This window comes from Medicago truncatula, chromosome 5 (genome assembly GCF_003473485.1).
Source record: "Medicago truncatula cultivar Jemalong A17 chromosome 5, MtrunA17r5.0-ANR, whole genome shotgun sequence".
Classification (NCBI taxonomy): domain Eukaryota; kingdom Viridiplantae; phylum Streptophyta; class Magnoliopsida; order Fabales; family Fabaceae; genus Medicago; species Medicago truncatula.
This window is the reverse complement of record NC_053046.1, coordinates 28,568,025-28,694,156: the sequence shown is the minus strand read 5'-3', so window position 1 is coordinate 28,694,156 and position 126,132 is coordinate 28,568,025. Positions and strand designations below refer to the sequence as shown.

Here is a 126,132-nt window from a genome sequence, read left to right as displayed (position 1 = left end):
AATTGAAATAACCTCAAACCCTATTTTTTTTATTGAATCCAAAATAAAAAAATCCCCAAAATTTCTTCAAACAAAACTGTTGTAATTGAATAAGAAATGATGGGGGTGGGTGTATGGGCAAAAATTGTTTAGAAAATCGATCTTCATGTTCAAGTCAAAGGAAAGTGGGAATGAAGTTGTTTGGAGGGTGAGGTTGATGGACAAAGTTGATACTTTAGGAATTGAGCTTAGGTTGATTAAGTTTTTGATAGTCTTGGTTTGCTTGTTTGAGTTTGTGAAGAGGCTTCTGAATTGTACTAGGCGTGTGTAATGTTGTAATGAAAAGAGGTTGAAGATGAATCTTCATGTAACCTTTCTGTCAAAATATTTACATCAAATTAGTCCTTAAATATTATGGTTATCCATTAAATCGATCCTTAGATTATGTTAAAAAACATCAAATCAGTCCTTGAATTATATAACTGACTATCAGTTTGGTCCTTGAAAGGCAAACTTTGTAGAACAAAATACAAAACGTAGAAAACACAACTTGATCTTTGAAAACTAAAAACGAAAATAAAAAAAACGGCCAAAAAATGGTGAAAATGGACAGGAGGAGAAGGTGAGATGGACGTGAGACTTACCATAACCAAAGACCGTTTCGTTTTTCAAAAATCCACTGTTGATCGCCGGCGATGATGATTTTGGAGAGGAGAAGGTGATGAAGGTTTTAGCGAGAAGGAGAATGGTCAGGGACTGTTTCGATGGGTATGACTGAAATCTGAGGGTGGAAGGTAAGGATAAAACAGGGGTAAATATGGAAAAGCAGAAAAAATTGCATTTGAAAAGTGAAAACTAAATTTTTTGCGTTTCCATCAATTTAGTCCTTGTACACGTGGCTTCCTTGTACATGAAAACAAAACATGCAGGGAGTTAGCTCAGCATCACTAACAGACTTTTTGGACGGAGGGACCATTTTGATAGACGTGAGAGAAATTCAAGGACAAAATCGATATTTCGCAAAATTTGAGGTCGATTTTGGTTGATGTTTGCAACTTCAAGGACGAAGTTGATGATTCACTCCTTTAATTTTAGTCTTTCACAATTTCATGGTATTTAGTATGAATTATGTCGTTGTACTTTTTTTTTTTTATAACAAATGTTGTACTTGAATTAGTGAATGTTAGTTTTTTTTTTTCTATTTTTCTTTATCGTGCCTCATGTGCTTTACAAATGTGAATGGATTACGCGTTTGAATTCCAAGTTTTGAGTGAAACACGTTTCAAGTTTGATAAAATAGGAGGAACAAAAGTAATACTGGGTCTTATTTCCCTTAGTTTTATGGAAAAATGTATAAATTTTAAAATACCAAAATTCGTCGGCCTGTATTACCAATTAAATATTTTCATATATAAAAAACTAAAATATCATTTTCTGGTTTTAAAGTAAACCAGGAGGCTTGATAAAAAAATAAAAAAAACCAGGAGAAAATTGTTCTTTTCACATACAATTGCTCACTCCCATAGAAAGTTTCAAAAATACCTCTACGTGACTTAAATCACATTCAATATATACCAATGTGAGTTAAGTCACGTTGAGCCAACATGAGTTAACTCACACTCGATATATACCAACGTGACTTAAGTCACGTAGCATTTTGTTATAGATTTGAACGGACAAAACACAAAACCATTGTGTTCCAAAGTGAAAAAGGTGCGATTTTTTGTCCTCAAAGTGCAAATTTGATCAATCTCAACCAAATCAACATCAATTTCTACTTCAATCAAAAGTAAGTGTTCTCTAACATTTTGCATTGGTTTTAATGGTTTAATTGTTATTTTTTATTTTTTGGAGAAATATCACAAATTTAGGATTTTAGGGTTTGATTTGCATGTTAGTTTTTAGGATTGTTACTGATAAAATATGTTAGGAATTATAGTTTAGGTGTTGTTTAGAGTAAGTTTGGCTCAAATGTGGTAGTTTATAGTTGAAAATTGGACAATGAGCTCATAGTGTTAATGATGCACTCTAGGTGTTTGATAAAATATTTCATTGTTTTTTTTTTTTTGAATTGTTAATGATGAAATTAGTTAGAAATTGAATTGTTAATGTTGATTATAGTGAGTTTGAGTGCAATGTGGTAGTTAGAGATTGAAATGACACAATGTGGTAGTTTGGGTACAATGTGAATTGTTGTTGTTGATTAGTTAGAAATGACATAATGTCCCTATTAAAATCATTGATTTTTTGCATTGTTTTATGTTATGTAGATATGTCTGAGAGACCGGACAGACTGAGAGCAGGTAGGGAGAGCAAGACACATAGTGCACAGGCCGAAAAGGAGGGTGAAATTGGATATAAATATAATGTTACTCAATCGAAAAAGAAAGCAAAAACTAGCATGACATGACACGATATCAAATGCGAAGGATCTCAAAAACAAACCAATGTCAAGGTGTCTGTTGGAGTAAGCCCTAATAGCCAATCTATATTGATTGCGTTTGGCTTTGTATCATGATATTGATATAAATATATATTGTGAATATATATAATAATAAAGCATTTCTTTGTTGATTTTGTTTTGATTCAAAATAATAAAGTCCTTAGAATAATTAATCTGTTTAATGGAGCATTAAGTGTGACTTAATCGTGAGACCCATTAAACGAAAGGACATTATTCTTAAAGTATATGTAGTCAAGCTTTATTGTGAAAAGGGATAACATTAAAGCATAGAGACTATTTTGTGGATAGGCCGATGATCACATCTCACAGATCATAGATAAAGAGTTATCATGTCTTCACATAGGTATAAAAGTTATGAAAGTGTCATAAGATATTCTCATAGTGATAGTTGTGTATTCCACCCTTTGACACGAAACCACTATGTACCCTAGATGTTGGAGTCGAGTGTTTTGTCACCATTCAAATGTTATCTTTAACAAGATGACATAAAGTTGGTTGATGGGTACTCCACGAATCATGATGAGGGACATGAATGACCTAGATGGAATTTGACTCCATTAGTGGTTGATACAACCTATGTTGACATTCCCTCCCTATAAATACCATCTAAGTCTCCACCATTTCTCACACAAACATCTCCCACCCTCTCCTCCTCTTCCTTCTACAACCATGTGTTTCCATCGTTGACCTTTCATAGAAAGAGGCCTCTTTAAAAATTTTCAGGGATTGTATGAACGGTCAATGGGGATGGAACCGCGCTGCAAAAAGTGCGGTTTGTCTGGGTGTCACGTTGGTCAGTCTGGGTCTGAGGTTGGTCTGTCTGGTGCAAGGTTGACCATCATGGTCTCTTATTCCCTATGTAATAAGCTTAAAAAGCTTCACCATTATTGAAATTATTATTCATATATTAATAAAACGAGTTCCTTTTATCTTTGTGTTCTTTTTAATTCTGTTTTTTTTTATTTTTTTTATTTTTTATGTTTCTTTGCATTTTATTTTACGAATTTGAAAGACTAAAATAAAAAAATTCTGGAAAAAGAGCATTTCGAATTTTAAAATTCGGAAAATACTAACAATGTAATTCGAAAAACATAATCCGGACAAGGATATTTTTAAAAGAAAAAAAAAAATAGGGCCAGTAATCAGTAATACTCTATTTTGGCTTATAAAATGGCCTAAATCATTTGTCTTCTATAAGAGAGCCCTAGCAATTGCATGATATTTATACAAACTACTTAAAACTTTTTGCATTATGATGCAATAGACGTAACAATTATAGGGAGATTATGAATTATGATTGATTATGAAACGTCACCTCTTGTGTGAGTCTTTCTTGGACTCCAAAACTACATGAATATAAGTTTAATTAAAATAGATTCTTTTCTCTTCTAACTCTCCTCTTTGTCTCTTTCTTAATCTTATCCTCTCTATCTTTTGATTATATTTTTATTTTTTAATGATGAGAGTAAAATTAAGAGAGATAGAGGGTTAGAAGAATGAAGGAGAGAAAGAGAAAAATGAAGGAAAATCCATATCCATGTTTAATATACCTACGTATGATCATTTCACTCCCATCACTTGAAAACTTATCTTTGTACCATGATTTACTTCCATTTTGGGGTCAAAGTTAAATACATCCCAAATCTTACGGGTTGGAATCTCTTAAAGGAATGGTGGGATTTGAATCATTCTCAAAATGTTGAAATTAAGTGTGGTAATAACTTCCAAGAACTGCCATCCAACTTGGCCAATAATTTTTTTTTTATACATTTTTTTAAACTTTTTTTTCTTGCATATTTTATTTTTGGTGGATTCTAGGGTGAGGGTTCAATTAAGTCCCTCACCGATATACCACTTATTTTGATCATTGGATTAAAATTAGTCTATACAATATTATTAGTCATTGCCACACTCAATCTGATCTCATGTCTCCTCTCCACGTTCTCTCTCCTAGCATATTACTTTGTTGCTGCTGCACAACAACATGGATAATGGCTTCCTCTAATTCATCAACACAGTTTATTGCCAAAATCCCTATTTTAATTCCAACATTTTTTTCATTTAAAATTTCTTTCATTCCTTAAAATTCTGCACAAAATTTTGTTGATTATTCATTATATGTTAGGTTAATTTCTGCCATGTTAACCGTTATTGCAAGATTGGATGAAATGAATAGGTGTTGATAAAAGAATATTCACTCAACACCTTCAAAGATTTTTTGATCTGAAATTCGTTTCCGGCTGTCATAGAAAATAAATCAAGATGAAACTAAAATTGTGATACTTGCATTGCATTTGAGATCTGTTTTGCGATTCAAAACTCTTTTTTTAGAATATGGTAATTTGGGAGTTGGTAGTAGTTGAGGGAAGGTAGAAGTAGAGCTGTCAAAACGGGCCAGTCCGTTTAGCCCGAATAAATATAGGGCTTGGGCATAAAATATTGAGCCCGAATTTTAATAGGGCTTTTTAGCCCGGCCCTTAAAAGCTCGGTACCCGTTAGGACTAGCCCGAATGGGCCGCGGGTAGCCCGTTAGCCCGCATAACAAAAAAAAATTCTATAAATTATATATATTTTTCAAATAATTATTTACTTAGTTGATTATCAAAGTAAAAAACAAAAGTGAAAATTCAATGAATTAACACAAATATAAATGTAATATAAAATTATATTTATTCATTTCGTTATTTATAGTTTTAAAGACCGAATATATAAATATCTATAACCATAACATATCTAATTTATTTAAAATCATTTTCCTCGTCGTTTTAGTTTACGACGTTTGTACGAAAATGATTACAATTTACTTTTGTGCTAGACATTATTTAAACATATTAAAAATATTATTTATAAAAAAAATTATAGCAGTGTTTTTAGTACTTTTTTAAAATAAAAAAATATATAATTTTTAATACGGGCCGACCCGTTTAGCCCGCGGCCCGTGTAGGGCCGGGCTCGGGTAGTATATTTCAAGCCCGTTTTATCAACCGGGCTTTTTGGCCCGGCCCGCTAAAGCCCGCTAGGGCCGGCCCGTTTAGGGCCGGACCGCCCGTTTTGACAGCTCTAGGTAGAAGAAAGAATGAAACATTATTCCATATGTGGAGTACATCATAAGATCTGATAGGACAACATGATCTGATTGTTTTTATTCATGGTTTACCATGAACCACATGGTTGATGGTTCACCTTAGACATCACCTTTGTTTTTACTAATTAGAGAGAATTTCTTCCAGATTAAAAACTTTTTTTTTGGTTACATTCCAGATTAAAAACTTTGATAACATAGAGAGATGCGCCAAATTTAGCCACCGATTTCGAATTTCTATTTAATGTATAAGATAAGATATTGTGTTCTATTAAAAATCAAATATTTATTTATTTTTCATCGTGCATGTTTATGTTTTCAATTTGTTTAATGACAACAAGTACACAAAGTAATAATTCAAAAATATCAGAGAAAAATTTAAATTACAAAAAAGAAAACAGAAGATAACAAATCAGAAGTAGTCTGCAAGTGCAAGCAAAATTTCTGCAGTTACTTTTATAAAGCGAAATTACTCTTTCTTCACATTATATTGGATTTATTCCTAATCATGGATCACAATAATGCTTGAAGCAAAGCACCCTTATACTGATTTTATTCACAATTTCCCATTCTTTGAATGAAAACATAACAACTAGAAACCACTAATTCAAATGTCTTGGCTCTATTTCAAATCAAGCATAACATAGCTTAAGCTTATTTTAAAGGAATCATTCCATATTAGAAAAATTTACCCATTAACATGACCTTTTATTGTTTTACCAAAAATGTTTGATAGAGATGCATATATGACTCTTATCACTAAACGTCCCCATTATTGATGAGCACCGAGTTGGATAAAGGAGTTGAAAGGAATCCACTTGCGATGATGCTTAATTTAAAGCCCACAAAGCTCATATTGTCTGAGAATTTCTTTTTCCACCCTCCTACCCTCTTTACACCCTCTAAATTTCTCATTTTACCACCATTCATATTATATAATCTGAAACATTTTTAAACTATTTTAAATTATATAATTTGAATCCCTTAAAATCCCAGAAGTCTACGTCTTTTGTCAATATATTACCTTGGTTCCTCCAATTCTTGTTTCAAAATAGTTCAAAAAACATAATTCGAAAAAAAATAATTACAATTTGGATTATATAATCTGAAATGTATCAAACCCTCCACAATACCAGTTTCTAACAAAACAATCAGTCTTTATGTTAGCACATTTCAAATTATATAATCCAAATGCGTAAAATTTAGGTTTTGATTATCCAATCTGAAATGTGTAGCATGAAGATCCTACATATTTATGATAGAGTGCACTTTTTTTTTTCCGAAAATTATGCCGATATGCAACCAGTGACGGACCCAGAAATTGTAAGTAGTGTAGGCCACATAAATATAAATTTGTTGAAGCAATAAATATATATATATGTGTGTGTGTGTGTGTGTGTGTGTATAATATTTTATTTTTAATTTAAATGTATAAATATACATCATAATTGTTCTTTACGACTTTTCATACATAAACTTTGAATGATTTTCTCATTTTCAATGTCAATAAAAATATCTCTCAATATAAGTAAACAAATATTTATCGATTCATCTTCCATGCAATTTTGCATCCAATTCTCGTAAATACACATAATAAAAAAAATTATTTCATTAGTTGCAGTTGCCATGTTTTTCGGTGGAATGAGGTTTGCAATTTGGGAATTGAGATATATTTGGTTTTTAGTTTATGGTAAAATTACATAATTTTTCCTTTAATTTAATTTCAGGTACCACTTTCTTCTTTCATCTTTTTTTCGTTATGATTTAGTCCTTTATGTTATAAAATGGCGATACCTTATCATTTTTTTATGAGGTTTTTTGAATGAAATATGATTTTCTAAGTTTTTATGATGAAGATTTGAAATTTGTTTATGAGTTTGATGAATTGTTTTGGAGTTTTTGATTATTTTTTCCATAAAAAATGATAATTATGTTAACATTTTATAACAAATGATTGAATTGGGACTAAAATGTTACCTAAAATGAAATAGTATATAAGTAAAATAATATTAAAAAAAGTAGTGAGGGCCTTGGCCCTCAATGTCATGTACGTGGGACCGTCCCTGTGTGCAACACACATAAAAAAATTTATCGACACGGATCGAAATATAATGAAATCATAACACATCATAATCAATAGGGCTCCTTATTTCGAAAGTCTTTTTGACAATGGATGTAAGGTGGGGTGTCATGTTAAATGTAGCGACAACGATGGTTGTGAGTATGTGGGATGAAAATGCTTCTATTTGAGGGGAGGGTATATCAGGATAAATGGATGGATGCCTCACATTTAAGAGATATTGTTGTTGCAAGAGAGAGGTGAGTTAGAAGTCCGACATTTGATAAACATTTATGTTTTGAGTAATATAAGTAGTAGATGACCCAGAAGCATTAACCTGCTCTTTTGTCATTGGTGTTGGTAAGTGTGATCCCATGCAAAAACATTATATTAGTATCTGGCTTTCCCTCTATTATATGATATAGTAATTTAATAAATTTTATTTATTTATTTATTGAGAAATATAGTGTCTAATTTATTTGTATTGTTGTTTTTAAATCAATGCAAATGAGAGTAAATAGACAATTACCCTCTTGATATTGTAAGTTTCATCAATTACCTTTTTGAAATTAACAAAACTTCAATTACCCCCTTGAAATTGCACAACGTTAATCAATTTACCCCCTCCGTCAAATTCTTTTGTTAGTCAACATGATGTTTTGCAAATATCCCCCTTGAAGTTTTGCACTTATGTGCAAAATGCCCCCCGAACTTGAAATTTTTATATTTTTTTCTTATCTTTGACTCAACAGATATTAAAGGCAAACAATTAGCAATTAACTTAGGCCATTTTCATTGTTAAATGTCAAAATGAAATATGGAACTAAAAACAACACATGAAACATCTTATTAGGCGGCAATGAGAACATCTTTGGAATCCACACTCATCCACCAACCTCACAATTATCATCTTCTTCATATTCACCTTCATAGTAGATTTTACAACTTCCATAACATGTTTCATAGGGAACAAACTTTATATTACCACAAGCCTCACATCCATCATCACCTCCTTCAATGTCATAAATCCTTTCACAACAATCAAGCAATTTCTCAAGCTTCTTGTCATCATGAAGTTTCTGAATTTCCTCAACTCCACCAATGTATTTCTTTTCAATAAACACTTTTGGCAATCCTCTTTTACCATAGTACTCTTCACCAAGTAACTCTTTAAGCTCTTCCTTGAATCCTAAATGCATTTCTCAAGCTTCTTTGTTTGTCTTTAATATCTTTTGAGTCAAGTATAAGAAGAAAAATATACAAATTTTTAAGTTCGGAGGGCATTTTGCACATAAGTGCAAAACTTCAAGGGGATATTTGCAAAACGTGATGTTGACTAACAAAAAAATTTGACGGAGTGGTAAATTGATCAACGTTGTGCAATTTCAGAGGGGTAATTGAAGTTTCGTTAATTTCAGAGGTGTAATTGACAAAAGTTACAATTTCAGGAGGGTAATTACATATTTACTCATGTAAATGATAATTTGAATCCATCTTACAATAATTTTAAAAAAAAAATTTAGTGTGGACTTGATTGGTTCCACATATTTACAAACTCTCTTTTTGGTAAATTAAAAGTTAGAGTAGTGATATATGTACAATCATTTGGTACAATTTTGATGACAACTTTCATTTGCTCTCTTTTTATTGGTCCAAAACAATAGAGAGAGAAAAAGGAAGAGAGAGAATAAGAATATAATGTGAGTATGAGAGAGAAAATTGTCAAAAAATTATAATAAAGTGATTGTACAAATATCATTTCTCTAAAAATTATGGGACAAAAGTGGTTGCCGACTTGAGAGCAGCAAGCCACAAATTAACTTTTACAACATCAGAATTTCGCAAAAGAAAAATTTAAATATCATTTCGTACCTTACTACCTTAGCATTAGCCAAGAAGGAAGTGGTTGTCAATTTTCACGAATGACCGACCATTCATAGATAAAAGTCAACATTTATTTTAAAAAACATTCCCCAAAGTAGAAATGATTTAGCTTTAGGTTAAAATTTGCAGTTTTTCCAATTCTAGAATATATTTTAGCATTGATTTTAATGTTCAATCTACTTTCATGTGACTATATCATATCAAAAAGAAATTACTTTATATTCAATTAACTTTTTATTATAATAAATTTGTACAAAATAAATTCATCCATAATTAACTTGAGTGACAAAAAAACCAAATATACGTATAAGCTAGTATATCTCTGTGTTTTTTAGAAACACCAAGTATATATGTTGTTTAATACAATGTTCGTAGTATTTTTTTATTTTTTTTGGATAACCATAATATTGATACAAAGTTTTAAGATTAATCTTCGTTGGACAAAATCCCGACTTAAATCATAAAATTTATGATTTTGCGACTTTCTTCATCTTCAACGACTCAAATCTATAGTAGAATCTTAAAATAGGCAAAATTCATCGATTTTGATTGAGATTTTAATATTTCTTATAAACTAAGTCATTACTATATACCATTTGTAACATATATTTAGTATTATTATTATTTTTTTGTAAAATCTATCGATTTTGATTGCGATTTTAATATTTCTTATATCAATTCTACAAAAGTCCGTGAGTAAAATCCTTCGATTTTGATTGCGATTTCACGATTTTCGATTTTGCTATTCCCTTTCAACTTGAAGTAAAGTTCCGATTTTGACAACCTTACGTTGGACAGTGACACATGCAATCCATCACATAAAAAAAAAAAAGGCTAAAATAACGATGAGAAATCAGAAAATGACTATTATACAATTCTGAACTAATAATCGTAGTTGATCATAACTCAACTAAACACACACGATGAGTCTTAGCTATCTCTAACTTTCTCATGACCTCTCAAAACTTTGGTGCCTTGGCTTTATAGGACGACAACAACAACTGAACTTTTGGCTTTATATATAGGACTAGAATCATTGGTATAGTTTCAATTAGTGGTTACATCAATTGTACATTTTGCACTTGGAGTTTGTTATGAGGTGCAGAAGTCTAGTCCGAAGGAGACTTAGTCATATCATATTTTTATTTTTAAGTAGAGAATTTAAGGATTTTTTTAGAAGTGTATTTTGTTAGATAGACTTGACTAGAGATTTTTTTTTTTTTTCCTCTTTAAAATCTATCAAACCGATCTACTTAAATAGTATATATTTTTTTAAATCAAAAATGCAAATGTTTCTTCAACTTAAATAGTATTCCTCTCCTGTTTCACTACAACCATTCAAAAAGACAAAAGTGAATAAGATAATTTATCTTTGGTAAACAGATTTTATTGTTTGTTTGGAATTTTAGTAAACACTAGCTAGCGATAAATCATTTTGGCTTGTTTAGAATTAAGAATAAAAATGATACCATCACATCCCTATATCGTAAAAAGTGAGAAAATGATAATCATAGAATATTGTCATGATTAATCTGTTAAAATTTTGATAAAAGAAAGACAAAAGTGAAGGTCAGATTCATGTGTGAATCCTGTGTATAAAATTAACAATCATAATTTCTACTTGTGAAGAGTAATAAATAGTTCAAAATATAGACTTCAATGTAGTAATGTTAAATTGTAGAAGTTAATAAATTGGTGATCATGATAAATTTACAAATATTAACAAGTTATTATTTTGGTTTCACATTGATTCAATCCATCAATGCAATCTTATTTGAGACAATGTTGGACATTAAATATGAGCACTTCGCTTAACAACACTTCTCTTAACATGATTTGATCTTTAATTTGCTGTTGGAAGGTTAGTTTCTTCTATTAGAACTAGCATCGTCTTTGTCACAAAGATGTGGAACTTCGATATAGAAGCTCTTTCGCCGCCAGTAAGCATCCCTTTGTTACTCCTTACTCCGATACGCCACTAACCTTTCGTAAGAATCATACGACCGTGAGACCGACTGGTCGAACAGAGACGAAAGTCGACCATAGTGATCAGAGAGTTCCTTGTGGAAGGGCTCTTGCTCAACGGATCAAAGGTACGTCGGGGATAACAGGCTGATGACTCCCAAGAGCTCTTATCGACGGAGTCGTTTGGCACCTCGATGTCGACTCATCACATCCTGGGGTTGAAGAAGGTCCCAAGGGTTCGGTTGTTCGCCGATGAATTAAAAAAGTTATTTTATATAGCTTTAATATTGTGATTTGATTTGATGCAGCTAGTTTTTTGGTTTTTTTCATATGTTGATGCAACGTACTAGCTAGCAATCCTAAATAATTATTTGAATTGCATTGCTATCATTAGGGAACATGAGGCTTAAGAGTGGAATTTTAAGCACATCCATTCTTTTTGCGAGGGGAAACATGAGTGCTAGTTAATTGGCTAAGCTTCGACGGAAGATAGTCATTTGCTGCCCCACCTAGTGATTTATGAGAGCTAAAAGTCATATGAAATGCAAACTCATTGATTTATGTTTGAAATTTTTACTCCAGAGGCAAAGTGATTTTAAACAACTATATAAATATTTGTCATTAAAAATTGTTTTAAACATAAAACAATTTTGACATGTTTTGCATACTTTAAAGTAAATTGCATGGATTTCAAAAATATTAAAATCAATTTTAACATAAAGCTAACATGAATGATATTATTTATATTGAAATCTATGGTTTAAATGCAAACATGAATGAAAGATCTTAGATTTGAAGATTTGGGGGATACAAGAAAATAAAATGATAGATTTGAAGCTTGAAATGCACATGTAATTGAACAAAAAGGACAAAAATGAAATTAAAAAAAAGACAAATGACTAAATTGTTATTTGAAATTAAGTTAAGAGACTACAAGTGTAATTATGAATTTTTTATAGATAAAATAACAAGGTAAATTCTTAGATATCTTAAAGTTTGATTGAATATTGATACCTTCTAAAAAAACAATTGTTTAACAATATTTGATTGAATGTGGAATACATATCCTATTAAACTACATGTGTTTTATCGTGTTCACCGAATAGAGAAACATTTGTTTGGTTACAATCACAAATAATTGTATTTGAGCACACTCACACCATTGAGAAAAAAGTAAAAGAAAAAACACTTAAATATGTTATTTTGAATGATTAAAATGATAAGTAAAGGCTTCCTCGTACGCTTTTGTGGTTTCTAGGGCGCAGTCTTGGGTGCTACAAGATCATATTTTGAGAGACAGTGAGATATGTGGCATGGACTTGGATTTTGATAATGCTTTGGATGATCTTCGCGGAACGATTCCAGATTTTGACGTTAGCAGTTTTACTTGCAAGGACACCGTCCCTCCTAAAGCACAACATGTTTTGGCGAGTGCTCTTTTTAGTAAAGTTGTTCAAGATATGGAAGTTAAGTTTGACATGACCACTAGACAGAAGGCAGTTTTGGGATGTTTGCAACCACCACATGCTCAAGATTTTCTTTTAGCTATCCCAATTGATGGGTTAGGTTAGCATATGTCACCAGTTGAGTACCGTACTATCCTTCGATATCGTCTTATGATTCCACTTTTTCCTATTGATGAGGTGTGCCCTGTTTGTCGTAAGGCATGTCTGGATACTTTTAGGGAGCATGCCGTTCATTGTAAGGAACTTCCCGGCTTTAAGTACATACTTGACTTTGTTAGGGACATACTTTTTGATATATTCAGGCGAGCAGGAGTATCAGTGAAGAAAGAAGCTCCTGTGAACTTTCTGACTGACCCACTAGATAGAAGATCGACACTTAGGCCTGCGGATGTTATGGTGTACGGATGGGTTGGAGGAAAACATGCATGTGTGGACTTGACTGGGGTTTCACCACTTGTGGGTTTAGGGGTGGGGGCTTTTACAATAGGACAGACAGCCCTAAAAGTTGCGTCAAGCAAAGTGGTCAAACATGAGAAATCGTGTTCTGACAATCAACATACTTTTATACCATTTGCTTTTGACACTTGTGGCTTCCTAGCATCAGAGGCAGTTGACCTTCTACATAGAGAAAATGGTTATGTATAGCAATGTTATGTCTCCTAAGTCCATGAATGTTGTTTTTACAAGGATTGATTTTGCCATCAAAAAAGGTCTAGCGGTGCAGTTTATTGTCCGCTTGTCTCCTATTCATGTGTAAGTAATATTGATAGTAAATATTAAATATATTCTTATAGATTCTTGATTAAAAATATATATATAAAAAAAGTACTTTTATGTGTATATCAATATATTTTATTTGTAGTTTTGCTTATACAAGTAATTCACCACCAAATAACAAGTGTGAACTCCCCCTAAAAAAGCAATTGTGGACTTCATTGGTTCCACATACTTACAAAACTTTTTCTTTTGGTAAGTTAAGATTTATGGGACAGCCTTTCAAAAAAGGATTCATGGGACAACAGTGACTGTCCCTTGAGGGTAGCACACCATACAGTACCTTAATTTCAAACCACACAGTACACTACCTTAATTTCAAAAAAGAAAATTTGAAATATCTTTTCGTACAGACAGAGAATTCGGTTCACCAATAGAATTATAGAAAATACCTTAGCAAGAAAGAAGGGGACAGTACAATGGGTCACCCCAGTACAATCTAGACGGTGCTAGGATATCTCATAAACTTATTTGAAGAAATCAAAATTATTTTTAAATTTAAATATGTTTTTTATGCTTATAAAATTGAGAACTTCTAAGTTTAATCCTTATTTAATTTTAACAGGTATTTTAGTTCTTACAAAAAAATTACTTTTAATTTTAGTTCCTGTTACAACAAAGTTTATTTAATTATCCTTAAACTCTTAAATTTTTGAACAATTTTTTTAAGACAAGTTTAAAACATTATGAAAGGTTCATTTACCAAAATTTATATTTTTTTAACATGAAACGAATTAAATATGAATTTTTTAAAACGACAAAAGTTAAAGATAAAATTAACAAAATATGGGCGTAAAAATCAAATTTTGCGACAATTTTTTACAGAGGAACTTTTAGTAATGTTCTTAACACATATGCAAAAAATTGTTTAAAAACTCAAGAGTTTAAGCATAAATTAAACAAATTTGAATTGAGGAGGGACTAATATTGAGTGCAGAAAATTCTGTAAAAGATTAAAAAAACTAATAAAATTAAGGAAGAACTAAACTTAAAAGGTCCGAAATTTATAGGGACCAAAAACATATTTAACCCTTTTTAAAGGTAGTTGCTAACAAATGTTTTTATACTAGTACTCTTTAAGGATTTTAAATTAAAATGCTATTTTATTAAAAAAAAAATAATGATTAAATTGTTAATGTATTGAATAAACAAATTTTTAGAAAAAAAAAAACATATACTATTTTAATGCTTTAAAAAGTGTCTTGAACATTCATTATCATTTTTCTTTAAAAATGAATAATTATTTTGATACTTTGTTTACTTTTTTTTTTAAGATAATTGATTGATTTTGCTTTCGAAATAGATTTTAATTTAAAGTTAAATACTTAGATTTTCCTTTCTAAAATATATAGATATTAGCATTGATTTTAATGTTCAATCTACTTTTATGCAATACACTTTATAATAAAATAAAGAGTAATGATAACTAAACACAATATTTGACACAAATACAACACCAATGACATTTTTGACATTTGTACCATAAAGCAAGGACAATTTTGTAAAATCCATGCACCCCTATCTTCTTCTCTTCTTTGTCCTCTCACAATTCCACCTTACACCACCATTCTTCTCACCACCACCATCCTCATCTCTTGTTGTTCTCTGCAGACCTCCAAATGACGATGCTGGTGAGATGACTGACGTCTGGATCTGAAACGAACACCACGAGAGATGACAGAAGTGAGAGATCGAAAATTCAATCATCGCTGTGATATTGAAAATTCAGTCAATCGCCATCACTATTAATCTTCTCCATTAGACACATCCTAACTTACTGCGGACAGTGGTTGTTGTGGTGGCGTTTTTATACTTGGAGCTTTGAAGAAGACAATTGAAGAGGAAGGAGATGGTGGTTACAACCACCGAGAGAGAAGAAAAGAAAAAAGAAAAAGAAAAAGTATTAAGCAACAGTAGAATACAATAGAATACGTATACGGTGTCATTTATGTGTCACATTTTTTGTGTCAATTTATCATTTCTGCTTATCATTTATGTAAAATAAATTACCACTTTACATTCAACTCGTTTTTTTTTCCCTACTGTTTAGTAGTTTGATAATTAGAATATCAAATGAAAAATGTAATCAATTTTTACAAAGTCTATTTATTCATAATTAATTTGTGTTAAAAAAACCGAAGATACAAAGATTAATTATAATTGATTGTGATGAGATATTTATTCATAAACGACTATTTATGCTTGTTTTTTTTGGCTATGTGCGCGATATATATATATAAAACCAAGCATACATTACTATAGCATGATGTGTAAACTGTACTAAGAAAATTAGACATTGAAAACTTCTAAAAATTACTATAAACGGTTCAAAACTAGTAATCATAGTTGGTCAAACCTGAACTAAACATAACTTTTTTTTGACAAAATCAAAACACAGGGTTAGTTCCTAACTTTCTCATGACCTCTCAAAAATTTGGTAGTTTGGCTTCATTAGACGACAACAGTCACCAAATGAACTTTTGGTGTTACTTGTATGAGGACCAGAATCATTATTATAGTTTTAATTAGTGATGGTCCTTGGTATAGTGGATGGGTGACACCTCTTGGGCTCCATTTTTAAAGGAAATCAATAAGAGATTTGAGTTTGTTATATAATGCATCAATCTAGTTGGGATGAACCATCAGACTTTTCTTTATTAGATGTTGGGACCTTGCACAATTGATTTCAACCTCAAATAATTGTGATCCCTGAGTGTAGACTTTTCTTAACCAAATTTACAGTTACATATGTGATCGATTGTGATGAACTCACATTGTAAATCTTTTTATACTAACAATATGTAGAAATTAAACTCTTTTTTTTTTTTTTTTTTTTTTTTTGCATATATGAAAAATAAAAAGCTAATCAAAACAACAAAAAGAAAATTAGAGGAAAGGCAAAAGCAAATAACTAATCCTTAGATAAGAAAGTTTATGTTGCGTCAATTTTAAGAAGGGTGGATGAGGAGATCAATATCGGATAAAGCTCAAATCTTGGTCATAAAGTCCACATATAGATTCCCTTCTCGAAGAGTGTGGCAAATAATGATATTGCTTTGCTCGATTGTTTCTTTTTTGTCTTGAATCAAAACAACATGATCATGGAAGTTTATGAGGTCTATACCGTGTACGAAGTCTGAATAGTAAACGAGCTCATCAATGTCCAACACTTTAGCTATGAACATGCATTGGTAAATAGCGAGTAAGGAAGACGCTAGAATGGTTGTTATTATTCGACTTTATGAACCTATCTGCACAAACAACATTAGAGAGAGGTGGAAAGCAAGCTTTGAGAGTTTCAACCATGTTTTGAATGTTGGAAGAGAGTTGATTTATGGACCAAGTTTCATTTATGAAGCACATGCTGTTTCGGTGGCACCAAACCCACCAAACTAATGCCGGAAAAATAATAGAATTGTAATATAACATTAAAATTAAATATCATAATGAAGAATATTCTCATTGATCTATTAGTTTGTTAGTCTATTAAAAGATATATTAAATTACTTATTAACTGACATTAATATAAATATGTCTTTAAGTTTTGTCAAAAATAAATACGTCTTTAAGTAAACTAAGATATCATACAAGATCGCATAAATGTTAGACTCAAACTTAAAAATAAACCTATAATAAATAATAGGTCGGGCTTTAGCTTTGAGTTGTTTATGAGTCCTTGCTTAAGTCTTACAAATAAACCTATTCTCACTATATCGACATGTTTTACTTAGGTGACTTTGAGTTTGATGACTTTGATGCATCTGTTTCTATCTCTCGTATAACAATCGTTTTCTATCATCTAAATAATATATTTTAATGATTTGTTCATCCCTAAAATGCAGTCACCAAAATCATAAAACTCCAAAGTCATCCAAATAAAACCCCTTTATCGACAACTACATCAAAAATTGTTACAAATCAATAGGGTTGGGAATAGGCCAGGCCAGACCAGGCTTTGAAATGCCTGAGCCTGGCCTACGAAAAATTATACAAGCCTAAGCCTGGCCTATGGCCTATCATAGGCCTTTTTTCTTGGCCTGACCTGGCCTATTAAAAAGCCTGGTCTGGCCTGAAAGCCTACCTTGAAGCCTATTTAACATTATGGTCATCAAATAGTTCATTTTACATACTAAATAGGTTAAACAGGCCTTAAAGCCTACTTAAAAGCCTATTTTACTAAAAACAAATTTTAACAACATAACCGGCTGTTTAAAAGCCTATAACAACAAATCACAATGAATTTAGAGCTAATAATAATAATCTTTCGTTAGTACTCATCAATGTTTATCAACCATTTGAGTACAATTCACCAAAAAATAGAAAATCATATGATGACGAGTAGCATAATTGAACACTTCTAGCAGTTTACACACTTTCTCAACTTTGTCCCATTCTTCAAATGAAGGGGCATGATCATAGTGAGGCTCTCTTTCTTTGTAGGCTGAAAATACAATTTTAAATCTCAATAAAAAATTATTTCTATTTATATTGGGATTGATTTTTTTTAGCGGACAATGGGAATTGGGAATGATTTTTTGTTGATATATATTAATATAATAATAATTAGGCCTAATTCTTAAAAAATAATAATAATTAGGCCTATTAGGCTAACTTATGGGTATAAATAGGCCGGCCTATCAAGTTTAATAGACTTTTTTAAAAGCCTAAGCCTGGTCTATTTTATCGAATAGGCTTTTTAAAAAGCCTTAACCTGACCTTTTTAATAAATAGGTCAGACCAGGCTTAAACAGGCCAGGCTGTAGGCCCCTGTAGGCCGACCTAGCCTATTCCCAACCCTACAAATCAAATAGAAACCTCAACTAGAAAAAGGAGCATCTATCACCTTATACCCCATTGCATTTAGAAAAAGGAGCATCTATCACCTTATACCCCATTGCATCCAAATGCAATGTTACACTTACACCTAATTAATAAGCATCGTGAGAAAACACTTGTACCGGAAATATCAGTACTCTCCTAAATCACCACATACTTAAAGCAAGTGTATCTTTGTATTTTTTTTCTTTGGTTGCAAAGGTAATAGAAAGAAGAAGGAAAAAATACAGAGAAAAAAGAAAGATTATAATCTACAGAATCAAGTTCACACGGAGTCTCTGTAAGGAGAAAATCCGATAATTCTGCTTGAGAAGTAGAGTGAATCATGACCTCCAAGGTAGAAGAAATACTAAACTTAGCTAGAAAGTAAGTGTGACTTGTCTTCATTTCAATCAAAAACAATTTTACTTTTAAAATTAATTATAAATTAATTTATTAATAGTTTTGCAATAGTCCACAAAAGGATAACAGTGATTTATCCTCTTGTAATATAGGTCATTTTCGGTTTTCCCCCTGTAAAATATTTTTTTGGATTCTGTCCTTGTAATTTGAAGATTTTTTGGTTTTAGACCTTCATGAAAATTTTTGCCCTCTGTAATTTAAGGAAATTTTGGTTTACCCCCTGCAATTTGAGCAAATTTCGGTTTACCCTCTGCCATATCAATTTTGTACAGTCAAAATTCATAAAGGTCTAAAACCAAAAAACTTCAAATTACAAGGAAGGAATCCAAAAAGAAAATTTTACAAGGGAGAAAACCGGAAATGACCTATATTATAGAAGGTAAAAGCACTATTAACCCGTCCACAAATTATAGCTTAAATAGTAAAAATGTTAAAATTGTTATATTGAACGTTCTTAATGGGGTTCGAAGCGCAACTTAAATTTGTATGTCTAAGTTTTCATTGACGTGTTTCAACTATTCAAAAACATATATATTTTGCAACAAAAATGTAAACGTATTGATAACATTTGAATAAGGGAGCTTCTACGGTGCAGTCATGAAATTGACTTGTTTGAAAAAGTTAATTTTAATCTTAATGTTTGATTCATTTTTAAATCGTTCATTACTGATTAATGATCAATAGTAATTCATCTAGTAATGCTTGCAACATCTTGGACTTACATGTACCATTTTATTGTTGAAATCTTTAACATGCAAATAGAGTTGCTGATATCATGCGATAGTCTTAAGTGTGACACTTCATGGGGTGTTACACTTAAAACAAGGTAGAATAAAATTAGATTAAGTGTATTCTCATTAATCTGATGAATTGATGATACTATGAAGACTGAACTTTTGATGCCATTGTACAAACAGTAAGGTGTTACTCAACACTTTTGATGTTATAGTGTTAACTTCACCAGAAAAGTCATTCCCACGACTTCACCATAGAATTTTCCTTAATTAGTAAGTTAAGGATCAAACTTCAAATGATCCATATTTACTGGGGCTAAATGTATAAATGAGCCAAAAATAAATCAACCAATTTAAAAATCATATAATAAGTATAAAAGGTGCATCAATCTAATTTTTTTTATCCTATAATCCAACCGATCAATGGATTCCTCCTTCAATCTAGGTCATAGGAAAGATGAGACACACCATCTTAAAATTTATCAATTTAAATTTAAAAAACAATTGCATTCGGTGCAGACACACTTCAATTATTAATGATTTCACAAAAAAATAATTAATATAGTTGAAAATTCTAATGAAATCTTACATAAAGAGATAATTTTTTCTTTAAGAGAGTCTTATTTTTATAGATGAAAGTCGTGATAATAAAACAACTATTCTCAAGTTTCCAAAACGTGGACAATCATTACCCAATTAAAAAGCAATCCTCTAAAACACTACAATTGATGAGACTCATGACATGTGAGATACATATCAAAAGGCTTGTCACTCTATATATGCACACAAATTCATTTGAACATGTACTCAAACAAGTGATGACAAATAATTAAAAATAAAAGTCAAGATAAGTGTCAATAATTCAACAAAATGTTTAACTGTCGAGAACACAAAGACAATAAACGCCGACAGTTTATGCAATTGGAGGCCTACATCACGTTAATACTGAAACTAGTTCAACAAAAGTAACTCTCACGAACGTGAAAATGACAGTTACATTGTTTTTTCGTCTCTAAACTAGAGTTCTCACAAGACTACACATGTCCAATGAAAAATATAATTAAAAAGTGGACCGATCAGGATTTCTTATTAGCAAAAACCACGTTACATAACCATACACCAAATTATAATTCCACGCATTAATTTACAAGTTAAAACTAAATTTTGAAAGACCAAACTTACAATTATTACTTATGCAAGCATAACAAAGTTTTTATTTAAATTCGAATATAATCTAAGCAAGAATTTCTTGCTAATTCACGACTTTGTTGAAGCTGCAAGTAATCTCTGTATGTAATGCCTCTATATGCTGAGGGGTTATCCTTGCTAAGCAGCTCTGGTGCAGGGGTGACAATGGTGTCAAGAGTGGGCCCATGTGCTGTCCCAACAGAAATTCTTGCAGCTTTCTTATTCATCACCACAGCACGATGAACAATACTCTTGTATTTCCCATTGGTAATTATCTGAAGACAAATATGGAACATCAATTAGCTACTTATGTTTTTCTTTACCGAAACATGTTTGGTTAGGATAATTAAAATCAATTTTGATAATTTCTATAATGAAAGCATAAACTTTGCTTGAACAGACACTTCTAATCGAAGAAATGTCTAGGTGTCAGACACATATCGTGTCAGACACCGTCATAACATTGACACTTGTGATTACATTTAATTATGTTAAAAAGGCAATCCGATGCATTAAAGCTCCCGCATACGCAGGGTTCGGGAAGGGGTCCCACCATTATTGGTGTATTGTACGCAGCCTTACCCTGTTTTTTACACAAGAGACTGTTTCCAGGACTTGAACCTGTGACCTTTCAGTCACATGACAACAACTTTACCAATTGCGTCAAGGTTACCCTTCAGTGTTAGTGTTGTATCTAGTGTTCGTGTCTGTATCTGTGTCCGTGCTTCATAGCTTGCAAGTGAAACTTTAGTCTTACCTCCAAATGATCCCCAGTATTGATGAGAAAGGAGTTGGGCACAGGGTTAACAGGAATCCACTTGCCATTATGTTCAATCTGAAGTCCACTGTGTTCATTCTGCATTAAGAGGGTCAAAAGCCCATGATCTGTGTGAGCAGGTAGACCCATAACCAGCTCAGGCTTAGGACAAGGTGGGTAATAGTTGATAACAAGAAGTTGAGAGCCTGAGTCTACATTCATCATGTTGTGTATGTAATTTTCTTCTAGGCTCAAGCTCAGTGATATTCCTTTTAGCAACTCTCCAATAACTTCCCTACTCTTTGTGGTATATTCCTCTAAAGTTTCACTGCAAGCATTTAACCAGGAAAAAAATGAATAAAAAAACATCTATGTTTGTACATTATTTGTTGGTTAAGATTGTTTGTACATTTTTTTGGTTAAGATGTTTGACACAAAATAAAATTCACCATCTTAAAAGTTGAGTTGAGCTTAATCAATATTAATTTATATTCCATTATTCAAATCAAATACAATATCATATTTTCTCCTGACTCAAACAAACAATAGATATTTAAGACAGGAAATTGATGGGATGATCTTGCAAACGATTCTGGTCCAACCCACTCTACCTTGTCTTCCATTATGATTATGATTTAGAATTTCTCCACCCCTAGTACTAGTGTGCTAATTCGTGTAAGCATACATTTTTTATAGTAATTTTAGTTTAATATGTGTAGTTAATTCCACATGCTTACACAAATGTTTTTTTAGTAATTTGCAGCTAGCACACCACAAATTAAGTTTTATACAATAATCATTAATCATGCACCATCTTAAAAATAAGGATATTATAGTTTGAATATTCAACGTGGAATTTTAAAAATAAGGATATGGTAAGTTTGAATATTTGCAAACTGCAACGTGGAAAACCATACAAGTTTTTTTTTGAAAGGAATTCAAGTACAAGTATTATATATGAGGATTAAAATATAAATAACATTGTTATTTGAAGACAAGTAATTTCTCAAAGATTTAACAATGACATGGTGACATATATATATGGAAGAAATACAACACATACATAAATTACAACTACAAAAAAAATAAATGAAAGTTCATTTTTTTATTGATTTTGGTTCATTGGTAGGCCTATATGAAATTCTGTTTTTGTTTTTTTCTTGATTTGGTGTATAGTTATCCTTTAGTATGTTTGCAAAACATCTAAGAATTTAAAAAGCAAACTAGACAGTTCATATTTGCTTACTGATAATTTAGTGAAAAGAATTACAAACATATTTTATATATTTTGTCTTTAATTTTGAACCCTAATTCTATTTTCTAGCGTATTTAATACCTATGATGCATTGTCCCATATGGTCAAAACAAAGGAGCAAAGTAAAAAACTAAAAAAAGTAATAAAAGTGCAAGAAGAATGATATACCTAAACCCAGGGGGCTTGGAAGGAGCATCAAATTGAGGATGAACATAACATTTGAGATAATCTCTCCAATAGAGGGTTTTGTCTACCTTCAAATTAAAGCTTGTACCACATCTAATTGGATCAAATAGCTTTTCACTTATGTACTCCTTTTTTTCTTCACTTGGCAGATCGAAAAAGCATTGGCTTGTTCTTAAAACCTCATCCCTCAGCGTCTCAGATACCCCATGATTGATTAGCTTCAGTAATTAATCATAAAACAAACCATTAGTGGTTAATTTGTTAGAACAAGAGAGAGTTAGTTAATAATAACAAGGATTGAACTATGAACCTCCTTCTTAATACTAGTTAAACATATCAACTCACACGACTAGACTACACATTCGGAGACTTGATAGTAACCGTCTATGGTAGATCATTGGATTGACGATGAAATTTTAAGAATAACAACGTGAAACTCTCGTTTTGGCAAACACAATACCTCGGAGCTTCAACAAGATTATCGTACGTGCCATTGTGATTTATCATACTCACCATTATTTCAAACATGTACTATGTATATGTAAAAAATATATACGGTCCAAAAAAATGTAAAAGTATATACTATTTTAGTTTAAATATTTGTACCATAAAGAAACCCCAATCGCGGCAAGCATTGCCAAGTTTTTGGATTGCCATGGAACGTTCCATAGGATTGGAAGATATGAGCTGGGAAAAGTCGATTGTTGGAATAATTTCTGTTTCATTCAACACTATGGAATAATCTTGAATATTTGTTTGGCAAATGTAGTTTGAAGGAATAGAACTTAGATTGTTTGATTCAACTAAACGCTTAACGCTAAACATGTTGCTCTTTCTGTATTTGGGTGGAATGGAATAGAGAAGAAAGTTTAGGTACAATTAAACACTCCTACATGTGACCTTTTTATATGCAATTTTGGTGGTTTGGTTTGATAAGACGACAACAGTCACCAACTGAACTTTTGGTGTTATGTTTATGAGCATGAGGACTAGAATCATTGTTATAGTTTCAATTAGTGGTGGCCCTTAGTAATTAGTATAGGTGATGGGTGACAATGACATCACCAAAAATGATCCCTTGCCTAAAGGTAGAAGTTCAGTTCGGATGGGGTCTTGTGATCTGTTGATTAGATTTAAAACTATTTTATGTTTTTAATTATGTTTGTACGTAAATTTTGTTAAAAACATAATGTTTATGTTAAAAATGAAAAACTATTTTGATTATCTTTTTTATATTAATGTCTTCCAAAAAATGTCAAACTTTTGGTAATTAGGTAATTATTCTTTAAAAATGTCAAACTTTTCAATTTTCAATGCACTGGTTACATTAATTTTTGTAAAAATTTATCATTTAAGGTCCTTAACTAGTGCCTCAGGAGCACTAATTAACATTTCCCTTTTATTATTAATGAGAAACTATTTTGACATGAATAGATTTCAAGTTGAATATTTTTTCAACCAAAGTTTATGTTTTACTAAAAATAATTTTCTTAAATAATTAAAAATTCATTATGGTAATTCACAATTTCCTTGTAGCCTAATTCAGTCTATGCTAAAAAAATACGAGTAAATTAGTCTTTGTCATTTTCATACAGATGGAGGACTAATTAATATCTATATTACAATGAGTCAAGAGTTGAATTGGGCCCTTTATGAAAATGTTATAAACTACTTTAGATTTTTTTTTTTTTTGTTTAAACCAAATTCTGTTGCAAGAAAATTATGAAGAACTAAATTTGATGTTTTTTCTTCTTTTAATTATCGTTTAGGAAAATGATGATGACGGATGTTAGTGGACAAATGTGATTTTTAAGATAGGATCGTAGTTGCTTGTTATGGTGAGGAGTATGGGAGGTTGGAGGATGGGGACCGGAGGGGTTCTTTGTGGTGGAGGGAGGTTGCAAAAATCCGCGATGGTGTAGATGGTGACGGAGGAGGGTGGTTTGAGGAGTGTGTGGCGAGAAAGGTAGGAGATGATGTAGATACTTACTTTTGGTATGACCGTTGCTTGGGAAGTGTCCCTTTCTGTGTGCATTTTCGACGCTTATTTGATTTAGCGGTTGATAAGTCTTGCACGATGGCAACCATGTGTTCTCTAGGTTGGGAGGATGGGGTGAGGTGTGGAAGTGGCGGAGATGTTTGTGGGCTTGGGAGGAAGTGTTGTTAGCGGAGTGTAGGACATTACTTCTTGATGTTTCTTTGCAGTCTCATTTAACAAATCAGTGGCAGTGGAAGCTCGACCCTATAGGGAGGCGTACTCAGTTCATGGTGTTTATCAGCTTTTAACGTCTTAGGAGTCTTTTCATGTAGAATCTGAGGCGGAGACTGCTTCGAGACAGATTGCCGACCAAATATAATCTGGTGTGTCGTGACATATTCACTCCAGACGTCAGTTTTTGTACGACCGACTGTGGCCATGTTGAGTCAACGCAACACTTGTTTCTTTCTTGTAGTACCTTTGGCTCACTTTGGCAAGGCGTGTTGTCTGGGATTGGTTTTTTTGGGGCGGATCCACAGGTTATTTATGACCATATCATTCAGTTTATTTATGCCTCCGGTAGGTTGAATGCTAGGAGCCCATTCTTACAACTTATTTGGTTTATTTGTGCTTGGATCGTTTGGAATGAAGGTAACAATAGGTTATTTAACACTACTGAAACTTCCATACCTCAGTTATTTGATAAAGTAAAGTTTTATTTTATGGCTGAAAGCAAAGAACGTCAATTTTGTTTATGACTTTCAGAGGTGATGATCGAGCCCGTTAATTTGATTGGGCATTGGCTAATCATCTTTTATATTTATTTGGTTGATAGCCTGAAATCTTTAGTGGTCTCTTTGGTACACCTTGTGCCAAGAAGACTACTCTGTCAATGTTAATATAATTCATCTTTGTCTTTTAAATTTTATTTATTTATGTTATAATCACTTTTAATTTAATATATAACAAATGAGCTTTAACCAAAACATTTATGTTATATTCAATTTTTTTTTGAGAATGGATCCTCCCAATTTTTTTTTCTCTCATGATAAAAGTAATTACTTCACAAGGCCACATTTTTAAATTCGCCAAAATCTTAAAACTTGTTGGGACGCCATGAAGGAGCATTATCACCCTACCCCATTACATCCAAATGTATGCATTATTACACCGAATAAGCATCACAGAGATAAAGGACTTGTACTAGAAAATATCAGTAGACTCCTAAATCACCACACACGTAAAGCAAGCATGTCTCTTATCTTCATTTCAATCAAATTTTTTAAAAACGGAAATTTAATTATGAATAAGTTATTAAGGATTTTGTAAAAATAAAATATAAAGATGGTAACATTTTAATAAATATAAGGGTATCATTTTCTTAATTGGCTCAAGCCACTTCAATTCTAACTATCGAATATCGACACTGATCTCGATCCAGAAATTGATCTTCTACCGGTTTTTAGAGTTTAAGGCTTTTCGAATGAAAAAAAAAATGAAATTCAAATATAAAAATTTAAACTTAAAAACAAAAACTCGACAAAAACAAAATACTAACGAAGAAATCAACCTTATTTAGGTGAACAGTTTCAATGAGTTTGAAAATAAATAAATAAATTAGCACTTATATGTAGGGGTTGGATTTTGAATTTCGAATACCTCACTTCTCTTTATTTATAATGCTTCGTTTTTGGGGCAAATTTAGAAGCTAATATAATCAAACCATGTTATGATGTTGAGATATAAGAAGCATGCTATGAAAAGAAGAAAAAAACATGTTTTTTACTATTTATTTTTTTAACAAGAAAGGAAACATGTTTTTATACAAACAAAAATAAGAAAGGAAACATGTTTAAAGCATGTTATGATTTAAGTAAGTTTCAAATAGGAAAATGCTCAACTAATAATGAAGGCAAGCATGAATCACAGGCAAGCTTTGATTGATTGTTCCACTAATGGTTTCCACCGCACACACACCGACACGTAATTCATTCTTGTGTTTTTGTAGGCAAACTCCATCTTAAAAACTAGCAACTCTTTCAATTAAGTGAATCCCCGCCAATAATAATAATAATAATAATAATAATAATAATAAGTGAATGCCTAAAAAAAATGTTTGAAGTAAGAAAACATGGATATTAAATGACTTTTGTAAAAAAAAAAGAAAGATATTACATGTCAATTTGTGATTGGTTGTATCTGGATATTATATGTTGGGTTTGTAACCACCAAGTATTTATCAGTAGTGTGCTAGGTAGTTTTTTTATTTTTAAAATGATATTTGTAAAATCAATTTGTGAAATTTTTTTTATAACTTTATCACTTATATTTACATTATGTTTTTACTTTCTATCTTAATTGTTTTAGTTTTCGTGTCAATAATCATTTTTCTTTGTAAATCTATAGCTATCACGTAAGTCGTCATGTAATTACTTGTTCAATTTACACACAACTTTTTTAAATCTTGTTTGACTATAAATTATGTTTTTGTATTTAACTGTTGTTTTGATAGTTTAAAAATATGATTTGTCAATCATGTTTTTTTTTCTCTTAATTATGCATACTTACTTTTTTCAATAAAATAAATTAATGTTATTTGTTTGAAATTTTTTTTTTTTTTTGTAAACAAAGTGTGTTTTTTGTTATCTACTTATTAAATCTTCTATGAAATAAAATTTTGTTATCTATAATAATGATTTCATGAGGAGTTGAAATTTATAAATAAGATGAGTGAATTTGTTAAAATATCAAGCACAAAATAAGAGACTCAATGAAGTTGGACTAAATTTTATTTTGTTTTACAATCAACATTTATCTGTTGAAGTTGGACTAAATTTTATTCAATAGAGAAAGTGTATGAAAAAATAGGAATTTATTGATATATTAAATGGGGATCAATAGAGGAAAAAAAAATCAAAATACATTTTAATTTGAGTGTACTATTCAAAAACTATACTTAAAAAGAAATAGAAAAAATAATATAAAAAAGAAAAACACTTGGATGTTCACAACCTCACATAAAAATTGCTCTTTAGACACACACCAAATGTACACACCATTTAATCCTTTATTCTTCATTTACATTCTTTCTTGTTTGTGAGTACCCAAATAGTGCTCCTAAATCTTCTGACCACATAGAGCTCACTCTAAATTTTTTTGAAGTGCATATAAATCTTGACTCAACATTTTTCAAAGGGTATTAATATCCAACAAAACTCTAAAATACTAAACAATTCTCCTTGCATGACGATGTATGATAACAACATACAATAGTGAAGGGATTAACCAATAACAAGAAATTTATTAATAAACCATGTTCTGTGAAATCATATCTACACAAGGAGAGAGACAAACATTTCATTATGTTAAACCTCTCACCCATATCACACAAAAACTAACTTGAGTGTTAACTTTTTATGGTTCACCAACTTCGACCCTTGTTCTTTGGCAACATGATATGATTAACATAATCTTGTTGGAATCAATTCTTACCGTTTCCATCCATAAAACTCTTCATAATCTATCTGAGATGAATATATAGATCTAAGTGCACCACCACACTCATAAGAAGAATTTCACGAGCACCGTCATTTGGAGCATTGTTCGTAAAAAACATCAATTTCCTTCTTAAAATTATGTAATGTTTTGCTTAAATTGTGAATGAATAAAAATGATTGCTTATTAGTAAACCTCAAGGAACAAATTTAATATTTGAATTTAAAATAAAAATGTGAATATTAAAATATTAAAGTATAACATGTGGGTAACTTAAGAGATCCATTTCAAGAAATCAAATATTGTTGTAAATTAAGTGTTGGTAAAATGTGATGGAACATACGAGGACCACCTAAAATAACTTCAGAATCTATCTTAAGAGACTAACTTTGGAGATGTTCTTATATAAAGTACATAAAACTGTAGTGCTCTCTTGAACTATAAATAAAATCAAAATTTTAATTCTATGAACACGAAGATTAGCTCCATCATTATACATAAAATAAACAATTCAATAGTAAACTTATTTTCACCCACACCCAATCTCAATCATAATTTAATACTCAATCAATTTAAACTAAACGATCCGAAGAACGTTCTCCAGCATCAACTTTGCTCATAACACCCATTGTTGCACTTGCATTGTTCCCATCCTTTGTTGATCTCATCGAACCAACCCGGCCCAAAAAAGATGGGGCACACGTGAACCCTTTTTGGTCCAGCCGGCTCTCCACATTGAACCGCTCATATTGTAGAAAGTTCCTCCCCACACTCCTTGTTCGGTAACCCCTTTTCCCACTACCTAATGTAGCTTCCCAGGTCTTTGTTCGGCGCAACGTGATATCATTCATTAATCGATTATGCACTTCATCCGGCAATCTCAACGTGAACCGCTCACAATCCTCATCCGACCGAACCATTAATTGACCCGTTGATTTAGACCGAGAAAACAATCTCATAAACCCAAACCCCACTGACATGGACCGAACGGGAGTCCGGTTCATACCATCAAAATTCACACTTGGACTCACTATTAAAACTTTTTTCTTCTCATCCAAACCAACCGGTTCAATAACATCGGGCTCATGATTAAAAACGGGTTCAGCCAAATTTGGTTCAGAGATCTGTATCTGAACAGAAGAACCTGCATCATCCGAACCGGGAACAAGTTCAGCTCGACAAACCGGACAAGTAGAGTGATGCAACAACCAAACATCAACACAATCACGATGAAATACATGGCTACAATTAGGAATCAAACGCAGCGTTTCATCATCCGCAAACTCATTTAAACACACTGCACATTCTAACGTGACTCTTCCAATCTTGAGATCCTTCACCTCAGAATATACAAATTTCGGAAAATTTTCAATGATCGTTGGATCAAGACCGCGTGATTGCCGGCAAACATCACCACCGGTAACCGGAGCAGTTAGATCGACCCTTCCTCGTATTCTTCGTTCTCTACATTGGCGAGTGTAGATTGAAATAAAACCTAATGTGAAGAAAACCATGACGAGTATCACAAGGACTGATGCCATAGTTTTGTCGAACTTCATTTTCGCGAATGCATCTTGCGGTGGTGATGGCTGAGCAGTTGCCGGAAAGATGAAAGAAAGAAAAAGAAGAAGAAAAGGAAACGGTTGCCATGCATGGCGGTGAAATTTTTTACAGAGTTGTAAGAGAGTGAGAGATGGTGCGGGTGCAGGGAATATGGTGTGAATGCGCATAGTGAATCATAGAGGTGAAGTGTGAAGGTGTGAAAATTTGCTGTGAGAGCAAGAAAAGAATAGTGATGGCGATGGAATTTGTGTACTCTTTTACGTTTCTTGTTATTGAGAAAGTTTGTTGTTCCTTAAGAGTAACGTAAAATGGAGTTTTGATTAATAAAAAGTAAAGTGTGATTATGACGTTATGGATTTAATGGATCGATTTGGTCTTTTCTTGGGAGAACTAGAATAACGTGAGACACAATTCAAGTGTTTTATATTATGGAGGAACCAATCTAACATATCATTCTTACAAACAACAAATTAAAATATGAAACATCATTGTTTTATTTTAAAATATTTAAGAAATGAAAAATAATTGCTTCTCCTCTCTCTCAACCATTATTTGCAGCTAGGATTCACCACCACCAATCATGGTTAAAAGAAAATAAAATAACGTATCATGTTTTAATTTATTATTTGTAAGAATGATAGTTAAGTTCATTACTACACAAAAATTTTCTCAAGAGAAAATACCACTTTTTTTTTGTCTGTTGAGAAAAGCTGAGCATAACTATTAGTAATTCTTTGTCATAGGACCGGTAAAAAAAATTCTTATCCTTTTTCTATTTTTATAGTTTTTTCCACCTAATAATTAATTTTCTTACCATACTACATAATTATTAATTTATTGAAAAGAAAAGCGCCAATTCTTTTTATCCACCCTAATTTTCTATGATTTGTGTGAAATTCATACTTTAAAAATGAAAGTCACTATTAAACTCACAAGAAAAATGTAAGAGAACTTGGTTATAGCCACTTATGGAGACTAGCACATGTTGCAATGAGATAATGATATTTGTAGGATCAATTTTTTTTGTCAAATACCTCCCTGAATCCTTTAAGTTTTATGTTTGTTTCAGATAGATCCTTTAAATTTCTAAGGTTTCAGATAAGTCCTTTAAGTTTGAAGTTTGTTTCGGATAGGTCTTTTAAGTTTCTAAGGTTTCAGATAGGTCCTTTAAGTTTCGAGTTTGTTTCAGATAGGTACTTTCTATCAACCTCCGTTAAGCCAAAGTTGATTTGATAGAAATGACCTATCTGAAACCTTATAAACTTAAAGGACATATTTGAAACAAACGTTAGACTTAAAGGACCCAGGGAGGTATTTGACCTTTTTTTTTTTATAACTTTCTTCTTTTTTATGTTGGGACAAAAACAATAAAAAGAGCAAGAATACAACAAAATATGAAAGAGAAAAATTTCTCAAAAGTTATCATAATATGATTGTACAAATATTAACTCTATGTAATGTGTGTAAGTGATGTAAATCTTTGTGGGAAAAATTCAACGGTGAAGTCATGAGAATGATTTTTCTGGTGAAGTTAACACTAAAACATAAAAAATGTAGTGAGTAACACACCACTGTTTGTACAATGACATCAAAAGTTTAGTTCTCACAGTATCATCAATTCATCATATTAACAAGACTACACTTAATCTAATTTTATCCTACCTTATTTTAAGCGTAACACCCCACAAAGTGTAACACTTAAGACTATCACATAATATCATCAACTCTGTTTGCATGTTAAAGATTTCAACGATAAAATAGTACATAAGTTTAAGATGTTGCAAACATTACTATATGAATTACTATTGATCATTAATCAAAAATCAACAATTTTAAAAATGAATCAAACATTAAGATTAAAATTAACTTTTTTAAAAAAGTCAGTTTTCTGACTGCACCATAGAAACTCCCATCTTGTGGTGTACTCTATTCATTATAAAAGATTGAGTGCTAAACTAATTGTTTGTTTTTTAAAAGTAATTAAGAGGGGTATATTTTATATAATTAAACGGAAAAAATGTTATTTTTCAATGGATAAATTAGCTAATAGGACTTACTTTGTTCAAAGTTTAACCTTTCTATCCTAATAGACTCATGATATCCTCATAGTCATAGAACGAACCCTTTAAGCATGTAAAGTAATTCCTCTTTTAACAGATGTAATTATATTCCCATCACCAAGATTCTAAAACTAGACATCATTTAAAAAGCTCCTAGGATCACTTGGATCACACTTCGTTGGTTGACAAAAAAATTAACTCTTAATACATTTTTTTTTTCATGATTGACATTGTTTTGTATTTTGTTATAACTATCTTTATTATTATATTTCGTTCATATTGTGAATTCTATATTTATAAAATGATTTCCTAGACAATTGGAGACAATTCTTTTAAAAGAGAAATTGAGACCATTAATAAGGGATTATTAAAAAAAAATATTGTTACGAAAAATATGTTTTACTTCAATAATATTACTCAACACCAGCTTCATTTTCTTTAAAAAAAAATCAGCTTAATTTTTGCTATATGTAATATGTACAACCTCATTAATATGTGGGTAACGTGATGTATCAGAATAAACCATACCAAACTATAGGATGGGACTTCTCACTCATTGATGCTACGCAGAATCCTAATCTCATCCGTCCCAAAAATAACAACAACAGAATAAACCAAACGTGTTTCATCGATGTTTAAATTATTAAACGAGTTTTTGCTTTTTTTATTGGAATTTTCGCTGAAATGAGTGACGACAAGTTCTTGTGCTGTGGGATACACTTTTGTCTCAACGCATTTTCATCATTTTTCTTGTTTCTGCCGTGGCGTGCATACACGCCATTTACTTTGAAAAATCCGTACTTCTGTTTTGGGTTTTTGCAATTGCAATGATCCCTTTTTGGATAAATTTTCAAGTGAAAAATGATTTAGATTAAAATATTCAAATTACAAGCACTTCCGTTTTGTATGCATCATCTTACCCGTACTACCTCTTCACCCGTTGTGGCATGTGGCAATACACCTTCCCTCGGTCGTATATAATTCAACCCGAGTATCAGTATAAATCCTCAAAAGCTTGCTCGTCCTGATGATCATCTTACATGTTGAATATGATGTCATGCACACCCAAACGATAAAGGATCAATATGTAGGGCTCCGGTGTAACATGGATGCTCATACAAACAAAGCGGTCAGTGCATGAAAAATCTAGGGGATAGGCTAGATTATCATTAAATGGAAATAAGTTTGTGAAATGCTTCAAATCCCAAGCCTGGAAATACAAACACTATTATAAAACATACATTAATCGGAATATAAAATCAGAAACACAGATAAAAATCAATTTAATTATCACCTGTAGTAGGGTCATGTATCTGCCCATCGAAGTCATCTTGAAAGTGGTAGCCTCAAACTATGGATGGTAAAATGGGTTGAACCCGTCGGGTTGGCCCATTTACCCCGTCATTTTTAGCGGGATGGGTTGGGATTTTGAACCCGTCAAAAGTAGGGTGCCCTTTCCGCCTAACCCACTAAGAAGCGGTACAGTGACTGGGCGGGGCGGGTTGGCGCGCTCGTTGGGTTGATATGTTAAAAAGAAACTATCTTTTTCACTTCTTTTATTTATAAGTCACAATATATTTTCCAATTTTCACCTCCATTGGGGGAAAAAATTTAATTAATTTTATGACTTTTATTTTATGATTTTAGCCTTATATTTTTAACAATTAGTTTTGTCAATTTTTTTCTTTTTTTAACAATTAGTTAATTGATTACTCATGGAGTTTTTATTTTCAATGTCTTATTGATTTATTATAGATTTTAGAAGATGTAATTTATATGTTTGAATAATTATTTTAAGGGTTAATAGTGCTTTTCACCCATGTAATATATGTCATTTCCGGTTTTCGCCACTATAAAATTTTTGTTTTGATTTGCACCCTCGTAAAATTTTTATTTTTCAGAAAACATCCTTAATAGGCCATTCAAAAACCAAAATTTCTTGAAATTTTTTTCTAAAAATGGCTTATTAGGGGTGTTTTCCGAAGAAAAAAAAATATTTACGAGGGTGCAAATCAAACCGAAAATTTTATAGGGGCGAAAACCATAAATGACATATATTACAGGGGTGCAAAACACTATTAACCCTTATTTTAATAATTTTAGTGGAGTCATTAGTTATATATTTATATTTCTTTAAATTTATATATTTTTACATTATTTATAGGAAGATTAGAATTAATATTTTATTTTTTTTAAAAACATTGACGGGTCAACCAACCATCCCGCCGGTCCGCCATAAAATGGGGCAGGATAAGATTTTCAACACTAATTCTCTAATTGGCCCGCCCCGCTCCGCCGCTTTTTAGACGGGTTATTGACGGGACGGGACAGGGCGGTTTATAAAGATAGATAATTATAAAGATAATTCAATGTCATCCCACACTGAACACTATGATGCATGTCATGATCCCGCAACATCTCAAAAAATATCACGTCATTTGCTTGTCGCTCTTGAGATAAGAAGGATGTTTGTGCACCTATTTTCACAGGGCAATACATATTATGTTGGTTTTTATCAAAAATAAATTGTATCGAACTACAGAGACCGCACTTAGTCTTGATATCGCTTAAATCCACATAATTTCTAAAATAGGTTTATAAACATGATTTTGGTATTTTGCTCGCAAGTAAAATATAAAAGAATATAAAAACTTGTGTTTGTTAACAACGTATGGTTTCAATATAGAATAACAAAGAGGCTAACAAAGATGGCTAAAGTTTCATAGAATAAGAATATCTTTACATTACAAAATGTTACTAGCTAGAGAATATATAAAACCAAATGGACTTTAAACTAGCAAGCCCAATAACATAGTCCATTACTTTATTATCTAACAACTACCCTCAAACTCATGATGCATCAACAAGAAGTATTACGAGTTTGTCAAACAAAATACCAAAAATATATTAAATAATATGAAGTTTTAACACTACCCCTCAAGGTAAAGCTTACTAAGTTTTAAGCTTGTTACAAATTTATCCAAAAAAAATAAACTAAATCAGTTGATAGTAGAATCAACGGAAAGTAGTAACGAAAGTGAGTTATCATAGAGAGTGCAGCCAAAACCATCACCATACAAAGAGAGAATTCATCAAAAACCAAGTCAAACCAATCTAAACAAATGAGCTAGTAGGGAGAAGCGACCATAAATAAGAACCAATAGAGAGAGGTGCAACCAAACAGAAGAATCAAAAGGGACAGAAACAATCAAACCGAAGAATCAAAATGGGGAGAAGTGCAATCAATCACAAAAATCAAAAGGGAGAGAAGTATAATCAATAATAGTCAAAATGGGAAGAAATGCAATCAATCAGAATAATCAATATGAAGAAATACAATCAATTAGAAGAATTAATAGAGAAAAGAAATCAATCAAACAACTAAATTGTGAGCACTTAACTCACCAAACAAACAGAAAGATTGAATCAAACGAACCAATATGAACCTAACTAAACCAAACAATCATATACACCCTCCGGTCACAAATATAAGCAAAAGTTTGGATTTTAGATTCATTCATTAAATGACGTATGTAGTCTTTATTATAGACTACATACGTCATTTAATGAATGAATCTAAAAACCAAATTTTTGCTTATATTAGTGACCGGAGGGTGTACAAATTAGTGGATAGAAGGAATACTTAAGCCACTCACAAATACAAACCAAAAGAGTCATTGCAAACTAAATTGAATCAAACTAATCCAAAACAATAGGACAGAGAAGGACAAATTTCAATCAAACCCCATAAATAACACTGCAAATTTTGTGTGGAACATTGCAAGCTTCCTTTCAATTTTGACTTAGACCAAAACAAAAAACATAGAGACAACAACCCTCTGGTTTTACCTTCAAAGTGCATCAACAAAAAATCAACGGCATCAACCTATGGAATACAACCAGGCAACTAGCAAACTTCGGCGAGATAAAACAATTCAGCGAGGGGTTTGAACAGTACGCCAAATTCCAAAAAACTTCATTTTTCAAACCAAATCATCAAAAAGCCAAACAAACACATTCCCAAATTTTTGGTTTTGGGAAAACAACAGCGGAAAAGATGCAAAATGTTCAAGGAGGATCGAACAAAGCTCTTGATACCATGTTAACAATATATAGTTTCAATAGAGAATAACAAAGATTACTAGAGAATATATATATAAAACCTAATAAACTCTAAACTAATAGGCTCGTTAGCATAGCCCATTACTTTATTATCGAACATGGATTAGGTTTCAATCGCTTTTCATCTAATGTTTCATCTTAATTGATCATATACTTTTTTTGCTTCAAATATAACTCCACCTATCCCTCAACATACATTTTCATTTCAAGACAACAATGAGATCCATTGAGTTACATATGGTGGTGCCTCAGTCAATCTTATTCCATGAGTTATGTTCAAAAAGCTAGGGAAAGATGAGATAGATATAATGCAAACCAATATGTGAAATACTCTCCTTCAAATAGAGTTGTGATGTTGAATTTAGAAAGTAGGAACTTTGAATAGAGTTTTAGAAAACATTGGATCCTCTACAATTATATTATAGAGACCGTTCAATTTAATTAAAAAAAAAAAGTATCTGACTTTAAAATTTAAATCGAATTGTTCTTAGGTCCACAATATCACACTGCAGTTGTATAGAATCCATATCTATTTAGGAGATGAACCATAGCAAAAGTGATCCAATCATTAATAAGGAAAAAACTTTGGATCTCCAAAATGCTAATGAAGTAACAAATCGAGGAATTGGGCAAAGATCATAAAATAGGAGTCTTAAAAGTTTCAAAATTTTGAATAAACCAAATCTACATTAAGCTCTCAAATAAATCTTACATATATTTTCTTAATTATGTAAAAACATATACATGAACATGAACAACTGAGTACTATTACAAGGGATAATCAAATAACACTCTAGACCTAATTAAATAACATAAGTTTAACCTAACCAATCATCCATTCTTTTTTTTCACAATCGAAGTTTTTATTGAATGGAGTAGAACAAGTATTTCAACATGTGACAATCATCCACTCTTGCAATTAACTACACAGGAAACAAAAGATCAGAGGATCGTTCGTCATCATCGTTGTCGATATCAACTCCCAAACACTTCATAGGAGATTTTCTCACCGATTTGTTATTCCAACTATTCCTAAGAAACCCTAAGTAATTCTCTTCTTCCTCACTTCCAAACCTTTCGTACTGCACTTGACCAATCCCACTTCCACAACCAAAACTTCTTGACCTATATCCGAACGTGCCACTGCTCATTCTCGTAAAACTTACACAACTTTTTGCACGCTTAAGTGTCGTCGTGTTCAACATCATCTGCTTTCGAACTTTATCGGGTAACCTCAGTGTAAACCTCTCACAATCCTCACCTGGTTGCACCAACACACCTGTTGAGTTTGACCGTGATAACAAGAGAATAGATAAGAATCCTGTTGATCTTGACCGTGTTGGTGCAGAATATGTTTTAGACCTACGAAGTACATCTACCTTAGGTGAATTTTCCACTTCCACGTTGGCTTTCTTTTGTTCCTCTTCAACAATATGTTCTACTTCTTCATCATTTGAAATTTGTATACTCAATTCTTGACGATTATCTTCTCCTTCTGGTATCTGATTCGATATCATTGTAGGCTCGGTGGTGTCAATATCGGGTCTTGGAGCAAGGTTAGCACGACAAACTGGGCAAGTATCATGAGAGACAAGCCAAATATCGATGCAACCATGGTGGTACACATGGTTACATTTAGGAATTAAACGCAATGTTTCATCGTCTTGAAACTCATTCAAACAAACAGCACAAGCCAATGTGCTTTTCCCGATCTTGAGTCCCTTGACATTGGAGTAACGAAAAGTTGGGAATGTGTCTATAACTTCTTGGTTAAGACCGTTACTTGGCTCGTTGTTTTGTGACCGGAGACCATTTGCTCCGTTAGGTAAAGTCAGGTCAAAAATAACTCCTTGTTGATGATCGGTGCATTTTGCCGAGTAGAGAGAAAGGAAACCGGAGAAGAGGAACATAAGGACTACAATTCCCATTATGGTGGCTACTGATCTGTTGTTCTCCGTTGGATCTTCCGGTCCTATTGCTTGACCGATTACCGGTGGTGAGATTTGTATGAGAGTAATAACAAGAACCAAAGTGAGCCATGCTTGGATATGATTGAAACTCAAGAGTGTAAAAGGACTATTGTTTTGCATATTGATCATTTGAATGTAAAAATGATTTTAATAAATCATACCTTTGAATGAATGTCACGGTTTTGGTATAGCTATGAGCAAACTCTAAAATGTGAACGTTGGCTAATGGTATAATAAGGCTAAATGACCTCAAAGCACTTTTTTTTTGTACACAAAGCACAGACTTTTGATTCGAAGAAACAGAATTGCGGTGGCATAATGATTCCCTAAGTATATTAGTTTTTTCTGAAAAATAATTAAAAAATCAAAAGTAAAGTCCATTTAGTAGACATTATGGCTACATTTTCTTTTTGGTACAACATTATGCTACATTAAGTTGTATATTTTAAGTTTTATGGGTGGTGGTTTTTGTGGATAATGTGGGCTTTTGCTTATCAAAACTTACCATTGAGTAATCTTTTTTTTTTTTTTTTTTCCTTTGAAAGGAACCATTCAGTAACTTTTGGAACATGCGAACTTTTAAAAAAAAAAAATATTAATTTGTCACGAGTTCGGGAAGCCAACAAGATTTGGCTCCTCTTCGTTGTGCATGGCCAAAGGATTAGTTGTTTGTTTGCTGAACTATAATAAATAGTGGACCAATCAAATTACTTCAGAAACAATTGTATTTGATAAAATATTAATATTGAATTGTAACAATTGTTGCGGTGAGTTAAAGTCTCAAGTTTCTAAAAAAAAGGGTTGAACGGTATATAAGTAAATGACACATAAACCAAAATGTATTAAAATTTTGGTTAAAATGTGGTGTCCAACTAACTTTTGTGGTTTCCTTCAAAAAAAAAAATTAACTTTTGTGGTTGTTATTGGTTCAATAGCAGATTATCCTAACTCATCTCATGATCCAACTATGATTTCAGAGTTTATGGTTCGACCAAAGGTTCGACTGACTCCTTGTGTTGAAAGGATCTTGACAAAGATGAGGTCTTGTGTTTCGTTGATGCAGTGACAATGTCGACGGTGCAAGTACCAAGTATATGTGGATAAAAAACTTCCGCTTACAAGGGAGCACAATGACTCACATTTGAGGAGAAGATTGTTGTTGCAAGTGTGAGGAAAGTAAAGTCCCACATTGCTTGAAAACGTGAAAGTTGAACAATATAAGAGAGATGACTCGTAAATCCAATATTTTAAGATTTTGAGTTAACATGTGTCGACCAACTCGGTTTTGTCGTTGCTATTAGCCGGATATGATTGATCCCGAACTTTCCTCGTGACCCAACTTTAATTTTTGGGTTAAATAAGTTTTTGGTTGAAAAGTGGTAAATTAAGTTTTTGACCCAATATTAATTCTATAATCTTGCAAGAGATAATTATATAATGCAGTAAATATAACAGCAAAAAGAAATTCAAAATTTTGAATTATACATACGAACCTTGCATATATTATGCATTGTCCCTACGAACATACCTGAGTTAAACCCACGAGGACAAGACTGTTATTTATACTTTTACAGAAGAAAAAAATTATGGTCGAAAAACTATTGATTTTTGTACCTCATTGACTAATCTTTGTCTATAAAATAAGGGTTTTGTTACCGAGTGCCTCCGGAGCACTCTTTAAGCATTTATAAATTATGAAATTATTCTTTAAAAAAGTCTAACAATTCAATTTCCAATACAATAAATAAACATCTTAGTTAGTCTTAATTATCGAATCAATTTTTAATATTTTTCTATTATATTATCTTTAGTCTTAATTATAAAGTAATTCTATATATTTTTGAAATCGCACAAAAGATCATATAATCTCACAAAAATTTAAAAAAGAAAAGAGTTTAACAAATTATTTGTCTTATTAATATGAAAAAGTTACAAAACATCATATAATTTTAGGTCCGTTTGTTATAATTAAAAGAAAAAATTAATTTTTGATTTTGATGTAAATAATCTGGAGATTGTTGTTTATACCTTTACGTAAACACAAATAAAATTGATTTTTTAAATTTTTTTTGGAGATTGTTGTTGTTTATACTTTTACAAATCAATATAATTAGAGTTTTTCTATTCATACCCCATATATTTCTGGTTACATCTAAATTTTCTTAAAAGTTTTTAAAAATACCAAAATTGCCCTTTTATATAAATTATCTTAATATCTTGATTTCATTCATTGTCACTCTAAAATTCCACTCTCTTTCACCCAGAAACAATCAAACAAACCTGATGTTCAATCAATCTCTGTTATGGAAGATTAAAGAGTGAATCAAAATATTTTTCATCCATACTCAATTGCAAATTTCTTCTTCTTTTTCAATAATGCTAGTTTCAATTTTCTTCTTGTTCAACTGTATTGTACAACGGTTTCAATTTTACATTGTTGAGGTTAACTTAAATTCAGTTTAAGTAGGTTCATGTAAACTTAGTTTACGTAACCTACTTAAACTTATTTTACATGACTTACTTAAACTGAGTTTAAGTATGTACACTTAAACTCAGTTTACATGACCTACTTAAACTAAGTTTATATGTACATACTTAAATTGAGATTACGTAGAATCATTGAGCAAGGTTGAACTTTTAGATGTACACTTAAACTTAGTTTATGTGACTTAAACTGAGTTTACATGACCTACTTAAACTGAGTTTAAATATGTACACTTAAACTCAGTTTACATGACCCACTTAAACCAATTAGTTTACATGACTTACTTAAACTAAGTTTAAGTATGTACAAAGTCTCCTGTGATCATTCCTTGCTATATTCGTAACAAGTGGGACAATTGCAAGCTTCTTGCTAGTAATATGAACTTAATGGTAACTCATATATATAGGGAGGGAAATCAAATTGCAGACAAGTTGGCTAATGTTGGGCTGTCCATCCAATCATTGTTTGGTTTAGTATCCCTTTGTTCTTAAATGCTTTGTTCATTAATGACAAGCTTGGTCTCCCAAGCTATAAGTTTAAATCTTTTTAAGGAGGTTTTGGCCGAGTCCCCTCCTTCTTTTTGTTTCTTATCCTTGTTTATATCTATATATATTTTGAGGTATTAGCACTTTGTTTTGCCTCTTTTTAGGTAAAAAAAAAAATTTCAATTTACATGACCTACTTAAACTAAGTTTACATAATCTACTTAAACTAAAGATAGGTTTTTGGGTGTAACCGAGAAAAAGAAAGAGGCTTTCTGAAAATTAAATTTTATGAAAAGATAATTTTATCATTTTAGGGTGTAATTAGAAAACTCACATAATTATGGTTGAGAAACTATGGATATTTTTTATTTTATTTTTATAAGATGAGAAACTATGGATTGTTGTACCTCATTTAATAATCTTTGTCTTTAAAATAATAATGCATTCAATTAATGTCTTAAAATTTCCACAAGGGTATTTAAAAAGAAATTAAAAACTTTACAACAATAAATTAATCATCAGGGTTTAGAGTTTTGTTTTTATTTTAGCAAAATTATACAATTCGTCCTTTAACTTAATTTCAGGTAATACTTTCATACTTTATCTTTTTTTCTCCCAATTTAATCATTTATGCTATAATCAGGGAACATTTTAGTCATTTATCTTTGTTTTTACCGATTTAATCACTTATGTTATAAAATATTAATATAGTATAATTTTTTATGGGATTTTTTTTTCAATGAAATATGTATTTCTATGTTTGTATGATATAGATTTGGGTTTGTTTATGAGTTTGATAAATTTCTTATAAGTTTATGAGTTTGATTTCAAGTTTAATCCTTACTTAATTTTAATAGATTTTTTAGTTCCTATAAAAAAGAATTACTTCTAATTTTAGTCCTTATTACAACAAAGTTTGTTTAATTATCCTTAAACTCTTAAATTTTTGAACGATTTTTTTGAGACAAGTTTAGAAAACTATGAAAGATTCATTTACCACAATTTAGAATTTTTTAACATGAAACAAATTAAATATGAATTTTTTAAAACGGCAAAAGTTAAAGATAAAATTAACAAAATCTTGACGTAGAAATCAAATTTTGCGACAATTTTTTGCATAGAAACTTTCAGTAATGTTTTTAACACGTCTGTAAAAAATTGTTCAAAAACTCAAGAGTTTAAACATAAATTAAACAAATTTGAATTGAGGAGGAACTAATACTGAGTGCAGATTTTTTTTTAGGGACTAAAAGAACCATTAAAATTAAGTAAGGACTAAACTTGAAAGGCCCCTATTTTATAGGGACCAAAAACATATTTAACCCTAAAATAAATGATTAAAGAAAAAAATATAAAATAAAAAAGTGTTTTTTGAAATTTAAGTTAAAAATTAAATCGTGTAAATCTGCCTTTTATTTTTAGCTTAATTAGACTTTTGGTCCCCGCATTTTGACCAGTTCACGAAAATGGTTCTCCCTCTTTCAAATCGAACAAAACCGTCCATAAACTATATGTTTTTTTTTGTAGTTTTAGTCCTACCTCCTATTTTCAACTCCAGAAATGCAGAGAAATGACATTTTTAGATCCACCCCCTATGCTCAACCATGAAATAAACAAAAAATAAAACATTTGGGTACTAGGAATCCACTTTATTCAACACACTAACTAAAAAACCCTAATTTCTAAGATATGTTTCAAATTAAGGTTTTTTCTGTTAGTGTGCTGAATAGAGTAGATTCATTGTACTCACATGCTTTATTCCTTGTTTATTTCATGGTTGAGCATAGCGGGTAGGTCTAAAACTGCCTAAAACTGTCATTTCTATGCGTTTCTGGAGTTGAAAATAGGAGGTAAGACTAAAACTGCAAAAAACATGATAGTTTAGGATGATTTTGTTCAATTTGAAAGAAACATGACCATTTTCATAAGTTGGTCAAAATGCGAGAACCAAAAGTGTAATTAAGCCTTTATTTTTCTTCTTATATTGAGACAATAAGAAGTTCTGCTACAAATGAGAAAACACACAAAATTTATAGCTAAGTAAACTCAAAGTCAATATTTACGTATGATTAAAGAGTCAATATTTACGTATGATTAAAGTTTTGAGGGATTGGATGTGTCTAATACGAGCCTAAAAAAATGGTTCAATGATGAAATAAAGCTATATGCAATTATAGACAACTTCATTTGTTTGTATGGCAGAAACTCAACATTGAAGTTTACATAATATTGATTAAATAAAGCTATATGCAAATTATTAGCCCCAAATTTTGTTACATCTTGTTTGAGGGAAATTTATCCGACACACTCTTTGAATCAAGCTTAAAATCAACGGTTTTCAAGTTTAGTTCATGAACCCAATTCAACACCAAAAGGCATCCTAATGCTTCACCCATATGAACATTGCAGATTGGACTAAACCATTCGATTTTTGCCCGTAGAGATGCACTTGTATCATCTCTTTTACACATATCCAATTTTTGCGAGTACATACATCTCTAAACTTCATTATATTGCGTTGAGAAGGACACATCAATGTTACATTTGAACCTGCCTGCATTTGGTTTCAACCATTTCACATTTCCTGTACTAGGTGATTTAGTGGTTGTTGGCTGGCGTACTTTCCATGTTGCTTTCCACTCATTGAGCACAAAGAATTGATGATCAGTTATATCATTCCAATTTTGTATTCTTTTTCTTCCATACGCACTACAAGACAAAAGAAAAAAATGATGTATCTTCCTTTGATAACACTTGCAAAATCTTGAAAATTATAGCTGAGCTATCATGTAGTTGATTTACAATGTTGCTAATCGTTGCATACGCTGTACACATGCTAAAAAAATGCAACTATTTGGACACTTGAAAAACAAATGCAAACTATCCTCATCATTTGACTCACATTAAGCAAGAATTTGTAGGATAATTTACTCCTTTATCTTGGAGACACCATCATAAATATAGTTGTTATGCCAAATTGGAAAAGATTCACCATCATCTATACTCTATCGACTTCCTGCTTGAGAAAGAATGTAGACTTACAAATAGTTCTCCGAACAAATCTAGGCTAATTCCCCAAGATTCACCATCATAAATTCAGCTTTAACTGTTGCCAACAAATACTAGTATTCACACTCTTGACGATAAATACAAATCAACCGTAAGAACATGCAATTCCCCCACTTCGGCCTCTAGAAGCAAATCATTCTCCCCTTAACCAATTTAATTCTTCCCGATAAATTTTGAGTGTGATTTTAATTTGATTCTAATCCTTAAGTGCCAATTTAATGAGTTTGAGTTTTTCTTTTGAAACAAATCCACTCCACCCATCAACAAAGAATCCCATTTCTCCCGAACAAATTGTTTATACCCCAGAACATCGGCCCAATATTTCAACATTTGAGATGTCTAAGGCTCCAATTCTCCTCATCAACGAATAACGTAATCAGGCAGTGGTCTGACAACCCTCTAATGTGTGCCACTTGAATACAGTTTGGCCATGTCAAACACCAATCTTATAACAACAAGAATCTATCCAAACGACTTATAGAATAACTCATTACCGTGATACCAATTGAAACGACGGCCCACCCAACGGTAGATCAACCAACAAATTATTTCGGTGAAGCAATAAACTACATAATTAGTTTACCAAATTTGATCAAGTTCCTTAATGTACAAAGTTTTCTTGAACAAGTCAACAAATCTATGCTTCAACAAGTCATTTAGCTTATTAAAAAAATCAAATCCCTGATAAATTAATTCAGGTTGCTTACCACATTATTATTCTATAAATTGTGGTGTTAATTAATTATAAGTGCCTTGTACCCAGATTCCTCGTTTAGGGTTGCTACTTGCTAGTAGCGTGTTTTATAGTGGAAGTACATGCAGTTAAGCAACTTAAAATATAATGACTTGTTAATTGCACATAAATATGGACTATTCTTGATTTGTCTCACAAGAGACAAAACATTAGTGTGCATGATTAGACATGAAGCGTTTAATTTTCCATGTTAATCAATAATTCAACTTATCCAAATTTCAAATATGTCCCACGTTAATTAACGTCTACCATCATATAGGCCAACATGCATGATCACGATGCAAATACCTATTCATCAGACAAACTTTGGAAATGAAGTACTCCCTCCCTCCTTATCTAAATATAAGTAAATTTTAATTTTTAGGTTCATTCAATTAATGATGTATGTGGTTCATAATATGGACTACATACATAATTGATTGAATGAACTTAAAAAGTAAAATTTGATTATATTTAAAAATGGAGGGAGTATTAACAAATCACTCATGCATTATACGATATTTTTTAAAATTTTGTACGCAAAAGATAAAAAAAATTAAATAGTCTGATGGATAGAGTTCGCATATTTTTAAATATGAAGAAGTAGGGTGTCTAAGATTCGAACTCTGCTTATGCATATAATGTGCAATATTCATACCTACTGAGTTAAAACTCAATATTGTAGAAAAATACTTGAAAATAATTCACATATTTAAAAACATATCGAATTCGTTCTGCAAGTGTGGTATTGTATTTTTTCTTTCTCTATGGGTGTGTTTGTTTCAAGTTTATTAGATTCAAATTGGAATAACATTCATGAATATAAAGATAGAATTATTACTATTATGCATTTGTCCCCTTTACGACCAACCGTTGGTTTCACACCAAAAAGTAGGCATAAGATGGATCCATTTATATTTTTTAATTTAACTAATCATATCCTCAATTATTTATTCTTTTGCAAGATTTTGTAGTTATAGAAAAACAGTATCCATAAAATAAAGAAAATAAATTTTATGTTCTTCTTTTAAAAAGAAAAATTGGGAAGGGAAACTTTTATTAGACAAAATCATACTAGTGCTCATTTTAGAATTGTCTCTAAGAAGAATTGAATGAAAAGAAGAAAAGAAAAGATTTGGTCTCAAGAAAAAGAAAAAAAAGTTGCCAACAAAAATATAATATCAATATTTTATTTATTAAAATAAACTATGTTATATATGGGGTGTTTGTTTGAGGATTACTAAAGATTCTTATGAATAACGTTTTTGGGAAAATAAGGATGAAAGTATTATTCTTAGGTATTTGAAAAAAAAATTATTTAGTTTATATTTATAATATTTCTGCGAACCTTTATAATATGGTGTTTAATAAGTAGTTATACACGAGTTTATTTCTACGAGAATTTTTTTTCACCATTATCTTTTGAAAAAAAAAATTCTACTTACTGAAACATTTTGTTATAGTAAACTTACAACAAACATAAGATTGTTTAATTTTATCATTTTATTCAAAAAAATTAATATACAATGATAACTTGAAATAAACACATAATGAAATTTTGTAAGCAATGAAATATCACAAATGAAAAATCACATTTATTAAAAAACTAATTTTAGTAATAAAATTCTCAAAATATTGTGTTAGCTAGTTTTACATATTTTATCCTTACAATTGTTGATGTTGTAAGAGAGAAATATAATACATTTTCTAACAGTACTTTAAATATGTTAAATGTCTTATATTAAGGAGAAAAAAACTGAAATATGTCTTATATTAAGGAATAAAAAAAATTGTTTAGGGTCTTATAGTTAAAGAAAATATTAATAGTAAAGTGAGTTGACGAATAAATTTAATAAGAAGCATTTAATACAAACCGTTAATATGTCATTAATGTAACATAGTTTTTTGCTTGCCGTTATAAATGATTTCCGAATATTATTAAATTATTGCAAATCTTGTTTTTTTTTTCTTTTTTTTTTTTTTTTCAGATGATATAGTCTTGTTTGGAGAGTCGAAAAAGAATTGAATGGAAAGTTAGAGACTTGGAGATAGGCACGTCCCCATACCTGATTCTCATATACTTACCCGTTACTCTACACATACCCAACGGGATGAGAAATTGAATATCATCCCCGTCCGGCCGTCCCCGACGGGTTCGGGTATCCCCGCCCCATCCCTATCCCCGCATCGAATAATTTTTTTTTAATAAAAAATATAAGCTTTTTTTTCATCCCCAAGAGCAATGTTGTAATACATTATCCAACAATATGATCACTTTAACATTTGTTAGATGGAATGATTTAGTTGATCCTTTAAATATCAATGGTACGTAGTAACATGACAATTATCAAACAAAATAACATGACATATTAACATAAAGTAATTTTTTACGTTTGGGACGTGTATGACTATGGATTCGGGGTGGGTACCTATATATTTGTTATCCGTCTCATATCCGTGTTTTGAAATCGGGGAAAATCCCGTCAAATTGGGATTGGTTTGGACGGGTAACCGCTGGGTTTTGTTGTCATGCCTACATGGAGATAATTAGCCTTAAAAGAATATAGATCATGTCGGAGTAGAAACAAGACTGAGTATATGGAATGTAACTTCAACAAAAGGTAAAGTAGTTCTACCTTGAAGGTGAGTGTTGGAGATCATATCATACCTCAAACTACACGGTTTAAATATCTTGTGTCCATAATACAAAACGGCGGAGAAATAGAAGATGTAAATCATCGTATTCAAGTTGAGTGGTTGAAATGGAAAAGAGCCATATATGCTTTATGTGATAAGAAAGTACTGCCGAAATATTGTTATGATATAAACTAATTTTTAACCACCATTTAAGAAACATAAGCTCGTTTATTTATAATTTAAATATTAGTGATAATTAAATTTAAATATTTTATTATTATTTTATAATTTAGAGTATAAAATTCACTTTAAAATAACCATATTTTATCGACTTTCGTAATTTTTCACATATTTTAATTTTATTTTGTGTTGTTTCATATTTTATAATAGGGTTTAAAATTATATGTTAATGAAATTGTGAATAAATTATAGCGAAAAATATGTATTTAAATTTTGATTATATTAAAATAGACCCGCAATACAATTTTTCTTCGAACCGTGTTAGATTATTATTATTTGCTAGATTATTATTATTTGCTAAATTAAGGGATTAAAGCGTAGATTTTAACATAAGAGAAGAGAAAAATGTAATTTAAGCTTCTCTCAAGGAAGGGAAGTGAATTCTTTTCTAATATGTTTTGAATAAGATGTGAGAGAAGTATATATTTTAATATAAGACGAGAGAAAAGTGTAATTCAAGCATATTTGAGGAGAGGGGAGGGGAATGTAATTTACTATTATTTTATTTTATCTTAAAAAAATTCTATAATTTCTGTGTGATCATGGTAATATTATTGAGACACTGCAACACCTATTCCAATATAGATTCAAATATCATTTTGCCCCATTATAAAGGTATAGCGCATAGTGAGCTTAACTTAGTTGACAGAGATATTGCATATTATAGATATGAGTTAGAGTTTGAACTATAGATACCTAACTTATTCATCTTTAGGATGTGAATTTTTAATTACTAGATTACTATACAAAAATATAAAAATAAAAATTAGACAACTAATACAATATCATATAACATTGTGAGGAGTAAGCAAATCTATCAAAATAATATTAAAAAATAGTTAATAAGTTGTTGGGTCCAGATATCATTCCTCTTAATAAAAGGGTTACTTTGTTTGCTCTTTTTAGGAACATACCGTTTCTTCATTTCTTCCCCAAAACATACCCTTTCTAGTATTTTATGATCATTACTTTCTTCTTTCTTTAGCCAATGCTGTTATTTATATAGTTTCTAATCATTAGCATCTCTCTTATATAAATAGTGTTTTCTTTTGTGAGCTAAAAAGGTCAAATAATGGCATTAGAGGCTGTAGTTTTCCCACAAGATCCATTTACTTACGGTTGCCTAACAAAAGATGAAGAAGATCTTTTTGGAATCATCAGCAATAACTTAGATCATAATATCCTTTCAAATTGGGATTCTTCTTCTCCTTCAAATATTAAAGAGCAATGGAATTCACACTCTTCCCCAGAAACTTCCACTCTTCCTCCTTCCACTTTTGAAGCCACCACAACAATCACAGCCCCTCGACGGCGCAAACGACGACACACTGTGAATGCGAAAAACAAGGAGGAAATCGAGAGCCAGAGGATGACTCACATTGCAGTTGAGCGCAATCGAAGAAAACAGATGAATGAGTACCTTGATATCCTCAAATCCTTGATGCCTCCTTCTTATGTACAAAGGGTAATTTTATACTTTGTTTATGTGTCAAAATTTTCGTGTTTAATGTCTTTGTATCATTATTCCATAAACACAATTGTTGGAAATCAAGTGTAAGTGAATATGTTCCACATCGATAAAAAATGGAGAAAACTTTGATGCTTTATAGTTTTTGATACGAGTGTGGTGTCTCCTAGACGTTTAGCCCATCACCGCTCCATGGCTCCCCAGACTCCCCAACAACACATGATATCGATTTTATACTTTGTAATAGTTAGAGAAAAAAACAAAATTTTCAATCCTAAATTCTACATGTGGTTCAAAAACAGGGTGATCAAGCGTCAATAGTTGGCGGTGCAATTAACTTCTTGAAGGAGCTACAACAGCATCTACAATTCATGAAGGGACAAAAGAAAATAAACAAAGAAGCTCATGAAAATAGCTTCATTTCTTGTTCTTGTTCATCACAACCTTTGACTGAGTTTTTCATGTTTCCTCAATACTCTATGGATGCACGTCAGAACATCACGTGCTACCCTACCAAACATAATCAGTCACGTGCCATGGGAGATATAGAAGTGACTTTGGTTGATAGTCATGCGAATATAAAGATAATGTTGAAAAAACGACAAGGACAGGTTATGAAGATGGTTGCTGGGATTCAAAATCTTGGCTTCAACATTCTACACCTTAATGTTTCCAGTATGGATGATAATGTTCTTGTCTCGGTTAGTGCCAAGGTAAATTGGTTTACATTTTGTTTGATGCTAATTTATGTCTTATTCACATGGTATATCACTTTGCTATTTTTCGGGATAAACAACATTTCCTTAAAGCTTATTTTAAAAATAAAAAAAAAATAAAAAACATTTCCCTAAAGCTCGCCTAAAAAAAAAAAAACATTTACCTGCAAGGCACGGACCAGAGTCACATAATTCGCTGGGTTGAGTGGCGAACCGCGAATTGGTTCTCGCGAACCGATTAGCGGTTCTTTCGCGTATTGGTTCGCTTAGAAACAACATTTCCCTAAAGCTTATTTAAAAAAAAAAAAAAAAAAAAATTTCCCTAAAGTTCACCTAAAAAAAAGGGAAATATAGTAGCTTTTGTATGGGAAATTGTGTAATCAATTTCTCAAAAGTCAAAAAAATATTATTTTTAATTCAATTTTTTTTTTTTTTTGGATTCCTTAACTAATGCTCCGGGACACCGGTTAATAAGACCAAAAAAAAAAAAAAAAACATTTACCTGCAAGGTTCGAACAGAGAATAGGCTTCACCATCTGCACTCTTAGTGAGAACAAGGTCAACCAGGGTGACTGTCAGAAAACCAAAACCTCCATGTCAATTTTTTAAACCATATTACTTTATTAAATTATATTGAAATTAGTGAAAAATAATTTGATTACTAATTTATATATTGGAATTAATAATAGGTAGAAGAAGGGAGTCGACTAAACACAGTGGATGAAATTGCAGCTGCAGTCAATGAGCTATCACATAGAATTCAGGTGGAAGCTGCTGCTTGGACCTGAATTAAACATGGAAATGTTATTATATTACAAGGCTTTGCACACCAAAAAATAGGATCAACAATTGTGTGAAGTGAAAACCTACTATAATATATCATAATTGAAATTCATTGAAGCCTGCAGTACCAAGAAAGAGGCAAAGTACGAGAATGTAAATCATAGATTTGCTTTTATTTCTTTTTTTGCTTTTTTCGTGGCAGCTAGAAACAACTGGGAGGGAAAAAAATTGGAAGGGACAACCACTTTATGTCGTGGAGGCCCCCAACTCAAAATATGTATATTTTTTAAACAATAAATGTTAATATTGTTTTTTTCCTTTTAAACTTAATAGTCACATAACCTTCTCATATAATGGTTAGCGATGCGTTTCGATTTGTGCTCACCTACACTGGTGAGACATGTTGTCGTTCATGCGGTGTTCATGATTTGTCTTTCAGTATGTTATCCTTGACACTTCACGAAGTAACCATCGATCATTGATTCACGATCATTCATAATAATCCGACTAAAAAGAAATTTTCATTTTTCATCAGCTGCGATATATATGATCGTTATTTCCCTTTAGTTGTTAGTGCTTGTTTAAATTTGTATTATTATGGAATTAAGGAGTGGAAATCGAGCCCTTAGCCTTGGTTTAAATTTGCATGAATCACTATCATACTTTTTAGTTTGTCTTTGGAACTAATTCTTCGCACAATGTAGAATCGTAGAGTTCTATTGTCCACTTGGTACATTGCTCAAAATATTTTTATGCAAAATCACATTTAAATAAAAATTATTGTGAATGTGTAATTTAAACCAATAACCCATGACGTGAAAGCTTGATTTTCTTTTCCATTTTTTACAGCCTTATCCTTCATATACTTTTTTTGTCGATCATAAAAAATATTCTTGTCAACATATATATTCACAACATATACACCAAAAATCCCGTATGATTGGTGGCTCCAAACAATTATGGGAAACCACCGTGACCCCAACACACCAATGGAAGTCACCGTCTATGTGTACATGGGCATGTAATTTTTGGCATGTAATTTTTCCACAAATTACATGTATGCAACACAACAATCATAATCATAATCATAATCATAATCATATGATAATGTCTTGCATATTTGGAACTTGTTTGCATTGGCTTATTTGAGCTTATCTATTTCTATAAGTTTTGTGAGATTGTTTGAGAGAACTTAGAAAAACAACTTACGTCAAGTTTCATAAGTTTTTTTCAACTTTTTTTTATGGAAAGGTTTTTTCAACTTTTCTTCACAAGTTCTCCAATATATCTTATAAAAACAACTTATAGCATATAAAAAACAATTAAACATTATTATTTTTTAAATTATATTATTCTAGCTTGTACATAAGCACTTATCATGATAAACGCTTGTTCTATAAACTGCAAAAATGTTGTTTATTCAAATAGACCATTGTTCGTTTATAATCATGTCATGTTTCACTTCAAATATTTACAATTTTTTTTAGATATCTCAATTGTACAAAACACTACATACATATATTATTTAAAGGTGGGGGACGGTGCCGACACTTTTTCTGGCATGATCCGTGGTTTGGAGGAGTTCCCTTGAGTGTGCATTTCAGGCGTTTGTTTGAGCTAATTGTCGATAAGTATTGTACGGTTTCACATATGCCAGCTCTCGGTTGGGAGGGGGCGGCGTGGATATGGAGGAGACGGTTGTGGGTTTGGGAGGAGGAGATGCTAGGGGATGTGTCACATTCTTCACAGTGTCTCTTTGCAGTTTAATGTTATATATAGATTCCTGGCGATGGCAGTTAGATCCTTGTGCAGGTTACACGGTTTGTGGTGCTTACCAGCTTCTCACATCTCAGGACGTCCCTCAAGGTGAACAGGTGGTGGATTTGATTTGGCATACACAAGTTCCTCTGAAGGTGTCTATTTTTGCTTGGTGGTTATTGTGGAATCGGTTGCCTACAAGATCAAATCTTCTGGATCGCGGTATTATTCCAGACGTTGATGCGGGTTGTCTACCAAGGTGTGTGCCCATATGGAGACATCTCAGCATTTACTCTTATCTTGTGATTTTTACGGCTTGTTATGGCAAGCGGTGCGGTCTTGGCTTGGAGTGTCGGGACCAGATCCTCACAATATCTCAGACCACTGGTATCAGTTTGCTCACTCGACGGGTGGTTCGCGCGCAAAGCGTTCTTTCATGCAGCTAGTATGGTTGCTTTGTGCTTGGACTATTTGGAATGATCGTAATAATAGATTGTTTAATAATGTGGAAAGTTCCATTGATAAGTTGTTAGATAAAATAAAGCACTATTCATTATGGTGGCTAAAGGCTAGTAACACAAACTTTGTTTTTGGCTTTACTTCGTGGTGGTCAACCCTTTCTTATGTTTGGACATTGGCTAACTGATGTGTCGCATTGTATGAATGTTTCTTTAGGAATTTCTTAGGCACATCTTGTGCTTCGGAGACTTCCTAATTTTGTTTATATATACCATTTTTATTGTTTAAAAAATATATATAATATTTAAAATCATGTACATACATAAAGTCATGTACACAACACACTCAAATAATTCATAAAGAAAAAATTGTAAAAAACACAACTCCGAATCAAAGTACTACATAATGAGGTTAGAAACTACTCTTACCTCGTTAGCCCTCCACTTACAAGAATTTGTAACTCCTTCAAAGTTTTCTCGTACCTTAAGTCAAGCAATCAACTTATATATATAAAAAAAAGCTTCTAAACCAACCTGAAATGAAAAATTAGAAAATCAACTTTGCCAGCTTTGCCAAAATACTCTGGCCCTAGGGTTTTTCACTCTCCTAACACAACTTTGCCAAAAGTTCTCAAATTAAAAATTAGAAACCCTATACTAAAACTCTTAAGAAAATCAAGAATTCTCAAATTCTTTTTTCAAAATAATTTAACATTTTAAGAAATCTTCATTTGTTTTAAAAAGTACCAAGTTCAAATAATTTTCTCAAAATATATATTAAATCAGGACCTTGGGTTTGATAATGTATATTAAATCAATCTACTTCAAAGTTTTTTCTCAAAATTCCATATTTCATTATAAACTTTTCTATGATGAATTTACAGTAACCTTTTTCAATTATACGATGTTTTTTCAAATTTATAAAAACGGAAACAATTCAAGCATAATCAAACAACTTTCCCACCTCCAAAAGGTTGTAAAAAAGACTTGATGGATTCGTTTTCTAACAATTTACTAGTTTTTTTTTCAATCTCTCAAAATTCTACAACATCATAAAAACTTCACATTTCAATTTTTTCTTCATTCTTTTGTCCCAAAAATGCATGACAAAAATCTAACTCATTAAATATAATCCACCTTAAAAATTAACTTTATAAAGCTCAAGATCAAACTAAATAGATGAACACCCAGCACCGAAATACACGACACATAAGAGAAACATGACACTTCAACAATCAAAATTAAAACGACAAACCACCCTAAGGAACACATGCACTCCACTGAAAAGCTACAACTCTATCCTACAAGAAAGAGATAAAAAGTAACGCATGTAGGTTTCGACAACCCAAGATGGACAGCAACCCCATACCCACCATTAAACAACAGAAGAACCAACACTACCACAAGACCCTATCGCGTCCAACACATGACAGGTTGTACCTTCCACTCATATATTTAGAATAGGCTAGTAAGGTAGTTTGCAAGGAACCACTTTCAGGCTAAAAATTCACCATGTCCACCAAATGCTTAGCCGAAGTCGAGTCTCCAAAAAAGATAAGGTCATTACGAGAGAATTAGACGGACCACACAACAACATACCAAACATAAACCAACCCTAACCACACTCTCTTACCTACGCACAAACCCTTAAAATACGCAAAAAGCAAAACCATACCACGAGGGAGCACTAACTCTCACATATTCTCTCCGAATGACACCCCACAAAAAACACATCTCTCACTCCCAAAGGCAGAACAACCCAACACCTAAGAAGGTTTTGCCACGGAAGCACACAATCCTGAAAGAGTTGCCAAGAAATTAAAGGCACCCGTTTTCAAAGGCACCCACAACCTTCATACATTGGCTAAGGTTGCAACCACCTCAGCCTTAGACTATCAGGAACCTCACCAACTCTTAGTAGGGTTGCATAGGCCAACTTAAACGGAAAACTTTCCACTAAGATCAAGAAACCAAGACAAATAGGTGCAACTCTTCCAAGAAGGTCAATTACCAAACAAATAAGGCCATATTTCATGTAAAAATCCACAACCAAACTTCACCAACCCAAGACCCGAACATCCACTCTCACACAATCCATTACCCCCACTCCCTCTAACCAAAATGAATAAAAAACTGAACTACAACCCGCACCATCTAAACTACAGTCTAACACTGAAACTAAAGTTGAAATCCCTCAGCATTTGACATACTCACCATCAAAACAAACTCAACTTTAAACCAAGCCTTTAACATAATATGAACCAACAAAAAGATCCTACACCTTTAAATCATCAATTCACAAATTCCTTCTCCGCCTAGACATAAATCACCCTCACCTATACTTGCAAAAGCAGTAAAGAAAGTTGAACCTAAAGGAAAGAAGCCTTCCATAATAGCGGATCTTTCAGACCTATCTTCATCAGATTCTGAAACAAAATATGGGGAAATCATAAATAAGAGACAGACATAAGTTGCGTTTTCCAAAGCAACCAAGGGTTATGATAAAGCTAAAGGAGAATATGCCTATAGACAACAACACTACATTTCCCCCACCTCATATCATCACAAAAATTCCTGACTCCCCACCTCAACAAGAAACAAATCCTCTGGCTATGGTAGCAATAGGATCTATTCTTGAGGAAACGTGTTGTGACAATCAACGCTTTTATACTATTTGCGTTGCACATTTGTCTTTCTAGCACCAGAGGTTGTTGACCTTCTACATATAGTTCAAATGGTCACGTATAACAACATTATGTCTTCTAGGTCCATGAATGAGTTGTTTATGAGAACTAATTTTGCCATCTAAAAAGGTTTAGCGGTGCAACTTGTTGCTCGAGCCATCGACTCATATGTAATTTTTTGTATGTATCCATGTATTATATATATATATATATATAAATATAAGAGATTATTGTTTCTAATTTATGCAAAAAAAATATATCTTGATGTTTTCTTACAAATTATGCATAAATAACATTGTTATTGTCCATCGATATTTACTTTTTGTGATTTGGCCTTTACTATCATGAAAGGTTAACAAATTAATGAAATATTGCTAAAAAAATTACTTTGTACGATCAGGCGAGTATTTTGCGTGAGGTCATCACTAAGATAAAGTGATTAATTAAATATGCAAATGGAACATCGCAACGCATTGATGTGCACTATATTGAATAATTGACATTGTACATTATAAAATGATAAAATCATGTGTTTGTTACATTCATAAGAGAAATAAAATATGTCTCAAATTCTTAAATTTTTTTTTGCTACGGTTCTAATTTTTGCTCTATTTCTTAGTGCAACTAACGGTCAAAGTAAGACATTTTTAATACTTTTGAACTTTTATTTATTTTACACAATGTTTCATATCCTTTTAGTAACATTTGTATTTTGTATTTCCATTTCAGAATTTAATGAGTGTTATGAAGATACTGATTGTCCAATACAAATGTGTGGCTATCCTTTTAATGTGGACTGTGTTGGGAACAAGTGTACATGTGTTTATAATCCATAATGATTTTACCACACTAGACCGGATTAGATCCCTTATTTAAAAAATTCTACGAGTTGTCTTTAATACTCCCTCTGTCCCAAATTGTATGTCACTTTAGAAAAAATATTTGTCCTAAATTGTATGTCGCTTTACAATACCAATGAAAAATTAATGTTACTTTTCCTATTATATCCTTAACAATTTATTACTCTCTCTTCTTTCAATTCCTTCATTTATCTTTCTCATATCATTTATTGAGGACAATTTTGTAAAACAACTCATAATATCTCTTTCCCACACAATATTAATTACATTTCTTAATATGTGTCAAATGCCCAAAACGTCATACAATTTGGGACGGAGGGAGTAATTTTTCCAGCACCTAATGATTGTATTATTTATTTTTCTGTTTCCTAATTTCATTCAAAAGTATAATTATGTCTTTGTACTCCAAGAATATGGTAATAAAATAAGTAAAACAAAATTATGCTTTAAAAATATTTCTTCTATTTTGATTTTTATGGTATTACAATGACCTCCAATTTACGCACATCACATTTTCATTTTGTTGTGAATTCGGAAAAACATACACCAATACAATGATGAATTGAGCAAAATTAGCACTAACCAATAACAAATTGATCAAACAAACAACAAACAATTAAGAAAGATAAAGGAGAAAACCTACGAATGCAACAATATTTGTTCATATAGTTCCGCTCCAATTTGACATACGTTTAGAAGAGATAGAAGCTTTGCTCAAAAAAAAAAAAAAAAAAAACAGAGATAGAAGTTCTACCATCAACTATCAATGAGCTCTTTACAAGAGTTACAAAAAATTAGCCTTCAACAATTTTATTTTTTTTACAGAAGCAAATTTAACTATTATCATTAATCAAACAATGTTCAATACAAGAATGATAAGAATAAAAAATACGGTGACTAGCCCAAGAACATGTCCCCTAGCTAAAGTATGAGCAACCATGTTCGCTTGTCTCCTGATAAACTTCACTTTGAAGTTGGAATGTAAAGATAACTGATAATTAATACTAGAAACAATAGCATAAAATTCCAAATCACCATGGCCTGGAGACGATAGAGTTTGCACTAGAGCAGATGAGTCGAACTCGAAGACAACCCGGTCCCATCTGTTATCATCAGCAAAGTGAAGGGCATCTAGTAAGGCTATTGCCTCCCCCTTCAAAACAATAATATTTGTCCGCTGCCATTTTGTTTGAGCCCGAATAAATTGCCCACGAGAGTCTCTAACACAACATGCAAAATATGTAATATGGTTACTATCATGGAACGTGACATCCACATTGCACTTCAACCATGACTCGTTCGGTTTCTCCCAAACTTGCACGCTATTCTACCTGTGTTGCACAACTAATGGTGAACAATGTTTATGAACCTCTTGCCATTGTTGACATGCATCTAGTCCTGTCCTCCCGATGCTCATTGAAGTGTGATGATCATCACTCCAGATGACATCATTACGTGCTGCTCAAATTTGCCAAAGAAGTTATAAAGCCACCCGACCAGCAATGTTTCGACTTTCTGAACGACATATATCAAAAACAAAATCTGTCAAACTTCTCACAGTTCCAACTCGCGGTTGCAGCACAATCGAAAGCCCTGCCCATAAACAACTCTCATGCGCCATCGTACAACCCACAAAAGCATGTCAATCATCATCAACATTTGTATCACACCACGTGTTATACCCTGATTTTGGGCCTAAAAATACTCGTTCAAATTTCTTTTCTAACACTGATATTTGTCAATTCGCTGTTGTTTTACTCTAAATCTTTACTCTCTTTTCATCTGCATATTTTACTGTCTCTGTCTCAAAGTACGTTCAAGCATGATTTTCTTGCATAAAACTATTCAAAGTGTTTTTTCTTGCATTATAAGTCATTTAAAAACTCTCTGAAACATCGCATTACTTTTCTTGCATTTTATTTCAAAAAATCATACAAAAGGGTATTTTGGTCATTTCCTGCAGTGGAACCCATTTTAGTCCCTGTGTTTGCCTCTGAGTCTTTTCAACTTGTCTATACAAATCATTGTTGAGTCTTTGTTTAAAAAATCATTTCAAAAATTGCATCTGAGTCAGTTTGGGTCAGTTTAGTCCCTAGGGGCATTTTGGTCTTTTCCTGTCAAAATTTCGACAGGGAGGTATTTTAAAATACCTCATGTCAGTAATTGGTTCGTTTTAGTCCTTTTATTGATTTTAATTTTAGGTTTCACTTTATATTTGGTCAAATTACCAATTTTAATTCATTTTATTTTCATTTTTTGCATTTTAGCCCCTCAAACAATTTCCAGAATTGCACTTTAGTCCAAAACCTTTTAAAATTTACATTTTTTTTCCAATACTTTTCATTATTGTATTTTTAGTCCTTTTTTCATTATTGCAGTTCAGTCCTTTTACTTTTCTTTTTTGCAGAAGAGTCCCAAGTCCAATTCCAGGTGGCATTACCCCATTGGTCCAGGAATACACATGGCAGCCTATAAAAGGTGCACAGTGCCACACAGACCCATTCAATCAGTGCCAACTCACAAACACGTGAGAAGTTTCTCTCTCCTTTCTGTTAGGATCAAAATCCAGAATCACCAAGAACAATCAAAAATCCAGAATCACCAAGAACAATCAAAAACCCTAGAATTCCAGAATCATCAAAAAGTCACCAAATTCATCATTTTTTTTCTGCGATTCTCAGAGATTCTTTGCGAACCTTCATCATCGAATCAACTCCTTCGCAATTCCAGTGCGAATTCATCACCATTGGTGACGAATTCAAGCACGATCACGAAGGATCTGAAAGCTTGAGAAGAAGAGAAAAAGAAGCAGATTCGAACCGGTAAAGAAGAAGAAGAGCATCACCGATTTATTTTCGGATTCAAGAACAACATCAACGAAACAGAATCAAACCAAAGTTTTCCAAAGATTTTCATTCGAATCTCCAATCAAACCAGAGGTAAAAACACTCAAACTTCATCATTTTCCTTTCAAAGTATCAACAAAGACGAAACAATGTAAATCCCTAGGATTCAAACGTTCAGAAAACCTAAAGAATAACTTTTCAAAATCGTATGAAAGATCTTAGGTCTACGTTGTTTCAAGCTTTGTTTGTAAAAAATAAGTTCAGATTCGTGTTTAAAATAAAAAATGATATCTTAATCTGTAAAAAAATTTGAAAACGGAGAAGTTTCTCATCTCCGGTGCGGCGGCGCCGCCCTGTTGGGCCGGCAAACCACCACACCGGAGCGGTGAAGCTCGCCAGAGAAGATGAAGATCATCTTCTGATTTTCCAGAAAATTCTAGAGAGAGGTGAGAGCTTCTCTCACTAGGTTGAGAGAAGAGAGAGAAAGAACAAAGAAGAATAAAAAAACCGGCGCTAGCATGCTTTTATAGACAACTAAACCGAACCGGTTCAAGATCGGTCCAATCCCTTCAATCTTGAGCGTTGGATCTAGGGTTTTTTCCCCTTGGATCAATCCAACGCTCCCTGTGCTTCCAGGCCTTTAGGTTTTGGGCTTGGGCCTATTTCTTTGCAGTTTCTTTCGTTTTTGCTTTTTTCTTGCTATTCACACCTTGTTTTCTTGCTATGTGAACCCTCTGCTTGTCCAATTTTCTTGCAAAAAATTCCTAAAAATTCCTATATGTTTCTTGATGTATTTTTGATGCTTTTGTGATGTTTTCACGTGTTAAAAAATGATAAAAATGTATATGATATTTTCTTGTTGATTTGTTCATTTTTTATTAAACTTGTGAATTTTCTTGCTATAATCCGTTCATGAGGTTTTGGCATGGTATGAGTGATTAATATGCAATTTCATGATGAATATGTCTCTGACCCTATGTGTGGTTTACTGTTTGTGTGATGTGAATTTTCATTTTTTCTTGTTTTGCAAGTAATGTGTGTTTTTGTCAAGAAATAAAGTGCAAAGTATCTCTAGAAATATGTCATAATGCTTGGCTTGTATGTGTCCTCATTATCCTCACATTATAGCTCAAAATCAAACCTCTTTAACATTGCTATGATGAGAGAATTATAGGTCATGTGCATGTCTAAGTGTTATATCCAATTCTAGGTACACTTTGCCATTTTATTTCACTTCATTGCTCTTTTCTTTTTTGCTATCCTATTCAATTTTGTTTACTTTTTCTTACCATTTCATGCCTTATATTACTAACCATTTCATTTCTTGTTTCATTCACTTCATGAGCATCTTCCCCCTTTTATCTCAAATTCTCATAGCTTAGGTGTTATACCCTGTTTTTGGACCTAAAAATACTGGGCCCAATTTCATTTCAAACTTTATCAATTATCAAATTTCAACTGCACAGTTCAAATTGTCTCTGCCTCGCAGTATTTTCAATCACAATTTTACCTATGTTTTTCTTGCATAAAACCTTTTGAAATATCTTTACTTATCTTGGAAGTCATTCAAAAGTGTCTCTGAATCGTTACATTGCTTTTTCTACAGTTTATTTCAAAATTTGCAAAAAGACATACAGAAGGGTATTTTGGTCATTTCCTGCAGTGGGACCCATTTTCATCCTTGTGACTGTCTCTGAGTCTTTTCAGATTGTTTTTTTACATTTCATCAGTAAACCTTGTTAAGTTCATTTCAAACTTGCATCTGAGTCAGTGTCGAGTTAATTTGATTCTGTTTAGGTCATTTTTAACCCTAGGGGCATTTTGGTCATTTCACATAAAATTTTGGCATGGGGAGGTTACTTTGAAGTACCTCATTTAGGTCGTTGGTTCGTTTTAGTCCGTTTTGTCAATTTTATTCTTGTTTCGCTTTACGTTTGATCAAATTGCGTTTTTTATTCAATTTTATTTTTTATTGCATTTTGGTCCCTCAATTGAGGTCCCAAAATTGCATTTCAGTCCAGTTTCTTTTCCAATTTGCATTTTAGTCCTTTTTATTATTTTCATATTAGTCCCTTAATTTTTCAAAATTGCAGGGAGGTCCTCAATGTCCAAAACTGCAAAGCCGTGCCATTTTCATACAGATCCAGGTGTCCTGTTCTCATTGGTTCAGATGCACACTTGTCAGCTATAAAAGCAACACAGTGGCAATGAATTTCACACGTTTTCCCATTCATCAAGTGCCAACTCATAAACACAAATACCATTTTTCTTTTTCAGCAACTGAATCAAAAACAGAAAAATTTCTCAGATTCATCAAGAACACCAAGAACAAAAACCCTAACCGTTTTTCCAGAATCACCAGAATCACTGAATCATCAACAAATTCATCAAATTCTCTGCAATTCTCAGAGATTCAATACTGAATCTTCATCATTGAATCACCTCCTTCACAATACGAGTGCGAGTCCATTACTGTTAGCAACGGACTCAAGCACGATCACGAAGAAGACAGTGAGAAGAAGAGGGAAAGAAAACGAAGAATCTGGACCGGTGAAGAAAAGGAAGAATCACTGATTTATTTTCAGTCTCAAAGCCGGAAATCAATACAGAAAGCACAGAATCTCCATCAAAAATTTCAGGTAAAAACTCAGAACCTCTTTACAAAATAAAATCATAGTTTAAACCTGCAAAATCACGCAAGCAGCAAGCTTAACAATTTTCCAGAATCACAAAAAGAACCGTAACCGTAACCGTAACCGTAACCATAAACGCGTGAATCTCGTTTTTCTCTTTTCAAAAAGCATCAACGTAAACGAATCGTTACAGATCAAGAAGGATAAAAAGATTTGATCCAAGAAAGTTTCAAAGGAAAAAAAGAGTTTCAAGACCGTGACATAAAACCTCAGATCTATAACGATTCAGACCTTGCATGCAAAATCTAACGCCATATTCTTGTTTAGAACGAAAAAGGATGTCTTAATCTGTAAAAAATTTTGAAAACGGTAGAGTTTCTCGCCTCCGGTGCGGCGGCGCCGCCCTGTTGGGCCGGCAAGCCACCACACCGGAGCGGTGAAGCTCACCGGAGAAGACAACCGGAGGAGAGGAGAGAGGTGAGAGCTTCTCTCACTAGGTTTAGGGTTAGAGAGAGAGAGGAGAAGGAAAATGGACTGGACCGGTCCTGTAATCCTTTTATAAGCAGCTGAACCGGACCGGTCCAGCTCTGGTTCGTTCTCTTCAATCTAGACCGTTGGATCTAGGGTTCCATCTCCTGGATCAATCCAACGGTCCCTGCGCTTTCCTGTGTTTTGACTTTGGGCTTTGGGTTTGGGCCTAGTCTGCTTTCACGTTTTTGTTTTTTTCTTGCTATTTGCACTGCCTTTCTTGCTATCTGAACCTGTTACTTGCCTACTTTTTTTTATAAAAATTCCTAAAAAAATTCTTAGTTGTTTCTTGGTATATTTTTGGCATTTTTATGGTGTTTTCTTGCATGTAAAAAAAATATTAAAATGGCATGAACAAATTTCCATGTGTTTTTACACTTTTGGTATACTTTTTGCTATGTTTTTGTTCTTGATACTATGATATGTGTTATGAATAAATGATACCATATCTTATGATGAATATGCCTCTGGACATGTGCTTCTTTTTGCTGTTTTGAATATGATTTTATGGATTTCTTGTTTTACAAGCAACAAGTGTTTGTTTTAGAGAATAAAGTGTCAAATTTCTCTATGAATTTGGTGTGATACCTTGCTTGCATATGTTTCCATTAATTTCATGTCACGGCTTGAAACAAAATTTCTTGCAAAATTGCCATGATGTGATGATTATGGGTTACAAGCACCTTTAGGTATCACATCAAAGTTTGTAGGTTTATTGCCACTTTATTACCTTTTCTTTGCCATTTTTATGCATTTCCTTTTGATTACTTCCTACTATTGTGTGCTTTATGATTACTAACCATTTCATCTCATGTGCCATACATTTCATAGCATTCCACCACTCTCTCCACTTTCTTTAGCTTAGCATTTATTTTTTTTTGCAAGTTTTAATTCATTTGGTAATGTAATTTGTTATCATTGGTTTGTAGCTTGGCAAAGGGGCCATAGAATGTATTTAGGCAATTTTTGTAATATGGACTATGGACACTATGACGCACCGACACGCACACACTCACCTTAGATGTATGCATAGGATTGTATGGTTAAATAAGCGTTTAGGTCTTAAACACTTAGAGAAAATCCATCCTTTTTTAAAAAAAAAAACAATTGAACTTCACTTCAAAAATTTTCATAATAAATATGAAGTCAACACTTCATTTTTTTCCTTTCTTTTTTTCTTAAGAAAAATTCAATCCATCTTAATCATTTAGACTTTCTTTTTAATCATTAATCAAACCTCATTTTTTTTGCTAAATCTAATGCTCATGAAGCCTCCCAATCTCCTTCTTCAAAACCAATTTTCAAAACTTAAAATCAAACAATTAAAACAAAAAACAACAAGTCTTTTTAGCAAGAACTACGCCGGTTTTGATCCCGTAAAACGGTACGTAGGCAATGAGTCAAAACTCATCCAAGCCGAAATAAAATCAAATTCTACTTCTTCTCCCCCCCATTCTTCACTAATCATACCTTCCTTTTTACAAAAATAAGCAATAAAACTAAAGCGTAGAAATAAACTTAGGAGAGCGGTTCTTATGGAATACCATAATCGCTCCGGGTGCCTAACACCTTCCCGTAGCGAAAACGACCCCCGAACTTAGAATCTAAGGGTTTTTTCTCAATTTTGCCCTTCCCAAGAAAAAATAGAGAATATCAACGGTCAAAAGGTTCAAGTCCAATTAATGGCTTGGCACCCAAAAACCATGATAACATTAGGCATTATTTTTCTTTTAATTTCTATGTTAAAATGTCATGTAATATTTTAGGTAGTTTAAATTTCCTTTTATTTTCTTGCAAGACCATAGAATGTAAACTAGGGCCAATGTAACGGACAATGGACTCTCTAATGATGTACACCGACACAAGCACCGACACGCACACACGTTGTATGCCTACCGCTTTAGATGTATGCTTAGGAAACGCGACACTTAGAAAAATATCAATTTTCCATAAAAACAAGCAAATTCCATCACTTGAAAATTATTCCAAATAAACCATGGAGTCAAAACTCCATTGAATTTTTCTCTTTATTTTCTCAATCAAAACCTCAATGAACTTTAACTTCTACTTAGACATTTTCTTTTAAAAATCGAACCAACTCTTCACTACTTTTTTTCTCATGCCTTTACGGCTTCTTTCTCTTCTTCAAAACCATTTTCCAACAAAAATAAAAATCAATCAAACACACAAAAACATTTTTTGAAAGAGAACTACATGGAGTTTGATCCCTTAAAAGGGTATGTAGGCATGAGGTCAAAACCTCTCCAAGTCCAATAAAACAAAACTTCAAACCTCTTCCTCCCTCCATTCTTAACCTAAATAAACAACTTCTCTTTTTTAATAAATAGCATTCAAAATAAAGCGTAGACATAAAACTAAGAAGACGGCTCCTATAGAGTACTATAGTCATTGCGGGTGCCTAACACCTTCCCGTAGTGAAAACGACCCCCGAACTTAGAATTTCTAAGGGTTTTCTCAATTTTGCCCTTCCCAAGAAAAAATAGAGAATATCAAAGATTGAAAGGTTCAATCCTAATTAATGACTTGATACCCCAAAATCGTGATAACACCACGGACAGATCAGCTCACATTGTACATGTCGTGATTGTAATCGGAGACGCGTCGAAACACACTCTATCAATCCTCCATGCTAAATTACGCGCTTTATGAGGGGCATTCACCTTCCAGATTTTATACCACTCTCCTTCAATATGGAATCGATCAGTATGTAGCAACTCCATCTTAGCCAGTTTATAACCAGTCTTAAGAGTATACCTCCTGTTATCATGGTTTTTGGGTGCCAAGCCATTAATCGGACTTGAACCTTTTGACCGTTGATATCTCTCTTTTTTCTTGGGAAGGGTAAAAGGAGAAAAACCCTTAAAAAGTTCTAGGTTCGGGGGTCGTTTTCGCTAAGGGAAGGTGTTAGGCACCCGGAGCGATTATGGTACTCCATAAGAACCGTTCTCCTAAGCTTATTTCTACGCTTTACTTTTAGAGACTATTTGTAAAAAAAGAAGGTGTGATTAGTGAAGAATGGGGGTGAGAAGAGGTAGAATTTTGATTTTATTTCGGCTTGGAGGGGTTAAAGTCCCTTGCCTACGTACCGTTTTACGGGATCAAAACCGGCGTAGTTCTTGCTAAAAAGACTTGTTGTTTTTTGTTTTTAATTGTTTGATTTTAAATTTTGAAAATGATTTTGAAGAAGGGGATTGAGAGGCTTCATGAGCATTAGAGTATGAAAGAGTGAGGGTTTGTTTAGTGATTTTGCAAAAAGTCTAAATGATTAGGTTTATTTGAGAATTTGATTAAGAAAATAAAAGGTAAAAAATATTGGAGTTTTGACTCCATTTTTTATGACAAATATTTGAAGCGAGTTTGTTTGCATATTTTTGGAAAAAGTTGGATTTTCTCTAAGTGTTTAAACCTAAGCATTCATCTAACCATGCAATCCTAGCCATACATCTACACATGCAATCCTAGGCATACATCTAGGGTGAGTGTGTGCGTGCCGATGCGTCATAGTGTCCATAGTCCATATTACAAAAATTGCCTAAATACATTCTATGGCCCCTTTGCCAAGCTACAAACCAATGATAACAAATTACATCACCGAATGAATTAAAATTTGCAAAAAAATAAATGCTAAGCTAAAGGAAGTGGAGGAGATAGTGGTGAAATGGAGAAATACTCATGAAATGAATGGAACAAAAGAAATGAGATGATTAGTAAAATAAAGCATAGAATAAAAGAAATGCACAAAAAATATTAAGAGGAAAGACATAAAAGAAACTAATAAAGTGACAAAATGTGCATGAAAATGGTCCTAAGGCTCTAGCATATGTATGACCCATAATCCCTTCATTATGGCATTTTTAGAGGTCTTGCTTTGTGCCATAATGTAAAAAAAAATGGGACATATTTGATGCTAAAGTTTATGGCACACTTTCAAACTATTTTGGCACTTTATTTACTAGTAAAAATGCATACTAATTGCAAGCCAAGAAGGGAGATGAAATTGAGATACACAAGCAGCAAATTAAACATGTAATCAGTAACAAACTTATCACAAAATTGCATTCCAAAAATTCATATCACATGTCAACATTTCATGAGGAGTACACTACTAAAAAATGCACAAATTTATGTCTAAATACACTAATTACCCAAGAAATATCATATGTTTTTTTTTTTATCATTTTAAAACCATTGAAAAATATAAAAAAAAGTATGAAAATACATCAAGAAACATGTGATAATTTTTGGAGATTTTTAGAGAAAATTTAAGCATGCAGAAGTTCAAACAGCAAAGAAATATGGTGCAGATAGTAGGAAAATAAACAAAAACGTACAGAAAAAAGCCCAGCCCAAAACCAAAGGATCCGGATCTCACAGGGACGCTCAGGGATCGTTGGATTGATCCAAGATCCCAAACCCTAGATCTAAGGGCTCACAACGCAGGGGGTTGGACCGGTCTTGAACCGGTCCGGTCTAGCGCCCTATATAAAAGCCTAATGCGCCGGTTTTTTCATTTGCAACACACCTTTCTCTCTCTAAACTCCTCTTCTCTCGCCTCTCTCTCGCCTTTCTCTAAACTCACCGCCGGTGAGGATGAAGCTACGGCGGAGACCTTGAAGGTCCGCCGGAAACTTCATCTTCTCCGGCGAGCCTATGAACTCTCCGGTGACCTAATTTTCCAGAACTTAAAAATTTCCACATCAAACGATTCGTCCTTTAACCCTAAACACGAATCCAGCAAAGATTTTCTCAAACACAGCTTGAAACGACGTAGATCTGAAAATTTTCGTACGGTTTTGAAACTAATTTTTTTGATCTTTTTTAAAAGAAAACGTTTAGATCTTTAAGGATCTACATCGTTTCGTCGTTTATCACTTCTCTGGTGCTTGTTCTTGCTTTCAAAACTTGGATCCTTATGGATCTAGGTTTTGGTGTTTACGGTTATGATTTTATCTTTGTGATTCTGGAAATTTTTTTTAGATCTGTTTGTTCACGTGATTTTACAGGTTAAACTATGATATCACTTTTGAAAAGAAATTTTGTTCTGAGTTTTACCTGAAGTTTTTGATTGGAGGTTTTATGAGATTCTTCGGAAAACTTGATTCTGTTCTTGATGATTTTTGATTCTTCTGCTTGTTCTTTGGACCGAAAATAAATCGGTGATTCACCGGTTCTGTTTCTTCATCTTCTTCGCCGGTTTCAACCTTGCTTCTTTTCCTCTTCTAATCTTCTCTGTGATCAACGCTTGAGTTTGCTTCTTGCTTCTTAGATCTGCTTGAGAGGATCCCTGTGATCAGTGCTTGAGCTTGCTTCAATGTGAGCTCGCACTTAGAATTGCAGGAGAATCTTCAATCCAGTGATGAAGATTCACACGAATCTCTGAGGATTGATGTGAAATTCGTTGATTCTGATGAATTTTGAAATTTCTGGAAACGGTTAGGGTTTTGTGTTCTTGGTGTTCTTGAGAAATTCTGAGAAATTTTCTGTTTTGATTCAATTGCTGAGAGAGAGAAAATTGGATTTGTGTTTATGAGTTGGCGTGTGATTAATGGATCTGATCCTGACTTGTACAGTAAATGCGCCTTTTATAGGCTGCCATGTGTGCTTCTGAACCAATGAGAAAGTGACACCTGTCTTGGACTTAAGGACCTTGCTGCCAAAAGGAAAAATAAAAGGACTAAACTGCAATAATAATAAAAAGGACTGAAATGGAATTTTCAAATATTTTGGACTAAAATGCAATTTAAAAAAAAAGAGTTCTAGACTGAAAAGCAATTTTGGACCTCTTTGAGGACCAAAATGCAAAAATAAAAATAAAATTGAAATAAAATTGGTAACCTGACAAAACGTAAAGTGAAACCTAAAATAAAATCAACAAAAGGACTAAAACGAACCAAAAACTGACATGAGGTATTTCAAAATACCTCCCTGTCAAAATTTTGACAGGAAAAGACCAAAATGCCCCTAGGGACTAAACTGACTCAGATGCAATTTTTTGAAATGATTTTTTTAAACAAAGACTCAATAATGATTTGTACAGACAAATTGAAAAGACTCAGAGGCAAACACAGGGACTAAAATGGGTTCCACTGCAGGAAATGACCAAAATACCCTTTTTGCATGGTTTTTAAAATAAAATGCAAGAAAAGTAATGCGACGTTTCAGAAAGTTCTTAAATGACTTGTAATGCAAGAAAAGACAGACAGAGGCAGTAAAATACGTTTAAAAGAGAGTTAAAGATTCAGAGTAAAATAATAGAGAATTGACAAATATCAGTGTTAGAAAAGAAATTTGGACGAGTATTTTTAGGTCCAAAATCAGGGTATAACACCTCCCATTGTGTTACATCATCCACGCTATTTTATATCTTTGTAAACTAAGCTTGAACTATCCATAAGCTATAATTGTGATGATGTGGCACTCTAAAAAGCTCCACGCATTATTTATGTGTTTATGAATCATAAACTCCAATGCATTTTTTTTCTTTTCACATTAACCTTTGAACTACTAATTTTTTTGTTATACTATAACCCATATTTCTTAAATATAATTATTCACTCACTTATTATATATACAACCACTAATATGTACTCAATATTTTTTTTTCTAATAATAAGATTATTTGTCCTACATGGAAAAATATTGTGCGTATAAATATGTGATTTTGTGTACTGAGTTTTGTCCATCACCACTTTCAAGCAATAATTGGATAGTTCATCTTCAATTTTATATTGATGTTTTTCCAGTCACTTTTTCTCTTCATCTCTTGATTATTAAATGATTTTTATGCCATGGTAGGGAGTCAAGTTACTTTTAGATCGGTAAAACATTTAAGTTCTACTTTTTTTAATGGGTGAAATATGTTTTTTATCTGTATAAATATGTTAACTTTTTATTTTAGTCCCTCTAAAAATGTTGTTCAACTTTTAGTCCTCCAAAAGTTTTCTATCATCACTTTTGATCTCTCCTTTAAAGTAAACTCATATGTAGGGACCAAAAACATATTTAACCTTTTTTTAATGGATTAAATATTATATTGATCCCTATAAAATTGGAAACTTCTAAGTTTAGTCCTTATTTAATTTTAATAGCATTTTTAGTCCCTACAAAAAATATTGACATGTAATTTTAGTACCTGCTAAAACAAATTTTGTTTAATTATCCTTAAACTCTTAAATTTTTAAATTTTTTTTAGACAAGTTTAGAACATTATTAAAGGTTCATTTACTAAAATTCGGAATTTTTTGACATGAAATGAATTAAATATATATTTTTTTTTTTAAAACAAAAAATTTCAAGTTAAAAGTAACAGAAATTTGGATGTAGAAATCAAATTTAGAAGTGTTCTTAACACATATAAAAGATTGTTCAAAAACTTAATAGTTTAAGCATAATTAATCAAATTTAAATTTAGTAGGGATTAAAACTGATTGCAAATTTTTTTTTATAGGGACTAAAAAACCTATTAAAATTAAGGGAGGACTAAACTTTAAATATCTTAATTTTATAGAGACCAAAAAAATATTTAACCCTTTTTTAATTGATATGATGTTTGTTAGTATATTTTTCGACTTTCTTTCATATTTTTTTGGGTTAATTAAGTTTTTAGTCCCTATAAATATTCACAGTTTTGTTTTTAGTCCTTACAAAATAAAATCCCACTTTTTAGTCCTTGTGACATTTTTCTTAAGTATTTTAGGGACCAAAACTGTTGATGGAAATTTTTGACAGTGACTAAAAATGCTTATGAAAATTTTTATAGAAACTAAAAAATGTGATTTTATTTTGTAGGGAGTAAAAACAAAACTGTGAATATTTATAGGGACTAAAAACTTAATTAACCCTATTTTCTTTTATTCCTTAATGTGTATTAAAAAAAAATTATACGAACCAGAACGAGATGGGTACAAGTAGAAATTATAATGTTTTCATTTTCTAAATTTTTTTAAAGATACCAAATTTTTTTCTTTTGCAGTTTCTGGCTCTTGTGTTTTTTTTTTTGTAGACCCATATATTTGTATGGTTTATCTACATTATTTTTTTTTCATTTTGATTAACAATTTCGACTAGTAACCCGCCATAAATTCTTAAAATGTTGCTAATTCAAAAATAACAATCCAAAATTTAGTTTCAAATCATATCAAGTTATTAAAAATATTCTATCTAACTCCAAGATAAATTATATACACGACGTTAAGGTTCAAAACTTATGACTGACTTATCACTCAATAAGAACAAAAGAAATTATTGCATGGAGGTTCAAAGATGTTTAACAAAGGATAATAATAATAAAGCTGATTTGAAAAGGATCAAGGTACCCATAAAAAGTGCCCCGTGTGTAATATAATACAACAGATAGTACATAAAGAACGACCGCAAAATCCGAGTAAAAATAGCATTCAACATGGAACACTCGAGTAGAAAGAATTATAGCAGAAAAGTGGAAGAGATCGTGATTTTAGTGAGTATCTTCCACATCAAGCCACAATAGGCATCATGTTCTTGAACTTTAAGGTAAGCTAGTCTTCTACTATAAATGTTGTGAAACCACTTGTTGAGACTAAAAATATTTGGAATCTTGAAATGAAAAGGTTATATATGCAAAATTTAAAATTGTTTCTAACAATAACTTACCCCATATTTAAAACTTTTATTTCATACCAAAATCAACTTCAAAGTTTCAATCTTTTTAATTAATCATCTTAGAAAAATAAATTGGAAATAAATACTAGACCTTGTGTGATTGATATTTTATGCGGTAGAACATGCGCTTGCATTATTATATGTAGGGGTCGGGGTTCGAACCTCAGACACCCCATTTATTCACTTTCTTATAAGGTGAATTCTAACCATTAAATTTATCGTCGACACAAGGGCTAACTAATCTAGGGAAAAAAATTCAATGTCCACTTGTAGAGACCTCATTAAATTCATGGTTTTTTCTAGATTACCTTTGAAGAATGGTGAGTAATTTACCCACCAACCAATGAAAATGAGCAATTTGTTGGTGGGGTCAAGATAGATAATTCATGGATACCACTTAAAAATGTGCTTACGTGGCTAATGTATATTGGTTGGGGTAAATTACCCACCATTCTTCCATAGGTACCCTAGTTGTCACATAAATTCATATTTGAGTTATCCCACATAAAATAGTACTATAGGAGGGTTTCAAACCTTTTTACAACTTTATTCCATTTTATTGTTTTATTATAGAATACAAACCATAAGTGTTTGTGAAATTAAGAAAAATAATTAAATAATATCTCTAATATCCTGTGCCAGTAGAATAACCAGATAAACTTTATGGCATTATTCTAACACATTTGCATTGGTCAACGCACCTCACAATTTCAGGATAATGGCACATGCTTCTTGGACAATCGGTATCAATAAAACAATATTTAATATTTCCTGTAATGAAGGGGAAAAAAGAAGAATACAAGAGCGTTACTAAATTTTGATAAATGATTATGTACAAGTAAAGAAAGAAATTTGAAAAGGGTAAAAAAAAATGGCTTACTGTAACCATTCGTTGATACAAGATGTAAGAAAATAAAGAGAAGTATAGAATAAATAAATTTTAGAATTGCAACCATATTTTCCCCCTATGAATGTACCAGAAAGAATATAATTTGATCTCTTTATTATATATAAAGCTCATGCTTTTCTTACATCAATTAAATAATTTTTATTACTTAATGTGTTATGAAAAAATACCTTTTAAATAAAACAAAAATATTAAATGTCTCTTAAGTACATTAATATTATATTTTTGCCCCTTCATCATACTTAACAAGGAGGTCACATTAAAAATTATGATCCATATAGTGATTCCCATTTTTTTACTAACATTTTCTTTTATTTTTTAACTTTTGATGATAGAAAGGAAACATTTACAAAAAACAAAGCACCATTAAGTGACAACATATTTACCTTAAAAGTAAACGTATTTTTGGGATGTCAAAGTTAACTGCCTTTTTTAAGCAATGTAGGGAAAGTGTCGAGTGATAGCTATGGCACTCCATAACTATCACCTATCAACTATGAATACTCTAAAATGGATAGAAGGCACACACAAGGTGTAAATCATTCTCTGCCTTATCAAAAACTTCCCAAGGAAAAATCAATGGGATAAATCCTTGGAGAAGGGAAAAAGAGTGCATAGTAATCCAACAAAGATTTAAACATCAAGCACACAAAATCTAAACACATGTAAACCTTACATCCTTAATAGCATTTGGAGTACTATCCCGCCAAATAGCAGAAAATATAATAGCACTTTGAATAACCAATTTACATTGAGAACTTGAGAAGACCAAGTTTTATCACAAGTAACAAGAATGTTTGTAAAAAAAATAGTATCTAAGTGCACACCAATATTTCCTTCCAACCATCCCCAAATGTTAGAGGTGTAATGCTGAAAAGTGATGTTTCATTATTTTTAGTATGTTTCTCAATCATTTTGATAGCAAATTGAGTCAATAAAGAGGAGTTTTAGAGAAGTTTCTCATGGTTTAACCAGAATTTTGTAATGTTTAAATATCGAGTCACGTAATTATAGCTCTTCATAAACCAAACAATTCATAGGTGTTTTTGAAGTATTTTATTACAAAATCATGTGTTCCGGACTGGCATAAAGGCCACTCCGGCTCTGGTTGGGTCTGACCCAAGTCTTTTAAGAGGGAGACACCATACGATCGAAATGCCCTAAAACTCACCAGATCACAGTACAGGCCGATGGTGGCTCACAGGGTTCGGGAGTTACGCAGGTCGAGAGTATCTCACCCTAGGTCGATAATTGCACACGTTCGTACCTAAAGGTACGATTGAGGATAAGTTTTGCAAGTCAAGCCCGACCTAACAACTATTTATACCCAGACATTAGTCTTGGCTCTGATATGACATTTTTTACCCAAAATTGTGATTGTACCTTAAAGGTGAGAAAAACACAAGAAGGGGGGTTGAATTGTGTTAGATTTTTCTTCTTTTTAAACAAAGTTCAAAGTCCAGAGTCTAATAGAGTTCAGAGTCTGGAACAATGTTCAAAGTTTAATGCAGTGGATAAAGTAAAAATAGAGAGAGGGAAGAGAAAGACACGAAACAATTATCCTGGTTCCTTCCACAATCAAAGATACGTTGTAGAAGTACCGACACATCAAAAGACTCGTTGTAGAAGCGTGATCAATCACCAATGGTTTGTTGCTTGATTTAGTTAATGTCTTAGAAGGGTATAATTTGTAATACATTCCTTGTTTGGAGAATTAACCAGCAGAGACACAATTGTAGCTTGTACTATTCGCAGACAATGGAGGAGTAGTGGAGAAGTGGTTGTACAATTGTACTATTGTCCTTTCTCTGTGCATTCTTCAGTGGATAAGCATTCAATGCCTTCTAATTCCTCTGAAATAATTGTTGTTTCACGCTTCTATTCCTTCTGCATACATATGTCTTCAAATGACCAAATTAACTAACTTCAAGTCCATACTTTGAAGGCTTCAGACTCTGGTGGCTTTAGACTCAAACTGTCAGCTTCTGATGGTCTTCAGACTCTGACTTGCAACATAATTTTCCTTTAAAAATTATTTTGCTCCCATTTGTTCTTCTAGAACCAATACCTTGAACAAATATTAGCATATTCAATTGAACTTTTAATACCTTGGAATCATCAAAACATAAGGTGATAATGTTAAACACATTTTGTTCCATCATGCCATACAACGGTGCTTGCAACACCCACCTCTATATAAAGGGCACTCTCTAGTGTCCCCAAAGGGAGAATCTTCTTACCCTCTCAACCCCCTTTTCTGACTCAATACTAACTTAAGCGTCGGAGTTTCTGCAGGTACACCCCCTCCCCCGTCTGCAGTTAACAGTTAAGGCTTACAACCACCAAATTCAAACTACACTGGTAGTCACATTTTGATCAAGTACGATCAGTAGCAACATCTATGGGAAATACAAGCTATCATTTTTTAACCAACAAAAAACCAAAGATTTGAAACTATAAACACAATGACTACCAACGGTGCCAACTCTCATGTAAGGAGTGAAGTCCATCGTGTCTACTGCGACGGACACACCTCTACGCCTTCTCCTGTTGATGGCCTAGAGCGAAAAACTCCCAGCAGATTCCCCAACTGGTGGTGCCTATACAGGACCGACCCCTTCTTGCTCCCTTGAGGCCTAACGAAGTGGCGGGAAACACCACCCCTAATAATGCCATACTCAAATCTTCCCCGCACGATTCAACGTCAAACGTTGATTATCGAAGAGAAAAATTGTCGTCTTTCGTAGATGAGAAGGATCTCCCAAAAAACAAAATTTGTCGCCTCCAAGACGGCCTCTTTACCCACTACCTAGCAGAGGGGGAATGATCCCTCATCCATCTAGATCAAGATTGCCTAGAGACTTTGTCAGTGTGACATCTCCAAGTTGTAGGCGAAGAACGCCCTACATGCGATCTGTTGAGGCAAAATCCCTAATTAATTTTAAAGATAATAAACTTTAATGATTAAGGATTAAATGGACTTTGATTAATTCCTTGGTATTTAACTTGTGCTCTTGAGTGTTTTCACTAAGACAGGAACAAGGTTTGAATCATACCAAGATGCATAAAATCAAAGGACATTGAATCCATGAACTAATTCTGAAGTTCAGAAAGTTAGTTCAGAATGTTGATCAGGAAGTTAATCAGAACGTTCTGATGATAGTTCAGAAGGTTGTTCATAAGCAACCCAGATTCATCAAGAACGTGAAGAGCATGCAAGTACACTTGACATGAATAAAAGGTCCAGAAAAGTACATCTGCATGGATCTATCAACAAATAAAGGCATGGACAAGGAACTATGTCAAAAGGATCTTTAATGTTCATCCAAGACTATGAACATTAAAGTACTAGGAATATTCCAAAGAGAATACTATCCTAGATGATGCATTCACTGCACTTCAGTTGTATCTTACTATTAGGTTTGATTACATTAAAAGTTAAGTCTTACAAATCAACCTAAAGTAAGAACAAATGGAACATTCTGAGATCAGAATGTTCACTTCTGCACATGCTTCCAGCCATGAACAATGTAGTTGGTGGAAAGATGGAAAAGCTAGCAAAGGAGATCTTGCATCAGAGATAACGTGTACTCTGAGATGAATCAAGCAAATCTCCTTAAAGCATGGGCCTGAAGATTGCAGATCCACTATCCTCTCTCTCCTGCACCAAATCCAAGACAGATTTGAATCAACTTTATCCTACTTTTTCAAGCAACTTTTGATGCATATGGAGAAGTAACTTTTGAAGGATAAAACTTGAACAAATCCCCTGTCATGTATTGGATGGACCCAGGAACTCATCAGACATTCATCCTTGATGAACCCAGATGAAGAACATCATGAATATCAAACATTCTGATGAAGAACACAGCAACATTCTGATGTTCATCCTGGGAACTCAACAACATTCTGATGTTCAGAATGTTCACCCAGATTTTCAAGTAAAAGCTTGTGGGGCCCAGGACACGTGGCATAACACCATTGGTCACCTTACAACGGCTATATGAGCCCAAAGACTCTATAAATAGAGATCAAAGGCTCAGCATTACTTGCACCATTGCAAAGCATACAAGAAAACAACAAAGATTGTTTGAAGCTCTTGCAAAACTGAAATTGATCAATCTCTAAGGCTTTCGTTTACTTAGTGCAAATCAATACTCTTTGTTATCTGAAAGATAACTTCTTCCTTTTCTTGTGTTTGATTCACAAACATTCAACCTCCATACAAATTGTAAAAAAGTCTCATCTAGCTTTAGGGATACTAAAGTGTTAGTTTGAGCAAAGGTTGTAAAAGTCTAAGTGGTTAACTTAGCAACAAGGTGCAAGCCTGCTGAGGCTTAGAGAATACAAAATTGTAATTGTTCAGGTGAACAAAGATTGTAAGGTGCAGAATTTGAGAGGTTATCTCAAGCATCATAGTGGAAACTCTCACAAGATTATGAGGAGTGGACTAACCCACATTGGGGGAACCACTATAAATTCTTTGTGTGTTTATTCTCTCTTCCCTATACTCTTTACTTACTGTATACACAACACACACAAACACTTTTAATTTATTAAACTGTTTTTGCACTCAGACATCAGAACGTTATGAAGTCTGCTTTTAACTTAACCATTCCAAGTTTCAACTTGAGAACCAATTTTAAGTTATAGGTTTAATTTTTAAAGGGTCACAATTCAAACCCCCCCCCCCCCCCCCCCCCCCCCCCCCTTCCTTGTGGTGAAATGTTCGTGCATTCATAGTCTTGTTATCATGATGATGAGAATCGCGATGATGAGGGACTAATCTGGTAATATAACTTTGAATTATCCAAATAATCTTGATGATGAGGGATCACTTGGTAACATAACTCCGATATCCAAAACGGTACCACATGCATATAGAGTCGTATAGAGCATTGCATGCAAATGAGTCTATTGACAGGGCCGCAAGTGCACGACTATGTCGGTTTTAGTATAAAAGGTATCGTATCCACAGAGGCCAATTTAACAACTACCGAAGTTCACCGTTACTGTGTTTATCTAAGGCAAAATCAAAATATTTTGGAATTTGCACGGAAAAAAATGTTTTAATTAATTAATGGACGAGTAAAGACCAAAACGACGGTTTCCGTCAGCTTCCATCACTCACGTAAATTATTGCACTAATTAAATGGTAACGAGAGAATTAAAGCTGCTTTTAGAATTTATCAAACAAGAGACAATATTTGCTTTCGTAACACGTTGTCGAAATTTTTAGATGCGTAACAACCTACTTTCGTATCGTATAATTAAGGCCTAAAAATTCCTTTTTCTAAATTCAATAAACTCTTAATTAAAAGAAAATAAATGTTTTCGCTTTAACTTTTTCTATTAAAAACTTGATATTTTTCTTAGTCGGATATCGTTTTCGCTCTTTTGATGCGTAAACGATATCTCGGTATCTTTACTTTCGTAGTAGATTTTTAACAATTACAAAACAGAATTTTTTCAAAACAATTGTTTAAATTCTCGTTACACTAAAAGACGCGCGTAATTTACATGAGTTCCCTTGGTAGTACGGAACCTCGTTTTGGGCTCAATTTAGACTACTCAGACATAATTAAATTATACACTAAAATTATTTTGCATGATTCATATTTAAAAAAGAAAAAAAAAAACAAATAAAAGTAACCGAACCTGGAATAAGTTGGAAACTTTATTAAAGAGAAGAGCCACGCAGCAACAATTGTGTTATATATATGGAATGGAATACGGCACACAACAAACTAGCTGAATCGGAAATCAATAGTAGTTAGTAATAAGAGCAGCAGCAAATATGAAGTTATGGAAAAGGGCAACAAGTAGCCAATTGATAATATTACTATGGTAGAATTTGTGCATAACCGATTCATGAATATGTAAAGGCACATCAGCAATGGAATTAGTGTGATTCAATAGAATAAAAACAGTGGCAATGAAAGGAGTAGCGGAATCAGAAAATTCAAATAGTGGAGGTATCGTATATAATTTGTAGCATTAAATATATATTATATTATATTTTTTAAATCAAAAATATACATCACAATTGTTCTTTACGATTTATCATTTTTTAAAAATATTGAATAATTTTATCATTTTCAATCTCAATCAAAACACATCTTTTTTTTTTTTTTTTAAGAAAATCTATCTCTTTATACAAAAAAAATCCCGCGTAATTAGGTTTAATTACACTTTTTTTTAACACAAATTTGTTAATTATCTGATTTTGTCATCCCAAATTTTTTATAGCAATCTTGGCCCCTAAATTTATCATCTTTATATTTTGGTAGTCCCCTTTTCAATTTTATCGTTGAGTTGGCAATTTGTATGATGTAGCTGTCTATCACCTTGCTAATATTGATAGTATTAATTAAAAGAAAATATAAGAACAAAAAACAGAAAATAAAGGAAGTGACATTAACTTCCTTAAGCTCTTCATATATAGGAGATTAAATCGTTTTATATACATAGAAATAATACTCATTTATGTCAATGATAAGCCATCATTAGCATCTATCATCATTTTTTATTAGATTAAATCTATTAGCACCTATCATCATTTATTATTAGATTAAAACTATCAATAGTATTAATTCTTTTTTTTTGTAAATTTAGTGCAGGCAGAGCCCACACAACCTTGTGTGTGGCTCTGCCCCTGAATGAAACTAACAAGGATTGGAATTAAATAATTGTAAAACAAAAATTCTCAAGGTCCTAAATGATGCAATAGCTAGCGTGAATGAAATGGAAAAATTAATTGAAATTAGCAACGTGAATGAGCAACAATGCAACATCATTGGCAACGTGAATGCAAAGAATAAAGGGACAATTGAAACTTTGAATTAAATTGAATGTGAAATATAGTGCAGAACTGTATTGTGTGAATAGGGTTTTAGTAAAATAAAACTGAAATTGAAAAGAGAAATGATATTTGTAAAACCAATTTATGACAATTTTTGTACAATTTTCTCTCTCGTACTCACGTGATAGTTTTATCCTCTTTCTTCCTTTTTCTCTATCTATTGTTTTCAGAATTCTTAAAACTTAGAGCTAAAATGCGTAACACTTTTCTAATCAGCTGCACTCCTTTTATAGCTCTCGAATTGCAAATAAAACACACTTTGCCTAAAGTTGGGGAAAGAAGATTTGGATTGAATTGAGATTTTCTGCAGAGAAAAACGGAAGCCTGGAGCGTGACTCTTTCTTGGCTGATCTCACTTGAGCGTGACATCAGCATGATGTCATTAATGGTAATGGGCTGACCATCATTGGCTGGTTCAAGTTGCTCTTTTCACCTCCTTCTTGGTTCTTTTATCTTTGACACCCTTGTTACCTGAAACACAACGAAATACTAGCCATAAAACATGCAAAACACAATAAACAACCCTAAAATAAATAAAAATAAATTTATTTAGACAATGTATTTTGCGTGTTATCAAACTCCCCCACACTTGAATCATTGCTTGTCCTCAAGCAAAAACCAAGGGACGACAACAACATAATTCAGAAAAACAGAATGAACTAAAAACCAATTGCATTTTTATTTTTCAAGGCTTTGTTCTCAGGATGCACTTATCACAACCTAAACACTTTTCACACATCAACCCTACAACAGTTTCAAGTGAGTGTGTGGAGTCCAGCTTTTTATTGCGCCTGTGTAAGAGATATTATGAGGAAAACAGGTTCTAACTTCAACAGTAAATGAACCGAGAAATGTTCTTTCTTCATTTCATGGATCACATCAACCCTACAACAGTTTCAAGTGAGTGTGTGTGTGGAGTCCAGCTTTTTATTGCACCTGTGTAAGAGATATTATGAGGAAAACAGGTTCTAACTTCAACAGTAAATCAACCGAGAAAAGTTCTTTCTTCATTTCATGGATCACATCAACCCTACAACAGTTTCAAGTGAGTGTGTGTGTGGAGTCCAGCTTTTTATTGCACCTGTGTAAGAGATATTATGAGGAAAACAGGTTCTAACTTCAACAGTAAATCAACCGAGAAAAGTTCTTTCTTCATTTCATATAAGAGAAATGAGAATCATTTTGATCATTTGACATTTATACACTTTGGGGAACTGCAGAATTTTTATTGATGTTCAGAGACACCATCTTCACATGGGAAGCAAGTGAGGCCTACTCCCGACCCCCCAGAGTCAATGATGCCCCCTATATATATATTCGACTTGACTATAAAGTGATGATGTGAATACTTGTCATATCCATGTGATTATGATTTGAGAGTTTTTGTATTTATTTAATTAATTGAATGGCATTACATGTGATTATATTATTGCTAAGAATTGGATATGTGTATTTATATGATATGCGATCCTAAATGCTTTGAATGAGTTCGTATCTTTTTTATGTTGAACGTACATCTTAGTGGATTTTCGACTGCCTACATCCTCGTGGTGTAGACGTGCATATGAGGACTCTTAGTCGACGTGAGTATCCGAGGACGGCTGCCATCCACTCGTCTTTATATGCTTTTATTTTGGAGTCTTAGCTAGCGGTGCTTTGATTAGGCGTCAGGGATTTATTTTATCTTTCGAATTATGTTTGAGGAACCATTGAGTTCACTACATTGATGTATCTGAGATTTTTGAGATTATGTTTTTATGAGATTTTGAGATGTTATTTCCTTTTCGACTGTTTATGTATATGATAATATGTGCTTGTTTTGGATTAATGATGAAGTAGCACCTTCAAGATTATATCATTAATGTCGTATTTATAATTAAATATTGTAAATGGAGGGTGTCTAAAAAACAGAAGGTCAAATTCATGGATTTAAAAATTGAGAAACCAAAATTTTAAATGGGATAAAATAAACAGTCTAAAATTGCATTTAAACATATTTTTATTATTGATATATCTCACACTGCACAATATTTTCACCTCTAATAGATTCACAATTCTAATATACAAGAGTTGAGTTTAGATTAGTGGAACCTCTCATATATTTAATAATAATCCAAGTTTTGAACCACTATTCTTGAAGTTGCAGAGAATTCACAATTCTTGGAATTGCTATAGTGTTTCATCTATAAAGACATGAAAAAAAAAACTATGACGTTGTGCTCCAAACTGCAGTCACGTATCTTTTTTTAAAACCCTTTCTTTGGTGTAAAGGGAAAAACTTTTTCATAGCTATTGGCTTTACGTGTAAACGCTCTTCAATTGGAGAACGACGTGTTGATTTGCTATTTTTTTCAGTAATAAGCTTCCAAGGACTAATTTGATGATAGCTTCCAGGTTCAGTTGAAACCAAACCCATCTCAATTTGTATCTCATCATTCGTAACCGTTGGATCATCGATTATTTGCTCCTTGTAATTCGATTCATCGCTTGATTCCCCGGTTGTTTCAACCCTAGTTTCAAATGTCACATTGATAACAATATTGTTGCTTAAGACATCTTCTTGATCATTCCTAGGATTCTCCAAATGAGTCTCTTGATTTCTTCCCAAAATGTTATTTTCTTGTTCCGAATTCGGTATTGTTACTTCAGGAGTAACATTGTTGGAGACAATACCAGCTCGACATAGAGGGCAATTAGTATGAGATCTCAACCAAGTATCAATACAAGAAATGTGAAAAGCATGGCTACACTTTGGCAATAGTCTTAATGTTTCATCTTCATGAAACTCATTCAAACAAACCGAACATTCCGTTCCTTCAATTAACCCTTCATTTTTCCTATACTTGCAAACCGTAATAGAGTTTATAATCGATTGTTGCAAACCAACCGTTGCAATAAGCCAGACTGGGTGATCGCGATTATGATCGCGATCAACCTGGTTTTCATTGAGAAACTCTTCAGAATTCTCGGTTTGAGAGCGAACCGAGTTATTAATTCTCCAACCACACATCTCATTATAACATTTTACTTTGATCACGTAGAAACCAATTATGATAAAAATCAATGAGAATAGTGAAATGAGGATTATGAAGTAAGAGGAAACGTGGTTAACTTGTGTTGTGTGTTCTAGTGGTGGGGGTGAGAAATAGTAATTTGTATTAGTGTAGCAATTTGAAGGACATGAAGGGTCACAAAAGCCGTAACAATCTAAGGTTTGGTTTGTGGTAGGTTCTGTTGGGAAGAGCTTTCTTTGGATCCTAGCCATTGAAGTGTTATTTTAAGAGAAACTCAATTGAAGAGAAAGGAAATGAAGAAATTGGATTGTTTCTTAGAAGAGTGTAAGTTGATTTTGTTTGAATTAGAAGAGAATGAATAGTTTTTTTATTAGTTTCGATGTCTTTTTCTAAGATTTAGTGGAAAATTATGTGTTTGTTGTGTTTGGTAATTGACAATGAGGTTGAAAGTACCCTCATAACTCCTTTGGTTTATGGTTGGTTTGTTTATTAAACAAGCAACAAATTATTGTAGTTCAGGTTTCTTCTAGAAGAACATTTTAATTAGGTCAGGTGATTTGTCCTATTCGTCTTTTTCAAATCAAGGAATATAGTATTAACCTAACATGCATTGTAGTCACAGTAGTGGACTCAACCAATCATAAATTGAAACAAAGAAAAATAAAAATTAAAAAGATGGTGTGAATATTTCAATAAAATAAAAAAAAAAAAACTTTAAAATGTAGTGTCCTCCATCCGTCACAAATTATAAGTAATTTTGACAAAAAAAAAAAAAAAAGGTCTCATTAAAGTCTTTTTACAATACTAATGAAAGATTCATGTAATTGTTTTTATTACTCTCTATTATTTCAATTTTTCAATTTGTCTTTCTCATATTATTAATAAAGGATAATTTTGAAAAATCACTTGTAATTTCTTTCTCGTACAAAATTATTTACATTTCTTAATTTATGTGAAATGACAAAAACAACTTATAATTTATGACAGATAAGTATCTTATTGTATATATTTTTAGGCTGACTATTCTATTATCTCTCTTTCCAACAAGTCGGCCCTAGTTTTCTCTCTCTAGGTTTTCTCTTCCCGTTTCTTCACCGAAGGGTGGTTTTGGGTCAATTCTTGACCTGAAATCACCCCTCTTCATATTTTTCTCTCTATTTCAATCTAAATAAGTGATTTTCACATAGATCTAGGTTTTTTTTCTTTGTGATTTCATCATCTAAGTGTGGTGGTTTGTTGTTCGTCGTCTTGTGCGGCACTGTTTGATTTCCCGTCTTCGTGCGGTGTTCATTTGATTCATATTGAAAGATCGATTATTCAATCAAAGATTTGACCGTCAACGTTGCAGATCCGGAGGTCATGGATATTCCGGTCACTTTAATTTTATCATATATTTTTGTAGGCATTATGTTGTTATATGCTATTAACTTGGATGCTGTGAGTTTGTTCGCAGATTCATCATTTACGTTTTTAGCGGTGTTGAATGATGTAATCTCTCGATTTGAATGAACGAATACCATTTTGTTTTTGTCAAAAAAAAAATTTTTTTAGGCTGACTCAACTTAAACTACCTCTTTGACTTTTAGTAGGACTCATCACTCTAACTCTCCTTAATTATAAGTATGAATAGTGTTATAAACACTCTTTTTTAACACTTGCTATTTTATTAGGTAAAACTCGTATTAGTCTCATACTTTAGAAATAGTTCCACATAAAATGGTGAGGCTCATATGAATTTCATCTAATAAGAATGTAAATATTAAAGAGAAGGTTAGAAAAAAATGTGTTCCTACCATTTCTCTTATAAACAAACAAATTCCAATTGCATTTTTTGCATGAAGAAAAAAAAATGCATTGATTAACTTATCCCTAATTAAATTGTCATCTCCTTACACTATTAAGGAATTAAATAATGAAAGATTTTTCTTTTTTAACGATGATATTAAATGTGGAAAACTTAGTTGACATTGGATATAAACCCAGCAAATGAATATATATTTTTTGCGGTTATATTTCTCACCCTTCTCTCTTTTCACGCGCCCTTCAATTTTCCGAAAATATTCATTTTTAAAAGTTTGCTGATTATATATATAATCTGAAACTGCCAAGAGTTCAGCAAACTACATAAAATGCTTTTGTGCCTTTGAAGATTTAACAACATTTTATTGTATATAATTATATCAAAGACTAGGAGGTTATACTAACAGAAACATATATAGTTTATCCAAAAAAAAAAAGCATTATATATAATATGTGTTTAATTCTTTAATGATTGACATTTCAACTAATCATCCCAATGGTCCATGCTACAATCATCAAGTCCAAGGCTATCAACTTCAATCTTAACTCCATCTTCAACCTTCTTATCATCACTAACATAGTCTTGAGAATCAAAGGTTTCCACAATGACCACGTCATCATCTCCTATTATTTCATGGCGAGGCCTAGGTTGCCTTTGAAAACTCATGGACAATTTACTCAAACCAATCAAAAGTTTCCATGTGTACTCCATTAGAATAATAACATTTATTATTTTATTTTGCAAAAATTTAGCAAGTATTTTATTATTTGCATATTCACCCATCTTAAATTAATGATTTTTTACAATTTAAACCATCACAATAATTATTATTTTTTTTTTTTATCAAATTTGGGTTCATCTTTATGAAACTGCAATCCAGAGAATTTAATGCCAAAGATCATGCATTCGTTCCAATTTAGTTGAACAGCTTGGCAAAAATCATTAAAAATTAAAATAATCACCCCTGGGAATTGAACCTGGGTGCTCCCACCTATTTAAAATGTACTCTGAAACCACTTGATCAATACATTTTTTATGAAATAATTTGGAATTCAAAATTATGTTATTAGTGAGCAAATTATTTTATTTTTATTTGCATTGCCGTTATAACCTAGCTTTAGTAAAAAAAAAATCATTTTATATGTGTATAATTATGAAGTAGTAAATTTTTCTTAAGAAAAATGAATTCATTCAATTGATTTTTTATATTTTAAATATCATTCTTTTTTATAAATTCATACTTTTATATAGATTCGATGACCTACAACAATGTTTCATTTGTGATCCACCGAATTATGATTTATTTTAGGTATTATCTTTCATTTGGATTAGATAAATTGTTTAAAGGTAATAAATTTTTTTTTGCAAGGTCTTATAAGTTATAACCTAGCTTTAGTAAAAAAAATCATTTTATATGTGTATATTTATGAAATAGTAAATCTTTCTTAAAAAAAATGAATTCATTCAATTGATTTTTTATATTTTAAATATCATTCTTTTATATAAATTTATACTTTTATATAGATTCGATGAACTACAACATTGTTTCATTTGTGATCAAACGAATTATGATTTATTTTAGGTACTATCTTTCATTTTGATCAGATAAATTGTTCAAAGGTATTAATTTTATTTTATTTTGCAGTGTCTTATAAGTTATAACCTAGCTTTAGTAAAAAAAAAAAATCATTTTATATGTGTATATTTATGAAATAGTAAATATTTCTTAAAAAAAAAAAAATTCATTCAATTGATTTTTTATATTTTAAATATCATTCTTTTATATAAATTCATACTTTTATATAGATTCGATGACTGGTGGGATAAAACCGCAAGTGCACGGTTCTACCTGAATTCAGGGCATTACAAAGGCAACATGTGGCATAAAAACATTACTTTATATGTATACACTATTGATTTTACTGTTCATTTAAAATATTTTATTGGTTTAATTGCACTTTTGGACCCCTATCTTTCCAAAAGTTGCGGTTATGGACCCCTAACTAATTTAAATACAAAACAGTCCCCTATGTTTTGATTCTTTAGCAGTTTTGGACCCCCAAGGCAAAAAAAAAAAATTTGACAAGTGGCACCTTACTTAGGGTGCCACGTCAGCGTTGACCGAGTCAACAATGGATTGGGGGTCCAAAACTGCCAAAAAATCAAAACATAGGGGGCTGTTTTGTATTTAAATTAGTTAGGGGTCCATAACCGCAACTTTTGGAAAGATAGGGGTCCAAAAGTGCAATTAAGCCTATTTTATTTACTATTTTATCCTTTAATAATATTATATTAAATTTGAATTAGAAAAATAAAATCTCATTAAAATAGGAAATATACCACCACAACAGGAACAATACTATATATACTTTTTTTTTTTTTGACAAAATACTATATATACTATATATATGAAGGGAATAGAGACTTTGGGCTGAATTTTTTATAATTTCAATTATACCCTTAAACAAATTTTCCTATATTAATGTTACATTCTTGGTGGTATTAAAAAAAGATAAGAATTTGTATTATATTTGTTAAACTACTGTGTTGTTGTGGTAAAAGATAAACATGATTTTTTTGGGTTTGTTACAATTTTAATTTCACAAATATTTGTACTTATAATTTTAATCAAAATCAAAATTTCATATAAAATACCGTTCATAATTTACACATGTCACGTGCCCGTTTTTTCGCTAGTTATATATAGTATCTATACTATATATAAAGAAAACTATCTCTTTCAGCAATTTTGGCCAGGATTTTTCTTTCCAAAAATGCCCTTAATTTTTAATACAAACAACACATGTAACAAATAAATAAGAATAAATTTAAATATTAAAACAAATGTAACAAACACGATATGTGTGTCTGGTTTTTTTCCTTTATCGTTTAAAAAGTGTAACAAACTATATGAGTATATTTAATATTTGCTTTTTTATTATCCCAATTATACCATTAAAACAAAATCCATAATCATCAATCAACAACAAGAAGATCCAATATTTTAAAAAATAAATAGATAAATTTAAAGGAATTTTTTTAAGATTCTTATGTTGTTACATAATATTTGGACAAGATTCTAATTCTCATTAATCTTTTCTCCCACGTCAAGAATATCTATTTGCTTATTCTAATTCATATTCATTCATTCCTTATTATTCCAATTTTTAACTCAATTCATCTTCCTATAGATTTGCATCGTTTTTGCTGAACCAAGAAGGACTGTAAAGCAGAAGAATTCCAGAATCATAGATGTGATCACAATAGTTCTCAACGACAATGCTTAAAAAAAATTGATTTTTTTCCCAATCTATCTCTCTCAATCCCGATCTACTCTCTATCCCCTTAAACCCCTTTTTTCCTAACCATTTCCCCTTCTATCATCTTCATTGCATTCTCCTCCTTCTCTTTCATTTTTGACTTCTCAATAAAAAATCAATCCCAGCTTCAATTTTTTATTGTCGAATTTGAATTCGGATTTGGGGTGCGTGGGTTCGATTGAGAGAGAGAGGGATTGAGATGATGGATATATAGACAATGGTGTTGATGGTGGTTTTGAAAAAGAGGTTTTGATGGTGGTTATCTGGATTTTCTCTAGATTTTTTTTTTTTTTTATGAAGGTGATGAATGAGGGGAAGGAAGAAGATGAAGTATGGGATATAATGCTAGATGTTGTTGGTTCACAGTAAGATACAGTGGACATGCATGATCTAACAATCCTTCTTTATTAAAAAAGATCAAACGGTTTATATTAAAAAAAAAATAGGATCTATAATGGACCAGTGGGTTCACCATAGATATTTGAGGTTAAAGTTAATTTATTTAGCAAACTGTGGAAAAAGTGAAGGACTAAAACGTGAGTTTTATTAATTGTGAGACCAAATAAAACCAAAGAATTAAATAAGCCTTTTTTTTTTTTTTTACTAAAGCTAAGTTATAACTTAGACATTGCAAAAAAAAAAATTAATACCTTTAAACAATTTATCTGATCCAAATGAAAGATATCATCTAAAATAAATCATAATTTGGTTGATCACAAATGAAACATTGTTGTAGTTCATCGAATCTATATAAAAGTATGAATTTATATAAAAGAAAGATATTTAAAATATAAAAAATCAAATGAATGATTCATTTTTTTTTTAAGAAAGATTTACTATTTCATAAATATACACATAAAATGATTTTTTTTTTTTTTTACTAAAGCTAGGTTATAACTTATAAGACTCTGCAAAAAAAAATTAATACCTTTAAACAATTTATCTGATCCAAATGAAAGATAGTACCTAAAATAAGTCAAAATTCGATTGATCACAAATGAAACAATGTTGTAGTTCATCGAATCTATATAAAAGTATGAATTTATATAAAAGAATGATATTTACAATATAAAAAATCAATTGAATGAATTTATTATTATTTTTTAAGAAAGATTTACTATTTCATAAATATACACATATAAAATGATTATTATTATTTTTACTAAAGCTAGGTTATAAGTCACTGCAAAAAAAATAAAAAATAAATTGCTCACTAATAACATATTTTTGCATTCCAATTTAATTCATAAAAAATGTATTGGTCAAGTGGTTTGGGAAAACATTTCAAATAAGTGGGTGCATTCAAGTTCAATTCCCACAAGTGATAATTTTAATTTTTAATGATTTTTGCCAAGTCGTTCAACTAAATTTGAATGAATGCATGATCTTTGGTATTAAATTCCAAATTTGATAAAAAAAAAAAAAAAAAAAAAAAGGAGAGTGATTGGATTAGAGGAGAAATTTAATTATTGTGATGGTTTAAATTGTAAAAAATCATTAATTTAAGATGGGGTGAATATGCAAATAATAAAATACATGCTAAATTTTTGCAAAATAAAATAATAAATGTTATTATTCTAATGGAGTACACATGAAAAATTTTGATTGATTTGGGTAAATTGCCCATGAGTTTTCAAAGGTAATTTAGAAAAAACTTTATTTCATTAAATGCCACCCGACTAAGTTCATTATAAACAATCATCATATGGATACATCTATAATCTTCAGGATGTACATTATCTCGATAATGTGGTGCCCATAGTACAAAAGTGAGAGGAATTGGACAATCATTTTTTAAATAGAAAATCTTAAAATGTTTTTCATTCACATGTATTAGATACATGATTCGGTTTCTCTGTGAAGGTGCACCGAGTAAAAGTTTTCATGCACCCTACAACCATGATAAACAAACATTTTGGTATGGAGTGGGAAAATTCCCACTTCAAATTATATAATCTGAAATGCTTATATTCATTTTAGTTTATATAATTTGAAATGTCCTAGTACCATAACTGAGTGCATAATTACATACAGATGTATATGGTTGGCATTACTCAGCAACACTATCATCTTTGGACTGCAACCTCTTCTAGTGAGTGTGAGTTTCATCCAAACAAATGAAGATACTGAATTCTTTCAAAAAAAAATGAAGGTATTGAGTTTGATCTTCTTGAAAATTATACAGGTATACGACAATCCATATGTGATCCAAATTAAGCAGCCACATTTGGATTTATATGTCCCACAGCCAGCCACTGCCCAATCTGCTTTGTCTGCCAAAAAATAAAATATGTTGCTTGATATGTTTCTAACTAACTTTGAACATAATAGTTTTCCTTTGAACTCATGCTTCTCTGAAACTCTAACATATATATATATATATATATATATATATATATATATGGGGAATATTTTGACTCAAACACATGATAGCATAAATGACTATCCTATCATTATCATATCCTATCCTTATTCAACTTCTTATCATACCTATGATTATCCTATCATGCGTACCAAACGGACTCTTAAGGTTTAAATTAAGATTAAAGGTTTGATCACTAAGATATTAGGGCTAGAAAATTGGGTAACAACTCAGTGAAGGAACTCGATAACTATATATTAAATTAGCAGCTAAAGGTTGGAGTTAAAATGAATCTCATGCCGGACTCATTTATCATTATCAAATATGTGTATATATATATTTTTTTGACATTGTTTTTATCACCAAAAAATCATCAATAATTTGTATTCAATTATTGGTGAATTGATAAGAAATTTTATGATCCTTATCTTTGACATCTGGTTTTTAATATTTTATAACTTGCAATTATTCAATACAATTGTTAAAATCTCTATCATCCAAAAAGAAAAAAATTCCTTTTCAATCATGAAAGGTTAAAAAATGATGAAAAATTGTTTAAAAATAATGAATACTTATGATTAGCAAACTCTATAGGTGACCTCCTACCTTTTTTTTTTTTTTTGAGTAAAGGTGACCTCCTTCTCAAGTGTGCTAAAGAGACAAACACAATTTATTTATTTATTTATTTAAGAGACGTTTAATAATGATTGCAAGGTTAATAAGGGATTTTTTTGAAACTCGATAAGTAGAAAAGGCTTTTTAATTGTATTTAGCATAAAATTAACTTTATACATTATAAAATTATCAAATCATATTCTCTTTGTTACATAAAAATTGGAAACAATATGGCTACAATTTTAAAAATTGTTTATGCAATGATTCTATTTATTTCGCTATTTTTGGTTGCAATGAATGTTGATGGTAAGTCATTTTTTTTATCCTTTTCAAATTCACCTTTACTTTCTTGACACACACAATCTTATGTACAATTTTATTAGCATGATTTTATTCTCTTATAATTACAGCATATGTTGAATGTGAGACGGATGCTGATTGTCAACCAAATATGTGCAAGTGGCCTTTTATTGTCCAATGTTATAAAAATGTATGCATATGTGTTCATCATACGAACCCATATCTTTGAGTACCAAATCATTTCTACACAAAACCTTCAATGAAACAATAAGTTCTTGCATAAACAAAATATCTATTTCGTACCCCTTCTATGATAGTATTCCATAAGTAGTCATTTAATTTTTTTTTATGGTACGTATCAAGGTTATCAAAATCGGACCGGTTGGACCGTGAACCAGACCTGTGTCCGGTCTGATACAGCCATAAAACCGTTCTGCAATTGAACTGGGGTATAAACCGTATTACTTTTTTTAAGGAAAATAAAAAATATTTCTATTAATTAATACTATTTCATTGTTAGATAAATGTTATTGAGTTTTTTTTTTATATTTTAAAAAGGATGTTATTGTGACGCATCACTGCTATTCTGTTGTAATTTTCAAAGCAAATATTTCACTTCCCAACAATAAATATACACGGCCCAATATTTAAGGAAAATAACAAAAAACCATATTAAAAAACCCGTATAAAAACCGTATTAAAAAACTCAAAAATATTTTTTTTATACGGGGTTGAACCGGGTTCAACCCCGGTCAAACCCCTGCTTACACCGGTTTTAATTACCTTGGTACGTATGATAAGATTTTTTTTGTTTATTCTCGTTTTCAAATTTCACCGGACTTGTATTTATCGATTTTGTAATTAAAGTGATATTAATAAAATAGATAAAATAAAATAAGGCAACAAAGAATATTACAATTTTCTGAGACGTTATTGTGAATTCTTACTAAATACATGTTTGAATTGAAGTAAAAATGTTCACATATTGAAGCTGAATATTATGCTTTGATCCTTGGGATTATAAATTATCCTTGACATTGAAACAAGAAATATTAAAATATTAGGAGAATCACAACTTTTCATATGATAGTTTTCCTTGTAATACAAATATATTGAGGCTGAATATTAAGTTTTGATCCTTGGATTATAAATTACCCTTGACAATGAAACAAGAAATATTAAAATATTAGGAGAATCGCAACTTTTCATATGATAGTTTTCCTTATAATACAAATATTTTAGTCATCGTTTAACCAAATATTATCTAGTGGTCACTCAATTGTTAAAGAAAATTTGTTGATCATTATTTCACCAAATGAGTTAACTTATTCTTGTACATGATTCGAACTGTGTTTTTTTTTTATATATATAGTCCGAACGAAGGCAAAATGAGCATTTTGGATAGCGAGTGAGAAGATAGTCTAAGGTGGAAAAAGAAATTCAGAACCAATAAATATCATGTTTCACAACCTTGAAATCATCACTTGAGTTGCAGGTTGAAGTTTATTGAGTTATAGAAGAAACACGGTGAACTGTCACATTGGACTTTGAATAACCACAAATAGCATCGACATCAAGTCTTTACCCTAAGCATTAATGTTGTGTTTGAAAGTTTATGAGACATGATCAGGGGAGAGGAGGACTTTGAGAAAAATGAAGGAAGGACAACCATGTTGAATGAATGATTTATTTTTTCCATAAGACAATTTTTTTCTTAATAAACCACAAATATAAATTATTTGAGCACACTCGCATAAATTGATAAATATAAAATATAAAAGAATATAACAACGTATATTATTTAAATAATCAAATGATAGATATTGTTATGTGTGTGCGCCTAAATGATTTTTATCTAGGGTTGTGACCAAATAAGTTTTCTCTATGGAGAATTCAAAATATGTATTATAAACAGATTTTAGAGAATTAGAAAAAATCTTCAAATCCTTTCAATATTTTTATATTTTTTTAAAATTAAAAATATATTAATCAGAAACACTTTCAACTCATTCTCAATAAAAATATTTTATTTTTAGGTGAATTAATTTTTTTACTAGACTTTACTTACCTAGTACCTACTGACTAACTCCTGATTACCCTAATCCATTTACTTGAAAATCTAAAGGTTAACGAAAAAGAAAAAAAAAAAAAAAAAAAAAACTTTGTCAAATAAGGTGAAATTTTTTTCTATATTTTTTTCTCCTTCCTTCCCCCATAAGTCCTTCACTGTTCTCCCCACCCAAAATCTCAAAATGGAAATTAAGACATTACATATACCTTCTTGCTTATATGTTTATATTTTTTTTTTTTTTCCTTTTAATATGAAACTTTCAACTCACAATATTTTTCCTAATTAAAATTTAGTGAGGAAGTGATGCCACAAATCAAGGTATGGAAGCTTTTGACTCAAAATATATTACGAGAACTTGGAGCCTATTTTGATGTATATATGCATGTAGTTTTCCCAAATTCCAAAATTAATAGTTAGTTTTAATATTTAACTATTAATTGTTTGTTTTTAAGAAAAAAATAATATAAATTTTTAAATTTGGAGGCATTTTGCACATAAGTGTAAAACTTCAGGGGGTATTTGCAAAACGTCATGTTTACTAACAGAAAAATTTGACGGAGGGGGTAAATTGACTAACGTTGTGAAATTTCAAGGGGGTAATTGAAATTTTGTTAACTTCAAAGGGGTAATTGATGAAACTTACAATTTCAGGGGAAAATTGACTATTTACTCAATAAATATTATTACGTGGCTATCTATGAAATTAAATCAAGCACTCGAACACAAATAATTAATGTGATTTAACAAGATCAAATTATGTGGTTATTCAAATATTTGATCTCTAATTGAAACAAACATTCTCTCAAAAAAAAAAAAAAAAATTGAAACAAACATTAATCTGATTTTACTTCCCAATCAAACTCTGAATTAGCCCTTGAAAATCGAAGGGCTAAGGCCAAAAACTATAAAGAATAGAAATATCTCATCATGGAACAATATTAAGAAAGATCCTCCAGGTTGTTCTTGGTGCATTAGTAAGCATTTTGCCTAATCTAAAGGTGAGGAAATTGAATATTTCACATGTCGATTTCCAAATAAATTTACAGCAAAATTGGCTCGTAAGAGAAAAGTTAAATTCTTCGATAATCAACATCATATTGGAGGCAAATTAGTACAACAAATACTGAGTAATAAGCCAAAACTTTATGTTTCACGGCCAACCGTGATTACGAGGCTGCAGCAGATGATCTTTGAGTCTTCAATCCAAACAGGTCATCAAATAGCATTGGCGCCATGGGAGGAAGATTTGCCGGCCGAGGAGCCATAAAGTTTACTATCTTTTCATGAACATTGTACCTTCAATAACAAGTCATTCAAAAACTTATTCAGTTCATAAATGCAAGATATATATGACAATGGTAGAAAAAGGAAATGTGTTGAGATCTTTTTGTACCTTATCTTACGACTTTTTGAGGCACGGCGATCAACAATTTTTCTTTTTTTGGTTTGCATTCTTTTCATAGCATAAAATGCTTTCTCTGTTCAAATAAAATAGCCAAAAATGAGAAAATGGACTCTCATACATGCCAAAGATTAAAGAATCTTATTTCAAGAAAGGTAACAGACAATTATGTTATGGTGAAAAAAAACACCATAGCTAAATTCTAGCCTTTGAAAATATTGAGCTGATAGTTTGAGAATGGTAGTAGAATGAAGAAATACTGGACAATTAAACATTCCAAGTGTTAAAATATAGTTTCTATTTTAATATACTCAGACAATGCAAATAAGTTTAGCATAGACGTCCGTCCAATCATATTTTACCATTTTATCATATCATACATTAGTTCTTAAAACTTGATTAGTATGACAACATTGATAGGATGAAATATGATTGGACATCTATATAAAGATTACACTGATGGGTGTATGATTATTTATATCTATTTTTCCTTATGATCCTCGCAAAGGCATGGTGGGGAAAATAGTTAAGTTTTTCAGTTCAGAGGTAGCAAGTATTAGACAATACAATATTCATGTTTCAAAAACCTAAGTGAAACGCAAGTTCCGTGCCTGCTGTGCCAGTGAAAAATATTTTTCTTTTATAAGCTAAAAAATATATTAAATTAAAGGAAAAAACAAAAACCTAGGGTGACATTGACCTAACCCATGAAAAAGATTAAAAAAAATAACTGAAAAAAAAAGGGAAAGAAAAACACATTAAAGAGTGTTCAGTTTCAACCTTAGAATGTGTAGTCAGGTGTTATAAACATTTCATCAAAAAAAAGTATTATAAAAAGTAAAGTCAAAGGCAAAACTATTGCGGTAGTTGCGTATGCAACACAAGATTTATAAGTCATAAATGCCGATACATTTTATTTATAGAGGAAGTCTTGCTTGGTCACAAGTATTTGGATGCACACACAAAAATACATATACCGTTAAATTATTTTGACAATACATAGTATTTAATTATTTTCTCTTTCAACCTTTTCTCAAATGTGTGTCCAGAGTGACCAACAACCAACTATTTTTCCTTATTTATATGTATCATTATACATGGATAGCATATTCATTTAATGATCGTGAAAAAAAAGGCTCAAACTAGTTCAAAATGGTACTAGAAGTAAAATTATTTTAATAAAAAAAAATTTAAAAAAAAAGGAAAAAAAGTGCTACCAACACTCATTCTAACATTATATTTTCAATATTCCTTTCTTATTCTGTGAAATTCATTTGGTCCCCAAAACTTTATGTTGAAATTATTCTCGAAATGGTAGAACCTTCATGAACTTAACCAAATAAAAAATTGGGTGTTGAAAAGAGTGTTAGAGTGAGTTTTGCTCAACCAAAAAGAAATTGTTTACCTGATGATGAAGGATCAATTGTCTCAAAAAATTCTTTCAATAATTGCTGATAAAATTCAGAATCGTCCAGAAGTTCAGGATCACCGTCCGCATGTGTTTCCTGGGCACAATTAAATTCAAAACTGTGATGTTCAAAACTGAAATGACAAAAAAAAAAAAAAAAAACAAGGAGCATAACGAGGGGCAGTGTAAAGGGAAAGAAAGGACTTCCATATGACAACATCCCAATGTTACAAGACAAACTCAAGTACCTATTTGAAGACTAATAATCACAGTAGCTCTACATACCACCAACAGAAACTTACATACTAAGAAACTTCTTTGTGTGCCTGAAAGGCTGAAACCCGTTCATCTTCTTTCTAGTTTTCAAAAATATCAGATGTATCTAATTCATATAACTAAACAGATACCAAGATGACCACCATTTTTATTTAAAAAGAGTATAATGATCATTGGACAGTAAATTGTCAGCTATCCAAATGTGGGCAGAGACGGTGATTAATCAGAATCTCGCATGATTTGATATGGTTGATAGAGCAAGGGAAGATCAGTTTGATAGATAACGACAAATAGAAGGAACCTCTCAGAAGGGAGTAGACAATCCAAATTTCAAATTTGGGTGGGTATATCACAAACAAGTATTTTATTTTTTTTTTAATCATATCACAAACAAGTATTAATTTCACTAGACCAATAATTTCTGGAAATTACACTATTTTTATCACTAGTGATGTACCATAATAAAATACTGAATATTAAGGTTTAAAATTCAAGACCTAAAGTTGGGCAACATGCTATCATCTTGCAGATAGATATTACTTGAACACCTAGCACGTAAAACTTTAGTAATGTATAAGGCTTACCGGTTCATTAGAGCTATCATTAACCTCAGCAACCTGGAGACATGAGCCAGTAAGTGTCAATGACAAACGGTTATAAATCAGCTTCTTACTGATTTGAAACAACTTAGATTAAAACTGACTTACTGATCCAAATATTTTAATAGCTGATCTTCTCAGTTGCATCTGCTTGATCATTCTACTGGGATCTCTCATATAAGCAGCAACTTGATGGCTGATATCCTGCAACAGGACACAAATCAGGAGTAAAATAATTGGCTTGTCACATAGTAAAAATCCTCAGTCCAGTCACAGAACTTTACCTGATTAAAAGCATGCAATTTTCCTTTAATTGCAGCAGCACCAGTTGTCACTTGTGTCATCCTCTGCCATTTGTTGATTGACTTGTCCCTGAAAGTTGCCATACTGCAAGATACAATTGTAAATAGCATCAGCCAAACAGACAGGTAAACAGAACAGCACATGTTTAGGATAGAAATGCAGCTAAAGTGCAAAAGCTGCGGCATGGATAAGTTCCAAGCATAATTGACACAAAGATAAGGCTCATGAAACCTTTTGTTGCAACGACGCCTAAGCCGTATCTAGTGTCTGACACCGACACATGTGATTACATTCAATAGATAAGGCTCATGAAACCTCTGTAGCACCGACACTTTTGATTGAAGCCGTATCTAGTGTCAGACACTGACACATGTGATTACATTCAATTATGACATTTTTTCAAATTAACACTGGTGCCGGTGTCAGTACATGTCCGGTGTCCGTGTAGGTGCTTCATAGTATGAACCAAGAGATATAAGTATGAAAAATGCAATATTTCAAGAAAATTAATGCATCCAAATCATTAATTAGTGCAGTTAGAAGGTTATAAAAATACCTGTTGTGCATCTGAGAAATCTGTGCCCATTCTTGATCAAGATTGTCATCCAAATCATTAGAAATTTCTAAATCTTTTGATGACCTTTCTGTACCTTCATTAAAAGAAACAAAAATTTGGTTACTTTGGAAGTTAAAAGTCACACAGTAGAACTTCATCATCTCCAGCACAAATCAATGTTTTCAACAAAGCTGTCTTAGAGTTTATTAAAAGAAAGGAAATTTTGGTTACTTTTGAAAAGTAAAGTTGCATTAAAACATTACCATATCCGGCACAAAACAATGTTGTCTTAGAGTTATTAAAAGAAAGCTTATTAACTTTGGAATTTGGAAGTAACATCAGAACAATATCATCTATGGCACAAAAGAATGTTTTTAACAAGATTGTCTTAGAGAGGACAAAGGCAATTTTTGAGTGTTATTGCCAGGTGCGGAAACAGAATTAGAGAGACGAAGGGTAAGTTTGGAGAGTGTTATTTTTATGTATACCAACAGATAATAAAAAGAAGGGGATTTGACGCAGAATTCATCATAGTTTGAGCTAATATTAACTAGAGGCCTATATAAAGAACAGTTGGCCAGTTCTCAACTCCCCCGTACAACTAATATATGAATCCTTAGGCCTACATGGACACTTGTCAGTCCTCTACTCTACTCACCAAACAATTATTATATGAATCCTCACCTCAGCAGCATTTAAGGCATTGAGATTTGAGAAACTGACTTAAACTTGCATTATATCAATTATCAAAATGAATTAAAAGATTGCTTAAAGCTATAGTAGTTTTGGTAGACTCTACATGTTAGGTTCCATATTTCTCCATCTGCTTTTGATGCAGTAAAGAGAAATATTTGGGCCAAGAAAGGAAAATAATCTACCAATTGGACGAGCCCCTTCCTATAATGATTGTAAAAGAAGTAAATGGTATAGATTAACCATGTAGACAGATAACTTTTTCCTATAATAGTTCTTCCCTGACAAAATCATATTTTTCAACTTATGACAGGCTAATGACACACACCCAACTTTTCCTTCTCTCCATTCTTGCGGCTCTTCACAGCTAGAATAACAAATGGGCTCTACTCACTATAATTCATAGATAAACCAGGCTAAACAGTATGATATATCTATGACAAAAGAAACATGTTGACATCTAATGAAAATCTTCAAAATGGGCAAGTTGCTGTACGCTTCAAGTACATGACACCAAAATAAAAGCAAAGCATGGTCCATATTATAACAGCTATATAAATGGGGGAAACAATATAAATCCCTTCCACATTCCTAAAGCAACAGTGGTACGATTATTACCGTTGCTTACACAGAATAATCTATAGATAACCCTCAATCTTAACTACAAAGACATGGCACAAACATAAAAGAGAGAGCTTGGGAAATGAGAACATGAAGAAATCACCATTACTGGCTTGAGCGACTGATGGATTCTTTGCGATCAGAGCCTGCAACACAAAAAAATGATCAATGAATAATGAATTTTTTACATATACAGAGAATCACTGACTAATAAATTAGAGGAGATTGAACATATTAATGTCAATATAACAAAACATTGGCTTCAGTCTTCATACGACATGACATAGACCTGTTTGAATGAACTTCTACCTTATGAGAGCTTCTCAATTAAAACTTTATGGTTCTAAAAATTTCTTATAAGATTATAGATGTTTGCACCGAAGTTAAAAGAGAGAGCTTTAGAGAAAAAATTGAGATGCAATAGATCATTCATCTTAGTTAAGAAGCAATTTTTAAACTAACTCAGTTAGTGCATATTATTATCATATTTAACATCTCAAAGGTGTTTGTTGAGAAGTTCATCCAAACTAGCTGAAAGAGTAACATAGAGATGAAACAACAACAACAACATTCAACAATTCTATTTTTTTTATTTAAATTTTGAGACAATCCACACCTCTTGCAGTTCCAATATAGAATCCAAAGTCTCCTTGGAAGAAGTTATCAAATCTTCATATGCACCTCGAACTGTCTCATCTGATTCACAGAATGATTCTTTTATTGATTCCTGCAAAATATTAACCATGTTTGGCCATGACAATTCGATGGATAAATACTAAATCTCATTGAATCACAAAAATGGGGAAGGAAAATACCTGGGGTAGCCTATTTGAACTTGAGAATGGCTTCTGAAGTAAGAATCTAAGCTCAAGAATTTTGTACCAGAGGGCCTTCAGTCAAAACAAGTTTTGATGATATTATTATAAACTCATAATAGAAACCACAAAATAATACTACAGCAACCATGAGAGCTACAATTGACAACATCTATATCTGAGTTAACAATTAATAAACATTTATGGTCCTGCTATAATATAAAGCAAATGAGGAAACAGAAGAATAATAAGTGACAAATAATCTCAAAACACAAGTCTACTCCATAATGAAACAGAAACCACACCTTCTGGGCTTTCACGGCTTGTCCTTTCAGGAGATCTTCATCCTTATGATGCTTCAAGTTCTTCAAAGTGTTTCTGAGGTTAGAAAGATAAATTACTCATATTTCAGAATCCACAAATCTCATCGATAAGGAATGGAAATAACACAATAAGTTCACTGTAACTCAATTCCTCCATAGAAACAACTATAGTAACAATTAGTAAGATGACTCATTAGCTGTCATGTTGATAGAATGCCATATTTCTTACATTAACAAATTGCATGGCACCCAAGTTAAACATTCCCCATTAATCAGAAAGCAATATATTGCAGATATCATCTTATGCACAATATTAACAGAACCAAAAAATCTCAGTCAAAAAATGAACGGTTACTGCTAAATGATACACGACATTTTGGAACAACAACAAGAATAATCAACCAAGTTTTTAGTTTTTGCTTTTACTGATTAGATAGTCCAAGGGTAAGATTCAAATGAGATAGTACCAAGTAGTAGCAGAAAAATAAACAGATTAACATATGCAGAGTATATTTTAGTAAAAACATATCTTTAGTGCAAGTAAAACTTATGCTGAACACAAATAGAACCAATAAAACAAATAAAATATTAAACCAGAAACCAAGTCTTTAACTGAAACAAGTCCAAAATAAAGTAACCAGACTATGAAACTTTGAATCTAGCAATAAAGGAAAACCCAGTAATAGAAAACTCCCACTCCCACCGTGACAGGTTCCCCAGAAAGAGTTGAACCCATCATGGGTCTGGTCTACCGTAAGCTATGAAGCAGCGGCACAAATAGTGACACATAGACACCGTTAATAGTTTAAGAAAATTGAATTGATTGGATGTAACCATATGTCAGACACCAACACATGTCAGACAAACACCAAACCATCCCTTAATCTGAATTATATGTGCTACATAGAATGTATGTAGGTCTGAAGCATGGATACTTGTAAAACAGTGAAGTACCCATACCAGGTACGTAACTTGTATTTGCAAATGCAACTATGAATCTAGCAATACCTAGCTATGAAGCACTAAAACTTCACATTAAAAGCGTTTTCGATGTCAAACACATGTCAATGTCCGACACCAACACATGTGCTACATTTAATCACTTCCATTTTCATAAATTATTACGGTGTCTACAATCACTGATGCCACTGTGCGATGTTTGGGTCACTGTCGGTGTTTCAAAGCTAGCTAGCAACAGTAACAACAACAACGAAGTCTTTTCCCACTAAGTGAGGCCGGCCACATGGATTAAAACAACACCATAATTTTATTTTCTATCATGTAACATATCTCTATCTACCTTGTTAATCTCTAGACCTCTCTTAATAGTTTTTCTAGGTCTATCTCTGCTTCTAGCTGTTTGACTACCCTCCATCTGATCTACTCCTTACTACAAAATCTACAGGTCTTCTCCCTACAAGCTCAAACCACCTAAGCCTAATTTCCACTTTCTTTTCTACTATGGGTGCTACTCCAACTCTATCAAATGTTGTTATTTCTAATTTTATCCTATTTAGTCTATGCTTGATTCTTTATGGCCCGACACTCATTCCCAGACAACATTGTCAGTCTTACCGCTCTCGGCTAAAAATTGGAACCTTCCAGCTAGCAAAAAATATAAATTAAAATGACATCTACTACAACACAGACAAAAAACATATGAAATTGAAACTCACAGCTCTTGCTCCTGGTGATGAAGATCCATATACTCTTTCTCAAGTTGTTCCATTTCATCGTCTTTCCATCTACTTTCCTCTTGTCTCTCATCTTCCTCTTCCTCATCACTTCCCTCGTCATCTTCTTCCTCTTCCTCCTCCACCTCACTATCATCATTAACCTACACCATCACAAAAATCATCCACAATCAGAACTCACAAAAGAAAAAGGAAAAAAAAAAAAACTAAAAGATTTGGATTAATGAAAGAATTGTTACCTCGTTGAAGGACATATCATCATCGTATTCATCCAAATCACTGTCACTTTTTTGCATTTTTTTAGATTTTTTTGCAGACCTACTACCCATTTTTAAACTTAAACTCAAATTTTCTTAAAAATCGAAAAAAAAAAATTATATTGATATCACAGTGTGAACGTTGGAACGCTACCTAGGGTTTAGAAGGGGAAAATAAGCGGTTATCTGAATTGTATAATAGGAGCGTGGCTGCAATGGGAAGGGAAACGGAGACAAGGGTTTAGACAGTTAGTTAGTTAATAAAACATATTCAAAACGACGTCGTATGTACAATTTCTTTTACACTTTGTTTGGTTGAGTAGAGTATAAATAGGTGAGAGAGAAGTTGAAGAGAGAGTGATAAACTTCTCTTGTTTGGTTAGGAGAGAAGTCGAGAAGAGAGACTCTAAAAATAGTGGGTCCCACAGCTTTTACACTTCTCTACACTTATGTGGTAAACTTTCTATTCAAGTGATGATTAGTTTGGTGGGATTTAACGTCCCTTTAGATGTCAAGTTTCTCCTCAATCAACCTAAAGGTTATGTGTTATACAGGGTAGTCAGATTGTTATTAAGACGGAGACTTTGTCTCTCACATGCAATTGAAACATATGCATAGTATAAATTCCTAAATTGATATATAAAGGAACCACTTTTACCTAAGAATCTTAAAATTTCACCACATACCCTAACTTGTCCTTAGAAGATTAAATGGATAGGCCCAACACTATCTTACTAAGGGAGACCCGAATAACTTATGTAGCCTATTCCTATGTTCAATCAAAGTAACTAGGTATGTCACATTCTCTAGAATTCATGAAAGCATTAAGCTCTTTGCATATAAAAATTAAGTCGATCTCTAAACATAGCTGAATAAAAGACTTCAACTAATTTGATTTAACAAATAAAATAGAGGTTCATCTTAGAATCCTAATTAGTAGGTGTTTAGTTACTAATGTTAATTAAAGACAAATTACAAAACAAATAAAACCTATTCTAGGAACAAAGGTTAATGAGAGACTCATTTGTTAATGCTCTTATAGTGTTTTCCTTTATCTTGAACCGCCAAGTTATAAATGAATAATTGTGAATGAGAACTCTTGTATTTATAGGAATGTTTCCAATTGGGTTTGGGTAGAGAAAAAACAACAAAACATTGTTTTTTCTCAACCTCGCATGCGCCTTATGTCAAAGGCTACGCAAGTGGGTGATGAAAACTATATTTTTCATCTTTTTTAGTGCTTTCTTCCTCCAATTTTGTCTTGGGATATAATTTCTCCAACTTGTAATATCTTCTGATCAACTCTCTAAAGCTCCTTTAATCTTCTTATCCAAGAAATTATCTTTGCTATTGTCTCGCTTCGATCCCCTTGAACCCCTATTGTTTGAGAAACAACCCCCAAAATTTCCTATTGAGGTGAAAAGTACATCCTTTTGCTTTAGATCCTTAATGCCCCACTAAGATCCTTGAATGAAACCAAACTTACAATTATTCAATACCATCCAATCAATCTAGATCTCAAATATCTGAAGAAATATGTAGAGCGAGAGAAACAGAGAAAAAAAGATTTGAGAGCATTTTTGTAATTTGATTCAATGAATGCAAAAATGAGAGAAGGCTAGCATTTATAGGTGATTGAGATAGGAACAAGTTTAGCTCAACAAAACAAAACTGAAAATACACATTTGATTTAAATCATACTTTTAAAATTTGAATCAATAGTGCATATCTGAGTTTTGGGTTGCTATGAAGATTGATTTGAATCATTTGAACGCTTATTCAAATCATTGATCTCAGAATGAAGATTTAATCAAATCATCATAAGTTCGATTCGAGTCATAAGTCACGAAAAGAAAAATGATTTGAATCAAAAGGCCTATTAAAAATGATTTGATTCATTTGTATCTTTGAGAAAAATGATTCAAATCAATAAATAGGAGGCAAACCTGAGAATAGATCGAAGAATATGATTGGATTCAATTTATGCAAAGCAAGATTTGAATTAAATTAAAACTTCAAAAAAATGAGGTTTTGAAAATAAATTATCACCAAATTTGTTTCGAACTTTTCACTAACTTTTAAAACCAAACTTGTACAAAGCGTGCAATCTAGAATGAACGGGTGTTGTACAAAAACTAACGACATCAATCAAAACAAAACTAAGATAATATCAACATATTTATACAAGCAACTTCACAATCCGCCACAGTCAAAAGCTTACGCTCTCGCTCAACTAAAAGCTAAAAAGCCTAAAACCATAAAATCATCGAGTTACACTTCATCTAGGGGGTAAGCAAGCCTCAAATCAAGATATGGTTCAAAATATAAGGCACCAAAGGGTGATCCTATCAACAGGGTCGTCCCTATGAAACAGGAGGCTCGACTCTAATAGTAAAAATAAACACTTAATAAAAAAAACGCACAATTTTTTAAAAGATTAATTTTCTATTTAAATTGAAAATAACACTCGTATAATGATTATTAGCCATCGAAATCAAAATTAGCAATTACTTTTACTAAAGATGTGTTTTTTAACTTAGAAATAGAACATGAAACATGATTTTTTACTTAGAAATTGAAACATGTTTATTTTTCTTTTTTGAGTGGGGGTGGGGATATTGAGCAATAATTTTTTTCATGAGGCCTATCATTTTGGGAGGTCCAACTCGGTTAGCTCTTTGCACTCCTCAAAGAACGGCCCTGCCTATCAATATTTGATTAGATAATGATGATAAGAAAGAATTTGTCAAACCATCACCACCAAAAATCAAACGTTAAAATCTTTTGAACCTCTAACTTCTGAGAAATAAGCCTAAAAGGTTAAAAAAGAAGCAAGAGTCAAGAAGAACTAGGAAATCATGGCTATTGCTAGCCAAATGTTATATGGTTTTGAAAGTTTGCTAGTTGGTTGGACGATCAATGAACTCACATACCACAAGAGATGGACTCCTATGATGCAAATCAAAGAAGAATTCTACGATGTCATAATTAGAAAATTATATGGGAATGTTGAGGTTAATGAGGAAATAACCACACTTACTTCAACTCTCAAACGTTTAATAATGGAGATTAGAACAAGAACCCTTACAAAAATCCTAAAAAATATCCCTCATATAGAAGAATAGTGTTTTGATAATACTTGACATTCTCTCACATTGAGAAGGATGTTTTGATCTCTTAGCTTCTTGGAACCAGAAAGAGATTTGTAAGTCCTAAAAAACATGTTGAAATTTCGTATTGTTTGTTCTTGGAACAAGAATGTCATATGGTCCGGAAAGTGGTTTCTTTCTCTATTTTTTATCTTTAGATTCTGTAGGGGAGATAAGTTTTTCATGATGATCAGTGGAAGATTGCATGAATGATTCCAACTCCTTTTCCATATTTTCCACCTGCAAGCCAATCAAAATAATTGTTCACTATGATTGAATGAACCCAAAATCTAGACAACCAATAAACAAGCATATCACAAGTCTTTGGACCACCAATGGACAAAGACATATCACATATGCCAAACTAAGCAGAAACTAAGACGTAAAGAATGTCTTTAAAAAAATAATTCAATTTTAAAAATAGTAAAAATATTCCTAAAAACCCATGGACGTATAAATTATGTTTCTTAAAAGTAATTGGTAGTTTCTTTATTTATTTAAAAAATGATAATTAATTGGTAGTATGTATCATCTAAACATTGATTCAAACCTTTTCTAATGCGTCTTCTGCATTTTGAGCAATCTTCTCTACATCTTCTGCTACGTTTTCAACAAATTCAGCAACAACTCGTCGTTTTCCTTTGGGAAGATTCTTTGCAGTTCTTTCTGCCATCTTGTCCACCCTTTCAGCCACTTCTTCCACAATGTTTGCTACTTGTTCTGCTTTTTCTATTGTTGTTTCAACTTTCTCTACACACAAAGAATGAATATTTTGTAAGATTTTTCTATTTATTTTTGAAGGATTATGGTTGATTATTAAACAACCAAAGAAATTATTAGTCGCCTAAGTAAAGTGGTACCACCAATAAGACTAGTGTGGCTAATTTCTATTGATTGTTGAATAAATTATCCATAATTTCTGAAGGTGTCGCCTCTTTTTTTAGTTCAAGGCATCACTGTCCCCGTGAAATTAGTTGATAAGGACAATACATAATATATATATAAGATTTGAGATTCGAATCCCGGACACCACCAATAAGTACAAGGTATCACCAAACTTTAATTCAATTGACAATTTCAAATATAATTAAGAAATGAAAAGAAAAGATTATTAGTTCCTCTAAAAAATGTATAAATTAATTTTATACTTATATCAAATTAAAATATGTCATTGCTTCATATCACACCTTTTCTTTAAACACAAGATGTTTCTTGAAAACAAAACTATATTACAAACAAAAGGTATAATAAAAACTAAAAGAGCGATGTTATTTCAAGCGAATTATAGCATCACAAATGTAAAGTGAATCATCTATGACCATTAGATTTGCTCTTGAGAGCAAAACATGGGTGGAGTGGATGTAAAGTTGTAAAGGCCCCAACAACTATAGTAACAATACATTTGTTCGCTATCTTTCACGAAATTATTTTCGTTATATACAACATTTTCGAAACATAAAACACCATAACCACCACAGGCTATACAAAAAAGACAACCACTAAACAACCAAAAAGCGTCAACACATCAACAAAAGCTATTATCAACAATCATAAACACTAAGCAGATGAATTAACCAATGATTCAAATCAGTGGAAGTCCTTAGACTGATTTTTCAACCATCATCAAGAAAACAATTTGATGGGATCGATTGATCGATCAAATATCATTTGTCTCTACATCCTTAATAGTTAACACCGCATTGTAAATTGGTGAGAGAGTGATAGTGCTCTTATGATAGATGTAAACATTGATCTATTATTACCTTTGAGTAGTAGCAAAGGTCCCCATTTCCCTCTAGTAATAAAGGATAGAAGTATGGTGAATATTGTTCCAAGGATCCAAGACTTCCTGCAAGAGAATGTCTTTTTTCAACTCTTTGTCATTGATTGTTAAAAAAAACTAAAAAGAACTCTTTAAATCTTCATCAATTGCAAAGTCAGATTAAATCAAAAGGGGCAAGAAAAGTCAATTACATGTAATTATTTTTTTTTGGAGGAAATGAGAAATGAGTTACCAATGATCACGAAAACGATCAACCAAAGTGGGTGCTTCTCTTGGTTCTCTAGCGCAGAAAATTGACCAAGATTTTATTTGCATCTTTCTTTTGGGGTTGTGTTTTTGAATTCTAAATCCATGGTTGTGTTGTGAAACAGAGAAGTGATGTTGGATTTTGGAATTGAATCTCAGATAATGATTGGAATTATCAACCTTTGAAGCTTGATATCTACCAAATATCCCAAAGGTTAAGCAAGTTGACTTTTGAGTGAACATTGTGTTTGCCATCAAAACGTGAATATTTGGGACTACCATTTGAACAATTTGCCAATGAGCATGTTGTTATAACATATGCTTTTTTGTTGAAGAATATATGACATATGTTAATAATTAATATAACATATGTTATGGCCTTATGGAATTGCGTATGACAATTGAATTAAGAACGGAGATTGCGTATGATAATTGAATTAAGAATGGAGATAGTGTCAAGTGGACACTGTTTACATGTTGTTTTATGAGAAGCTTTAAACAAACTTTTTTTTTCACGTGGTTTTTATATGTTCGTATTTGGACGGCTAGGGTGACCTATTTTGAGGACAAATCATTAGACCACTTCTTTTTCAACGATATGGGTGTGTCTGTTTCATGGTTTGTAATATAATTTTCGGGAATATGAAATTGAAAATGCAATATTTCTATGTTTGCAAAAATATAGACCACAGGAGCACCTGTATGTTTAACCATAAATTTACAAATAAAATAAGGTATTGATACAAAAACCAAAATAATATAGTTAGAAAGTAAAACCATATTATGGATATGAAAAAGAAAATTATCTCAAAATACTTGTAAAAATATCATTTCTCCACATTTAGGGAACAAAAGTGTAATTAAAGATTTTTGTTTAGATGAATTTTAAGGTGATGACTCGTTAAGTCTCCCGTTGATAAAGTAGAAAAAAAATACACTAATATTTAATCAATATTTCAATCTTTTACAAATAAAAATGAGAATATAAACATTTTCACATTTTGTAAAAAAAAAACATTTCCCCATATATTTTGGACCGTTTGCTTGAGATTATTATTTTATTTAGAAAAATCTATTTTTTTAAACCAAAAAATCGTTTTCAATTGTAATAGTATCTGTTTCATATTTTTTTAAAAGAAATCATTTTTAACCACAAATTGAAAAGCTATTCTTAGTAGTTTTTTTAAAACTCGTTTCTTTGAAAAATAAGGAACTTTTTTTTTGAAAGATTCTTTTTTATGATAGTAAACAAATAAAGTTTAACTTCATCTTTTTTTCTAAAAAACCAAAATCTTTTTTTAAATTTTAAACAATCATACAATTTGCCCTTATCTCTCTCCATTTTGATTGACCATATCCAACGGTAAAATTCACAAGTTTCAGATTATTTTCTCTACTGTTAAAAACTGTTTTACCTCAAATTAAAAAAAAGGTTAAAAGTTGTATATATTGAGGGATTGAACCGCTCTATTTTCTTATGAGAAAAATTTAGTGTGATAGGAATAGGATGGTTGTAAATGAAAAAAATTATGGCTCAAACAACAATTTTAAAAGGATTTACATTTTCCATCAAAAAAAAAAAAAAGGATTTACATTTACTTTCTTTTAAGTTAGATACACTCACTCTTAGATACATTTATTACTATGTTCTTATGCATCTATACAAGGCCACATTTTGACTTTTCAAATATATCACAAATGCTAGACAAATTATACAACAAAATGCAATAGGAAAAAAATACATCTAGACTTCGTTAGTTTTATATTATATTTCTTCATGCTAGTTTTTATTTTTATTTTTTATTAAATAGCCTAGTGGCTAGAGCTCGCACATTTTAATGTGGAGAAGTGGGGTATCCGGAGTTTAAACCCCGACCCCTGCATATAATATGTAATATTCCTACAAACTGAGCTAAGCTCACGGAAATTATGCTAGCAAATTGTTAATGTTTAGTCAAATAACCTAGTGAAAAAATTATGTGTTGGTGTTTAAACTTTAATTGTTACATATACTTCTTCTACTTATTTATTTTATTTTTTTTACAAAATAAACTATATTCATTAATTCAAATTCATAGAGTACATCGATACAATAGAAATCTAAATTCGCTAAAAACAAAAAGGATGAATCTGCGAACAAACTCACAACATCCACGTTAATAGCATAAAACGGCAAAATACCTAGGCCTACAAATATGACTATATTTTTGTCTCCGGAATACTTCTGTATCCGGATCTGCAACGTTGACGACGCCAAAGTCATTGTCATTGATCGGATCTGCACTTGATCAAAGCTAATCTTTGAACCTGAATCAAACAAACACCATACTAAAACGGGAAATCAGAAACACACCGCACAAAGACGGGAAATCAAAATAAACAAGGTCGTTCAAAGACGACGAAATTACAAAAACAAACGAAAGAAAACAGAAAATATGTGAAATCACTTATTCAATTAGGATAAAAGGAAAAACAATTCAGAGGGGTGATTTTTGGGTCAAAATTGATCATAAATCACCCATCTAAAAAGAAGAAGAAAGAGGTGACAGATAGGGTTTGAGAAGGAAAGAAGAGAGAGGAAGAAAGGGCTTTTTTTAACGTTATAATAATTCTAATGTCATACTATGGAAATTGATTTCTTCTACTCATATTTATAAACAATCACTCTTTTCGTCTCAAATTATAAGACATTTTAGACATTTTTCATGTATTAAGAAACATAATTAAACAATCACTCTTTTCGTCTCAAATTATAAGATGTTTTAGACATTTTACATGTATTAAGAAACATAATTAATTTTGTATAAGACATTAATACATATAAACTTTAATTTTTATGTATTTGGACTATATTATGGTTCAAAATTATTCAATAAATCTAAAGAAAATGACATACTACTAGCCATTTTATTTTATTTATTACAAAAGAAAGTCAATATTTTAAAATAGTGCATTTCATTGAAAATTTAACCCAACGGCTGGTGTCAAAAGAAACCTAACGGCTCGTGAGATTTCAATTTCAAAACTTTTGAATTTTCACCATCGCATCGCATCTCTTCAATTTTCATTTCCCTCTGCAACTCTCACTTCCAGCGATTCATTTTCCAATTTTCATCATCACCACCACCACCACCATGTCTCTTCCCCCCGAAATCGACGATTTCATCAAACAATCCATCGACCACTCATTAGGTCTCCCCATCTCCTCCCAAACCCTCGACATCAAGCTTCGCGCCTCCAAAGAATCCGAACAAAATCTCCGCGATCAGAACACTTCACTCCTTCAAAAACTAAAAGAAAGAGACGAACTCATTGAACAATCCAAGGTTTCTCTTCAATCATTTCATAATTACTATTATTTATTTTTCAAGATTTTTTTTTTTTAATTTTCGATTTTCTTTTTTGGTTTTTGGATAGTATGAAGCGTGTGTGAATGCGTTGGCGATAAAGAAGTTTGTTGAGGAGAATCAGAAATTGGCGGCGGAGTGTGAGAATCTGTTGGGGCATTGTAGAAAACTGGAGAAGGAATGTGCGTTGTATGATAATGATAGAGAAGCGTTGATTGATTTTCAGAATGAAGCTGAAGAACGAGCGAGGGAGGCGTGTTTGCGAGCTGAGGAATTGGAACGTGATTTGGTTTTGTATCAATTGGAGTTGAAGAAATGTCGCCATGAGAATGAATCGGTATCATTCTTTTCGTTTTCTTTAATTCTTTTCTCTTTTGAAGTTGTTATTTTGAGATATTAATTCATTAGTGGTGCTGTTTTGCTTAGGGAATGGTTTTTGTTATGTGTGTTGCTTTTGTTTTTATGAAGATTTTGTGATTTGTGATTTTGTGTATACATACCCTAATCATTGGTGTATGTAGTTCTTTAAATCATACGTTCAATGCTGAGATTTGAGAGCTCTGTAGCACCGACACTTCTAATTGAAGGTGTGTCTGTGTCTGTGTCTGATACCCTGATACCGACACATGTGATTACATTCAATTATGCAATTTTCTTACGTTACTATAGGTGTTGACACATGTTAGTGTTGTGTCTTTGTCTGTGTCAGTGCTTCATAGCTTGAGAATCTTATCTTTTGTGTGAGATACAAATCATCTAGAGTTTTTGAACAACTGCATCATGTGTAGAGTTTATTATGATCAATAGTTTTTGAACCCTATCTTTTAATAGATTTTTGTATAAAAATAAGTTGTTTAGGGTTATTTCATTTGGGATATTGTTGAGTGAGGGGAAGGAAAGGGAAATGGTTATTTACCAAACCTTACCTGGTTTGGGATATTAGAAATTTCAAAATGCCATCCCAAAACCTCCTTTACTACATTTTTAAGTTTTCCCATATTGGGAGTTTTTGATATTCATACATGGTCGGAGTCTACCCTTCCTTCTTTTTCTTTCCATCCTTCACTCAACTTCCAAACAAAGCCTTAAGGAATGGGATCATATTTAATTCAAAACAACCTGCGGAGGAACCTGATCCCTTCTCTCTCTCTCTCTCAGAGAGAGAGAGAGAGAGAGTGAGAGTGAGAGAGTGAGTGAGAGAGAGAGAGAATGCCGTAAGGAATGATATGGATTGATTAGTAAGAAATTTGATTAAATGGATTAGCTTTTGACTGAGTAATTGCTGGGATGGATACACCCTGAGTAATTGCTGAATTTTTAAATTCTAATAATACTTGTACGACTAATTTACACCCTAATAACGATACCATGCTTAGTTTTAGTGAAAGAATGTTAGACAACGAAACAGATAAGTTCTGACATATTAGGATTCAAACCAGACGTGGTTCATAAATCCTTACCTGCTGTAACAGAACTTTTGCTCTTAATTGATGGTGTCCTTTATTTTTCGAATTTTTTTTCCCAAGACTTCGAAGTCCAGCTCCATCACTGAGAATTTGGAATTTCATTTTCGGATTTTAATCTGTTTTACTTGAAAGTCATATGAGGCATCATACTGAGCTATTGTTAGATTTCTCATGCAAAAGTGTGTGAACTTTCTGAGAGCTTAATTGATTGAACTCTAGTATTCAAAACAAGCAAATGTAAGCTTTGATAGCACATTCACTCAGGTTGTTATGCAATAGCTAAGTTCTTTCCCACCATTCTTAAGTATACATGCTTACCCTCATTTAAATTTGGACTTGGCAGTATTTTAATAATTTCGCTGAGCTTTGTGATTTAACCTGCAATGCATTTCATCTAACATCCAACATACAACATACTGCTTAATCTATTTTTGACACCCACTAGTATCATGATTCATGAGACATTGAATTTATTTTTGCTATATACTGCATATAACCACGTCAAATTATGGTACTGCTAAGTCAGGACCCAACTTGGACTACTACTACCAGAATAGGAATACTCTTGTTTATAATTTCATATTTTTACCCTTTCTCTCTAATCTCGAATTATGGCTAGGTGGCTCTCACAATCATTAATCATTTGGTCATGAATGTTAGCTACTGATATTTACTTTATTTTACTAAGGTTGACTCTTCGGCAAGCACACATGGGGATGAGAGTTTGCTTGACTCTCTTTTGGCAACAGTTACTACTAAAGATGAGTCTTCTACATATGAATTCTTGGTTGCAAATAGTGAAAATGAGCATTGTAAAAAGCTGCTGTCAATGTGGAGCGGGTGAGGCTTGTAGTTCTTTGTTTCTCTTACTCTCTTGTCAAATTTCCTTGTTTTTACATTATTCTTTTAGCCAATTTTTATCTCTGATGCCATGTTCTAGACAAATAACCAACGTTGTAAAATTGTGGTGATAGCGGCACTATAGCGCTATAATCTAGTGGGATTTGTTGAATCTACTAAGAAAACCACGGCACTGTCCTAGTTTCTCCTCTATTAGGGCAGTAGCGGCCACTGCTCCGGTTTGTGATGGCTGATGCAGCAACAATAGCGGAAAAATGAGAATCTTAGGGGTTTTTTGAATGATTAAAATTGAAGAAACTGCATTGTGTCAAACATGACAACCTATTTCGATAATAGAAAAAACTGAAGATTAATCAAGTATTACTCTTATATTCACCATAATACGTAAATCTTTCAATACATAAGATATATAACTGAATTGACTTACTTAGCGCTATGCAGCTTCTGCCTCTTTCCTGCATGCTATCCACTAAATCACAAAGTGGATATTAGGCGTTCCGCTATTTTCCACAATATAACACTGCAGTAAACATGTAACAATCAGGAGTTTATATTTGACATACAACTCTTAGATCCCTGATTATCATTTGGATTTTGTAGCTTAAAACAATCAACTCGGAGAGTATTGTCTCTTGTTGCTGAATTGATGTCTCTAGAAAAGGACAAAGAGCATCTAAGGGTTAACCTCGACAGAGCTGAAGAGGAGGTGAGGATTGCTGACCACCTTATATTGTTGACTTTTTTCAGTTTTTGAATTATATGGAATGACTGACTTGGCTTGGTGTATAGGGTAAACTACTATCTGTTGAAAATGGCATATTGGAAAAGGAGAACAGAAGGTTAGTGATGAAATACAAGGAAAGGAGTCATACAGAATCTGGTGGGAAGCTTACCAATAGTTCATCTGCGAAGGTAAGAATCATAGGGGTGTGCTGATTTTGCATCGACTGTTCAGTTTCATTTAATTTCGCACCTCCTTTTAAATAATGAATTTGCATTTTGCAGTCAAACAAGAGAAAGTCCAGTTCCAAGACAAGTAGCTCGATGGCGAAGAAGGTTGATTTTGATGATTTAGATTCAGTGTCACCTAGACAAGCTTTGTCACCCTTGCAAAGTAACTCTGTACATGTCGTCACCACCATTGTCTAGATTCATCTTCCTTTAACCAGACAACTGTTTTGATGATCTTTCAAAGTGATCTATATGTAGTTTGGCACAGTTACTATATTTTTCATTTGCTGAAGTTGGTTTTGATTCTTAAAACCATGAAAAAACAGTGGGTGTTATGTGCCTGAATAGTTATGCAGTGCAGGGTACGGTTTTACGAGTAAAGATTAATTTTTCAAAAGAAAGAGGAATTCATTACCATTTAGGAATGTATAATAACATACAAATAATATTGGGCATAGGCCCTCTTTCATTCAAAAAAAGAAATAAAAAAATACAAAAATTGTATTTAAGAAATTGATGACATTAAATGAACATTTTTTGTCAAAAAAAAAAAGTCATTAAATGAACATTTATACACCATAAGATGTCATTTCTTTTAATAATTTGAGAGCATTTTTTTGAAGAAAAATTAAGAGCATTTCTACTCATTGCCATGTATTTTTATTTTTTTTTGTTAACCCTTTAGTCCCTAGAGAAAAGGAACCCATTGTAATTCGAAATGTAAGTAAAGTTTAGTCAAGATGGTTTTACGTGTTATTGATTCAGCAACTTTTTATAAGAAATTGGTTACCCTTTCAAGATTTCGGTTGTAATTGCATGACAATTGCTTATGATTTTAATAGATGAAATGATATAAAACTCTTATTACTTATGCACGTTTATTTTTTATTTTATTTTTGACTTACAATAGTGATTTTATCCCGTTATACAAGTGATGATCAATATAATTCCAAATACAACTGAGAGATTAGTATCGTGTGTTTTCCAAGCACCAAAATATAATTTTTAATATCTGCCCAAAATGATAAAATCCAATCCAATAAATAAATACATTTTTGATGTAAATTGTACCGTCAGATTCCTGAGAGGTCACTTGGTTGAAAGATAAATACTTCAACCTCGTGAAACTCAGTTCGAGACTCGGCATTATGATTTCGAAGTAGATTAAATATGTGAAAAAATATGAGGTATTAAAATACCTCTCTTTTTATCATTTTTATTTAATGTTTTCGGATATTCATTTCGAAACAATAGCATCGGGGAATAACTGTTTTTTGGAAGCTAACAAATTTGAAGAGCAATAGCTTCATCAGTAGAAACAAAAACATTGGACCCGTAGTCATAGGTGGTCGAAACCTATCAAAACTAACCACATTTTCTGTTTATGGTCTTATGGATCGGGTTGAAAATGGGTATCATCAAAATGGTGTAAAAAATGATTATTTGGTCGTTTCTGCTTGTGGGTTTGACTCTGTTCCTGCTGAGATTGGTTTGTTGTTTCATTTGAAGCAGTGGTTTTGTCATACCCCAATTTTGGACCGTTTAGAAACTTTTGTCCGTATTTTAAAATTGTTCACGTTCCCATTTATTCGTTGTTTTTTTTACCATTTAAAGTTCGTGTTTTTGTCTTTAGTCATTCAAAAAAAGTTTTTTTACGTTAAATCAACGTTCGTGTTTCACAACATTTAAAAACGTCTCCCTTTCATTTTTACGACGCATATTTTTTAATCGTAACGATCACGTCAAAAAAGAGATGGCCTAATCGCATTTTAAAAGGCGTTTTTTTATTAATCTTTTCAATCGAAATTTCGGCAGGGAGGATACTTTGAAGTACCTCATGTCAGATTCCGAAGGGATTTTTTTTATTATTATTATTTTCTTTTTTTAGTTTAGTATTTATTATTATTATGTTTTTTATTTTTATTTTTATTTAGGAAAAAACCAAAGTCACTCACGTGACTTCTTTTTTTTTCTTTCTTTTCTTTTTTATTTTTTATTTCTTTTTATTATTCTTTTTGTTTTTTATTTATTTATTTATCTTTTTGTCAAATCTTTTCCTCCAAGTCTCAGCTGCAGGGGCATTTTAGTCATTTGTTGGTACCAGAGCCAACCCTAATTTGTCACTATAAAAGCCTGTCAATCATTGGGAAATGGGCCAGAGAAAAAAAAATGACTGTTCATAAGTCAGAAAATCACTGTTCACAGAAAAATCAGCAGCAATTCACAAACACTTATTTTTTACTTTTCCAATACTTTTTCAAATCAAACACTAAAATTTCAAAGAAATAACATGAACATATGAAGAACATTCATAGACTCATCAAAATCCAGCAACACAAAACTTAAACAACAACCTCAAACCATTCATACAACCACAAATCATCATCATCCAAACTGTACAAACAAGCAAACCGAACCGAACCAGCAAGGGGGCCGAACCGGAAGGAAAGCGGAACCGGACCAGCAAGGGAGCAGAAACGAACCGGAAGGAAGGAAGGGGACCGAAAAAGAGGTAAAAATTTCACATTTTCATTTGTAGATCTAGGATTTTTGGTGCATGTTTTCGAAATTTTGAGCTTGGATTCGAATAGAGGAAGGGAAGAGGAGTATTTTGATGTAAAAAAATTCGAAAAAAAAGCAAAAAAAAAACTCCGGCGCGGCGGCGCTCCGGCCGACCACCGCGCCGGAGCAGCTCCGGCCGCCCCTCCCCCACCTTCTTCTCCGGCGAGATTCCTAGAGAGAAGTGGGAGCTTCTCTCTCTAGTTTTTTTAGAAAGAGGTTTTTTGTGAATTGTGTTAGGTTTTTTTGTTAGAACTCTTTTATAGTGCTTTCTTTTTTGGTTGGATCTTGTGCACATGCGCATACTGCAATTCAGTGCTCCATCGCGTTACAGCCCTTGGATCTGGATCATTCCTTGATCTGAGGGCTCCTGTGTATCTTGATTTTTGATCAGGCGTGTGTTTTTTCTGCGTGAGTGTGGTGTGGTTTCTGTTTGGACCGTCAGATCGTTGATCTGACGGTCACTGTGTTTTCAGTATAATCCCTTTGTTTCTATGTTGTTTTTGTGACCCTTGGATCGTTGGATCCAACGGCTGTGATGAATCCAGTGAATGAATCTGGACTATTGATTTAATCCAATGGTCCAGAATTAATCCTGCTGAGCCAATGTTTTATTATTTCTTATTTTTGTTTATCTTTATTTTTAAATACTGTTTTTTACACTTTTTGACATCTTTGTGTTTAGAAAAATTCTAAAAAAATATTTTTCTCACTATTTTAATTTTCTCTAATTTTAAAAGTCCATCCTAGTTTTTTTTTTTTTTAATTTTTCTTTGTTTATTTCTTATATGATGATCTTAATTATTTTTTGTCTTAATTCTTGCTTATTATTTCTTATGTCTCATTCATCATAATATTTCTTGTGATTACTAACTATTTAATTTCTTTTTGTCTTGAATCATAGCATGCACATTTAATTTTCCCATTATTTTATTTTGTCATTGACTTAGTATGTATAAATAGGGAATTGATGTAATTTTATTTCTTGCATTTTATTTTGGCATAAAGGCCTTAGGGTTGTATTTAGGAATTGATGTAATAATGTAGGTAACACAAGCACCGACACATGCACCGACACTACCACATTTTATTTACCGCTTTCCGTTAGTTTTTACGACGTTACGTTAGTTTTCACCGTTAGTTTAGAAAAATCATTTTCTCAAAAAGTCAAATATGCAAAACTTCAAAAATCATTTTCTTAATAACTTTTTTTCCTTTATTTTCTTAATCAAATTCTCAATCAATTTTAATTCAATTTCAATCATTTTCAAAATTTAAAATCAATCAACCTCACTTGTTTTCTTTATCTCATGCCTTGAGGCCTCTTTCTCTTCTTAAAACCCATTTTCGAAAAAACCTTAAAATCAACCTAACCCACCAAAGAAATTCTTGAGTGGAACTACGTCGGTTTTGATCCCTTTCCCAAAAAGGGTACGTAGGCAGAGGACTCGTCCTTCCAAATCAAATAAAAATAACCAAAAACATACTTCTTCTCCCTCCATACTTTCACTTAGACATTAGGCAATATATTTTTCAAATAAACAAGTAGCTTAGCACAAGATAATCTAGGTAAGAGGTTCCTATGGAATACCATAGTCGTTTAGGGTGCTTAACACCTTCCCTATTCGAAACCAACCCCCGAATCCAAAGTCTCGATAAGGGTTTTTACTCATTTTTTCCCTTCCCAAGAATAAAAATCGAGAGTTCAAAGATTGACGATTCAAATCAATTAATGGTTTGACATCCGAAAATCGCGAGCACAGAAATGGCGACTTCACTGGGGATTTAGATCCTACGCGGGTTAAACCCACCTTACTTTCTTTATTTTGTGCTTTATTATTTGTTTATGCTTTGTAAATATTTTGCTTACATGTTTACTTTATTACGTGAGTGGTGAGATAAGCTCTACACCCGAGCTTGAGGGAAACTTAAGATAGGACGGCGGTATAATCATAGTTCCATGCCAAGAGTACTCTTCGGTATTGGCACATGTGATAACCCCACTCAACGGAGGGATCTTGGAAGTATATGTTGTCAACGTGAGTACTCATGTTTGGCATGCTATTTTCAAGTGACCTTTGAAGTTGAGGACCTTTAGTCACCTTTAACCCCTCTTGGCCTTTTAGGACGTAGTGCGGTGGCTAATCGAGAGTACTCTTGAATTAGTTGATACGCGATACTACACCCAAACGAGACTTTCCGACGAACATAATTGGAATGGGAGTACTCCCGTCATCCGATAAATATTCGGAAGTGGTTAAAGACTTTGGGAACTTGGTAGAACCCGTGATACAGGTACGTTTTTAAACCATAGTCCTTACCAAATGGCGTTGTTACCATAGACTCCAACATTGTGGAACTCACCCTCACCATGTATTCTATCCACTTAGCATGACCATGCATACATGCATTCATTCATAAACAACCTTTTCCATCAAAAATTTTTTGAAGGACTTAGACAAGTTTTTGTAAACATCACAGATATGGATCTTGTAAGAATGAACATCAAGAAATACAACTTCCAAAATCTTAACTAAGTTTTTAGCTTCTGTTAAAGAACTTCTTCCTTGGTTTCGTTCTTACCTATTGTAAATATCTTGACAATTTTCAAATGAAACCATGTTCCTCTGCCATGTTTACATTTCACTTTAACAAGTCCTTCAAAAAAAAAAAAAAAAAAAAAAAAAAAAATCTATTTTTGCATAAGCATATCATGCATCATTTTGCATTCATAGTTTCTAGTCTGTATCTCACACTGTGTCTTCTCCATCAAAAGGTCGATCCATTAGTAAAGTGGTCAGATGTCTTCATCCAAGTTCGGCTCACATATGCAGACACTCGTGCAAACAGGAAAAATGGACCGGCTTGAGCAAGAGGTTCATGAGCTTCGTGGAGAGGTAACAACACTTAGGGCTGAGGTAGAGAAGTTAACTAGCCTTGTATCTTCATTGATGGCTATAAAGGATCCACCGCTTGTCCAACAAGGGCCTCAGGCACTATGTCAGCCAATATGCATGAAACGGTCTCGACAACAGGGTTCTCAGTGGTTTATCCCTCAAAATCAGTCTCCTCTACCGCTTATACCTCAAAATCAGGCCCAAAAAGCGTCTCAGTGTGACCCGTTTCCTGTGAAATATGCGGATTTGCTTCCCATTTTGCTGAAGACGAACCTTGTTCAAACCTTGTCACCTCCTCATGTGCCAAATACGCTGCCTCCCGGATATCGTCCTGACCGCAATTGTGCCTTCCATCAAGGGGCACCAGATCATGACACTAAGCAGTACTATCCTTTGAAGGAAAAAGTTCAGAAGTTGATTGAAAATAATGCCTGGTCCTTCGAAGACCCAGATATAAAAATGCTACTTCAACAACAACATCTGGCTTCTCACTCTGTTGCTGCTGTTACGCCCATCACCAATGTTCAAGATCCGGGTTATCAACCCCAGTTTCAACCAAGCCAACAACAATATATGGCTCCTCTCTCTGTTTCCGCTGTTAGGCCCATCATGAACGCGGTCCAAGATCTGGGTTATCAGTCCCAATTTCAACAATATCAACAACAACCTCGACTACAGGCTCCAAGAATAAAATTTGATCCAATTCCAATTGAATATGCAAAGTTGCTTCCCTATTTGCTTGAGAGGAACCTTGTCCAAACCAGGCCACCTCCTCCGATACCGAAGAAATTGCCGGCTCGATGGAGACCTGATCTCTTTTGTGTTTTCCATCAAGGGGCACAAGGTCATGATGTTGAGCGCTGTTTTTCTTTGAAGATTGCGGTCCAGAAACTGATTGAAGACGATCTCATACCTTTCGAAGAGTTTGGATCTGAATGTGCAAGTTAATCCTCTATCGGATCTTTGGACCTTGTGGTGGCATGTGGAGTGTTTAGTTGCAATTTGGTATTTGTTGATGTTTATTTCTACTACTCTTTTGATCAATTAATATGTTTGTTTGTTGCTTTATGTTTTTCCAAAAAAATCCTTTTGTCCCCCCCGAGACGAAAGTGAATTCATCTAGGGCTTTTTGCTTTATGTATTTTCATCATTAATGAAAGGTCGCTTGATCCCGACTTTGTTTTATTTTGTGCTTTTTCTGGAAAAAATGGTAATACAAAAAAAAAAAAACCAAAAAAAAAGAGAGAATCTTTTTCTTTAATCATTTCCACATATCTGCATAATCATAATGTTTATATCAGTAATCAAATCATGCATTAATAAACCCGTTGGACACTTAAACCTTGTACTCTCTCTCGACTTTGAGTTCCTTGTATCCGAGGTTGAAGAAGAGGATGATGAAGAAGCTTCCACTGTGATTTCTCGCCTACTGGGGCATCTTGGCCGTCGAAGCTGCAGATATCAAAAAAGATTGTCCAGAAAAGGACTTTCATGTACAAAGACTGGCACGAGATGCCACCGTTTATCTTACAAGGATTGTACTTCAAGTGAACACTTCAGCAGGGGCAACCCCCCTCCATCCCTCAGTATACAACATAACGGCAGTGCCTCACATGAAGGTCAAAGTCCCGTCAACAGGAGTTCCAATGAAAGCTAAGTTTGATTGAATTTAAAAGTGTCACTACCGTATGGCGCGGACAGTTGTATCAAAAGCATGAAGTAAGTTTTCAACAAGAGAAGGCTCGTCCCCATGAATGTCAAGAGAGTGGCCTTGTGCTCAATAGTTATACTATCTTATTTAACCAAGTTCCAGGGGCAATGAATGCCTAATACAAAGAATGAGGGTAAACTGGTATGTCCTGTGAATATCGATGCAGTCAAGAAATATTTTGTTAAAATGAAAAAGCTCGATAAGTCGCAAACCTGAAAAGGCGGCTTAGGCAAAAAAAAGCGTCTCGATGGACTGAAAACCCAAAAGGGCGGTCCATGCAAAAGTTAGAGACATATAAAAATAAAAAAAAAATGATTATCCTGATAGGTTGAAATCCGCAAGGGCGATCTATGCAAAAGTTAAGGATCATGACAAAGTAACTGCAGCTGGTCGGACATGACTCATATGGGGCATTTCAGCCGTCAAAAGACCTCCGACTCATGGCAAGGTAATTGCATCAAATCAGATATGATTCATCTGGGGCATCTTAGCCGTTAAAGGGTATCCGATCTGAAGCGTCTGCAAATCAAAGACTCAAAACAATGGAATTCAAAGTTGGTAGAGGAAACAGTGGTTATTGTGTTCAACGTACCTTTTCCATATAATTACCATTTTTCCAAACTTTTAAAATCTGTGGAACCACGCCTTTGGCAGGCCACCATTCCATTTACATTAACTTGAGCTTGTGCCCATTTATTTAAAATTCTCATTTATTTTGTTTGCAAATTTTTCTTCTATTTTTGATGTTAATACCTAAAGCAAAAAATTCAAAAAAATCTTTTAAAAAAAAAACTTTTATCATGTCTTCTGAAAAGCATAAACAACAAGTACATCTTCTTTGAATTTATGAGTGGGTGAAACATACATCAACATCCGTCTCAAGGACAGTTAAACTCTGCAAGGTTGTCGTGACCAAAAGCTGAGAGATGACCTCTGTCAAAAAAAAAAAAAAAAAAAAAAACTCATTAAGTCGAAAACCCGAAAGGGCGGCTTAAGCAAAAAGTGAGCGTCCCGGTGGACTGAAAACCCGAAAGGGCGGTCCAGGCAAAAATTAGGGGCATACAAACAAAAAGAATATATTCCCGGTGGATTGAAAACCCGAAAGGGCGGTCCAGGCAAAAGTTAGGGATTCAAAAAATATAAAAAAAAAAAAAAATGAAAAAAAACAAAGACAGAGACATCACAGTGCAAGAGGGTCAAATGGAAGAATGCACTCGGTATTGGTTTACAAATGGCAACTTCTGCCTATGGTTTGATGTATGGCGACTTCTGCCAAAACATGGGTTGGTACCTCTCTAGTGGTTTGATTAAAGGCGATTTCTGCATGTGGGTTGATTAATGGCAACTTCTGCTTGTGGTTTGATTAATGGGTCATTACCCCTTCAAGCGGTTTGATTATGGGGCATTCTCCCTTCAAGTGGTTTGGTTATGGGGCATTCTCCTTTCAGTGGTCTGATTAATGGTTTGTTTCCCCTACTAGTGGTTTGATATCGTGCTTTACCCCAACATTAATTTGACTCATCTCCAGTGATATTATTTCCGATGAAGATTGCTGAGTGTTTGTACTGCGATGTCGTCCAACCTCCTATCTTACCTATCCAGTCTTGTTTGTCAGTTTCACCTGTTGAATACAGTCATACGGTCCTACAAGTTTCATGCGTATATTCATACATTCATATACATATACATGCATATAACATTCATGCACATCTAACATGCATACAAATATCATTTATATATAAATTGCATTACCATCCAGTGTATTACTCCAATTGTATCTCATTAAAAGTGTTATCACCAGTGTGGCTGATCCAGAGATGTCACCAATCCACAATATTTCAAATGGCACGTTCTTCATCGAACAGTTTGGAAATCCATTTTACCTTGCTTCCTCAGTATTTCAAACGACGTGTTCTCCATCGAACAGCTTGAAAATATATAAGTATGTGTCAACAGTTGGTCCGAAACTAGCAGGTTCGACGAAGAAGAAATAGTCATTGCAAAAAAAAAAAAAAAAAAAAAAGCGCCCTAGTGGATCGAAAACCCGAAAGGGCGGTCCAGGTAAAAATTAGGGGCATACAAAAAGAAAAAAAGAGAAAAATGTCTCCCGGTGGATCAAAAATCCGAAAGGATGATCCAGGCAAAAGTTAGGGATTTCAAAAAAATATATATATATACAAAAGGGCAATGATTATTCAAGCATGAAAATACGGTGTTGCATGGGTGGAATGGCGACTTCTACCCCGGTTTGTGAGGGCTGTACCCCAACGATGGTTGATTCATTCCCCGCGACTTTGTCCCCAATGAAGGTTTCGAGTGTTCGTCCAGTGATGTCGGGCCATTCTCCTTGTAGACATGCCCAATCTGGTCTCAACCAATCTTACCATTACATTGTTATACAAATCTCATACATGTTTATTCATTCATGCATACATAGCACGCATATAAATATCATCCATACATAGTTGCATTTTTTACCCAATATTATGCTTCACTATCCTCAGATATCATCCCCAACGTGTCTAACTACAAAATGTCATCAAATCAAACATGTTCCAAAGGGGCAGGTCTCACCAGTAATCAGTCTATACAATTCCCCGTTGTCTTCAGACAAATTCCTTGTTCCCCTCAACTTTATCTTTATCAAGTCACTCCCCTGATACCAAGCTTTACATTGTCTTTACTTTCACCGGAGGCTTTGCTTTTAGCAAATGCCAATGGTCTGTCTTGCCTTTATTTGTTACCGTGTGTGCGCTATCCCACAATGTTAGCAAACCCTGTCGGTCCATCATGTCTTTACTTTCGCCACTTGTCGGCTAATCATGTCTTTACTTTCGCCACTTGTCGGCCAATCATGTCTTTACTTTCGCCACTTGTCGGCCAATCATGTCTTTACTTTCGCCACTTGTCGGCTAAATCATGTCTTTACTTCCGCCACTTGTCGGCTCAATCATGTCTTTACTTTCGCCACTTGTCGGCTAATCATGTCTTTACTTCCGCCACTTGTCGGCTAAATCATGTCTTTACTTTCGCCACTTGTCGGCTCAATCATGTCTTTACATTCGCCACTTGTCGGCTAAATCATGTCTTTACTTTCACCACTCGTCGGCTAAATCATGTCTTTACTTTCGCCACTTGTCGGCTAAATCATGTCTTTACTTTCGCCACTTGTCGGCCAATCATGTCTTTACTTTCGCCACTTGTCGGCTAAATCATGTCTTTACTTTCGCCACTTGTCGGCTAAATCATGTCTTTACTTTCGCCACTTGTCGGCTAATCATGTCTTTACTTCCGCCACTTGTCGGCTCAATCATGTCTTTACTTTCGCCACTTGTCGGCTAATCATGTCTTTACTTCCGCCACTTGTCGGCTAAATCATGTCTTTACTTTCGCCACTTGTCGGCTCAATCATGTCTTTACACTCGCCACTTGTCGGCTCAATCATGTCTTTACACTCGCCACTTGTCGGCTAAATCATGTCTTTACTTTCGCCACTCGTCAGCCAATCATGTCTTTACTTTCGCCACTCGTCAACCAATCATGTCTTTACTATCGCCTTGAAACAATGTCATTTATACTTACCTATCATTTCTTTCCCCAGTGATACCTATCCATTTGTCTCCCAGTCAGTCTCTGCATCATCTTTACCTTCATACTTACATCATATTTAGTCGTATTGTCACATTCATCAGCATCACACCTCTGGCGTTTCAAATGGTCCAAAATTGGCGTTTTTATATATTTAAGTCTCTCCGACCCTTTGGTTTAAAAAATTCTCTTTTAAAACCTTTGCGACGAAGAAACTTAAATAGGGGCATCTGTCATACCCCAATTTTGGACCGTTTAGAAACTTTTGTCCGTATTTTAAAATTGTTCACGTTCCCATTTATTCGTTGTTTTTTTTACCATTTAAAGTTCGTGTTTTTGTCTTTAGTCATTCAAAAAAAGTTTTTTTACGTTAAATCAACGTTCGTGTTTCACAACATTTAAAAACGTCTCCCTTTCATTTTTACGACGCATATTTTTTAATCGTAACGATCACGTCAAAAAAGAGATGGCCTAATCGCATTTTAAAAGGCGTTTTTTTATTAATCTTTTCAATCGAAATTTCGGCAGGGAGGATACTTTGAAGTACCTCATGTCAGATTCCGAAGGGATTTTTTTTATTATTATTATTTTCTTTTTTTAGTTTAGTATTTATTATTATTATGTTTTTTATTTTTATTTTTATTTAGGAAAAAACCAAAGTCACTCACGTGACTTCTTTTTTTTTCTTTCTTTTCTTTTTTATTTTTTTATTTCTTTTTATTATTCTTTTTGTTTTTTATTTATTTATTTATCTTTTTGTCAAATCTTTTCCTCCAAGTCTCAGCTGCAGGGGCATTTTAGTCATTTGTTGGTACCAGAGCCAACCCTAATTTGTCACTATAAAAGCCTGTCAATCATTGGGAAATGGGCCAGAGAAAAAAAAATGACTGTTCATAAGTCAGAAAATCACTGTTCACAGAAAAATCAGCAGCAATTCACAAACACTTATTTTTTACTTTTCCAATACTTTTTCAAATCAAACACTAAAATTTCAAAGAAATAACATGAACATATGAAGAACATTCATAGACTCATCAAAATCCAGCAACACAAAACTTAAACAACAACCTCAAACCATTCATACAACCACAAATCATCATCATCCAAACTGTACAAACAAGCAAACCGAACCGAACCAGCAAGGGGGCCGAACCGGAAGGAAAGCGGAACCGGACCAGCAAGGGAGCAGAAACGAACCGGAAGGAAGGAAGGGGACCGAAAAAGAGGTAAAAATTTCACATTTTCATTTGTAGATCTAGGATTTTTGGTGCATGTTTTCGAAATTTTGAGCTTGGATTCGAATAGAGGAAGGGAAGAGGAGTATTTTGATGTAAAAAAATTCGAAAAAAAAGCAAAAAAAAAACTCCGGCGCGGCGGCGCTCCGGCCGACCACCGCGCCGGAGCAGCTCCGGCCGCCCCTCCCCCACCTTCTTCTCCGGCGAGATTCCTAGAGAGAAGTGGGAGCTTCTCTCTCTAGTTTTTTTAGAAAGAGGTTTTTTGTGAATTGTGTTAGGTTTTTTTGTTAGAACTCTTTTATAGTGCTTTCTTTTTTGGTTGGATCTTGTGCACATGCGCATACTGCAATTCAGTGCTCCATCGCGTTACAGCCCTTGGATCTGGATCATTCCTTGATCTGAGGGCTCCTGTGTATCTTGATTTTTGATCAGGCGTGTGTTTTTTCTGCGTGAGTGTGGTGTGGTTTCTGTTTGGACCGTCAGATCGTTGATCTGACGGTCACTGTGTTTTCAGTATAATCCCTTTGTTTCTATGTTGTTTTTGTGACCCTTGGATCGTTGGATCCAACGGCTGTGATGAATCCAGTGAATGAATCTGGACTATTGATTTAATCCAATGGTCCAGAATTAATCCTGCTGAGCCAATGTTTTATTATTTCTTATTTTTGTTTATCTTTATTTTTAAATACTGTTTTTTACACTTTTTGACATCTTTGTGTTTAGAAAAATTCTAAAAAAATATTTTTCTCACTATTTTAATTTTCTCTAATTTTAAAAGTCCATCCTAGTTTTTTTTTTTTTAATTTTTCTTTGTTTATTTCTTATATGATGATCTTAATTATTTTTTGTCTTAATTCTTGCTTATTATTTCTTATGT

At 32.5% G+C, this 126,132-nt stretch overlaps 8 protein-coding genes and 5 long non-coding RNA genes across 16 annotated transcripts; 5 read left to right on the top strand and 8 right to left on the bottom strand.

The window, feature by feature from the left end:
• Window positions 1-20,704: 20,704 nt before the first annotated feature.
• On the bottom strand, window positions 20,705-24,002 carry LOC11437117 (2-oxoglutarate-dependent dioxygenase 19). The gene is made up of 4 exons (XM_003615149.3): window positions 23,638-24,002; window positions 23,014-23,249; window positions 21,591-21,918; window positions 20,705-21,108 (listed from the first exon to the last, which is right to left on the bottom strand). The coding sequence occupies exons 1-4, from the start codon at window positions 23,854-23,856 to the stop codon at window positions 20,863-20,865; spliced, it is 1,029 nt and encodes a 342-aa protein (XP_003615197.1). The 5' UTR covers window positions 23,857-24,002; the 3' UTR covers window positions 20,705-20,862.
• Window positions 24,003-28,960: 4,958 nt separating this feature from the next.
• On the bottom strand, window positions 28,961-30,395 carry LOC11427383 (RING-H2 finger protein ATL11). The gene has a single exon (XM_003615148.4). It carries the CDS (start codon window positions 30,232-30,234, stop codon window positions 29,077-29,079), a length of 1,158 nt encoding a protein of 385 aa, XP_003615196.1. The 5' UTR covers window positions 30,235-30,395; the 3' UTR covers window positions 28,961-29,076.
• A 6,504-nt stretch (window positions 30,396-36,899) lies between these two features.
• LOC11437116 (RING-H2 finger protein ATL34) lies at window positions 36,900-38,594 on the bottom strand. Its single transcript, XM_003615147.4, has one exon. The coding sequence runs from the start codon at window positions 38,346-38,348 to the stop codon at window positions 37,173-37,175; it is 1,176 nt and encodes a 391-aa protein (XP_003615195.2). The 5' UTR covers window positions 38,349-38,594; the 3' UTR covers window positions 36,900-37,172.
• Window positions 38,595-38,950: 356 nt separating this feature from the next.
• On the top strand, window positions 38,951-39,626 carry LOC112421702 (uncharacterized). Its single transcript, XR_003011912.2, has 2 exons — window positions 38,951-38,986; window positions 39,197-39,626. It is a non-coding gene; the product is annotated as an uncharacterized lncRNA (long non-coding RNA).
• Window positions 39,627-43,394: 3,768 nt separating this feature from the next.
• On the bottom strand, window positions 43,395-55,986 carry LOC112421717 (uncharacterized). 2 transcript variants are annotated; one of them, XR_005646200.1, is made up of 4 exons: window positions 53,481-55,986; window positions 50,715-50,836; window positions 50,555-50,624; window positions 43,395-43,898 (listed from the first exon to the last, which is right to left on the bottom strand). It is a non-coding gene; the product is annotated as an uncharacterized lncRNA (long non-coding RNA). The 2 variants fall into 2 exon arrangements; XR_003011928.2 differs by having other exon boundaries at window positions 50,555-50,836.
• Window positions 48,800-51,165, top strand: LOC11428883 (transcription factor bHLH96). The gene is made up of 3 exons (XM_003615145.4): window positions 48,800-49,333; window positions 49,639-50,049; window positions 50,742-51,165. Exons 1-3 carry the CDS (start codon window positions 48,941-48,943, stop codon window positions 50,838-50,840), a joined length of 903 nt encoding a protein of 300 aa, XP_003615193.2. The 5' UTR covers window positions 48,800-48,940; the 3' UTR covers window positions 50,841-51,165.
• Window positions 55,987-56,270: 284 nt separating the features above from the next.
• On the top strand, window positions 56,271-56,734 carry LOC112421857 (uncharacterized). Its single transcript, XR_003012196.2, has 2 exons — window positions 56,271-56,371; window positions 56,465-56,734. It is a non-coding gene; the product is annotated as an uncharacterized lncRNA (long non-coding RNA).
• Window positions 56,735-71,260: 14,526 nt separating this feature from the next.
• Window positions 71,261-72,290, bottom strand: LOC112421876 (uncharacterized). The gene is made up of 2 exons (XR_003012234.2): window positions 72,144-72,290; window positions 71,261-72,034 (listed from the first exon to the last, which is right to left on the bottom strand). It is a non-coding gene; the product is annotated as an uncharacterized lncRNA (long non-coding RNA).
• Window positions 72,291-81,013: 8,723 nt separating this feature from the next.
• Window positions 81,014-82,477, bottom strand: LOC11433251 (RING-H2 finger protein ATL54). The gene has a single exon (XM_003615140.3). The coding sequence runs from the start codon at window positions 82,295-82,297 to the stop codon at window positions 81,239-81,241; it is 1,059 nt and encodes a 352-aa protein (XP_003615188.1). The 5' UTR covers window positions 82,298-82,477; the 3' UTR covers window positions 81,014-81,238.
• Window positions 82,478-90,309: 7,832 nt separating this feature from the next.
• LOC11439889 (uncharacterized) lies at window positions 90,310-90,990 on the top strand. Its single transcript, XR_003012602.2, has 2 exons — window positions 90,310-90,450; window positions 90,555-90,990. It is a non-coding gene; the product is annotated as an uncharacterized lncRNA (long non-coding RNA).
• Window positions 90,991-93,336: 2,346 nt separating this feature from the next.
• On the bottom strand, window positions 93,337-101,774 carry LOC11426830 (putative uncharacterized protein DDB_G0270496). Of its 3 annotated transcripts, XM_039834449.1 has the most exons (14): window positions 101,617-101,769; window positions 101,445-101,523; window positions 101,188-101,348; window positions 99,494-99,566; window positions 99,189-99,263; window positions 98,990-99,100; window positions 98,477-98,519; window positions 97,060-97,153; window positions 96,485-96,587; window positions 96,309-96,404; window positions 96,186-96,218; window positions 95,323-95,422; window positions 93,909-93,993; window positions 93,337-93,811 (listed from the first exon to the last, which is right to left on the bottom strand). In XM_039834449.1, exons 2-14 carry the CDS (start codon window positions 101,499-101,501, stop codon window positions 93,682-93,684), a joined length of 1,161 nt encoding a protein of 386 aa, XP_039690383.1. In that variant the 5' UTR covers window positions 101,502-101,523; window positions 101,617-101,769; the 3' UTR covers window positions 93,337-93,681. The 3 variants fall into 3 exon arrangements, with proteins under 3 accessions (XP_039690383.1, XP_013454073.1, XP_003615184.1); XM_013598619.3 differs by having other exon boundaries at window positions 97,060-97,147; window positions 101,445-101,774; XM_003615136.4 differs by having other exon boundaries at window positions 101,445-101,770.
• Window positions 101,775-104,417: 2,643 nt separating this feature from the next.
• Window positions 104,418-107,002, bottom strand: LOC11437380 (uncharacterized). Its single transcript, XM_003615134.4, has 4 exons — window positions 106,627-107,002; window positions 106,375-106,460; window positions 105,162-105,361; window positions 104,418-104,851 (listed from the first exon to the last, which is right to left on the bottom strand). Exons 1-4 carry the CDS (start codon window positions 106,920-106,922, stop codon window positions 104,753-104,755), a joined length of 681 nt encoding a protein of 226 aa, XP_003615182.2. The 5' UTR covers window positions 106,923-107,002; the 3' UTR covers window positions 104,418-104,752.
• A 2,604-nt stretch (window positions 107,003-109,606) lies between these two features.
• Window positions 109,607-113,646, top strand: LOC112421815 (protein Hook homolog 1). The gene is made up of 6 exons (XM_024783663.2): window positions 109,607-109,966; window positions 110,058-110,324; window positions 112,142-112,293; window positions 112,915-113,020; window positions 113,104-113,226; window positions 113,320-113,646. The coding sequence occupies exons 1-6, from the start codon at window positions 109,775-109,777 to the stop codon at window positions 113,461-113,463; spliced, it is 984 nt and encodes a 327-aa protein (XP_024639431.1). The 5' UTR covers window positions 109,607-109,774; the 3' UTR covers window positions 113,464-113,646.
• The last annotated feature ends 12,486 nt before the right edge of the window (window positions 113,647-126,132 follow it).

Coding starts and splice junctions, on each gene's coding strand:
- LOC11437117 (XM_003615149.3), bottom strand. CDS start 23,856: ATGTTTAGCGTTAAGCGTTTAGTTGAATCAAACAATCTAAGTTCTATT. Junction 23,250..23,637: donor GCGATTGGGGTTTCTTTATG/GTACAAATATTT, acceptor TAATTACTGAAG/CTAATCAATCATGGGGTATC. Junction 21,109..21,590: donor ATACTGGGGATCATTTGGAG/GTAAGACTAAAG, acceptor ATTTGTCTTCAG/ATAATTACCAATGGGAAATA.
- LOC11427383 (XM_003615148.4), bottom strand. CDS start 30,234: ATGCGCATTCACACCATATTCCCTGCACCCGCACCATCTCTCACTCTC.
- LOC11437116 (XM_003615147.4), bottom strand. CDS start 38,348: ATGATCAATATGCAAAACAATAGTCCTTTTACACTCTTGAGTTTCAAT.
- LOC11428883 (XM_003615145.4), top strand. CDS start 48,941: ATGGCATTAGAGGCTGTAGTTTTCCCACAAGATCCATTTACTTACGGT. Junction 49,334..49,638: donor CTCCTTCTTATGTACAAAGG/GTAATTTTATAC, acceptor GTTCAAAAACAG/GGTGATCAAGCGTCAATAGT. Junction 50,050..50,741: donor TTGTCTCGGTTAGTGCCAAG/GTAAATTGGTTT, acceptor AATTAATAATAG/GTAGAAGAAGGGAGTCGACT.
- LOC11433251 (XM_003615140.3), bottom strand. CDS start 82,297: ATGGCTAGGATCCAAAGAAAGCTCTTCCCAACAGAACCTACCACAAAC.
- LOC11426830 (XM_003615136.4), bottom strand. CDS start 101,534: ATGGGTAGTAGGTCTGCAAAAAAATCTAAAAAAATGCAAAAAAGTGAC. Junction 96,588..97,059: donor ATTTCTCAGATGCACAACAG/GTATTTTTATAA, acceptor TGTATCTTGCAG/TATGGCAACTTTCAGGGACA. Junction 96,405..96,484: donor AATTGCATGCTTTTAATCAG/GTAAAGTTCTGT, acceptor GTCCTGTTGCAG/GATATCAGCCATCAAGTTGC.
- LOC11437380 (XM_003615134.4), bottom strand. CDS start 106,922: ATGGTAGTCCCAAATATTCACGTTTTGATGGCAAACACAATGTTCACT. Junction 105,362..106,374: donor ACCTTTGCTACTACTCAAAG/GTAATAATAGAT, acceptor CTTTGTGTGTAG/AGAAAGTTGAAACAACAATA. Junction 104,852..105,161: donor CAGAAGACGCATTAGAAAAG/GTTTGAATCAAT, acceptor ATTGGCTTGCAG/GTGGAAAATATGGAAAAGGA.
- LOC112421815 (XM_024783663.2), top strand. CDS start 109,775: ATGTCTCTTCCCCCCGAAATCGACGATTTCATCAAACAATCCATCGAC. Junction 109,967..110,057: donor AACTCATTGAACAATCCAAG/GTTTCTCTTCAA, acceptor GTTTTTGGATAG/TATGAAGCGTGTGTGAATGC. Junction 112,294..112,914: donor CTGCTGTCAATGTGGAGCGG/GTGAGGCTTGTA, acceptor TGGATTTTGTAG/CTTAAAACAATCAACTCGGA.